Raw genomic sequence first — 144,179 nt, 5'->3', positions numbered from 1 at the left:
CCGCGAAGATGAGATTCAGAGAGATGGTGTTTTTGCCAAAGTACTGCCACGCGGCCGCGCTCCATTTATACGCGGTCCGCGCCTGTCTTGAAACGCGGCCGCGCTACATGTCTGCGCGGTCCGCGGTCCCAACTTCAGAGAACAGAGTTAAAGAGTCCAAGAGCCAACGCGGTCGCACTCCCTTTTTGCGCGGTCCGCGCCTACCCCGCAGGGGCATTTTTGTCCAGATTTTCTAGCTCGGTATAAATAGATCTTTTTAACATTTTTAGGTTATGTTTTAGCTGCTGAACAAGAGCTGCGCTGGTGAGAAGTATTTTGTAGCCTATTTTGGCATTTGTGCTCTTGAATATCATAGATTTTAAGTAGTAATCAATTATTATGTTCATTTCATCATCTATTTCTACTGTTTCTTCTTTAATGATGTCTAGCTAAACCCATTATCTAGGGTTGTGGCTCAACCCTAGTGTGGGTAGTTAATGGGTGTTGCATTCTAGGGTGAGATTGAGATTGGGTATTTGTTATTTGGGTTGATTTTGTGTTTCAATCTAGAATTTGTGGTTGCAAACATGAATTCAAGCTTAGTGCGTCTAACTCTTCTTGAGAAAGAGAGTCATATGACCCTAAAAGTTAACCCAACAAGGAATTGGGATGGACCCATGAGAATGGTAGTCCCAATTAACGGGTTAAACCTCGAAAGAGTAACTACCCTACTTGAGCCCTAGTTGCCCGGTCTAATTGGCCTACCCAATTGGTCCCGAGAGAGTCAATTGGGCAAAATCGTTCTCTCTACCGAGAGGTGTGAGAATGAGTGCAATTGTGTAACGGTTATAGCACTAAACCCAGATTTATCAATCTCCCCTTAGTAGCTTCTACCCGTTAGCTAGCCACCTAGGTAGTGTCACAACCCTAGTGCCTTTTTCCTATATTAAGCACAACTTAGCAATATTTCCTTAGCATACTTTAGCTTTAATCCTTAGATTACAATAGTAGTTTTAAATATAAAAACCCCCAAAAATGTTAGGAGTGCAATTAGAAGTACAAACGCAATTCTAAACTAAACAGGCAATACAACTCCATTCCAAGCTCCCTGTGGAAATTCGACCTCGATCCACTATTCAGGTATTAGTTATTGCTACCCACTCTTCCTGCCATTATGTAGTGTTGAGACAGCCGTGATCAGGCACCGACCCGAGGTAGGGGATGAGGGCGTCCCAGAGCTATTCCAGAGCACCACCAGCGGATCCTGCGGGAGATCCTATCATTGAGGAGCAGGGCGAGGTGCCCGCAGCTGAGCCTACCCCGGCAGACTTCATGACAGCACCGGGTTTCCAAGAGGTCATGGGCCGTATGCTGCGGTTTATGGACACCATGACTCAGGCTGGTTTATTTCCAGCGGATCCAGACACATCACAGGCAGGAGGGGGAGCACAGACCCCTACTGCTCAGGCTCCTGGTCATGCAGCTGCAGTGTATCAGACTCCGGGTGCACTACCCGCGGATGGGGCTCAGCCAGTTGCTGTAGTAGCGCCTGAGCCTAGACCAGCTACGGATGGAGATCCGCAGAAGTTATTAGACAGATGGACCAGGCTACACCCTCCTGTCTTCGGGGGGGAGCGTCATGAGGATACCCAGGACTTCATTGATAGGTGCAGGGACAGACTGCACAACATGAGGATATTGGAGTCGCATGGGGTTGACTTCACTACTTTCCAGTTGGAGGGCAAGGCCCGTAGATGGTGGCAGTCGTATGTTCATGGCAGACCAGCAGGTTCTCCTCCCATCACTTGGGGTCAGTTCACAGTTATTCCTGGACAAGTATATCCCACCCTCTGAGAGGGAAGAGCTATGATACCGGTTTGAGCAATTGGAGCAGGGTCAGATGTCCGTGACCGACTATGAGGCGAGGTTTTCTGAGTTATCCTGCCATGCACTGATGATACATCCTAATGACGCAGAGAGGGTGCGAAGGTTTGTTGCAGGGTTGCATTCTGGCATTAGGGCTAATATGGCCCGAGAGGTGGAGATGGGGATTCCTTATCAGCTAGTGGTAGAAATCGCTCGGAGGATTGAGGGCTACCGTCTGAGGGGTAGGGAGCAGATGCAGCAGGACAAGAAGGATAGATTTTTTAGAGAGTTTAGAGGTGCCCCGGCTAGGGGTAGAGGTCAGTTTGGGAGGGGTCAACCTAGCAGGCCCCCATATTCCGCACCACCACCTGCTCGAGGTGCTCCAGTGCACCCCTATTTCAGCGCCATGCCAGAGGGTTCTTATCGCCCGCCAGCTATTCAGGGTTCCTCCAGTGGGTATTCAGGTCCCCAGGGTTCTTCCGGTTCCTATTTCAGTGCTATGCCAGATAGTTTTTACTGTCCACCAGCTATACAGAGTTTCTTCGGTAGGTATTCGGGCCATCAGGGCCAAGCTTCCAAACAGTAGGCCATGGTGCCTAGAGGTTGTTACGAGTGTGGAGATCCGGGTCACATGAAGAGGACCTGCCCCAGACTTCGGGGCAAGGCAGTTCAGCAGGGTCACCAGCCCATGGTTTCAGCACCGGTTGCCCAGCGGCCGAGAGGCGGGGGACAGATAGGTAGAGGCCGTCCTAGAGGTGGAGGCCAGACTGGGAGGGGTCAGCCAGCTACTGCTTAGCCAGGGGGAGGCCAGCCAGCCAGCGCTCCCGCCAGATTCTATGCTCTTCCGGCCAGACTAGATGCATTAGCCTCAGATGTCGTTATCACATGTACTATTTCCGTCTGCGGTAGGGATGCTTCAATGTTATTTGATCCAAGGTCTACCTATTCATATGTGTCATCTCTGTTTGCCCGTTTCCTGATTATTCTTTGTGAGCCTTTGCGCACTCCTGTTCATGTGTCCACCCCTGTGGGCGAATCTGTGGTTGTGGATCGGATCTACCGGTCCTGTGTGGTCACATTCTGTGGTTTCGAGACTAGAGCAGATCTCCAGTTGCTTGATATGATCGACTTTGAGGTCATCCTGGGCATGGATTGGTTATCTCCATATCACGCCGTCCTAGATTGCCATGCCAAGACTATTACATTAGCAATGCCAGGGTTGCCTAGGTTGGAGTGGAACGGTTCCACAGTTGATACATCTAGTCGGGTTATTTGTTTCTTGAAGGCTCGATGTATGGTCGAGAAGGGGTGTTTGGCTTATCTAGCTTATGTTCGAGACACCACCGCGGAGTCTTCGACGATTGATTCAGTTCCAGTAGTCTGGGAGTTCGCCGACGTGTTTGCTTCTGACCTACCTGGCATACCACCGGATCGTGATATTGATTTCTGTATTGATTTGGCTCCAGGTACCCAGCCTATATCTATCCCATCGTACCGTATGGCTCCGAAAGAGTTGAAATAGTTGAAGGAGCAGCTTGAGGAGTTGTTAGCAAATGGGTTTATTAGACCGAGTGTGTCACCTTGGGGTGCGCCAGTGTTGTTTGTAAAGAAGAAGGATGGGACCATGCGGATGTGAACAAGGTTACCATTTGAACAAGGTTACCATCAAGAACAAGTACTTGTTGCCGCGCATTGATGATTTGTTCGACCAGTTGCAGGGTGCTAGGGTGTTCTCTAAGATTGACTTGAGATCAGGATACCATCAGTTGAAGATTCGGGACTCAAATGTTCCGAAGACTGCTTTCCGTACTAGATATGGTCATTACGAGTTTCTGGTAATGTCCTTTGGCTTGACTAATGACCCAGCGGCATTTATGGACTTGATGTTCAGACCTTATATTGATTTCATCGTCTTTATTGACGACATCTTGATATACTCACGTAGCCTGGGGGAGCACGAGCAGCATTTGAGAGTAGTGCTTCAGACCTTGCGAGAGCAGAAGCTATATGCTAAGTTCTCCAAGTATGAGTTTTGGATGGAGTCAGTGGCATTCTTGGGGCATATTGTGTCTGGAGAGGGTATTAAGGTGGATCCCAAGAAGATTGAGGCAGTTCAGAGTTGGCCACGTCCTACTTCAGTGACCGAGATCAGGAGTTTCCTGGGGTTAGCAGGTTATTACCGACGATTCGTGCAGGGCTTTTCATCTATTGCATCACCTCTGAGTAGATTGACCCAGAAGGGTGCTCCTTTTAACTGGTCCGATGATTGTGAGGCGAGCTTTCAGAAGCTCAAGATGGCTTTGACTATAGCACCAGTTCTTGTGTTGCCTTCCGATTCAGAGATGTATACGGTATATTGCGACGCTTCACGCATTGGCTTGGGTTGTGTAGTGATGCAGGAGGGGCGTGTTATTGCATATGCCTCCCGTCAGCTGAAGATTCATGAGAAGAATTATCCTGTGCACGATCTAGAGTTCGCGGCGATTGTTCATGATCTTAAGATATGGAGGCATTATCTGCATTGGGCATCATGTGAGGTTTACACTGATCATCGCAGCTAACAGCACTTGTTCAAGCAGAGGAATCTCAACATGAGGCAGCGTAGATGGCTTGAGCTACTGAAGGATAATGACATCACCATTCTTTATCATCTGGCAAGGCAAATGTGGTCGCGGATACATTAAGCAGGAAAGCAGAGAGTATGGGTAGCTTGGCATTCATTCCAGCCGAGGAGAGGCCACTAGCCTTGGACATTCAGTCCTTGGCTAATAGACTTATGAGGTTGGATATTTCGGAGCCCAGCCTAGTCCTTGCGTGTGTTATTGCTCAATCTTCATTATTGGGGGAGATCAAGGCCTGGTAGTTTGATGATCCGCATCTGGCAGTTCTCAGAGAGGCAGTGCTATAGGGTAGTGCCAAGGAGGTTTCTATTGGCGAGGATGGTGTCCTGCGACTCAAGGGTAGCCTATGTGTTCCTAATGTTGATGGCTTGAGGGAGGATTCTAGCAGAGGCACATAGTTTGCAGTATTCTATTCACCCAGGTGCTACGAAGATGTATCGTGACCTGAGACAGCAATATTGGTGGCGATAGATGAAGAAAGACATAGTTGAGTATGTGGTTAAGTGTTTGAATTGCCAGCAGGTTAAGTATGAACACTAGAGGCCAGGTGGCCTACTTCAGCAGATGCCTATCCCTGAGTGGAAGTGGGAGCGCATTACTACAGACTTCGCAGTTGGCTTGCCCCGGACCTTGCGGAAGTTTGATGCAGTGTGGGTTATTATTGACAGGTTGACCAAGTCGGCACACTTCATTCCGATTGTGACTACTTATACTTCAGAGATGTTGGCTCAGATTTACATTCGGGAGATAGTCCGGTTGCACGGTGTGCCTGTTTCTATCGTATCAGATAGAGGCCCTCAGTTCACTTCCCATTTCTGGAGAGCTGTTCAGTGTGAGTTGGAAACCTGCGTGGAGCTCAGTACAGCATTTCATCCTCAGACCGAGGGACAGTCGGAGCAGACAGTTCAGATTCTGGAGGACATGCTTAGGGCATGTGTGATTGACTTTGGAGGACAGTGGGATTAGTTCTTACCTTTGGCCGAGTTTGCTTACAACAATAGTTATCAGTCCAGCATTGAGATGGCCCCATTCGAAGCTTTATACGGTCGGCGATGTCGTTCTCCTGTCGGGTGGTTTGAGCCCTGAGAGGCTAAGTTGTATGGTACAGATCTGGTAAAAGATGCCTTGGACAAGGTGAAGTTGATTCAAGAAAGACTTCGCACAGCACAGTCTAGACAGAAGAGTTACGCGGATCAGAAGGTGCGTGATCTATCATTCATGGTCGGCGAGAAGGTCCTCTTGAAAGTCTCACCGATGAAGAGTGTCATGAGATTCGGGAAGAAGAGCAAGTTGAGCCCAAGGTTTATTGGCCCATTTGAGGTGTTGAAGCGAGTTGGGGAGGTGTCATATGAGCTTGCTTTACCTCCCAGCTTATCGGGAGTCCATCTAGTTTTTCATGTGTCTATGATTCGGAGGTATCACGCCGACTGGTCTCATGTGTTAGACTTTAGCACTATTCAGCTAGACGAGAGATTGAGCTACGAGGAGGAGCCAGTTGCAATTATTGATAGGCAGGAGCGCCAGTTGAGGTCCAGAGAGTTTCTGCAGTAAAGGTCCAGTGGAGGGGCCAACCAGTCGAGGAGGACATGCGGAGCAGATATCCACACTTATTCGGCACTTTAGGTATGAATCTAAACCCGCTCGTGGACGAACGTTTGTTTAAGAGGTGGAAAATCTAAACCCAAGTTATATATATATATATATATATATATATATATATATATATATATATATATATATATATAGGGGATCAGGCTGTACGCTGCAACGATATGTTGGATCGGGCTGCACGCCACAGCGATATAGCGCTTGGGATGTAGGAGCCCCTCCGGAGTCTGCATACCCCAAGTGAGCGCAGTCAACTATATATTTATGGATCGGGCTGCACGCCGCAGCGGTTATTATAAGATATCTATTGAGCGTGAGTGCTGAGTGTGAGTGTTGATTGATGAGAGTTGAGTCACCAGTGACTGAGAGGCTTGCCCGAGGGGCTATATATACATGAGTGATACTTTGCCGAGGGGCTTGTTTTATAAAAATACTGTTTTCACTCTTCTTTGTACTGAGTCTCTATTGAAAAATGTTGAACAAATGTTTTAATGACTTTCATTGAAACTGGAGTTTTTACTAGATGTTCAAAATTTAATTACTGATTTGATCTTGTTATTCCCGCTGAGGTTTTTATGTTATGATATGTACATGATTTTAAATGCTCGTCACTGCACTCAGCCTTTATTTATGATTGTTACTTACTGAGTTGGCGTACTCACGTTACTCCCTGCACCTTGTGTGCATATCCAAGTGCCAGAGCATCCGAGTGAGAGTTGTTTCTTCTTCCCGAGCATTTCCGGAGTTAGCAAGGTAGCTGCATGGCGTCCGCAGCCCTGCCCTTCTCCTTCCTATCTTTAGTATTTATTTTTATCAGACTCATCTTGTATTGAGTAGACAGTATCAGATTGTATTTTAGCAGCTCATGACTAGTGACACCGGGATCGGGCAGTGTTTAATGTTTTGCATATTTTCCAGCTTGTTCTGAAATATTTAAACGAAAGATTTGTGATAATATCTGATTAGTAAATGAATTAAGAAAAAGACCTTTTTATGTTGTAAAAGTCGAATAAGCTAGCCTAGTACTGTGATAGGGGCCATCACGACCGCGGCGGTTTGGGGTCGTGACAACCACCATCAAGCACCATCGCTAACTATTTCTGTCATCTACCATCTACTACTCATAATCACCATCATCAACCAATACCATCACCGGCTACTACCTAGTCGGTACCCATAATCACCACTTTCAGTCATCACCATTGTTAACTATCATATAGCTTTTTTTTAAAATAAAATAATTAATATAGTATTAGATTAATTAGTACTATTTGATTTGACTTTATACTTATTACTTTTTAAATAACGACAAATTTTATACATTAAGATATAGAGTAAGCAAACATTCTCAATTATTCGGTATTCAGATCTTAATATTCAGATGTATATTCAGATTCAGACATTTTAGTCTTAATACACATAATGATATTTAGATGTGAATTTAAATTCAAATATTTTAATCTTAATAAAAATAAATGAGGCGTACGTTTAGCCCAAGTTGGTCTTATGTTGTTTTCTAAATATTAAATGATACAAGTTCAAATCCATTTTTATCAAACATGTTATCCGATTTTCAAATGGCGTGAGGCATTAGTTACCAACGTTCAGTGTTAGAATCCTAATATACAAAAAAAATGAAAAGAAACTCCTATTGATGGAAAACAAATTACCAAAGGTCTCTGGGAATTGAAGAGTGAGGCAGCAGCTCGTGAAAAATAATGAGAATCAAACTAAGGTCTAAAAATACAATTTTAATAAAGCTTATTGATTTAATAGACTAAACCGTTAGAAAAATTGCACAAAGTGACGTAGTTAAGTAATACTAAATTATTTTCAATTGTTTACCCAATAATTTGATATCAATAACCCAATTACATTTTTTCAGTTTGGTTTATCAATTGCCCTAAAGTGATGTGATGTCCTTTTCCCTATGTAATTCAAAACAAGGTAAATTCATATTGGATAGATGAATTTTATGGTAATTTTAAAAAGTAAAATTTGTATGATGGCTTTGTTTTGTGAACTTTGAAAAGTTAATGATTCTTTAGAATCTAACATATTTGAAAAAGGGTAATAAGTTCACTTGATAAATGATTGAGTTAATCCTATTTTAGTCATATTAGGTACATATGAAGAAACTTGATACCATGGAAACAAATTATAGATTTACGCTTCGTTTTACTATAGGGGAACACTACATTGAAGTTATAGCATAATAATGGGCTATACATATATATTTGTAGTGTATTACTTGCTTTATATTTTGGTGTTTTAATATAATATGTGTGACGTTTGGGATTAATTATGTTGTTTTTATATGTAGGATCGTTGAAACAATAAAACGAGAGAAGGTTGCACACAAGGATGTCAAAAACTACACAAAAACAGCACGAAAAGGCAAAAATCGGACAAGGACCAGAACCAGGCGCGGGCCCAATAGACACCTGGCTTTAGGCGAGGTCCATCTCACGTTAGAGTGGGCGCCGCGAGCTCTGGGGCGCGCTACAAGCCAGGCCTCGCGAGCTCTAAGACGTGGTCCCTTTTCCAGCCCATGCATTAAATATTTTCCACTTAGATTTGGACTTGGGAACTCCGACCCTAACCTATAAATACCTCCTAAACGTGATTGTAAGGGGTTGGTCAATTTTGAAGGTGACAAAGGCTTAGAAACACAAACGGAGCACGGAATTCATTAATTCTTCCATCTTTCATCTAGTATTCATAGCTTTTATGTTTAAAAATAACGATTTGATTGTAGTTATAAACATGAGTGGCTAAGAACCTCATTATTCTTGAGTTATGGGTTGTATTTGACTATTGTAGTTTGACGGTTGATTATTTTGCTTGAGTTATCATATTAATTTGTTTATTCAATCTTGCACTTAATTATTCTATTGTGTAGGTAACAGTAGAACACTATCTACGAATTTATAGTTGAACTCGAAAGTGGGAACTATAGATTACATATAAGATTGAGTAGAGTAAGTTCTTAAATTCGAGTATCGAAAAATAGATTCGTGATTAGGATAGACATATTCTAGTTGCCTTACTTGGTTACTTTTGCAGGAAATATACATGAATTCTTGTTAATTCTGATTCTATAGACGTATAGTATTAGGTTGGCTTGAATAGGCGAGCGAAGCATCGAAAGAACTTCACGAGCATAAAACAATATGTTAACCAAAAAATTAGATAAATCAAGTAATTAATTTAAACGGAAGAACGCAATAGGAGAAACATTAATCTCATAACCCCGAATATTCTCATCTCATTGAATTCTTTCTAAGTATTTGCATGTTTGCTTTGCACCTTTGAATTGTTTGCTTGTTTAGTAATTTTGTAGTAATTCTTTGTAGTAAAAATCAAAATCATCTTCTTCACAATCACTTGAGCAATACACTTATAAGTAGTTTAGGTTGGACAAGAGTTAATCATAAATCCTAGTGGGACGATACTTTCTCATCTACTTATTACTGATTGATCGCGTATACTTGCGTGTGCGTTTGGACCAAACAAGTCTTTTACGTCGCTGCTGGGGATCCAGAAACTAGCTACTTGTCTAAAACAAGCTTTTATTTGTTTTTGTTCGAGTTTTAATTGTTTTACTATTTCTGACTCTACAAATTTTCACCTTGAATGCTAAGAAGAAGTAATAGTTTGAACAATCTTCCTCCCCCTGATCCTAAACCCGAAAGACTTTTTCATAAGTTAAAGAGGGAGGCGGAAGCAAGAGTAAGAACTGTAGAGTTGGACATTGTAGTCCAAGCACAACCAATCGAGATGACAGAGAATGATGAAAGACCGGCGATTGAGGCTGCAAGGCCTAGTCTCGCAAACACGACTCAGGCTATCGTGAAGTTTGACATAACTGGTCACTTCAAGCTGATATAGTACATGGTGCAACTAACTCAATCCACATGGCAATTTTTGAATTTGTCGAATGAAGATCCGCAGAGGTACATATAGAATTATTTGGAGATTACGGATACATATAACTATCCGAACGTCTTCAAGGACTATATCAGACTAACCTTGTTTGCCTTTTTCTCTGTTGGGGGAAGCAAATAAATGGTTGAATAAAGAGCCAGCAAACTCAATCCGCACATGGGATGATCTAGCTAGGAAATTACTCATCAAACTCTTTCCCACAAAGAAAACAAAGTCACTGAGAAGTCAGATTGTAGGGTTTCAATAAAAAAATGGTGAGACTCTACGTCAAGCTTGGGAAATATAAAGATCTACTCAAAGATTGTCTGCACCACTATGAAACTGATGAAGTGTTGGGTCATACTTTTGTGGATGAGTTAGGCGAGACTTCCAAATTGAGTCTAGACTCAGATTGTGGAGGTAGTTACATGCAAAAGTCATATAGTGAGATTCAGACTCTACTGAACAATTTCACTACAAACAATCATAACTGGTAAGGTAAGGGTGAACCATGAAGAATGATAAAACAAAGAGAAGCATGTACAATTGAGCTTGATGATTTCTCAACCATGAGAGAAGATATAACAAAGTTAGCCAATCAGATGAATAAGATGACAATGCAACAAGAACACCAGATGTTGTATGTGCAACAAATGAATACAGTTTGTGAAATTTGTGGAGACGTCCACACGAGTGACTAATGTCCAATGAATCTAGAATTTATCTATTATGTTGGCCAGCAGGGTAGGGGTCCAATGAACCAAAATTCTCAATATGATAACACTTATAACCTCAACTGGAGGAATCACCCAAACTTTTCGTGGGATAGAAATCAGGCTGCCCAAAATTAATACACACCTCAAGAAAACTACAATCAGCCCCAAAAGCCACCACAACAGGTAGAAGAAAGCACAAAAGATATGTTGAAAAAGTTATTAATTGACAACTAGCAGTTGAGGACTGATGTTCGAAATTTAGGAAGGCAGATTGGGCAGTTGGCTGCACATCAAAATACCCGACCGGCAGGGGCCCTTCCAACTGATACTGAGAAGAATCCTCAAGTAAATGCTATAAGTTTGACGAATGGTAGAGAATTGGAAAAAGTACTAAAAATAAATAAGGAAAAAGTCACTTATGAAGGCGAACTGGTTCCTAAAGCTATGGTGGAGATTGAAAAAGAAATTGAGAAAAGTGAGAAAACACCAGTTTCAAGGCCACCACCCCCTTCCCACAAAGATTGAAAAAGAAAAATGATGACAAAATGTTCAATAAATTTCTTGATATGCTGAGCCAAATCCAACTGAATCTCCCATTAGTTAATGTGTTACGTGAAATTCAAAAGTATGCTAAGTACATCAAGGAGATTGTGGCTAATAAGAGATGATTGATAGAGTTTGAAACAGTAGCACTTACTGAAAAGGTGCACTTTACATATTCAAAGGAAGTTTCCCCAAAAGTTGAAGGATCTTGGGAGCTTCACCATCTCGGTTCGAATTGGTGAGGTTGATGTAAGGCGGGCACTTTGTGATTTGGGGGCTAGCATAAATTTGATGCCTCGCTCGATTTCTAGTCAGTTGGGGTTGGGGTCCCAAGAACAACCACTATCATGTTGCAGCTTGTTGATAGATCTATTGTTCATCCTGAGGGGTGATAGAGGATGTGCTACTAAATATTGGGAAATTTATTCTTTCAGTGGATTTCATCATATTAAAAAATGAAGCTGATGAACATGTCTCAATCATCTTGGGATGACCTCTCTTAGTCACCGCCGATGTTGTGACAAAAGTTCGTAAAGGAAAAATGATTCTCTAATTGATAATGTGGAAGCAGTATGTAATGTGTACAAGGCAATCAGGCTTCCAAGTCACTATGAGGGTCTAGCTATGATCTCTGTGGTTGAAGAAGAAGAAGAAGAAGAAGAAGAAGAAGAAGAAGAAGAAGAAGAAGAAGAGGAAGAAAGAAGAAGAAGAAGAAGAAGAAATGACGTGGGTGCATATCTGGATGACTCTCTAGAGAAAAACACTTATGTTGTTCGAAAACACTGACTTGGATGACGAGGTTAAGGAGATGGTATTTCATCTGGATGCATGTGCTTACATCAAATGGGTGATTAATTTCGAGCATCTAGATAGACCGACTAGGCCACTACCCAAGCCGTCCATCGAAGAAGGTTCCAGGTTGGAGCTCAAGCCCTTACCCTCTCACTTTCACTATGCTTATTTGGGTGCTAGTGAAACTTTACCTGTTGTTGTATCTTCTAAGTTGTCTATTTTTCAGGAGGAAAAGTTGTTTTGCGTGCCTCTAGAGCATAAGCATGCAATTAGAAGGACCATGACTAAAATTCGTGGTATTAGCCCAATGTTTTATTATGCATAAAATTCTAATGGAGGATGGACACAAACCAAGTTTGGAACACCAACACCGCTTGAATCCAGTTATGAAGGAAGAGGTAAGAAAGGACGTCATAAAGTAGCTAGATGCAGGTATTATCTTTCCTATCTCTGACAGCAAGTGGGTAAGTCAAGTACAGTGTGTGCCTAAGAAGGGTGGAATGATAGTGGTCATAAATGAGAATAATGAATTAATTCTAATTAGAACTGTCACATGTTGGAGAATTTGCATAGACTATCGAAATTTAAATAATGCTACTAGAAAGGATCACTCCCCCCCCCCCCCCCGTTCACCGATCAAATGTTAGGTTGGCCTGACAAGACTATTATTGTATTCTTGATGGATATTCTAGATATAATCAAATAGTAATTGCACCATATGACCAAGAGAAGAGTATAACTACCCAACTGGTCATTTTGAGCTCTAGCGCGTCGCTCGGCAGTTTGAGACCTTGAGTAGCTTCACTTCATGTATTATGACTTGTACGTGTGGTCAGAATTAAATTTCGGAAAGTTCAGAGTTGATTTGGATAGAAAATTTTAAATTCAGAAGCTTTAAGTTGGAAGAGTTGATCAAGGTTTGACTTTTGAGTAAACAATCTCAGAATCGGGATTTGAAGGTTCCAATAGGTTCATAGGATGATTTCGGACTTGGGCGTATGCTCGAGTTGGGTATCGTATCGCCTGGGAGGATTTCGGCGCCTATTATGGAAAGTTGTCATTTTGGAAGAATATCATAAATTTGGATTGAAGTGTATTTTAATGTTATCAATGTCCGTTTGTGATTTCAAGCTTGGGAATAGCTCCGTATGGTGATTCTGGTCTTAGGAGCGCGTCCGGATGTGGATTTGGAGGTCCGTAGGTCATTTCGGAGTCATTTGGTGAAAGTTGGAAATTTGAAGGTTTTGGGAAGTTTGACCGGGAGTGGACATTTTGATATCGAGTTCGGATTCCGATTCCGAAAGTTGGAACATATGTCATTTATGACTTGTGTGCAAAATTTGAAGTCATTCCGGATTGATTTGATATGCTTTGGTGCAACTTATAGAATTTGGAAATTTCATTACTCATAATTTGATTCGAGGCGCGATTCGTAGTTTCAACATTGTTTTATGTGATTTGAGGCCTCGACTAAGTTCATATCATATTTTGGGACTTGTTGGTATGATTTGACGGGATCCCGAGGGGCTTAGGTGTATTTTGGATCATTGGTTGAGAGACAAGTAAAGTTAAGAAATTTGGAGTTTGACCATGATCAATATCGGGTCAATACGACCTCTTTTCAGTGTTTTGAGTGCGTGATCAGGTCCGTAGCGTATTTTATGATTAAAATTCATATATGTTTTGTGTCTGGGAGGTTCCGGATGAGTTTTGGGATGGTTTCGAATCATTTCGGAGAAGTTTAGGTTTGCTCGTTTCTGGCGAGGCACTGCTCATTCGCAATTGCGAACACTGTTCATTGGAGTTTACTGTTCATTCGCAAATGCAAAGTTTCTGTCCGCAAATGCGAACCTGAGCAGATTGTTTTAAATCGAGATTTTGCTCATTTCTCTCTCGGTTTGGGCAATTTTTGGAGTGCTTCAAGGGGAGATTTTCATCATCTATTGCAAGGTAAATAATTCCCGCATATTATTAGCTAACTACATGGATTCTACAGGGATTTAACCATGAAAATTAGTAGAAATTGTGAGATTTTGAAAGAAACCGACTTTTACCACGAAATTGGACATGGAATTAGGAATACATTATATATTTGAGTTCGTGGCGTTATGGGTAAATATTATCTTTGAAAATTTGTGGAATCCGGGCATGTGGGTCAGAAGGTTGACTTTATTGACTTTTCGAGCGGAGTTGGGAATTGTTATAAATTGATTTATTATGAGTATTATAATATATTTTTATTGATTTGCACGTTGTTTGACTAGTTTTGGAGCGACGGGATAGGTTTGAGGTGTTAGAGTGGCATTGGAGCCGGTTATGGAACTTCATAGCGAGGGAAGTCTCCTGTCTAACCCGTGAGGGGGAAATTTTCCCTTAGGTGTTATTCTTGTTATATGTTGCACGTTGTGGGAGTTGCGTGCGTATGAGGTCCGTGCGCATGCTAGAATTTCTGAGTATGTCCGGGTAGATTAAGATTCACACCGTGTTTTATTTGTACGGATTGAGTTATTATTGCCTGCTTAGTTACTTGACTACATGTTACGACCTGAGACTAGACTTGCATAGAGTTATAGACTCGCTATTGTAGAGATGTGACGCGCTACTTGATTTAGCCGTGGAATAATTGTGCTCCCCTTACAAATTCCTCCCGTGTTGTGTGTTTTCATCGAAAAGCTTCCTTAAAGTTCATAACTCACACATTTATTCGTGAGTGGGGTGAAGGACCCATTAAAGCTTCGTATTTTAATAGGATGGGGACGTTTGCCTCGGTAGTATATAGATACATCTATGGTTCGTGTCGTTCGACCCTCGGCAGTGCGCACATTATGATGGGATCGGGCCGTTCGCCTCAGCAGGATTATGTACCACACTCTCATGGGAGCGGGTCATTCGCCTCGGCAATATAATAGATGTATCTATGGTTTGTGTCATTCGACCCTCGGCAGTGCACACATATTATGATGGGATAGGTCCATACGCCTTGGCATTTCTATAAAATACTCCTATGGAAGTGTGCGTAGTATTTGTCAAAAAGCTAGTGTATCTGGGAATTTTCTTGATTTGAATCATGACAATCTATCTGGTGAGGTCCATTATACATATATATATATTCTCCGATTGAGGGGGTAACTGCTAATCGAGAGTTTGAGTTGGTGATTAAGAGGAGGATTGTACCACGAGTTTATACTTGTTTATTTCGCTTATTTGCTCTGCCCTATATCTGTTTATTTCTTACTGTGTCTGTCGTACTGGACCACTAGTAAGTATCGAAGTCGACCCCTCGTCACTACTTCTCTAGGGTTAGGCTAGATACATACTGGGTACGCGTTGATTTACGTACTCGTGCTGCACTTGCTGCACTTATTGTTGTCACAACCCAAACCGATGGGCCGCGACGGTACCCGTATCCTACATGTCGAACATTCTTAAGCATGCGTTTAAGATATAAACCTGAATAACATTCGTGAGGGAAATCTATCCAAAAGACATATGTACATATACAAGCGGAATATAGCGGTCGAGCCGGCAAGGCTGCTTTAGACAACTAAATACCCAAAACTGAAAGCCGACAAGGCCACATACTATCCAACTATACATAATTGTCTACAGACCTCTAATAGAAATACAACTATACANTATATATATATATATATATATATATATATATATATATATATATATATATATATATATATATATATAGACACACACACACACACACACAAGCATACCGTACCAAAGTCAAAAGCAGCTCCGGATCAAGTGGAGCACGCCAACTCTCGCTGATCAAGGATCCTAAGAAGGGGGACTGTCGGCTTGCCTACCTGCACCTGCGGGCATGAAACACAGGCCCCGGGAAATAGGGCGTCGGTACGAATAATATATATATATACATACATACATACATACATACATACATACATACAAACATGCATGCATATATATATATATATATATAAATACGCGTTTATAACGCCATCTGGTCATGGGTCAATGTACATGTATAAATGAATGAAATGCATGAAAATATGTTAATAATCTCAATATTCCTTTCGGATAAACTTTATCAACTGCGTATTATTCTGAGACTCATGAACAGAAGATATAATAATATGTCACATGGGGAATCAAGAACACAGAGACCCCTAGTATTTCTATGAATACAGTCGTTTATGAAAACTGTGTGTTTGCTCGTTTTTTCTGTATAATTTGGATCATGCCAAAAAAAAAGAAGGGAAAGCCTTAACATACCTGGAGTAGAGAAAATCTGTATAATATTCTTGGAAAAGATTGCACCGTACTCCTTTAAAACCGCAAAATTTTTACGTTGTTAAGATTCTAATAATTCTTGTTGGAATCGATTTGGTCGCAAGAATTTTGGTTGGATTGAGACTTAACGTCTGGTTTGAGAACGTTTTGTTGAATTAGGAAGAGTTATATGATTCTTTCTTTATGAATAAGAACGTTTTGATTTTTGTCCAAATGAAATGAAAACCAAGATTTGTAATAAGTCTTACATGTTAAAGTCCTATTCACCTTAGATAGCCACCTAAGCTCATATGACTACTTAGTCATATGTATCAATAGTGTCTTACTACCACGTTTGGGGGTTAGTCTTATCTTATAATTTATTAATTAATTAGGTATTGTCTCATTATCCGATAATTAACCAATTACCCGCATAATTAAAAATTATTTTAAATTACTTAAAATACTACTCATTTTATATATACTTCATACATCATACTATCACGGTCATATGGTACCTTGTATGGTACTAGTCCATAAATATCGAGCATTATAGCTCGGACCGTATTTTATCCCAAATCGATAAGCTTCAACGAAACTCATTTTCTTTGATTTGTGTACCCTTTACTTACTTATCGCTTGTTTAAGTAGCATAAATACGTTAACCTCAAGATAATCTCATCCCCGAGTCAACGTCGATTAACTGAAGACGAAACTTTAACGTACGAAAATGCGAGATGAAACATCCTTCCCCCCTTAGAAACATTCTTCCTCGAATGTTTTACTCTATGAGATCTATATAACCTTGGCATAGTCGCCTTCGTAACAACACTACTACCAAATCTTCTTGTAAAAACTCAATAACTCAATGCCACATAGGACCACAATCATCAATAACGACAATGGCCTCACATGACCAATGACAATAACTAATACAAGAATCTATACACGTACCTTAAAGTTATGACGTATCAGTCGGACCCTTCTCTGGAGGAGGAAATAAGTAATTTTATCTAGGCTTCATGTCTTCCTCGGCCTCACAACTCATTGTTGTTTCTCTAAAGTATTTTCACTGAAGCTACATCTTTGGTTCTCAATCGTCGAACCTGTCTGTCTAATATAGCAATGGGAGTTTCTTCATATGATAGCTGCTCTGTGACCTGAACGTCGTCAACTGACACAACTCTGGAAGGATTTTCCGATACATTTGTGGAGCATAGACACATGAAAGACTAGATGTACAGACTCCAAGTCCGAAGGCAAGTCTAACTCATATGCTACATGGCCTACCTTGCGTATGATCCTATATGGTCTAATGTACCGAGGGCTTAGTTTTCCCCTTTTTTCGAACCTCATAACGCCTTTCATCGGTTATACCTTCAGGAATACCCAATCGTCAACCTGAAATTCCAAGTCTCGTCGTTGATTATCCGCATAAGACTTCTGACGGCTTTGAGTTGCTAACAGCCTTTCCTGTATAAGCTTAATTTTCTCGATTGCCTGTTGTACCAATTCTAGTCCTACTAACGTAGTTTCCCCAACATCGAACCACCCTATAGGCGACTTACACTTTCGTCCGTAAAGAGCTTCGTATGGAGCCATCTGAATACTGGAATGGTAGCTATTATTATATGCAAACTCAATAAGTGGCAGATGATCATCCCAGCTACCCTTGAAGTCTATCACAGAAGCTCGTAACATATCCTCAAGTGTCTGAATAGTACGCTCAGCTTGTTCGTCTGTCTGGGGATGAAATGTTGTACTAAGACTTACTTGAGTCCCCAATCCTTTTTGGAAGGACCTCCAGAAGTTAGCTGCAAATTGAGCTCCTCTATCCGAGATAATAGATACAGGGACACCATGCGGTCGTACTATCTCCTTAATATAAAGCCTTGCATAATCTTCTGCGAAATATATAGTCCTAACGGGCAGAAAATGGGCTGACTTTGTAAGCCTATCAACAATCACCCATATCGATCAAACTTATGCTGGGTACGAGGTAAGCATAGATGAAATCCATATTGATTACTTCCTATTTCCAAGTCGGAATCTCCATAGCCTGCAATAATCCATCGGGTTTTTGATGCTCAATCTTAACCTGCTAGCAGTTAGGACACTGAGCAACAAACTCCGCTATATCTTTTTTCACTCCGTCCCACCAATATACTTCCCTGATATCATGATACATCTTTGTCACTCCTGGATGGATAGAATAACGAGAATAAGGAGTTTCTCCCATAACCTGTCGACGCAGCCCTGCAACAGTAGGGACACATAATCGTCCTCGATATCTGAGGACCCCATCTTCTGTAATTTCAAAAGGTGTCTTCTCCTTCTGAGGGGTAGTATCCCTATAATGAACTAACATAGGATCTTCGTACTGGTGTTCCTTTACTTCAGTTACTAAAGAGGATGTTGTCGTATCCTGAATAGTAATTCTAATATCCCCTGAGTCCAGTAACGGAACTCCAAGACTAGCTAGCTGATGAACCTCATGGATTATTCCCCTCTTTTCTGGCTGTAATGACAGGCTACCCATAGATCTATGGCTGAGGGCATCGGCTACTACGTTCGCCTTCCCCGGATGGTATAAAATCAATGGCATAGTCTTTAAGTAGCTCCAACCATATCCTTTGACATAAATTCAATTCCTTTTGCTTGAAGATATACTGGAGGCTCTTATGATCCATATAGATATCAACATGAATGCCATACAAGTAGTGCCTCCACATCTTTAGTGCATGAAACACCGCGGCTAACTCTAAATCGTGGGTCGGGTAGTTCTTCTCGTGCTTTCTTAGTTGTCTAGAAGCATAAGCTACAACCTTACCATGCTGCATTAGCAAACAACCCAATCAAACGCCTGAAGCATCACAATAGATAACGTAACCATCGATCCCTCCTGGGAGGGTTAGAATCGGTCCTGAAGTTAATCTGTCCTTTAATGCCAGGAAACTCCGTTCGCAAACATCAGTCCATCGAAACTTTTCTCCCTTCTGATTCTACTTTGTCAAAGGTGCTGAAAGGGAAGAAAATCCCTCTACAAATCTCCTGTAATAGCCTGCCAAACCGAGAAAGCTACGAACCTCCGTCGTTGTTGTGGGTCTTGGCCAAGTCTTTACTGCCTCAATCTTTTGTGTATCCACCCGGATGCCTTCACCCGAAATGATATGCCCAAGGAAAGCTACAGAGTTTAACCAAAATTCACATTTAGAGAATTATGCATACAACTTCCCTTTTGTAGAACTCTGAGCATAGTGCGCAAATGATCTGTATGCTCAGCCTCTGAACGAGAATATACCAATATATCGTTGATAAATACAATTACGAACAGATCTAAAAAGGACCTGAACACACGATTCATCAAATCCATGAATACTACTGGGGCATTGGTCAAATCGAACGACATAACACGAAACTCGAAGTGCCCGTATCTGGTTCTGAATGCTGTCTTCAGAATATCTTCCTCCTTAACCCTTACTTGATGGTACCCGAACCTCAATTCTATCTTTGAAAAACACTTGGCACCTTGCAAGTGATCAAATAAATCATCAATCCTCGGGAGCGGGTACTTATTCTTGATCGTCACCTTATTCAACTGTCTATAATCGATACACATCCGTAAGGAACCATCTTTCTTCCTCATAGGTGCTCCCCACGGTGATGTGCTAGGTCTGTTAAAGCCTTTTTCAAGCAAGTCCTTTAGTTGTTCCTTGAACTCTTTCAGCTCTGCGGGGGCCATTCTATAGGGAGGAATATATATTGGATGACTATCTGGTAGTAGGTCAATAGCAAGCTCAATTTCTCGCTCTAGCGGAAGACCCGAAAGCTCATTGGGAAAAACATCGGGAAACTCACTAACCACATGGATGGACTGAATGGTTGATGACTCTAATTCCATATCCTGAACCCGAACTAAGTGATAAATACAGTCCTTTCTGATCATCTTCCTTGCCTTGAGATAGGAAATAAATCTACCTCTCGGCGATGCCGTATTACCTTTCCACTCCAAAACAGGCTCCTTTGGAAATTGAAATCGGAATATCTTTGATCTACAATCAACGATGGCATGACAAGAAGCCAACCGATCCATACCCATTATAATATCAAATTCTACCATATCTAACTCGATTAGGTCCGCTACGATAGATCGACTATGAACTACTATTATACAACCCCTATATACTCTCTTAGCTATCACTGAGTCCCCAACAGGTGTAGACACCTCAAAAGGTTTAACCAATTCAGGTTTTATTCCAAACTTACTAGCAACCAACGGAGTAACATATCATAAGGTAGAACCTGGGTCAATCAGTGCATATACATCATATGAGGAGACTGATAATATACCTGTAAAAACATCAGGTAATGACTCCTGATCCTGTCGTCCTGCCAACGCATAAATGCGGTTCTGAGGACCGCTCGAGCTAGATGCTCCGCCTCTACCACAACTCATTGGTGCTTGTGAACCTTCCCAAGGGGCGTACTGATGATGACGAACCAGCTACAGATCCCGCTGGCTGAGCTATGCTTGCCTCACCTCTCGTCGGACAATCCCTCATGACGTAGCTCGGATAACCACAAGTATAACAAACACCTAACCCCATACGACACTGCCCGGCATGCTGCTTACCACACTGAGCACATCGTGGCCGAGGCGACCTCATCTGACTTGACTCATCCCTATACTAAGATCCTGAGGCCCTGGAATTCTGGCGAGGCCCTAAATATGTAAAACGATCAAATCTCTTACTGCCAAACTGAGGGAGTGCGCTAGCTGATGGCTGGGCTGGATACCTCGGGTACTGTTGTCTCTGACCACCTCGAAACTCACCAGAAGGACTCGAAGACCTCGCTCTCTTATTCTGGGCCGTATCATGCTCATGATCGGCCCTCTGTTTCTACTTACGCTCCTCTACACCCTGAGCATATGCCTGAATACGAGAAATATCCATGTCTGGCTAAAGTGAGACCGACATACAATCGTTAAGCAAGTGCGCTCTAACCCCATCACGAACTAGTGAACCCGATCCTCCATCCTAGACACATTAGTGGGAGCATACCTAGACAACGAATCAAATTGAAGACTGTACTCCCAAACACTCATGTTACCCTGCCGAAGGGTCAAGAACCTATCAAATCTAGCCCGCCTAAGCTCTGGTGGCAGATAATGACGAAGAAAAGCTTCTATAAACTCCTGCCATACTGTTGGAGAGGCATTCTCACCTCTGGACAACTCCCAAGACTCGTACCAATTAACTGCAACATCCTGAAGTCTATAGGAAGCTAACTCAACTAACTCGGTCATAGTGGCATTTATTACCCTCAAAGTCCACTGTATTCTATCGATAAATACCTGAGGATCTTCGTTTGGATATGCTCAAGTGAATACCGGAGGGTCCAAATTAATGAAATCACGAACCCTTGCACTGACGGACCTATCTACATGACCAATACCTACTTCCTGACACCGAGCTTGCACTGCTACAAATCGAGTTAATAACTGAATAGAATCTCTCATCTCCTGACCCGGTGCATCTGGTTGAGGGGCTGAACGCACAGGGGCGGGCGCTGAAGCTGGTGCCCCTTGGAACTCTTCTAGAGAGGGCAGGGTGTGTGAAGTCTGAGATGGAATCTCACTATGAGACTCTCCCCGAGCCCTGGTAACTTGTGGCGCTCGACTAGTAGTCTCACCAGCCACGGACTTTCCCTTCTGGGCGGCTGTAGTCTTTGGAGGCATTGCTGAAGATATAACATATCGTTAGGAACATGAATTCTCATATCGCACGATCTGAGATAAAAAGAGAGGATAACATCCTATATGTCCTGTAGCTTCCTGTCTATAAGTGTGGTGCACAACACACCCATAAACAAGACTCTACTAGACACAGTTTGTAGACAACTCTAGGACAGAACTGCTCTGATACAACTTTTGTCACGACCCAAACCGATAAGCCACGACGGTGCCCGAATCCTACATGTCGAACATCCTTAAGCATGCGTTTCAGATATAAACGTGAATAACATTCGTGAGGGAAATCTATCCAAAAGACATATGTACATGTATATGCGGAATATAGTGGGCGAGCCGGCAAGGCTGCTTTAGACAACTAAATACCCAAAACTGAAAGCCGACAAGGCCACATACTATCCAACTATACATAACTATCGACAGACCTCTAATAGAAATACAAATTTACAAAGATGGGACTGAGCCACTTCATACCCATATATATATAAGCATATCGTACCAAAATCAAAAGCAGCTCCAGAACAAGTGGAGCACGCCAACTCTAGCTGATCAAGGATCCTAAGAAGGGGGACCGTCGGCTTGCCTACCTGCACCTGCGGGCATGAAATGTAGGCCCTGGGAAATAGGACGTCAGTACGAATAATGTACTGAGTATGTAGGGCATGAAAAGCAGTACATAAAAGACATAAATCAAATATGGAATAAAGAAATCCACTTGTAAGTCTGAATAACTTTATAAATTTTGCAACAGTTATAATGTCATGCACGTGCATATAAATATTGTGTCATGCATAGGATATATATATATATATATATATATATATATATATATATATATATATATATATATATATATATATATATATATATATATATATTTAACGCCATCTGGTCATGGGTCAATATACATGTATAAATGAATGAAATGCATGAAAATATGTTAATAATCTCAATTCCTTTCGGATAAACTTTATCAACTGTGTATTATTCAGAGACGCATGAACAGAAGATATAATAATATGTCACATGGGGAATCAAGAACACAGAGACCCCTAGTATTTCTATGAATAGAGTCGTTTATGAAAATTGTGTGTTTGCTCGTTTCTTCTGTATAATTTGGATCATGCTAAAAAGAAAGAAGGGATAGCCTTAACATACCTGGAGTAGGGAAAAATCCGTATAACATTCTTGGAAAAGATTGCACCGTACTCCTTTAAAACTGCAGAATTTATACGTTGTTAAGCTTCTAATAATTCTTGTTGGAATCGATTTGGTCGCAAGAATTTTGGTTGGGTTGAGCCTTAACTTCTGGTTTGAGAACGTTTTGAATTTGAATTAAAAAGAGGTATATGATTCTTCTTTATGATTAAGAACGTTTTGATTTTTGTCCAAATGAAATGAAAACCAAGATTTGTAATAAGTCTTACATGTTAAAGTCCTATTCACCTTAGATAGCCACCTAAGCTCATATGACTACTTAGTCATATGTATAAATAGTGGCTTACTGCCATGTTTTGGGGTGGGGGATGTTTAGTCTTATCTGATAATTTATTAATTAATTAGGTATTATTCAGTTATCCGATAATTAACCAATTACCCGCATAATTAAGAATTATCTTAAATTATTTAAAATACTACTCATTTTTAATATACTTTATACATCATACTATCACGGTCATATGGTACCTTGTATGGTACTAGTCTATAAATATCGAGCATTATAGCTCGGACCGTATTTTATCCCAAATCGATAACCTTCAACGAAACTCTTTTTTTTTTTATTCGTGTACCCTTTACTTACTTATCGCTTGTTATAAATAGCATAAATACGTTAACCTCAAGATAATCTAATCCCCGAGTCTACGTCGATTAACTTAAGACGAAACTTTAACGTACGAAACGCGAGATGTAACAATTGTGCAGGTATACATATATGTTTCTAGTGGTCTTCTGGGTGCAGGGGCGCGACTATTGCGGGGACTTTACGGTGAGCTTCACTTCCTTGTTACGGTCCGCATCATACAAAGTCTCCATCAGATTTATTTATATTCTCCTGTCTAACTTGTATTCCAGACAGATGTTGTATTTTATTATATTTTCTAGTTGATGCTTATGCACTTCTGACACCGGATTTTGGGATATTCTGTAAATTGTCTGGGGTTTTACCTAGCTATTACACCGTTTAATTATTTATTCTATTTAAATTGTAAGTTTTCACGATTTTTTTAAAGCATTGATTTCTTTATCTAATCAGATTCATAATTTTGAAAGTAATAAAATGAACGACTAATGTGATAATTCACCGTTGGCTTGCCTGACGGAAACGTTAGGCGCCATCATGACCTATAGTGGATTTTGGGTCGTGACGAAAACCACCTTCACATGTCTTTGTGGCACTTATGCTTTGAAGATAATGTCATTTGGGTTGTGCAATGCACCTGCGACTTTTCAAAGGTGCATGATGACAATCTTCACTAATATGGTAGAAATTTTTGTTGAAGTGTTTATGTATGATTTTTCAGTCTTCAGACCACCTTTGATGAATGCTTAACAAATTTGAGTAAAGTATTTGCTAGGTGTGAAGAGACAAACTTGGTGCTGAATTGGGAGAAGTTCCATTTTATGGTACGTGAAGGGATTGTACTCGGGCACAAAGTGTACAAAGATGGGTTGGAGGGGGACAAGGCAAAAGTGGGAGAAATTGATAAATTTTCACCTCCAATTTCTGTCAAAGGAGTCAGACGCTTTCTAGGTCATGCAGGTTTCTATCGCAGATTCATTAAAGATTTTTCTAACACTTTCTGCTCCCTTGTGTAGGTTGCTTGAGAAGGACACACCTTTCAAGTTTGATGATCATTTCTTGAAGGCATATGATGAACCTAAAAATAGATTGGTGACTGCACCAATTATCACTGCCTGGAGTGGGGGACCTTTTGAGTTGATGTGTGATGCCATCGACACAACAATTGAGGTCGTACTGGTACAAAGGAAAAATAAAGTGTTCCACTCAATTTACAATGCCAGCAAAACTCTAAATCCAACACAAATAAATTACACAATTACATAAAAAGAGTTGTTAGCAGTAGTATGGGTGTTTGGCAAATTTAGGGCCTACTTGGTGGGAACTAAAGCCATCGTCTACATAGATCATGCAACCATCAAGTATTTGTTTGAGAAAAAAGATGTTAAGCCTAGACTAATTTGATGGGTTCTTCTTTTGTAGGAATTTGATGTGGAAATCCAAGATCGAAATGAGACAAAAAAATCAAGTAGTCGATCACTTACCGCGCTTGGAAACTCGCGTGTATGTTGATGAAGATGGAGAGATTCAGAAAAGATTTCCTAATGAGAAATTGTTAGTCGTCATAGCTGGCGCAGCCCCATGGCATGCTGACTATGTGAACTTTATTGCAAGTGGGGTGACGCCTTCAGGGTTGTCACCAGATGGAAAGAGAAATTTCATGCATAATGTTAGATTATATCTACGAGATGAGCCATTTTTCTTTAAGCATTGTCCAGATCAGTTGGTGCACCACTGTGCCCCTGGGGAAATGGAAGAAATTTTGCATGATTGTCATGCATCACCTTATGAAAGGCACCACGATGGATACAAACGGTTGCAAAGGTGTTGCAGTCAGGATTCTATTGGCCCACATTGCTCAAGGATGCTCATGCTTTTATGAAAAGGTGTGATGGGTGCCAAATAACTAGCACAAGTTCAAAGAGGCATGAGATGTCGTTGAAGGGCATACTTGAGGTCGAAATCATTGATATTTAGGGAATAGACTTCATGGGGTCGCTTCCATCATCCAATGGCCATAGGTACATCTTGGTTGCAATTAATTAGGTGTCAAGCCATTCTATTGTTCAATTCAAGGTTTAAGCTCTTTCCTGGGAAGCTCAAGTCTAGATGGTTGAGGCCGTCGAAGTGGTGTTGGATACGAAGCATGGAGCTGTTGAGCTACGACATCCCGAAGTGATGGTACGTTCTTAGTCAATGGGCAAAGAGTTAAACACTATTGGTGTGGCGGCGTTCGTCGTCACAAAACTTAGATAGACTTGGTGGATGCTTGAGGGAAAATTATGCATCATGTCACGATATTAAATAAGGCGCTTCATAGGAGGCAACCCATTGTGATGTTGTATTCGTGATTCCATGACATTAACTAAGGCTCTTGTTGGGAGGAAACCCAATTCGTATATTAGTCTAGATTAATAAGATTTTTTTATATTTAGGTACTAACGAGTTGAGTTTTGGTGTTTGAATAGGTACGTGAGCGTGTTGGGAGGTCAAAACACATGAAGGAGTACAGAAAATGGATTAGAAATCACTTGAGTACGCTTTGGACCTCTCCAATAGGATAAGAACTGTGCCCTAGGCCAGGCGACGCGCTCTTTCACGGGAACTGGACCGCGTGCCCGACCAGGCATCACGCGCGCGCTCTCGTGCCCAAGCTCACCCCGCCCAGCCTTCCCCTTGACCTATCCCTCGCGTCGCCTACTTTGCCGCACGATGGGCCTTGCGTCCCAGCTCACGAGGCCAGGTAATTTTTCGTCCTTGTTCCATTTTGAAAACCCCACAACCTTTTAAAAATACGCTCATTCAAATTCCTCACTACCAGCCCATCCCCTTATATCTATCCTCACCCAAATTTCCCAATTTTTCTCACACACTCATACACTCAATCTCACCACTATTGAAGATCACTACTCCTCTTTCAATATCTAAGGTATGAATTCTTCTCAATCTTTCTTCTATTTGGGATTGATTGAGGTAAATTGGATCATGCAAACTTTTTAAATGGCTTGAATGTGAAATTATGCATACTTGTCCCAACCCCATGAACCCATAGGATTGATATTCTTGTTACACAAATGAATGTTTACACTCGAATTCCAAGCCGATTTGGGAGGATGGGGCAATCCCTCATCCACACGAAAGCTTCACAATAACTAGTGCGTAACATGTGTTTGATAAAATGCCTCAAAGTCATGTTTTGTCCCAATTGGAGCCCGAGTCTCTGGTATTGATACATTAGTGGGTTGTGAGTGTCCCTATCATAACATTTATGTGTGGGGTGGCTCACCGAAGCCGGGTTGAAGGTTTCAAAGATGGCACTTATATTGTTTTCTCGCATGAACTAGGTATTTTGTAGCTACAATCATTGCTTAATTTCAAGTTGTGAAGTCTGCGTAGCATTGACAATAATGTGCTAATCTTTTAAGTGTGGGATTGTACGACCATGTTTCGAATTGATTCAATGCCCTCTGAAGTTGACCAACATACATTTGTGCAGGTAAGAAAATGGTACGCCCAAAACCAAATGCACCACTAATGGAAAAAGGAAAGGGCAAAGCTATTACCCCTACTAAAGGCAAAACATCCTCCGCACCGCCACCAAAAAAGAGAAAAGGAGGAGATGCCATTTCTAGTCATGCTGAGGGACTATAAGCAGTTGCAGCCTCACGCCCAAGGCCTCAGGGAGATCATGAATAGGGGCTGAAAAGCATACCCCCATCCACCAAGACATGGTATAAGATTTGTAGGCCTAAACATATGCACCCCGATTTAGCTGTTGATGAGCGGCATTGCGATCTAAGTATCCGCCCATTTGAAGTCTACTCATAAGCTAGGGTTGAACTATGTTTTCGGGAACCCTCGGGACATTAATGCGAACCTCAATCTTAAGTTCTATGCCGGATAGGATTCGGATAAAGTTACTGCCCATTCGGGGAAGGTTGATCGATATTTCTTCATCTACTCTATGCAACTACTTGGGATCTCCGGATGTTCAAGATGAGTCATTGTGTAACTTCATTGCCTGCCCTACATATCAATAGCTCTGACACACTTTGTGGGTGCCTGGGTTCGTGACAAAAGGATTCACCGCCATAGAAAATTTCCAAAGAAGAAGATGAAGTTGGAGGCTCATATTTGGTTGAAATTGATCAATGCTCAGTTGCTACCTTACAATCATAATACTATGATGGGGCGAGAGGGTGTGCTTGCTTTATTTCTTAATGACAGGCCGAAAGGTGAATGTGGGCCTATTTAATACGCCACCAAATGGCATAGGTGCGAAGGAGCAAGAGGATAGATAGGTTGTTCTTTGGAAACATATTGACACAGTATCTGAGAATGGAGGAAGTAGATGAGGAGCTAGAGTTTGTTGTAATCATTCCAGCACCACTCAGAGGGATCGATATTACAAGCATCTGGGCTAAGGAGGAAAATGATATGACAGTGCGTACTGGTTCCGAGCACAATGCTCGTGATGATAGCTTCATGGCCCATTTTATGGATGCTTGATTTGTAGCTACAGATTAGAGGAAGGCCAGCTACTGCGGAGGAGAGGGCCAATTTACATGACAGTTTTCGCTTAATGTTCATTCCTAGCGTCTGGTTGGGCTTTGTGAGGGCCAGAGATTACCTGAAGATGAAGATGTCAACACACCTGAATGTTAAGAGGCTAAGCCGAAATAGTCTGAGGAGGATGCTGATGAGGATGCTGAGGGAGGAGATGTTGATAAGGATTGGAGGCTGCTCAGAGGGCCGCCTTCTATGATGAGAGTGATGATGGAGAATGACTAGGGGATTTTCTCACCATCTTACTTGAATTTTATTATTTTATATATGCACTTGGGACATTGCATACTTTAAGTGTGGGGGTGGGGGATTCTTTGTGGTATCTATAGTAGATTAATCGTTAGCTTTTTATTTTCATTTAATTTAGTAATTTAGATTAACTTCTTCTTTTCTATTTTAGCATAGCTTAATGAAGAAAAAAAATATTAGCGTAGTATTTTAGTGGTAATTTTTTTGTTGATTTAGTATTAGTTTAGTTTGAGAAAAAAGCAAAAATATAGAAGATCGACAAAAAATTTAGAAAACATTGGACTTTTCCTGATGATGCATCTCCTGGGTAGTTTCCTTGAGGGATAAAGTCTAACCAAAAACACAAAATAATTGAAAAATACAAAAAATACAAAAATATGTCTTAGTTTTCTTTAGGTAGTAATAATCCCTTGCGGTTTTTCTTTGTGCCTCGATTCTTTTTCATGGGAAGTAGTTTGAACCAAGTAGTAGTTTTTACTTTTAGAGTAGATTAGGATTTAGAAAATAAATGCGGAAAAAAAGATCAGATTCCTAGGCGCCCTTGACTTATTTGATAGTAGAATATTTAGGCTTTGACATGTGTAGTATCTTCCCTAAATTTTAAAATTGTTCATGACACATGGTTTCATTGGATAGCATGTTATTGACGCATATATCTCATTTGTTTGACTTAAGTTCACTTTGTGCTTAATGCTTAATATCTTGTGGTTACGTAAATACTTACATTAGTTTGAGGGTCGGAATGAGATGTCCTTAGTGAGTCATGTTCCATGTGTGAAGTGATATCTTAATGCAGTCCATGTCATTGTACTTGTGTTTAGATTTTGCCCGGTATGTGAGCTAAAATGAAATTTTAGGTGATGCTCGTTTGAAAAATAATTTTAGGATTTCTTTGATCTTTTCGAGCTTTATGGCTTATCGCAAATAAAATTTATCTCTAGAAAACTCTTTTGAGCCTATAGACTTTTATTTGGCACCGACATTACGATTTGTTCTTAATTGATATTATTTTGAAATTATTACCTCTTAAAGTACTTTAATTGTGAAATGAGCGCTAAAAGAAGTAAGGAGAGAATTTGGGTGGCTTTTGAATGAAACCAATAAAAGGCAAAATGGTGCACCTATTTTGTAAAATAATACACCACTAACGGAAATTGTATAGAAGAGAAAAAACGGAATTGAAAAAGAAAAAAAATTGTTGGAAAAAAAAAAAGAAAGAAAAATCTGAAAAAGGTGTAGATAAATAAATTGACATCTTGTCTTGCTAGTGGGGTATGTATTAAAGTAGTGCTTAAAGAAGAGGAAAATGTCTTTGGGGTGATATTAGTTGTGAAATTGAAGTTGGGATTGAAGAATATGCGCTCAGAGTTAATTATGTGATGTGTTAAAGTGCTTAGGAGGGTTAGTCACTATTCCTAAATATATCATACCCCTCCCTTAGCACACATTACAACCATGAAAAGTCCTAATTGATTTTAATCGAGTGAGCCTACATTAGTAGAGATTTACATTATGGGCAAGCCTACAGTACCAATTGCATGCATGTGACATCTTTTGTGAGAGTGAGCGGTTTTCTTTTATCTATGTGAGCCCTTAAAATATATTTGAGCATTTGATTCGAATGTGTGGATTCAACTTACTCACATGTTCTTGTTGTGAGGGCACTTGATTTCACGAGGGACAGGTAACATTATTAGATTTCTCTATGATGTTAAGCGTTCAAGCCATGAGGGCATTGTGACATTGAGTTGGTTTCTGAGGTTCAGATTGTTATGAGCATGTCTTTGTCGTGAATATTTTTAAAGAATGGCATAAGTAAAGGGAAGTGTATGTGATTGCATATGCTAAAGTTTAATTGTTGCTATCAACCATGGTCATTGGTGTAGTGTACTTCAAACATGTAAATATAAAGTGCTCAAGAATAGTATGAATTGTTGGTTGACTCGAGGACGAACAACGTTTAAGTGTAGGGTAGTGATAATTGGCTATAAATGTATATTTGCAGTGTATTACTTGCCTTACATTTGGTGTTTTAATGATAATATGTGTGACACTTAGGCTTAATTATGTTATTTTTATGTGTAGGATCGTTGAAAGATAAGAACGAGTGAAGGTTGCAAACAAGGATGTAAAAAATACACAAAATGAGTACGAAAAGGCAAAAATCGGACAAGGACCAGAACCAGGCCAGGCAACGCTTGGTTCCAGGCGAGGTCCATCTTGCATTAGAGTGGGCGCCACGAGCTCTGGGGCACGCTAAAAGCCAGGTCTCGCGAGCTCTAAGACCTGGTCCCTTTCCGATTCTGTGTGTTAAACGTTTCTTACTTAGTTTTGTACTTAAAGACTCCGACCCCAACCTATAAATACCCTCTAAACATGATTAATAAGGGGTTGTCTGTAACGATCCGATCGATCTTTTTGTGTATCGTAGCCATGTTCTCCTATTTATTGCTTATCTATGTCCACTTGTCGTTATGTGACTTGATGGGGTGATTGAATTAGTTTCAGGGAGGCTTCAGAGTGAATTGGAACACTTAGTCCCAAGGTTAGAAGCTCAAGTTGAAAGAGTTTATCGGAGTTTGATTTTGTGTGGACGACTCCGGAGTAGAGTTTTGATGGTTATGATAGCTCTGTATGGTGATTTTGGACTTCGGAGTATGTCCGGATACTGATTTAGGGGTTCGTAGGTCGTATTGGATTGAATTGGCGAAAGTTGGAAAGTTGAAGGTTTGGAAGGTGGGGAAGTTTGATCGAGAGTTGGATTTATTGATATCGGGTTTGAATTTCGATTCTGAGAGTTGGAATAGGTCCGTTGTGTCATTTATGACTTGTATGCAAATTTGAGGTCAGTCGGAGTTGGTTTGATATGATTCGGCATTAGTTTTAGAAGTTGGAATCATTAGTTTTATTAGACTTGAATTGGAGTGTGATTCACGATTTTGGTGTAGTTTGATGTGATTTGGGGCTTCAACTAAGTTCGTATTATGTTATGGTACGTGTTGCTATGTTTGGATGGGGTCCTGGGGGCCTCGGGGGTTATTCGGATTGAAATTGGATTGAGGATTTGACTAAGGGAAAATGCTGAAGCTTCAGTTCTGGTGCAATCGCACCTGCGAGGGATATTCCACAGGTGCGACGGCGCAGAAGCGACCCTGGGATCGCAGGTGCGTGCTTGCCTAAGTTGCTGGTGGGTCGCAGGTGCGACGAATACACTGCATCTACGAGTCCGCAGATGCGTGTTATTTTCCGCAGAAGTGAGATCGCTGGGCAGTGTTTAAATCGAACGGTTTAGTTGTTTTTCTCATTTTTGGGATTTTGAAGTTCGGGATAGGGCGATATTGGGAGAGATTTCCACTTAGATTGAAGAGGTAAGTGACTTTTAATCACTTTCGTTCGTAAATATTGAATACCCATTAATTATTAAACATAATTTTCATGAATCTAAGTTATAATTTGTAATTTTTTGGACTATGTTTTGGAGAGTAAAATTTGAGGATTTGAGGGTCGATTTAGGGTTAGAATTGGATAATTTTGGTATGGTTGGACTTGTAATTTAATGGGTGTTTGGAATTTTTTAATTTTGTCGGGTTCCGAGGTGCGAGCCCGAAGTTGACATTTTGGGTTGACTTTTTTATTTGAGTTAAAGACCTTAGCTTTATCTTTTGGAATCACTTCATATGGCTTTTATTGATAGTATTACGTTATTTTGGCTAGATTCGAGCCTTCCGGAGGTTGATACACGCGGGAAAGGTTTGTTAGAGGAGTAACTTGGCTTGCTTGAGGTTAATATCTTATCTAAACTTGGTTGAGGCACTAGTTTCCTGAATTATTTGTGATAGTTGTGTGCTATGGGTCCGCACATGTGTGGGGTTTGAACCCATGTGCTAATATCGGGATAATTATTCATGTTCGGGTTGTGCTTAGGCCATGATAATGCCTAGAATTGACTACTAATTCATAATACATATTCATAATTTTATTTTATTTTCTAAATGTGTGTACTTATTATATGGATAGGTATTCATATACTTAATAGATTTATCGAGAATGTATATGGATGTATCTGAAAGGTTACCTGAATTTGGTCAACATAATTCAATTAATACATACACAATTCATGTATATAAAGAATTGTTTATATTTTATGTATGAATGTACTTTGTAATATTGAATGGATGTACTAAGCTGCATGGCTTTAGTCATTGTTCCATTATTAAATTAAAGATATTGTATGTACATTAATTATCTTGAAGTTTAAACATATGTATATGGGATATGTATAAATATATTATCTGGCCATGAAAGGCCATATTTTGCTAATGTTTTTTCACCATAGGATTGTTTTAATTCAATAAAGGAAAAAAATTATTTTTAATTGCTTATGCCAATCAAATTATTAAAAACATATAAATATATTAAATGACAAAATTTATGAAAGATCTACATTTTTTTTATATGTGATATCAGAGCAACATACTTCTTTTGTTCTTCCTTTATAACAACATGCTTAAAGGAAGTTAATTTTAAAAATATATAAAGCTCTTGGTTCCTATTGCTCTCTACTCAGCCATGTTTACACAATCTATCAAATGTTACAAGAAATTGAGTGAGTTAGTAAAGATTATATATTGAAAGGCTTACATCTTACAAGCAAATACTTTTATTTTGTTAATGACTAGATGGTAATGTACATGTTGATTTTCCATTTTGCATTATGATTGAAGAATTACTACATCAATTGGTAACTATAACGGAAGACCATAATAGGTGATATACTTTTTGATTATTGTATAACTTAAGGTATATTTTCCTTTATATTGTTTCTTTTGGTTTATAAATGTAGATCTAATATTTATATTATTTTTTACACAAGTCCGCTGTTAAATAAGGTGATGGAGCTCTTTATTTGATGTTTTTCCTCCTGAAAAGTGACTTAAAGGAAATAAGTTAAGTAAGCTTCCTACAATACGAGTTAAGGGATTCGAAGTTATCCTAATACTAGAGAGACACTTTATAGAATATGATACTTATGGATGGGAATGATGGTCACCCAACGGCAAGCATATGAAATCGTTATATCAATAGTTTTTTGTCTACCACCCCACCACACCCCTTATAGTAGAAGAAAAATAATCTCTTAGCTTCATCTGTCTCCTTGCCATTTGATGTTTACATATCCACTTTCACTTTGCATCCTACCAGCCAGTTACTAGATTAAACTATCTTGTACAATGAAAGAGATAGCATGTCTGCTTCATCCAGAGCAAGCATAGTAGAAGAAAATCACATAGAGTATCATGAAGACATGACTCTTCTTGTCAGGACAGATTCATAATTTGAAATTTATGGGTTTGAGTTCGTAATTCTACCACAACCTATTTGATTTACTGAGATCAAAACTCTACTGCAACCTGCCCTTGTCAAGTTCAGTGACTATCAAACACTATTAGTATATAAAATGATCGAGTGGTATAAAATTTTGGCAGAATAGCCTAACATACACCTCTACTTATTCAACTTTGACATCCCGGTCCCCTACTCCATATAGTTTTAACTAGGCACGTGAACTTGTATAAAATATTAGTTTTAAACCCCTCTGATACCATGTGTTGTTCACTCGTGCTGATATAAAGGACACATCAGATCCACCTCAGATAAATTAATACCACGTCATTATTTATTTTTACATAAAATATTTTTTAATAAAAATATCGAACCTATCCCTTTCTTCTCCAAAAAAAGCCCAAACCTTCCTCCTCTCCGCCATTCCATCTCTGCCTCTTCCACCCGGCAGCGCGACTAATACAAACCGCCACCCTTCCTCTTCCATTTGAAAATACTCGATCAAAACTACTTCATCTTTATTTTTTGGTCCTAATGTTTCTCCATTACTACAATTCATTCAACCAACCCTGGTATATTCCCGCTGCCTCCATCACCGGCAACCCTCCCAAAACCACCACAATCTCTCCTCTTCTCTTCACATTCATGTCACCCTTTCAAAATCTAGACAACAAACGAATTTTAAAAAAAAAAAAAGTATCCTTAAATTTTCTTTCAAGCCAAACACACAAGAAGCAAAACCAAAAAATTGAAAAAGAAAGAGAAGAGTGTTTCACTCAGTATTTCCTACCTCAAAATCCTTATTGATCCCTCCAGCTATAGGCGGCAAAATTTATAAACTAGCAAAATCATGATTCGTCGTCGTCAGCAGTCGATGACGACCCAATTTTTGGCTTGGAACGCTATTTTCAAGCTTCAGCGTCTCTTTATTCTCCGATGTCTTCATCGTCTCTTCCGTTATTATGAGAAAAACAAAAATTGAACAACTTTGTTCCTTGACTAGTTGCTCTGCTAAGTTCTATCAATTTAGTCTTGTCATGTGGTATACTACTAATCTTTTATCATAGCTCCAGTTGATTGCTAAAATTGAAGGAGAAATTATGAAATGGTGTTTGACTGCTTGAGAAACAAAATTAGATATTAGAGGGTGTGGAGCCATGCCAATTTCAATGGCGCTTTTTAGGAATTTGGGGGTAAGAAGAAGAGGATGGGATAGAGAGGGGCGAGATAATGGCTAGCATTGTCTTCTTTTTTTTTTCCTTTTCATTTTTCTCTTTTGTTATTTTCTAATCAAATTTTGTATAGTTACTTTAGGAGCGTGCAATCACTTATTTTGGTTGACTCAGCAAAATAAAGGCCGCATAAGTTTGGTCAATGGTTAGAGGGGTTTAAAACTAATATTTTATACAAGTTGAAGTGCCTGGTTGAAACTATGTGGAATAGGGGGACCAGGATGCCAAAGCCTAATACGTAGAGGTGTCTGTCAGGCTATTCTGCCATTAAATTTTCCAAAAAAAGAAAAAAAAACTTGTTCAATTAAGTTTTATGGAAAAGTTAACACATCTACACGACCCCTAAAATTAAGTAACGCATTAGGAAGATATCCCTAGGAGGGGAGCCTTGGCATAACTGGTAAAGTTGCTGTCATGTGATCAGGAGATCACGGGTTCAAGCTGTGGAAACAACTTCTTGTGGAAATGCAAGGTGAGGCTGCGTACAATAGACCCTTGTAGTCTGGCCCTTCCGCGTACCCCGCGCATAGTGGGAGCTTAGTGCACCGGACTGCCCTTTTATTAGGAAGATATCCCTACTGTTAAAAACCAGCAAATTGTGCGCACATTCAGACGAGCAGAGCAAAAAACCACGACCCCTGAAAAATACAACAAAAGTACAATAAACCCTTCTGTTATTGCCACGAGCCAAAGATGATCAAGTGTACAAAAGAGTGATCGAGGATATGCATTTTTAAGCCTATATTTATCAACAGTTCCCATCTAGAGTCCTAAGATAATTTCAAAACCACTATTTATCATTCTTTTACCTTTTGGATTTGGATACTTGAATCAGTATTTCTTTCTCAAAAAGTAAGGTGATCACGCCACAGATTTTAACTTGGCAAGTAGCACAACCAGTCCTATGCTGCAATATGCCTCTTTTGGTTTACACAGGCCTAAAGCTATGCAATTCCAATTGACTTTGTTCATAGACCTTGCAAGGATATTCAGCACTTTTTTTATGCTGGGGTTTATGCATTTCAGCATCATATTGCCTGATTGACTAATGTCCAGTGTCCACACAGACTTCACACATGCGGTTGAAAGTGGAGCGAAAGAGAGTTGAAAAATTCTTTACTATTTCTATGTAGCTGCCTCTGTACTGTTTTATTTTTACAACCAAGGAACTCGAAGAGAAATAACAACAAAAATGCAGCTTTCTTTCAAGGTTCATTTGATTCAGTGAACACATAATAAATGAAACTCTTACTTAAACGGCCAAATGTTATCATACCAGCTCCACTGGATTGACAGCATTTCTAATACCTGCAAAAGGAGAAAAAAATCCCCACCTTCTCCACGTGGAAATTCTCGCATGACAATCTCAGGAAAGTAAGAAGTCATCATGTAGTTTTGATAGCCATTGGTTTACCTCGACCCATGGAGAATCCCTTAGTGCCATCCGACATACGAGGTACAGAAGATTGCTTGGCTGCTACTGACTGATCAAAAACAGGCTGCCCTAGACCAACACGATTGACATTTGAGGGGGCATTTCCCGCACTACTTCCACGATTGATGTTTGACATGGGAGCCCCTAAATGACCTCCACAGTTGTTTTGATGAAACTGGGGACGTCCATGTCCACGTCCCTGACCCTGTCCTTGTCCCTTACCCCGAGCATGACCACACCTTTTCCTCATCCCATCACTGTCATGCTCCTCCTGCCAATGTAAAACAAAGATGAGGAAACCACAAATATAAAACACAGACTACACTACAATCTTATTCAAAACCAGTCTCTGCAGGATTATGTGGTGCAGTTACTAAAATACTATCTAGACATGTTACCACATTCTAGGAATAAATGCAGATTCACTTACTGCAAGCTCATTGGACCGAGCATCAAGATGGTGTGATGACTCTTCATTAAGCTTTTCATTGACCTCTAATGCAAAACCATCATCTTCCTTGAAGTTCTGTTCACTTTCATGACCAACTTTTTTCCCTCGAGCTTGGCCACATTTTTCCTGTGTGTTCAACCAAAATCCATACATACATGATATTATTAAATATGAGATCAAATACATTCGACAAACTTTATGCTGAGGCAAAAAGGGTTAATTTGAACTTGGATGACAAGTGGCACAAACAACAATTACGCCTAAGTCCCAAATATGAATCCACACTTCTTTAAGCTCAACTCATATCCTCTCATACCAAAATAATATAGAAGTAAAAGTAAAAATAACATAAATATATATTATATATAAATAATAGTAATAATAATGATATTAGAAGTTCTCTAGCAAGTCTAATAAGTACAAATTTGGGTAAGATCAATAAAATCTGGTAACAGGTAAAGCCCGAAAGCTGTTCCTGTCCCTGTCAAGGGAGATCCAACCATCTCCATTTAACCAACACATCATAGTCAAGAAATTCTTCAGCACAGACTGCTTCTGAACGGAAAGGAAAGGGATTAAACGGAAATAATGAATGACATAATAAGATCTGAGTTAAAAATTAAATGTTTTCCTAGTCATCCATTTCTTCCCCTTCCTTCAGAAACAATCAAGCCCTAGAGTTATCTTATATGTATCAACTGAAAAATCAATCACTATAACTGCATCAGAAGTACTCCGAACAAATATGGACTATAAGTGTGTAGTCTGGGCATCTAAATTATGTCAGTAACATTAATCATCAGTTCTCAACATTCATTCTTCTTTCACTAACAAACAGAATTATCACTGCTTAAATCGTGTGGTTTCAAGTGTACACAGGGAAATACTGTTCAAGACTCACCGTGTGTCTAAGAAGTAACCGGACTTTTAGACCATTTCTCCAGTTATCCTCATCATTTAATTCTGCAACCTGCAATATAAGATCAAAAAACGAAAATAAAGGATGGCAAAGACAGAGATATCCGTGTTTTGCTGGAAACAACATTATATTAACTCACCGCCGTCTCAGCCAATTTGATGGATTCGTATTCCACAAAAGCGTGTAACTGCATTCAGATATCCAATTCAGATACTAGAAGGAACAACGTTATACCAAGTATAAATATAGACAACGCTATATGTGCAAGGCTACAGAACTCTGTTGCAGTATCAATTTTTTCCGGTCTTTGTTCATCCTATGATAGCAGAATATGGTAGTATGGTCGAGCTTTATTTCCAAAACAGAATATCAACAACTCGAACATGATATTCATCATTTCTTATTTTAATTCTGGTTGTAGTTGGGGAAGGCATCAACTTCAAGATTTCACACTCATGCATAAACTACAAATATCGCAGAAATCATACCATCTGATGCTTACCTTGTTGCTATACATCATAATATCTGATTTTGCTGTTCTAGATCCTGAAGAAGCCCCACCACTGGAATACTGAGGTTGGCAGGTGCGAATCATCTTCACACTGATGTATTAAGCAAAAGTCTTAAAAAGCTGTTGATATTTTCTATTAAGCAGATCTTTTGGACATCTGTATATAGACTGTAAGAAAAATTCTACCTTCCAACAGTTGAGAAAATCTTCATGAGCTTTTGGTGGCAGTGGTCCTCGGGCAAATTTTCAGCAATCACTATTCGGGACTAAAGGTGCAGAATGAGGAATATCAAAATGAAAAATAAACAACAGAAAAACAACAAACTACTGATAAAAATCTGATATGAACTATTAGGTGGAAATAAATGTTTCATCAAACGTTTTTTGTTCTAAACTAGACAGCTAGCAAAAAAAAAAAGACCTACTTGCAACTCTTTCAAGTCGGTTTCAGTCAAAGGAATTTTGCGTTTGACCTTCATGCCATCGTCACTAACTACCTACAAGGACAAAAATCAAATAAATAAGTAAATACATTAAGTGAATAAAATAAGTAAGAGAAAACGTGTCAGAGAGCAATTATTGCTGAAACATACATGGTGGAATCACATGATTCTCAGAAGAAAAATTATTAACATAGACAGTAGATTATTTTAGGTTAGAAAGGGGGGGTGAGAAGGTAAGAGGAAAAACTCACAAGCTTTGTAGAGCTCCGCAAAACTTGAGCAAGCTGTGTATGACTATCTACAAGAGCTTTAATCTTCTTGAACAATGCAACCACGGATATTGGTACTATAGCAAAGAAAAGAAGTCCAGGCAGACTTAAGAACAATCATCAGAAACAAAAACTTAAAAATATCTCTAAAAACAAGAACCAACAGGAAGAGACTCAAAAGCATAAATGCTAAGGAAAACCCCACCACCACCTCATTTATTACACAAAGTAAAGGCTAAAGGACAACTTACCATATCCTTCGGGATCCTTGAGCATATGCTTTATTAGATGATCAGTTGTTGCCAAATTTAAATCACTGAAGTAGAACTCCACCTACAGACAATGTGAGTATTCTGAATTAGAAGAATAAAGAAATAGCATAGCAGTTCCCTCCCTCGTGAATCTTATACAATTTCACAAGCACTTCAAAAAATTTTGAAAATCTTGCAGCACAATTTTAGATCTTCAAAACAGTTCTGTAGTTTAAGTCAGCTTGTTATATACTGAGAGCTACTAATTTACCATTTGCATAGAAGAGAAAATTCTAAGGAAACAAACGAATTATAAACAATAATAAACGAATTCCTTCTACTAATACTACTACTGCGTCTCAATCCTAAACTAGTTGGTTAATTCTCCAGATACATTCTGTTCTTTAGACCATCTCCAACCCTAACACCAAATTTCACACCAAAATGGTGTAATACCAAATTTACTCCAACCATTACACCATTTTTTACACCAAAAAAGAATATTTCTTCTCTCTCTTCTATATTATATTATTATCTTCTATTTATTTTTATTTTTATTTCCTTCAAACAAATTCTATCTTTTTTCTTTTTTCCATATTCATCATATATAATTCACATTCATCACTTATATAATCATTTATTAGAAAATTATTTTAAAGGATAAATCAACTAAAAGTGAAATCATTGATAAAAGATAATTAAATAAATATTACATCATATATACAAAAATTAATATATCAAAAAAGGATATAAAATTAAAATTATAAAGATCTTAATATAAAATTAATTATATACACAATATATGATAAATTAAAAGTACCAAAAAAAAAACTAAAAGAATAGAATAAAATGAATAATAAATACAAATTTGGTGTTGATGAATAGTGTTGCACCTAAGTTTAGGTTAAATATCATGGTATAGCCTAGTTTTCACTACGTGGTACAATAGAAAAATACGCCAGCGTTTTATCGANAGGGGATTACTAAACCTATGCTTTATGTTTTTTAATGTAATTTCAATTTTAATGTATCCTCCTTTGATGTACTTTAATTATAATGTATTTTTATTTTATGTATTGTTAATTTTCTTTTTTAAATTTTAGTTTTCACTTTTCAATTTTAGTAACATTAGATATCTTACATTTGCATTTTTTATTTTTAAATAATGGTTATATTTCTTTTTATACAATTATAATAATAATAATAAAATTAACTTATAATTTTATTTAAATATAATATATAAACAAAAATTAATATATCAAAAAAATAGGATATAAAATTAAAATTATAAAGATCTTAATATAAAAATTAATTATATACACAATATATGATAAACTAAAAGTCCAAAAAAATAAAAAGAAGAATAAAATAATAATAAATCAAATTTGGTGTGATGTGCAACACTATTCATGTCCTATAATGGTGCAAGATTTGGTGTTCTATTGGAGCAAAAAAAACACCAAAAATGGTGCACCCTTGGGAGATGCGCTTAGGGCAGTTTCATTTCAATACTCAATAATTCATCTTTTAGATCAAATCTAGCGTTCTCTAAAACTAGAGATTAATCATCTAGAGTAATTAAAAAACAATTAGTGTAAGGTGATACAGAAAATTTTCTGCTTACTTGATTAATAATCTTTTGAACAGCTTCTTCAGTTAACCCTCCATTTTTACTAGCATGATCCAAATCAGCACCAACAACCATCTCTTGTGCAACTCCGTCCACAACACCACCATAAAACGGCGACGGATACTGAACCGGAAATTGAGGAGCATAAACAAAATGGTTCTGAACCGGATGGAAATTAGCAGCAGGAGTAGCGTACACGTGGACTAGCGTTTTACCGGCCTGATTCAAATCGGCCAGCGACGTCGACGGAGAAATCGACGGCGACGATGGCAACGACGGAGACGATGAAGTTCGTGGAACGAATGCCGGAGCAAGCGCATTGAGTGAAGAATTCCTGGAAAGAGCAGGCGGTGGATCGGACGGTGAAGAAGAGGCGGTTTGATCGAATGGACGGTCGAGATAGAGAGATGAGGATGAAGTCGTAGCCGCCGATGAATTGAAGGAATCAGGGAGGGAATCTATGACAGTTGCCGATTCCTCTAGAGCCATAACTATGAATAAAGTGATGTCAATTTTTTTTTATATATATATATAGTTTTTAGATTAAAATCTAGGGTTTAAGGAGGGAATTATGTTTGAGTTTCTGTAATTCTTCTTATTCTTGTGCTTCTAATTTTCAAACTAAGGAGAGGATTTCTCGGGTTGCGGGTCGTTCCCGGGTTTACCTATTTATACTCTGTTTTTGCTAGTCTTCACTCCTGAAGAAGATAGATACTCTGTTGAGCAGTATACTTCCTTTTTGTTGGGATTGATGGGACCCAATCATTGACTCTTTCTCTCTTTCCACCCTCTTCATCGACGGGCTCTTTTTTTTGTCTCCCTTTCCTCTCTTTCTTTTTATTTTTTTAAACATGGTTTCGAGGTTAATTTGTGAGTATCTCAATTATTTATTTGAATTTTTTTATTTTTTAAATATTTAAATTAATTTGCATGTATCATAATTATCTTATCAGTTAATTTTTTGTTTCAATTTATATGAATGTAATTTTTTTTCAATTCTTTTCAGAAAGAATGAACTCTTTTTAAAAATAAAAATAATTTTACTTAAACTTTCAATTATATTCTCAATGAGAAGCTTTTATAACTTTGGCATGTTTAATCCCATAAGTTTTAAGGAATTAAAAACCCTAAAAATATTATCGCTTGTTTAACATAACAAGTCTTAAAAATCTTCATTTCTTTCATACTCTATGCCAGTCCAATAAATTCACATATATTGGAACAAAGTGCTTATTAGTTTTTACTAGTATGAGTGTTAGATAATTTTGTTGGTGTTTCACGCAATTTGCATGCACCGCTTAGTTTGATGTTCGTTGTAATTTGCACACACTTCGATCATTTACTGAATACTGGCTATCCCCTATCAACACAAGTTAAGTTATAATTATGTCCGTTAAGTTATAGGCATATGGAATCTACCCAACAAAATTTGTACATAGAAGAAATCACCTGCCATTTTTTGTATCTATTTGAACTTGTTTTTTAGTAGCTCATCCTCCCCTAGTCTTATATTTTAAGAGCCCAAAATTTTATTTGAAAGAGCAAGCCAGAGAAAAGAAGCGTTTAGATAATACCTTTAATCCTAATCTCATCTACTGAAAAAGGGAGCCAACAGAATCATTTTCTTATTTCTACTAATGATTCTAACAAAAATTTATTTTTGGGGTGCAACAAGAGTTTGTATTCTCAAATGATATCAGAGGGATTTGCGTTTATTGTGGAAATTCCATTTTCTCTACGATTAATAATTTGGCTTAACTGATTTAGAGTAGCTGATAAGCATTAGGTGCTGAAAGCACTTTTAAGTGCTGAAGCTGATTTAAAAATTAAGCAGTTACGTGTTTGGATAAAAGTGTTGAAATTAATAATAAGCAGCTGAAGAACTGGGTATACGAAGAGTTTTGTTTTAAAAAGAACTATTTTAGGGATAGAATAGTAAATATTTTGGTCAAACCTAAAGTGCTTATAAGCTGAAATTTGATAAGCTGGGGGAGACCAACTTATGGCTTTTGGCTTATTTTTGGCTTATAAGTACTTAACTTATAAGCACTTTTAATTTTACCAAACACGTAGATAAGCCAAAAAGTGTTTATAAGCTAGTTTGACCAGCTTATAAGCTTAGCCAAATACCCTCTAAGTGATGAAGTTTGTAGTACGAGAGTTAAACTACTTAAATCTTTATATGCTTGATTTTTTAAATAAAATTTACATACTACATTAAAATTACAAGTCACAATATTAATAATCTAATATTTAAAATATATTTAAGAGAATAATGATTAAAGAACTTTTTAACTTTCTAAATAGTATAATAGTGCTACAAAAAGTGACATAGAGGTAATATTATTTTTTATGGTGAGGAAATTTGAGATAGAGTAGAAGAAAATAATTAAATCTTGCACATGTAAAACGAAAAAAATTAATATGTGATTTAAATGGTTTAGCTATATAATACAAGATTATTAGTTTATAACTTTTAGCTATATAATACAAGATTATTAGTTTATAACTCCGTTCTCAACTCTAGTAGAGTTAATTGTGGTATACTGCTGTTCACAGTTCGACTTAGTTGTATTTTTATTTTTGCTAAGTAAAAGATATTTCAAGGTAAATATAAAATTAGAAAAATTAGTTCGACTTTGATTGGGAGATAATTTTATCCACGGTCATTGAACTTTTGTGTTTGTTATCCAAAAGTCACTTTTTTTTTTGTTACGTAAAAATCATTCAACTTTGTGTTCATTACACAAAAGTCACTTTTCTTTCTTTTGTTACACAAAAATCATTTTACTTTGCTCTGGTTATCACAAAAGTCACATTTTTACTTGAAAAGTCTATTATGCCCTTGATATTATATAAACCTTCATATTTATGTAATGCCTTCTATATTATATACTATATAATATATTTTTAACTATGTATTTTATTTATAAATAAAATAAATTAATATTATTTTATTTATTATTTTTATAATATATTTGTATATTTAATTTTTTTCTTAACTTTAATTTTCAAGATATATTAGTAGCGTTATAAAGCAACTTTTTTTCAGCAATTCTTTTTTTTGAATTTATTGACCAACCAAAGTTGGTCGGTAATTTACGACCAACTTTGGTCGGTATGCCCTTACGGCCTTCAAAATACCGACCACACGTTAATGGTCGCGTTTTGGACGATTATTGGACATTACCGACCAACTTTGATTGATTTTTTTGGATGGTTTTTCCCGAATTTCTAGTAATGTAATTTTCCAAATAACCAATTGCCCAGGCAAATCCCCAGCTAAATTCGCATGTAGTACCTAGGAATATTCCTTCAGATTAACATATGATTTTCTCCTTATTTTCTTTGTTTGTTTACCTGCGAATTTTCTCACGGAAATGTACTTGCCGATTTATTTCTCTACTAATATATATTAAAGCTACTGAAAAATTTAATAGTGCTACTAATATATTTTGAAAATTAACGTTAAGAAAAAAATTAAATTAACGAATATATTAGAAAAATAAAAAATAAAATAATATTTATTTATAAATAAAATACATAGTTAAAAATATATTATATAGTATATAATATAGAAGGTATTACATAAATATGAAGGTTTATATAATATCAAGGGCATAATAGACTTTTCAAGTAAAAATATGACTTTTGTGATATTTGAGCAAAGTAAAATGATTTTTGTGTAACAAAAGAAAGAAAAGTGACTTTTGTGTAACGAACACAAAGTTGAATGATTTTTACGTAACAAAAAAAAGAAAAGTGACTTTTGGGTAACAAACACAAAAGTTCAACGACCATGAATAAAATTATCTCCTTTGATGGGTATTGTAAGTTTTTTCGGTTCATTTTGAGTTTATTTTCTTTTAGGTTTTTGCGTTTTTCATCAAATACTTTTTTCCGATTTTAGCCTTAAAAAATACATGTTTATCCAAGAGCTGGTTTATGAAACTCCTGAAAGCAAAGGTTACTTAATTACGAGCAACCAAAAAAAGGAATAGAAAAGCAGTAGCTGAAAAGCAGTTAGAACGTTACACACACATCTACACAAAAATATTTTTTATAAGTACGAATATGCACAATATTAGAATGTGTAAACAATTAAACTATATCCCTTTCTCAATTTACTTACACCAAACTGGCATAGATATTTCGAGATGAAAGCATACTAAGTTTTAGCAGATTCTTTTTTTAAAATCAAAAGTATACCAAGTTTGTAACACATTTTTACACACACTTGCTTGATTATGGATCAATTTTGAACAGCCCTAGTCATACTAATGAATGTATTTTAGATCATTAATACTATATCTTATCGTCAATGTTCTATTAATTGCAGAGAAGCCCCTAGATTCTTGGTAACCTGTCTTGCAGGTAGTCCAGCATGTTCCTCNTATATATATTATTACTATACTATATTATAGAAGAGCATGTGGTTTCGACCTGAGTGTTTAGGAGTCTTTTTTGGAAAAGCTCGGGGGCGTTTATGTCATTTCACACCAACTCTACAAATACATAGTGTATGTGTCTTAATGTTTCTGCACAACCACTACGTGTATGTTTTACAGGAGCACACGTCTCTAAAGGAGCATACTAGGTTTTCTCCAATTGAATAAAATATGCTTAAGGTTGCAAAAATTTCAACTTCTGAACTTCTCAATCTCTTCCTCGAATTTCTTCTACATCCAGGTACGATTTTAATCAATTTTACCCATAATTTTTGCTACACATCTGATTAAAAAACGATCCTTTCTCTTCAACTTCAATTTTGTGGTTTTGTCTTTGTATTTGTTTGTAACGACTCGACCGGTCGTTTTGAGCCTTTTGCGCTTTGATCGCCAGTTCTCGGGCATGACTTGCCCCGTGTAATGTATTATGACTGATGTAGGCCATTGGTTTTTGGTTTTCAGAAAAATCGGAATGAATTTGGAAGAACAGTCTCAGTTGAAAGCTTTGAATTTGAAAGGTTTCACCAAGAGTTGACTTAATTGTATATGAGTTCGGATTGGAATTTTTATGATTTAGCTAGCTCCGTTAGGTGATTTATGGCTTAGGAGCGCGATCGGAATGCATTTTGGAAGTCCGTGGAAGGATTTGGCTTGAATTGGCAAAGTTAGTATTTTGGCGAATTCCGGTTGATACGTGAGATTTTGATCCGAGGGTCAGAATGAAATTCCGAGAGTTGTTGTAGCTTCGTTATGTCAATTTTGATGTGTGTGCAAAATTTCAGGTTATTCGGGGATCGTTTGGTCGGGTTTTTGATCGAAAGTGTATTTCGGAAGTTTTTGGAAACTTAGACTTGAATTCGATGAGTTTTGGGTAATTTGATGTTGTTTGAGGTGTTTTGATGATTGGAATAGGTTTGGATGATGTTATGGATTATGTTGGTATGTTTGGTTGAGGTCCCGAGGGCCTCGGGTGTGTTTCGGGTGGTCAATCGGACCACTTTGTGCCTTAAAAGATAGCAGGAAATTGCAAGTTTGGCTCCAGTTCTGTTGCAGGTATTTTCCTCTTCGCGATCGCGTGAGGGGGCTCGCGATCGCGTAGAGTTATTTAGGGAAGGCATCCAGGTTGTTCATCGCGTTCGCGCAGATGGATCTGAGATCGCGTATGTTTTTATTGTTGTGAATCGCGGTCGCGTGGTATCATTCGCGATCGCGTAGTGGAAAGGTTCTGAGCATCGCGTTCGCGTGAGGTCAAACACGATCGCGTAGAGTAAAGTTGGGTTGTGCTTCGCGATCGCGAGGTCTTTTCTGCGATCGCGATTAAGTGAAATTGAGTGCTGGGCAGAATGTTTTAAAAGCCCATTTCCGTGATTTTGAGGCTAAGAACCTCCATTTTTGGGCGACTTTGAAGCTTGGGAGAGCTAATTGAAAAGGGAATTCAAGAGGATTTCTTGGAGGTAAGATTTTTAATCTCAATACTTGATTATATTGTGAAATCCACCTAGAAATTCATGGAAACTAAGCCTAAAATTGAAGAACTAGGGCTTGAGAAATTGGACTTTTGAAATTGGGATTTGAAGGACCATTTGAGGTCGGAATTGAGAACTTTCGATATGTATGAACTCGTGGGAAGATAAGGAATCTAATGATGTGAAAATTTCTTAGTTTCGAGAAGTGAGCTCGGGGCTCGGGTTTTGGTAATTTCGGGATTTGTGCCCGTAATTGATTGTTTTCGCTTGGGCTTTGTTCTTTTAGCATATTGTGATGTATTCGCTCTGATTTTGGGTAGATTCGACGCGCGTGGAGGCCGATTTGAGGAGCAAAGGCGTCGCGAGCTAGAGATTTCGCCGGCTCGAGGTGAGTAATGATTGTAAATGATATCCTGAGGGTTTGAAACCCCGGATTGCACATCGTAGTGCTATATTGAGGTGAGACACGCGCTGGATGATGAGCGTGGGGCCTTTTACTACTGGGGATTGTGACTTGGTTCGTTCTGATTTGATGATTTTACCGCATATTTGACTGAAACTTATTTGTTATCATCATGACTTGGGCTGATTGCCATATTTGGGCTTCGTGCCAACTATTTGCACCCTTCGGGGGATTTTTATCACTATTTCCTCACTATTTTGACTTATTATTTGAACTCAGTCCTGTTGATATCTACTGTTTTGCAAACTCAGCCACTTTTACTCAGATTTGAAACTTAAATGATATTTCTAAATGACGTTTTGGGCTAAGAACTACTATTTTACTATTCCCGAGGGGCTTGTGATGATTTTTGGACTGAGTGAGGCCGAGGGCCATATGTGAGGATATGCTGAGTGATATGAGGCCAAGGGCCTGAGATACTTTATATGCCACGAGGTGGCTTGAGTGATGTGAGGCCGAGTGCCGAGTGATGTGAGGCCGAATGCCGAGTGATGATGCCACGAGGTGGCTTGATATTGTGCTTGGGCCGTAAGGGGCCCCTCCCGGAGTCTGAACACCCCAAGTGAGCGCTGTCGACGAAATATGTGGATCGGGTTGCACGCCGCAGCGATATATGTGGATCGGGCTGCACGCCGCAGCGATATATGCATCGGGTTGCACGCTGCAGCGATATGTGGATCGGGCTGCACACCGCAGCGGTTACTATATGATACTATTCTAAGAGTGATCTAAGAGAGAGAGCTCGAGGGGCTGAGAGTGTTCTGAGAGTGAGCCCGAGGGGCTGGTACTGTTCTGAGATATTGCCCGAGGGGCAAACCTAATGTGTTCATCTTTCATATTTACTTGCCATTTTACCTATTATACTGTGATAATTGTGCCCGATGGGCGGATTTTCTGTGCTTATCGGTACTACTGTTTTGCAATCATTGCATAACTGTTGAAAAAGTCATTTTCACAAGAGGTTTAAACTGAACTAAGATATTTTCTAAAGATTTCACAGCTTCACTGCTTTTCTCAAAGGGTTTTACACTGCTTCTATACAGCATGATGGTTTGCTTTACGTGATTTCTTACTGCTCAGTTGTTATTTACCTTTATTACTCACTGAGTTGGAGTACTCACTTTACTCCCTGCACCTTGTGTGCAGATGCAGGTATTTATACACCCGGTAGCGGGTTTTGGCTGATTGGAGGCAGGGGTTATCGGAGTTTAGCGAGGTGGCTATCACCGTTCGCAACATCGCTTTTCTCCCTATTCGTTCATCGGTCCTGTTTTCTATATTTCAGACCTTGTAGTTGTATTTATACTCTAATAGATGCTCATGACTAGTGACACCCCGATGTCGGGCTGTGTTTGGGTTGTACTTCTGCATTGTTGTGATATTTTCTGCTGTTTAGCATTATTAAATCAAGCGTTAGCATGTTTTATTGTTGTTTAGTTGTTTAACTCCGAATTGGATATGTGTCGGCTGGCCTTGTCTTCACGAGAGGCGCCATCACGACCGGGTCTGGGTTTAGGGTCGTGACAAGTTGGTATCAGAGCCTAGGTTACATAGGTCTCACGAGTCATGAGCAGGTTTAGTGGAGTCTCGCGGATCGGTACGGAGACATCTGTATCTATCCTCGAGAGGCTGCAAAACCTTTAGGAAAAACTTCACATTCTTGGAATTCTTATTGTGCGTCCTTGATTCAGCTTGGAAAGTAACTCTTGAAATTCCTTCCACGCGTTCATATGCGCGCATGAACGCTCAGTATTAGATGTGCCTTGATTGCTTGTGATTCCCTGATCAAGGGGCGAGACGTGATCTCTGTGAGTTTGATGTTAGGCCAGTCCGGAGGACTTGAGGCCGGATCCTTGCCTATGGCTTGAGCACCGGGGTGCTGACTGAGTGAGTAAGTGTTTTGAACTTATATGTTCGGTATTGTCCCTATTAGTGGAAGTGACGGTTGGATAGCCACGTGATGAGTATATTAGTACTGCGAGATGTATCTATATGACTTGGAAGTGACGAGGAAGGTTTGTTGGGTGATAGATGAACCATTAAGTGTTTGATTTCCATTGTGAATGGATGTATGGCCCCGAGTTATGGGCGCATGAAGAACCTTTTCATGTTTTCCAATTGAGAGTGAAGTAAATTTTACGTTGCGGTACGAGTTCAGACTCAGGAAGACTAAGTAACTGTGTAATGTGTATGACGGTGGAAGGTATACAGAAATGTTATATTAAGGCGAAGTAGGTGGGTTATCTCCTGCGGAGTGTTCTGAAGTGGTGTGATCCTTATGCGTATATTAGGAGATCTCATGTGCAAGTGAAAAGTACGTGTTGAAATTTGAAATTTCAGGTTGCTTAAGCGAGTGGGTTTAACTGTTACGGAATGAGTGCGAGATTTGCCGCAGATTAGAGTGCTAGATGATCTGTGTTTTCACATGCTTACGAAGGATTTGAGTTTAATCTCACTATGGTATTATGGCATCAATTGGAGTAAGTGTTATGAGTTATCGAGTGTATTTTGATCTATGGCTCCAAGCCAAGTGGGGGAGTCTGTTGATTAGTTGATTGCACGGCTAGGTGCTATGTTGGTTCCATTCTGAGGCGTACAAGTGAATCAGTTATGGCTTGTGGAAATAGAGACCGAGGATGGTTAGAGTAAAGGAAAAATGTTGACAAAGGTTATATTATGCTTTGCAGAGTAAGAAAAAATCACGGGATGTCTTAAGTAGTTGCTGGTGGAAAATGCTCGGTGCATAGAGCCGGAAGATGCTTGGTTGTATTGGGATAAGGATTTCATTCTGCGGTGTCGGAGTGCCAATGAGGCACGGGTGGTTCTGTCCGTTGGGCCAGGTAAATTTCAGTTTGAATAAGAGTGAATGACTTGCGAGAATGGTTCTAATGTGTTCGAGAGTCTGCATATATCAATTGAGTATTCTAAAGTTACATATGCGGTTAGAAACTGTGTTTTCATTGGAAGAGGTCAAGACTTGTGGTATTCCTATGTTAATTGTGGGATTCTAGGTATCAGTATCAGGAAAGTAAAGGTAACGAATTTAGATTCGCGGGAAGTTCTGCAGAGTAAAGTATTCTGGAATATGGTGTTTCGAGGAATAGTTAAGGGAGTATTCAGCGGTTATGGGTTTCGGGCAGCATGGTTTATGCTTGGGTCTCGTGTGGTAAGCCTGGGTTGAGGAATTGTGGTGCTACAGCAAGGGGAAATATCAAGTTGAAGATGAATCAGAAGGAAATTTAGATGGGTGGAGTGGCTTGATAGTAGACTGGGTCGGCATGGTAAGGATATGATTAATTCTTTGTGTGTGTTCGAGGCAATGAGTTTGTACAAGTACTTTGCAGCAATGCTCTTGGGTTTCGACGGCTTGCTTAGCTTGGTCTAGTTAGAAGGATTCAGTCCTGGCAGTTTAGTTTGTGCAAATGGAATTGGGAGAGTTATTGTTGGGTTTTACCGTGGTTTGTAGATGTATATTTTCTAGGGGCATGCAGAGCATGGGATGTATAGTGATTTTTCTTCTAGATGGGACCAATGGAAAGTTCTTGACTGGTTGAGTGCGTAGGTGTCTGTGGCTCGGAAGGGAGGTAAAGCTTTCATGTTATCCCCGGATGGTATGGTATATGCGGTATGTTGTGGAGGACCGAGACTTGCGTGTGCTAGGTTACAGTTCAACTCTGAAAGGGGGTTCATAAAACTCTTAAGCAGCGGGTAGCCTCAGATAGTTAAGGGAATGATATTTCTAATTGGAAGTGATTTGACGAGAGTATATGTTTCAGCAAAAAGGGCAATGTGATTAGTTGATGGCACTTCGGTGGTATTGCGGCACTTTCTTGTTAGATCGACTGGTGATATTCGGGTTTGCTTGGTGGCACAAGGAAATTTTAGAGTATCTATCGTGGAATGATGGGGTATTTAAGGTGTGGTATGCTTTCGGACGGCAAAATTGGGATCAGGTACGATGATTCGTGTGCTATATGGAGTTGGAGACTGGGAATTCTCATGTTCAGGCTATGTTGTGGTTATGGATCGTGTGCATCGGCACCGTTTAGCGGCTATCGGGATTTGGAGGCTCGAGTGGATCCTTCTTTGCTGGTATTTCAGATTTTGGATGTGATATTGGAGTTCAAACTGGTTGTCTCAGTGTTGGGTTATTCTGGACTATTACGCTATGAGCTATGCCGGAAATGCCACGGGTTGAGTGGCGAGGTGCGTTGGATTATGTTCTAGTAGAGTGGGTCATATTTCAAGGACCCAACGGATGGCTGGGAAGGACTGTTTTTCTTAATTGGGCCTTCATGATGGATATCAATGCATAAGTTTCTACCATTGACTCAGTTCCTGTGTTGAAGGACCTTCGGATGTGTTTCTTGTGGCCGGGCATGTCGCCGGGCGAGGTTGTGGATTTCGGTATTGCTTTGGTACCGGGCATCGTATCGTACGGCTCCGACAGGAGTTATAGCAGTGGAAGGAACAACTTCAGGCTTCCTTGATAATGAGTTCATTGGCAGGCCAATATGGAAGTGTGTTCTAGCTTGGGTGGCTTGGTTGGCCCCGAATCGTATTGTTGAGGGATAGGTTGATTCGATCGTTATTGAGCTTGTTGGTGATCTAGGGAAATCTATGAGTGGCCTTTCTGTGTTGCGAGACGTTAGGATTTGTTGGTTATGGGCACATATGGTGCGGTTCTATTGGGGTTCATAGTGGAAGTCGAGTGGGAAGAGTAATTGAGTGTTGCTCGGTGAATGGCGTATCGGTTATGTCCTATCGGGTTGGCGTGGTATATGTTACTTGTTTCACCGAGGGTGTAATGATTCGCTTTGGTTCCAGACATCAAATTGTGCGNGTATGTTCAGACCGTTGCTTTGTGGTGCGCGTATTATGCTAGTTGTGGCTTAGGCCTCTCTTGATGTGTCATGTCACCAGAGTGGTGTGTCGAATTAGAGGAGATCGCTGGGATCATTAATGAATATGATCGGATTCAATTTCAGCATGTTGGAAGGTTAATACCAAAGTTCGGCTCGAAAATGTGCTATGGTAATTGCCAGAGGAGAAATGGCTTCATGAATGGTTGATCTGAGAAATGGTTATGGTTTATTACGTGTTTCATTGATCGTTGGCAGTATATGAAAGTGTTGGAATGAGACTTTAGCTGATAAGAGGTTTTCTATCGGTAATTGGTTGTTGTGGACAGCCGCTGTGAATGGAAGTTATCGCTACATGTGTTTGAGTTATGTGGTATATCATATAATTGCACCTGAGGTTGCAAGCATGGGCTGCTAGAGCTAGTTCGGGTCCATTCAGAGTATAGGTGTGAGGTTTTGATTGTATTGATGGTTTCAGAAGTGAAAATGTGGTTCTATGATTCACGGGCTAGGTTGGGTTGCGTAATTTCAGTTTCTATGTGTTATCGGACCTATATGAGACAGGGTGACGTGAGATCACCCCCGGGTATATGCTTGGTAAGGTTATTCAGCCATTAGTTGGCTTCTAGAACAACTCTGGGAACGTTCGAGGACGAACGTGTGTTTAAGTGGGGGAGGATGTAACGACCCGACCGATCATTTTGAGCTTTTGCACTTTGATCGCCAGTTCTCGGGCATGACTTGCCCCGTGTAATGCATTATGACTGATGTAGATCGTTGGTTTTGGTTTTCAGGAAAATCGGAATGAATTTGAAAGAACAGTCTCAGTTAAAAGCTTTGAATTTGAAAGGTTTGACCAAGAGTTGACTTAATTGTATATGATTTCGAATTGGAATTTTTATGATTTGGCTAGCTCCGTTAGGTGATTTATGACTTAGGAGCGCGATCGGAATGCATTTTGGAAGTCCGTGGAAGGATTTGGCTTGAATTGGCAAGGTTAGTATTTTGGCGTTTTCGGTTGATAGGTGAGATTTTGATTCGAGGGTCGGAATGGAATTCCGAGAGTTGCTGTAGCTTTGTTATGTCATTTGTGATGTGTGTGCAAAATTTCAGGTCATTCCGACGTCGTTTGGTTGGGTTTTTGATCGAAAGTGTATTTCGGAAGTTTTTGGAAACTTAGGCTCGAATTCGATGAATTTCGAGTAATTTGATGTTGTTTGAGGTGTTTTAATGATTGGAACAAGTTTGAATGAGGTTTTAGGGCGTGTTGGTGTTTTTAGTTGAGGTCCCGGGGGCCTCGGGTGAGTTTCGGATGGTCACTCGGACCATTTTTTTTCATTTTGGAGTTGCAGATTTTCATCTCAGCTGTTGCAGAAGAAATGGCCTTCGCGATCGCGTGAAGTCCCTCGCGATCGCGTAGAGGGATTTTTCGTTGGCCCAGGTTTGCTCTTCACGTTCGCAGTGATGGGTTCACGTTCGCGTAGTTTTGGAGGTGGAAGCTTCGCGATCACGGTTGTGTGTACGCGTTCGCGTATAAGGATTTGGGGACCCAGTGGATTTGTTCTCCGCGTTAACATAGGCTGGTCCGCGTTCGCGTAAGCTTGGGAAAAAGAGCATCACGTTCGCGGAGGGAGCATCGCGTTCTCATTGAGTATTTTTGAAGCCTTGGATTTTTGTGCTTCGCGATCGCGTGGCCTTGGTCGCGATCGCGAAGAAGGATTTGGAGTTGCTGGGCAGAATGTTTTTAAGTCACCTTCCGCGATTTTGGGTCTATTTTCACCCATGGCTGCTCGTTTTTGGAGATTTTTGGAAGAGATGAAAGAGGGATTCAAGAGTAATCGACTTGAGGTAAGAATCTTGGTCTTAAAAGTTGATTATATTGTGAAATCCACCTAGAAATTCATGGAAACTAAGCCAAAAATTGAAGAACTAGGGCTTGAGAAATTGGACTTTGAAATTGGGATTTGAAGGACCATTTGAGGTCGGAATTGAGAAATTTTGATATGTATGAACTCGTGGGAAGATAAGGAATCTAATGATGTGAAAATTTCTGAGTTTCGAGAAGTGAGCCCGGGGCTCGGGTTTTGATAATTTCGGGATTTGTGCCCGTAATTGATTGTTTTCGCTTGGGCTTTGTTCCCTTAGCATATTGTGATGTATTCGCACTGATTTTGGGTAGATTCGCGCGCGTGGAGGCCGATTTAAGGAGCAAAGGCGTCGCGAGCTAGAGATTTCGCCGGCTCAACGTGAGTAATGATTGTAAATGATATCCTGAGGGTTTGAAACCCTGGATTGCACATCGTAGTGCTATATTGAGGTGAGACACGCGCTGGATGATGAGCGTGGGGCCTTTTAATACTGGGGATTGTGACTTGGTCCGTCCCGATTTGATGATTTTACTGCATATTTGACTGAAACTTATTTGTTATCATCATGACTTGGGCTGATTGCCATATTTGGGCTTCGTGCCAACTATTTGCACCCTTCGGGGGATTTTTATCACTATTTCCTCACTGTTTTGACTTATTATTAAACTCAGTCCTGTTGATATCTACTGTTTTACAAACTCAGCCACTTTTACTCAGATTTGAAACTTAAATGATATTTCTAAATGACGTTTTGGGTTGAGAACTACTATTTTACTATGCCCGAGGGGCTTGTGATGATTTTTGGACTGAGTGAGGCCAAGGGCCATATGTGAGGATATGCTGAGTGATATGAGGCCGAGGGCCTGAGATACTTTATATGCCACGAGGTGGCTTGAGTGATGTGAGGCCGAGTGCCGAGTGATGTGAGGCCGAGTGCCGAGTGATGATGCCACGAGGTGTCTTGATATTGCGCTTGGGCCGTAAGGGGCCCCTCCCGAAGTGCACACCCCCAGTGAGCGCCGTCGACGAAATATATGGATCGGGCTGCACGCCGCAGCGATATATGTGGGTCGAGCTGCACGCCGCAGCGATATATGGATCGGGCTGCACGCCTCAGCGATATGTGGATCGGGTTGCACGCCGCAGCGGTTACTATATGATACTATTCTAAGAGTAATCTGAGAGAAAGAGCCCGAGGGGCTGAGAGTGTTCTGAGAATGAGCCCGAAGGGCTGGTACTGTTTTGAGATATTGCCCGAGGGGCAAACCTTATGTGTTCATCTTTCATATTTACTTGCCATTTTACCTATTATACAGTGATAATTTTGCCCGAGGGGCGGATTTTCTGTGCTTATCAGTACTACTGTTTTGCAATCATTGCGTAATTGTTGAAAAAGTCATTTTCACAAGAGGTTTAAACTGAGCTAAGATATTTTCTAAAGATTTCACAGCTTCACTGCTTTTCTCAAAGGGTTTTACACTGCTTCTATACAGCATGATGGTTTGCTTTACGTGATTTCTTACTGCTCAGTTGTTATTTACCTTTATTACTCACTGAGTTGGAGTACTCACTTTACTCCCTGCACCTTGTGTGCAGATGTAGGTATTTATACACCCGGTAGCGGGTTTTGGCTGATTGGAGGTAGGGGTTATCGGAGTTTAGCGAGGTGGCTGTCAGCGTTCGCAGCATCGCTTTTCTCCCTATTCGTTCATCGGTCATGTTTTGTATATTTCAGACCTTGTAGTTGTATTTATACTCTAATAGATGCTCATGACTAGTGACACCCCGATGTCGGGTTGTATTTGGGTTGTACTTCTGCGTTGTTGTGATATTATCTGCTGTTTAGCATTGTTAAATCAAGTGTTAGCATGTTTTATTGCTGTTTAGTTGTTTAACGTCGAATTGGATATGTGTCGGCTGACCTTGTCTTCACGAGAGGCGCCATCACGACCGGGTCTGGGTTTAGGGTCGTGACATTGTTTTTCCTTCTTTTGCCTTTTTAATTAGTTTCAGCCAACATGCAACTTTTTTGGTTGAGATTCCCAGTCCATTGATGATATTGGTATGGGTAATAAACCTAAATTGAAGGAAGAAATTTTTGGGTATAGTTTTACAGATCTTGCTCAAGTTTCACCGGTTTCAATTTCAATTTTGTTCTTCTGTATTTGTTTCTCCTTCTTCTGCTCTTCCAATTAGTTTTAACCCACATACAAGTTCAGGTATTAAGCCTAATTAAAAGAAAGAAAATTTTAGGTATTTGTTCATGGGTTGATTAAAAGAAAGAAAATTTTAGGTATTCATTGGTTCTGTTGCAATTTTACATTCAGATTTTGAGAGAAACACAGACGAATAGTAACTAAATGGAGAAAATATAAACGGAAACCAAGTGAAGGCCAAGAAGCAGCATAATAGAAATGAATTTCAACACTTTTTCGAGGGAGGAGTGCTTTTTTGTTTATTTTTTGAATCCCTTTGATAAAAATTCTGTTTCTGGTCATTCTAATTTTTTAGTAGCATATATTTAATAGCTCCTCTTAAGCATGCTGATTGTGGGTGGACGATAAATAAACACCATTAGGATCAATTTTCAAAAGATCCCCTTCTCGGAGCAATTGATGAGGCAAGTTTATCGTAGCCATTTTGCAATTGAATGAGTGAACCCTTTCTCTCATTTATAACCTCACGTTTTACTACACTTTTTTAGATTGCCATCTTTTGGTTCATTTCTGGTAAAGAAGTTAGTCTTTGAGTGATTGCTTTTTCCCCTTTTCCATTTGCTCTTTACTTTTTGACCTTTCACCTTGTCAATTTATTCTTTCTGTTATTGCAGTTGTTGCGTTCCATTGTGTGGTTGTGGTGTACTTCTGTTATCCAGTAGCGTTCCGACCGAAAGGTAAATTTCTGATCTTTCATCATTTACATATAGGTATTGTGAGTTTTTGCCTAGGTTCTTTGAAAATATTACTATAATATATACATATTAGCCATGTTGAACATATATTCACATTCAGGGAATAGTCGCCGACTGAAATGCCGAATGAAAATCATAAAAATGAAAACTTCGAAAAAGTCCACGCCGACAAGAAGGCTAGGCGACGCGAACCATATAGAATGATGCAATCCGATAAAAAAGAGGCCCTCCTAACACGAGCGCGAGCAAACAAAGCTCAAACAAGCAGGCGGCAACATGCTGCCTCCTCACTTATTAACAGTTCTGCTAACCCATCATCCTCTATGAGTGCTAATAGTTCAAGCGAGCAGTGTGCTCCTTTCATGGGATATTCAATTCTATACGAAACAGGTTAGATAACTAGATTATCATTTCTTGGTGTTATGCAATTAGAAATACATGTGTGTATTAGTTACCATCAAAATGATATACTTACACCCGTTGTTGTTATATGCCAGGAACAACATCTAATACAAGTCATGAATAATATAACAAAGTATCAGTAACAACCCAAGTGTCACCTCAATACATTATGTTAAAGACAGTTCCCAAATGTAAATTTTGCGGAGCCAAAAAATTTGAATACGAGCCGCCCGTATTCTGCTGTCGTAATGGCACTGTTAAGCTAAGTTCACACCAAGTACCAACAGAGTTGAGAAATCTATATCTAGGAAATACTAAGGAATCAAAGCATTTCGGAACCTACATAAGAACATACAATAATATATTTGCATTCACATCCTTGGGAGTAACCTATGACAGAGAATTGGCAAAGAGAAACAAAGGTATTTACACCTTTCGAGTTCAAGGACAGATGTATCATTTTATAAATGACTTGATACCAAGTAATGAAAAGGGAAGAAATCTACAATTATATTTCTTTGATAATGAAAATGAAATGAGAAATCGAATGATATGTTCCGATAAATTGAACGAGTGTACTGTGAAAAGTTTGATGGAAATATTAAAAATCAATCCTTACTCTGTATTTTAAAATCCTTAATAAATATCCCACAATTATCAGATTTTTATATTGCGCTTAAGTGTGATGCTGGTTTAGATCAACGGATATACAACCTCCCAACTACATCAAAAGTGGCAGGGATATGGGTAGAACAAGATACCAATAACTGTATCCCTACTCCACATATTCGAATTTATACAAAAAGCGATAGAAGGCAGTTGGTAAATTATTATTACGGCTGTTATGACCCATTGCAATATCCATTATTGTTCCCGTACGGACAAATGGTTGGCATTTGTCACGACCCAAACTCCGCACTTGTCGTGATGGCGCCTCTCGTGAAGACGAGGCCAGCCAACTAACCCAACTCGTCTTTTCAAAAGTAGTTAAACATAATTAAACAGCTTAAATATGACTTAATAGTATTAATTAGCGGAAATACAACCCAACACAGCCCTAATCGGGGTGTCACAAGTCACGAGCATCTATAAGAATATAATTACATTTACAAGTCTAGAAATACACTGAACAGGAATAATGATTAACATAGAAAGAAACGGTGCTGCGAACACTGGCAGACACCTCGCTAGACTACTACAGCTCTGCCTCCAAACAGCCAATACCCGCTACCGGGTGAATAAATACCTGCAATTGCACACGAGGTGCAGGGAGTAAAGTGAGTACTCCAACTGAGTGATTAATAAAGGTCAATAACAACTGAGCAGTAAAAAATCACGTAAAGCAACCAATATGCTGTATAGAAGCAGGGTACAATCCTTTGAGAAAACAGTGAAGCTGTGAAATCTTTAGAAATATATTGGCTCAGTTTAAATCTCTTTTGAAAATGATCTTTTCAACAGTTACGAAACGATTTCAAAACAGTTAGTACTGATAAGCACAGAAAAAAATCCGCCCCTCGGGCACAAATACCGCAGTATAACAGGTAAAAAGGCAAGTAATTATGCAAGATGAGCACATAAATCTCCGCCGCTCGAGCAATATCTCAAAACAGTACCAGCCCCTCGGGCTCACTCTCAGAAACACTCTCAGCCCCTCGGGCTCTCTCTCTCAGATCACTCTCAGAACAGTATCATATAGTAACCGCTGCGGCGTGCAGCCCGATCCACATCTCGCTGCGGCGTGCAGCCCGATCCATATATCGTCGACAGCGCTCACTGGGGGTGTGCAGACTCCGGGAGGGGCCCCTTACGACCCAAGCGCAATATCAAGCCACCTCGTGGCATATAACATAAGGCCTGAAAGCCTCCTCACATCACTCACAAGGCCTGAAAGCTTCCTCACATCACTCACAAGGCCTGAAAGCCTCCTCACATCACTCACGAGGCCTAAAAGCCTCCTCACATCACTCAACATATCCTCACATATGGCCCTTGGCCTCACTCGATCCAGAAAACATCATAAGCCCCTCGGGCATCAATAAAATAATAGTGCTCAGCCCAAACAACAGTGAAAATATCATTTAAGTCTCAAAGTTCAATTAAAGCGACTGAGTTTATAAAACAGTATAATCAACAGGACTGAGTTCAAGTAGTATATCAAAATAGTGAGGAAACAGTGATAAAAATCCTCGAAGGGTTCAGATAATTGGCACGAAGCCCAAATATGGCAATCAGCCCAAATCATGATAATAACAAATAAGTTTCAGTCAAATACGCGGTAAAATCATCAATCGGGACGAACCAAGTCACAATCCCCCAACGGTTCTCTACCCCACGCTCGATATCCGGCGTGCAAGTCACCTCAATATAGCACTACAGTGTGCAATCCGGGGTTTCAAACCCTCAGGATATCATTTACAATCATTACTCACCTCGAACCGGCGAAATCTCTAGCTCGCGACGCCTTGCCCCTCAAATCGGCCTCCACGCGTGTCGAATCTATCAAAAATCAGAGGGAATACATCAAAATATGCTAAGGGAACAAAGCCCAAGCAAAAACAATCAATTACGGGCACAAACCCCGAAATTACCAAAACCCGAGCCCCGGGCCCACTTCTCGAAACTCAGAAATTTTCACATCAATAGATTCCTTATTTCCTCACGAGTTCATACATACCAAAAGTTCTCAAATCCGACCTCAAATGGTCCCTCAAATCCCCAAATCAAATTTCAAATCCCTAGGCCCCAAACCTTCGGATTTCACCCCAAAAACAAGTAATCTAGTCAGGATATTTGATGATAATCCCATATTATTGACTAACAATGACCGCAAGTGACTTATCTCTAGTTTTCACATGAATTCTTACTCAACAATCACCCAAAAACGAAATTGAAGATTAGGGTATAGAACCTTACCTCTTTGATGAAGAACTTGAGGGATTTCTTGTTGGATTTCAAGGATTGGACAACATTTTTTGATGAACAAGGCACTTGAGCTTCTTCCTCTCTCTAGAATTGCTCTTCCCTCTCTCTAAAAGCTCCAGAATACCCCAAAATAACAAACCCCAAACGAGTTAAATGAAATGGGGTTCGGGTTTTAAAAACCCATTTTTGTACTGCCACGCCGCATGGGGCACCGCATGGGGCGCCGCGGTAGTGTAAAATTTTGCGCTGCTTTTGGTAATTTGGCCATAACTTCTTGTAGGAGTGTTCGAATAACGAACGGTTTGAAGCGGTAGAAACTAGATTCGAAAATCTTTCATTTGATAGGTTGATCATCACATAAATCCTTATATTTATTCAGATATTCTTGTCCAAAGTTTGGTCTTGTGCTGCACATTCGAAACTTTCGTCTAAAATGAACAACTTGGCTTGGACTTAGGCCTCTCTTTAGACCCCAAATTACTTATAATATGCCCCGTACACTTATTATCATATCCAATTGATATCCATCATATTAATAGTCCTCGTTTGCAGACAAAATAATATAATTAGCGCACATCAATTTTCTTAATAGCACTTCAAAAATTTTTCGGGGCGTTACATTCTCCCCCACTTAGGATCATTCGTCCTCAAATGAGAAGTAGAGTCCGCTCCCAAACACATAACATCATTTAAACTTGTTTCAATCATCAAAACACCTCAAACAACATCAAAACCATCAATTCACATCGAATTCAAACCTAAGTTCTTCTAAAATTTCCGAAACACGCATTTGATCAAAAACCCAACCAAATCACCTCCGAATGACCTGAAATTTTACACACATATCCCAAATCACATAATGAAGCCACATTAACTTTCGGAATTCCATTCCGACCCTCGGATCAAAATCTCACCTTTCAACCGGAAATCGCCAAAATACTAACTTCGCCAATTCAGGCCTAATTCTACACCGGACTTCCAAAACCAATTCCGATCACGCTCCTAAGTCACAATTCACCTAACGAAGCTAACCAAATCATAAAAAATCCAATCCGAGCTCATATACAAATAATTCAACTCTTGGTCAAACCTTTCAAATTCAAAGCTTTCAACTGAAACTGTTCTTTCGAATTCATTCCAAATTTTCCTGAAAATCAATACCAACAATCTACATTTGTCATAATACATAATACAGGGCAAGTCATGCCCGAGAACTGGCGATCAAAGTGCAAAAACTCAAAACGACCGGCTGGGTCGTTACAACATTGTGGTATTAAAAAACTCAAGCCTCCAACAACTCCTTCTAGAACACAAATGTACTGTGAATACGAAAAATAAGTGTAACCAATATGAGTTCAGTTGATGGATTCCTTGATATGGAAGCTAAAGTGATGCAAAAAGGCAAACGAAAAAGAGAAACTGTTTCTTGTCGTGAATACTATTGCTACCAACTCCAAATAAGAGATGATGAAAATATAATCTTACACGCAGGAAGATTATTTCAGCAATATGTTGTAGACGAATGGATAAAAGTTGATACTCAAAGATTAGATTTCGCTTCTTTTAATCAAGATTTATTTAGAATGGATGTGTTAGCAGGACTTTTAGATCTTTTACGTCGTGGTGAGAGAGAAGGCTCACAAGTAGGCAAGAACAGAATACTTCCACTTAGCTTCACAGGAGGTCCAAGAGATATGCGCCGCCGATACATGGATGCTATAGCATTAGTACAACGTTTTGGAAAACCCGATATATTTCTAACTATGACATGTAACCCTTCTTGGCCTGAAATTGAAGAAAACTTAATATCGACAGATGAAGTCCAAAATAGACCTGATTTAGTTAGTCGAATATTCCGAGCAAAATTAGAAGAGCTAAAAAAAGATATACTAAAAAGACAAATATTTGATAAAGTTGCAGCATTTTTACGGTAGAATTCCAAAATCGAGGACTTCCGCATGCTCATTTCCTTATCATACTAGATGAAAAATACAAACTATTAACTCCTGAGGCATATGACCAATTTGTTTGTGCTGAATTTCCAGACCCGAAAAGAAATCCCGATTTATTTAAGCTTGTTACACAACACATGGTGCATGGTCCTTGCGGGCAATTAAATCCGACAAGCCCCTGTATGAAGAAAAAAACTGGTCAATGTAAATTCAAATATCCAAAAGAGTTTGCTGAACAGACAACTAAAGGAAAAAATTCATATCCTATTTATAGAAGACGAAATATAGGAAAGACTGTAGAAATTAGAGGACAACTTTTTGATAACTCATGGGTTGTTCCTTACAATCCATTCTTACTTTGTAAATTTAATTGTCATATGAAAGAGGAAATTTGCTCTGATATTAAAGTTGTTAAGTACATTTATAAATATATTTGCAAAGGGCATGATAAAATTGCATTCCACATACACCCAAATGATACGAATATAGAAATAGATGAAATAAAGGAATACCAATCTGCTAGATGGGTAACACCACCAGAGGCAGCATGGCGTATATTTGCTTTTCCTATCAGTGAAATGAATCCAACTGTATACCATCTTCAGGTCCATCTTGATGGCCACCAAATTGTTTTCTTCAAAAGCACCGACAATATTACCAGAATTGTAAATAATTCTTTGATTAAAAAACCAATGTTAACTGAATTTTTTATAATGAATAGAGAAAACAAAGATGCTATGAATATGAATTTATTATATCGAGAATTTCCAGAATACTTTTTATGGTCAACAACGTACAAAATGTGGTCACATTGCCAACAAGGATATGCTATTGGTCGAGTTGTAACATGTCATCCAACCGAAGGAGAAAAATACTATCTTAGATTGCTCTTAATGAATGTAAGAGGACCAAAATCATATGAAGATTTACGAACTATAAACGGAGTAACTTGTGACACATTTAGAGAAGCTGCAAAAAAAGAGGACTATTACTTCGTGATAATAATTTAATAGAATGCATGTCCGAAGCAGTAAGTTACCAAATGCGATCCAATTTAAGACACTTATTTACTGTATTATTAGTTTATTGCAATCCCGCTAACCCAAGAGAGTTGTGGGAAAAATTTGAAAGTCCAATGTCTGAAGATTTCAAAAAATACCCGAACATGCATACAAGAGAAATTCGTTACAAAGTGTTAAGCCATATTAATGATATTCTTCATTCAATGAGTCGTGATATCAACAAATTTGAATTGACTAAAGACAAAATTCAACCATCTGTAGCAGCCAAAGAGGCTAAAGATGTACATTGAAAGAAATATTACCGTCAATGAACAAGATCTATTATTGCCATATAAATTAAACACTGAACAAAAAAGAGCTTACAATATAATCCTTGATAGAATATTTTCAACTAAACCCGGAGCATTCTTCATTGATGGTCCGGGCGGAACTGGAAAAAGCTTTTTATATCGTGCCTTATTAGCTACTGTGAGACATAGAGGATTTATAGCTTTAGCGACTGCAAGTTCAGGCGTTGCTGCTTCACTCCTTCCTGGAGGTCGAACTGCTCATTCTCGATTTAAAATACCTATTGATGTTGATGGAAATTTTAGTTGCAATATTAGTAAACAAAGTTCACTAGCATCATTGATTCGAGATGCGAAACTAATAGTATGGGATGCAATTTCTATGGCAAAAAAGGAAATGATTGAAGCACTAGATTTGCTTTTGAGAGATTTAATGGAAACAAATATGCTATTCGGCGGAAAGGTTGTTGTATTTAATGGTGATTTTCGACAAACACTTCCCGTCGTTCGTGGTGGAAAAAAGGAAGATTTTGTCGCGAAAGCTTACTATATTCTGAAATTTGGCATCAACTTGAAAAACTACAATTGTCTGAAAATATGTGTGCAAAAACTGACCCAGCTTTTTGTGAATATTTAATGAGAATCGGCAATGGAAAAGAAAGAAAGAATAATAAGAGCAAAGTTGAAATTCTCCGTCCTCTGATTATATCTTTCACAACTGAAAAAGATTCCCTGAATCATCAATTTAAAGTTACTTATCCTGATTTATATTCAACTCATTCAAATATTTTCTTTATTACTTCTCGTACAATTCTAACTACAAAGAACGACTTTGTTGATGAAATAAATGACATGCTAATAGCTCAATTCCCAACTAATGAAAAAGTATATTTGGCTACTGATGAAACAATTGATCCAAAAGATCAAAGTGAGTACGAAGACTTTTTGCACAATCTAAATCCTCCCGGTTTACCTCCTTATAAATTGTCCCTAGAAAAAAAACTGTCCAATCATATTATTAAGAAATTTGAATCCCTGCGAAGGTTTATGCAATGGCACGCGATTAATATGTAATGATTTCAAATCTCATGTTATCAGTGCTACAATATCCAGTGGTAATTTTAAAAATACACATGTATTCATTCCTCGAATACCACTATTAACATCCGAAGATGAAAAACTACCTCTTCAATTTAAACGAACACAATTTCCAGTACGGTTATGTTTCGCCATGACTATAAATAAAGCTCAAGGCCAAACTTTAGACTTTGTTGGTATTTATTTGCGAGAACCTGTATTTTCTCATGGTCAACTGTACGTTGCTTTATCGAGAGCTAAAGGTTCTAACTGTGTCAAGGTATTAATTAGGCCACCTACCGCTGGTGACGATGATGACCATTCCACATATAATGTAGTCTATGATGAAATTATCGAAAAAGCTCTTTCTTTAACTTAAATCATCATTCCCAACAGTAAGTCCGGCGTACAACTTGATCATTCAATGTACTCTTCCAATTTGTATTATATATATTCTGCCGATGTTACATACGCTCACTTGCCAACGTTACATATGCTCACTATTATATTATGATGTGGTTTTCTTGCAGATTTTATCCAGACGGCAGAAAGGCTTAACATCAATGTAATTACCCCAAAAACAGAAGAATGGACCTGCAAAGTCCAAGTAGTTGATAAAGGCAGACCTAGAGACAACATAGAGAAAACAAAGTATCAACTAATGATTCTGCAGGATGAAGAGGTGCTCTTTTGTGACTCATAACTCTGCCAATAGTAAATGAACTAATATTATTACTGCTTATATATTTGCTTAACAAGTTACAAGAAAACACTAAGTACTAGAAAAAGTTAACGTACGCATAATTGGGTATCCTAATTGTGTCTTATTTTGTTACAGGAAAACCAAGTCGAGTGCATTATATTCAATGCTGAGATAACGCATTTTGAAGATTTGTTTCGTCCTTTCCACACTAACTTGGTGTCAGTTGCACAAGTCAAAGAATCAAATTATATGTATGGAAATCCAGTTAACAAATTTACTTGGACAATTGATAGGAGCACGATTGTTGAGCCTGTGGAAACTATCAATCCTCCAGAAGTTCCACTGCCGCCGCCAACGCGGCTAACTCTTACACCATTTGACAACTTCGAGTATCAACGTGAGGGATCTGAATTTAGTAATTGAACGTTTAACTATCTATATTGTTTTTCCATCTAAAATTTATTTATTATTAATATTATTAGATGTAGTAATATTTGTTATCTCTTAAGTTATTCAATGTTATTTTTAAATGCAAGATGTCCTTGCTATTGTCCTCAACGGCAGCTCTTCAACATATGCTTCAAACGGGAAAAGAATTCAAGATTTTATCATCATGGATGATCAGTAAGTTTGTAGTGCAAGAAAATTTTATTTTCACTGAATTAAAGGTTTATTCCCCAATCCACTTCACAGTTTGGTTTGATTATTTATTTGTGAAAACACAAAAGAGTTTCAAAGGTCTTTAAGCATTTATTGCATCGACCTTTTTTTCCTCCTTTTTTTAAGTTGGTCCTTTCTGGCAGAAAAGAATTACTATCCTTTTTTCATGTGACTGATCAAGAATTTGTGAAAGAGTATCGGAAATGAACAATGTCCGACTTCTTCATTCTTTTGCCTTTTATGTTCTCCTGGCAATATTGTGATGCATTGATAAGTTGAATCCGCATTTGTCCTCCATTACCCTTCATCATTAAGTTGATTTTGTTAAAAGTATGTTCTCAATGAACCTTCCTCCTATTCACCAACTACCTCCTCTCTGTAATATTGTCCATCTTCGAGTGGCTTTAAAGGAAATAAACAAACAGTTCCTACTTTTGTGGGTATTACATCTACAGTACTTGAGTATGGTAGATAGTGTTCTTATGTTATCTTTATTGTATAGACAATTTACCAATGTTGCATAATATGTTTGGGCCGCGTATATATTTTTATTTATGTGTTATACTGGTATTTCTACTAGAGAACTTGAAGGAAAACACAAACTTAAAATCTAATCAGTCAGTGTAGGAAATTTTGTTCAATATTTGGTGAATTATAAAGAGACGTAAAACAAATTGTTGCTTAGTTAATTTATTAGTCCTAATTGTCAGTAGTGTATGCAAATATATAATTGGAGAATGCTGAATGTTATTTTCTCTTTTACCTTTTACCTGTTCCCACTAAAAAATCTGATAAATTCCGAAACTTCCTTTGACAACTTGCATTTGTGTAGCCTCCAAGTCAATCATGTGAATGCAACAGAATCCCAATTATCTATTAGGTTTGGAAAGTTATTCTGTTTTACACCTCTTACTCCTAATAGCAAGTTTATAGAAGGATTACATAATGTTGGGCAAATTGTGGTACACATTCTCTGCAACATATCAATTTGGCATTAGAATATAATTCAAACTTAAACCTTTGTAGTGAAAGGAAAATAGTAACTCTGTACAACTGAAAACGTACCGTTATTTGAGTGATGAACTGAAAACATTATCTGCAACATATGAGTAATGAATTGAAAACATTCTGCTACACTTTGTGTATAAACTACGGCAATGTAGCTATATCTTTTTTTTTTATGGTCAGTTTTCTTAGTTTGGCCTTAGCTTTTTGTTTCATATTATCGAAATTGCTACACATTAAAAAAACTATATGTGTTCATTTCTTTTAATCATCTCTAGCCCTTTAATGTTCGAATTGTTACTCATTTGTACTGCTCAAGCATTACGATTCCCGTGATGATTTAATATAGGCATTAAACATTTTGTTTCCATTTTATACAGGAAAAAACCAACCAAATTCACACTTTGGAAAGATTTTATTGATCATGACGGAAACAAACTATTCAAACAACTTAAAGAGTACCCAGTCATTCTTGCTAGAAAAATTGGAAGACCAAAGTCGCCCTCAGGTTCAGGTGAGTATATGCATGACTATATTTTACCCTTTCATATAGCATACGATCAAATTGACACTGAACATTCAAATACATGCAGGATTGACCAACAGATTCAGCACAACACACACAGGATTGACTAGCAGATTCAGTACAACAATCGAAATCAATCCTCCATACCCGCAGGCAAATGCGCTGAGAACATGGTATTGCAGATATGCTTCTCTATGAATACATTTTTTGATCATGCATATGCGTAACATACAAAAGAACTAATGTTGAGATGTCAACATATTTTAAGGGCCAGAGAAAATGAGCAAATGCTTATTGCATACACAATAGAAAGCACAAGTCCAACAGGCTCTCTTTTATTTGTTCCTTTTGAGGAAGAGATAGTGCCAATTGCAGATATCCAACAACAATCTCCGGTAAGAACACTAAATGTTAACATGTACTGTTTCAAATATTCACTTTTCTTTTCTAATAGCGAAAAATACATATGTGCCATCCTTACATTTTTTAGGGCCAAATATTCTCCATACAAGCTGAAGTCGCACTACAAAATGAGAAGCAACGATTCTTTATCCTAGCTTGTTCAGACTGCAAACAACACTTCACAAGAACTGTCTCGCGGAGAACATTTTACTGCACTAATTGCCGCCGATCTACCCTGCTTGTTCCCAGGTAAAAATCGAAGAACATTCTTCTACATAACTGTTTACATTTTTTAATATTATAAGTTATCCATCAATTTAACTAAGCATTTATTCTATTTTACAATAGATGCCAATTCGAGGTCACTGTCACAGACCAAAGTGGTTCTACAACAGCAACTATTTCTGATGAGCATGCGGAAAACATATTACTTCTCACTTCAGAAGAGCTCTATAATATCTACAATGTCAAGGTACATTGTTAACCTAAAAAAGTGACAAACAACTATGTTCTCCAATTTGAGCCTCCTCTCACACATAGATAACCAATCTTATTTTTCTAGAAAGAACTGCCACCTATTGTGAATGCGCAAAAGCAACTGACCGGCAAAATATTTAACCTTCAAATGAAAAAGCTGTTTACAAAAAACCATGATGCAGTGCCAGGAAAGTTGGTTATTTTGTCTTTCATTCCCAAAGGTAATCCGGCTTCACAAACGCCATCCACCATCAAAGACGTTGCTGAAGGAAGCAAACGAAAAATTGAGCATGTTAGTACAGGGGAACAAGAGCACCCGCAGACAACCAACAAAGGAAGTACTTCCTACAACAAACATAAGGTGGAAATGAAAATTCCTGTTTCGAAAAGGTGTTGAAAGGTATTTGAAATTTCTTTTCCTCTTTAGATTAAATATGAAGTTTTATTATGCGGAAAAGCCAAAAAAACTTAAAATGTCATTTGTTAGTGCTTTTGCCAGTAAAAGATCTTTTGGTACTAATTTGGGATGTACTGAAGCCACTTCTTGCTGCTATATCTGAATGCGGTAGCCCAAATTCCGCTCCTGCAATAGAATGGCCGCTTCTGTGGTTCCCAAGCCGCAAAAGCGAAAATACCAGAACAGAAGAAATCAGCTGCTGCAACACTTCAAAAATTTCTCCGTTAACCACCCGAAATCATTCCAAGGCCCCCGGGACCTCAACCAAAAGCACCAATAATACCTAATACCTCATTCAAACTTGTACGAATCCTTAAACCACTAAAACAACGTCGGAAACTCGATTAATTCAAGGATTTGAGCCTAAGAACTTCCAATTTCATAAAAATACACTTTTGATAAAAAGCCCAACCAAAACGCGTCCGAATGACCTGAAATTTTGCACACACGTCCCAAATGACATGACGGAGCTACTGCAACTTCTGAAATTCCATTCCGACCCTCGGATAAAAACCTCACTATCGGACCGGAAATTTCAAGAATTCAAACTTCGGCATTTCAAGCCTAAATGATCTACGAACTTCCAAGATACATTCCGAACATGCACCCTACCCTGAAATCTAACAGAACCATCGGATTTCCATTCCGAGGCCGTCTTCACACTGTTCCGACTGCGGGCCATTTTTCAACACTTATGCTCTCATTTAGGGACTAAGTGTCCCAAAACTCTCCGAAACCCAACACCGAACGTCCCGGCAAACCAAAATAGCAGAAATGAACTTAGGGGAAGAAGTTAATAGGGGATCGGGGTGTTAATTCTTAAGACGACCGGCCGGGTCGTCTCATTTAGTGTTATTTGATCCTGGTTCCACTTATTCATATGTGTCATCATACTTTGCTCATTATTTGGATACCCCCAGTGATTCTTTTGTTACGCTTGTTCACATATCTACGACGATGGGTGATTCTATTATTGTGGACCATGTGTACTGGTCGTGTGTGGTGACTATTGGGGGTTATGAGATGAGGGTTGATCTTTTACTGCTTAGCATAGTTGATGTTGACGTGATATTGGGCATAAATTGGTTGTTGCCATGTCACGCCATTCTGGATTATCACGTTAAGATCGTGACTTGGGCGATGCAGTGGGGGGGGGAGGGGCGAGGTTGGAGTGTAGAGGCTCCCATGATTATGTTCGTAGTAGAGTGATTTCACATTTGAAGGATCAACAGATGGTTGAGAGGGAATGTTTGGCATATTTGGCCTTCGCGAGGGATGTTAGTGCTGATACTCCTACTATTTAGTTAGTTCCGGTAGTGAGAGATTTCCCAGATGTATTTCCAGCAGACCTGGCAGGCATGCCACCCGACAGGGACATTGATTTTAGTATTGACTTGGTACTAGGCACTCAGCTTATCTCTATTTCAGCGTATCGCATGGCACCTATTAAGTTAAAGAAACAATTACAGGAGCTACTTGATAAGGGCTTCATCAGGCCTAGTGTGTCACCTTGGGGTGCACCGATTCTATTTATGAAGAAGAAGGATGGTACTCTGAGGATGTGTATTGATTACAGGCAGTTGAACAAAGTTACAATCAAGAACAAGTACCCACTACCATGCATTGATGACTTATTTGATCAGTTTCAAGGTGCTAGAGTGTTCTCGAATATTGATTTGAGATCCAGGTATTATCGGTTGAATATTCGAGATTTAAATATTTCGAAGATGGCTTTCAGGGCCCGCTATGGTCACTACGAGTTTCTAGTGATGTCTTTTGGGCTGACTAATGCCCCAGCAGTCTTTATGCACTTGATGAATACTGTGTTTCAGCCATATCTTGATTCTGTCATCATAGTAGTCATTGATGATATATTGGTGTACTCACGCAGCCAGGAGGATCATGAGAAGCATCTGAGGCTCGTTCTCCAGACTTTGAGGGAGAAGAAACTATATGCTAAATTCTCCAAGTGTGAGTTTTGGCTTGATTCAGTAGCGGTCTTGGGCTACATGTTGTCTAGTGAGGGGATCAAGGTATATCCAAAGAAGATTAAGGCAATTTAGAGGTTGCCTAGACCGTCTTTAGCTATAGAGATTTGGAGCTTCTTGGGTTTGGCGGGTTATTATCGTCATTTTGTGGAGGGTTTCTCATCCATTGCTGCGCCTTTAACTAGATTGACCCAGAAGGGTGCTCCTTTCAGATGGTCTGAGGAGTGTGAGGAGAGATTACAGAAGCTCAAGACTGCTTTGACCACATTCCCAATGTTTATATTACCTATGGATTCGGGATCTTACATCGTGTATTATGATGCATCCTTTATTGGGCTTGGTGCGATGTTAATGCAGGACGCTAGGGTGATAGCCTATGCGTCTCGGCAGTTGAAGGTCATGAAAAGAATTACCTTGTGCATGATTTGGAGTTGGCAGCCATTGTTCACACGTTGAAGATCTAGAGGCATTATCTGTACGGCATTCCATGTGAGGTCTATACCGACCATCGAAGTCTCCAACACCTGTTCAAGCAAAAAGACCTCAATTTGCGGTAGCGGATATGGTTAAAGTAGCTGAAAGACTATGATATCACCATATTATATCATCCGGGGAAGGCCAATGTGGTGGCCGATGCATTGAGTAGGAAGGCTAAAAGTATTGGCAGTTTGGTATATTTTTCGGCAGTGGAGAAGCCACTAGCCATAGATGTTGGCCAATTAATTTGTGAGGTTAGATATTTCATAGCCTAGACGGATTCTTGCTTGCGTTGTGGCTTAGTCATCGTTGTTGGAGTGTATCAATGCACGTCAGTTGGATGATTCTCACTTGATGCTATTGAGGGACACGGTTCAACGGGGTGGTGCTAATGAGGTTGTGATTGGTGATGATGGTGTTATGCATCTTTAAGGCCGAATTTGTGTTCCAAATGTTGATGGGTTGAAAGATGTGATCCTTGAGGAGGCTCACTGCTCGTGCTATTCTATTTACCCAGGTGTCACGAAGATGTACCATGACTTGAAATAGCACTATTGGTGGCGGAGAATAAAGAAAGATATTGTTGCTTATGTCTCTCGTTGTTTGAATTGCCAATAGGTGAAGTATGAGCATCAAAAATCAGGAGGGCTGACTCAGAGATTGGAGATACCGGAGTGGAAGTAGGAGCGCGTCACTATGGATTTTGTGGTAGGCTTAGCACGGACCTTGAAGAAATTTGACGCAGTCTGGCTTATTGTGGACTAGTTGACTAAGTCTGCACATTTCATTCCGGTGGTGACTTCCAAGTCTTCAGAGCGGCTAGATCAGATTTACATCTGGGAGATTATCCGCTTGCATGGTCCCATTTCCATCATTTCTGACCGAGGCACGCAGTTCACATCACAGTTATGGGGGGTGGTGCAGCGAGAGTCGGGCACACGGGTTGAGTTGCATACAGCATTCCACCCTCCGACGGACAGAGAGTTTGAGCGCAATATTCAAATCTTGGAGGATATGTTACATGCATGTGTTATGGATTTTAGAGGTTCATGGAATCAGTTTCTTCTGTTAGAAGAGTTCGCCTACAAAAACAATTTTCAACTGAGTATCCAGATGGCTCCTTATGAGGCCTTATATGGGAGGAGATATCATTCTCTAGTTGGTTGGTTTGAGCCTAGGGAGGCTAGGTTGTTGGACATTGATTTGGTTTGTGATGCCTTGGAGAAGGTGAAGTTGATCTAGGACGGCTTCGCACAGCGCAGTCCAGACAGAAGAGGTTATGCTGATAGAAAGGTTCGTGATGTTGTATATATGGTGGGTAAGAAGATGTTGCTCACAGTTTCGCATATGAAGGGTGTGATGAGGTTCAGGAAAAAGGGCAAGATAAGCCCTCGGTATATTGGTCCATATGAGGTACTTGAGAGAGTCGGGGAAGTAGCCTACAGACTTGCATTTCCACCTAGTCTATCAGGTGCTCATCTAGTATTTTATGTTTCTATGCTTTGGAAGTATTATAGTGATCCGTCACATGTTGTGGACTTTAGCACGGTGCAGCTGGATGGGGATTTGACTTAATGTCGAGCTGGTAGCTATTTTGGGCTGGTAGGTTTAGAAGTTGAGGTCAAAGAATATAGCATCAGTGAAGGTACAATCGAGAGGTCAGCCAGTCAAGGAGGCTACATGGGAGAACGAGCAGGTTAGGCTATGTGGTTACTTGTTTGAGACTTAATGAGGATATTTCTATTATTTTGGGTTATCTGACTTAACTATAATTATACACTCAGTAATGATTCTTCATTTGCATATCGTATCTAAGTCTCTGCTCATCATTCATTGTTACATCACATGTTGTTATTTTTTTTCCATATGTGGTGCTGTTGAGCTGAGTGAGATTGTGAGCCCTTGAGACTTGAGAGTTGATGACTGAGGTGGGCCTTAGAGCCATCTTAAGAGTGTTAGTTAGATCGGGATGCACGCTGATGTCACTCAAATTCACACCACTAATTAGGATTGTGAAGCGGTCGATGCAATTATAATTACCCAATGTGAGTCAGGGTCGATTCCATATAGAGCTTATATTGGATTAGGTATATATCTAGACTAAGTGTATGATGTGCCCAAACTGCTCTTTCACATGTTTGGTTGTTTCTTTCTACTTCTAATTTTTATGCTAATATTTGTAAATGAAAAGCTAGAGAACGATATTTTTGGTGTTGTTATTTTTCAAATTTATAAAAGATCTAGGGTCGTGACTTCCACCTAGGTGGTTACCTAACAGGTTGTGGGTTTTAGGGAAAATTTGATTGATCGGGTATAATATAACAATAACACACAATTACCCACTCTATACCTCTCGGTAGTTAGAGTGATTTTGCCTAATTTGGCTTTCCCAAGTCCAAATATGTAATTCACAAAACAAGTGATAGATGCTCAAGTCGGGTCTTACTATCTCTAGATTCAACCCTTTAATTGGGGCTATCAATTTCTTGAGTTCACCCCAATTCCTTGTTACCCAAGTTTTCCTAGACTTAGTCTCTCTTTCTCAAGTAGAGACCAAGTCAATTAGGCTCGAATCAATATTTTCAACTATTAATTCTTAATTTAAAGCAAGAACTAGGCTAAATATCACTTACCCAATCACAAACAAGCCCTAAATTAAACACCCATTAGGCACCCACACTAGGGTTGGGTCACAACCCTAGCTAAGAATTTAGCTACTCATAGAGAAAATTGAAGAAACTAAAGAAGAAAATAAGACTAAACTCATAATAAATGATAAAGGAAAGAAAATCCAATGTTAAAATGATAAACTATTACAAAGTTACCCAAAGCAGTAAAGGAAAAACGGCTATCTATTTTCTGATGTTCAAACATGACCTAAATTTGACAAAAAAACTATTTATACCCCGCTAAAATTATCAGACAAAATTACCCCTGCGGCGATTCTGCGGCTGCACAATTATGTGCGCGGTCCGCACTTTGAAACTGGCTTGATAGGATGGACTTCTGCGGCTGCAAAATTCTAGGTTGCAGACGCACTTCTTCGGATTCTGCGGACCGCAGAGTGCGGCCCCACTCTTGACTTTGAGCTTTGGCATAGGAGGCTTCTGCGGTCCGCACATTTCTGAGTGCGACCGCACTTTTGATTCTGCAGCTGCACAATAATAGTGCGGTCTGCACTTCTTCATGGTCCCAAAGTCACACCTCTCTGAACCTCATCTTATGCGACCGCACTATAATTATTTGGTCCTTACTTTGTATAGGAAATTTGACAGAGGATTCTTCATAGTCTGCGGCCACACACAATATTGTGCGGTCCGCATTTTACTCTTTTTGCTTTATTTTAGTCCTTATCCAAAATTACTTCTTCTTGATTTGATTTTCATCTCTTTGACTTGTATTCCAACACTCCTGCAAGAAAGAACATTTCATCAGTTTTCGGGAATACCTTTAAGCAATTTTGAGCTAAAATGAAAGTAAAAGAGTGCAAATAAGTAGTCAAAATCCCTACTTATCAACTCCCCCAAACTTAATCTTTTGCTTGTACTCAAGCAAATAAGGTAATTCCCATCTCCACAAGAAAAAGAGCTATTTCAGCTACCCTAAGGTGATCAAACACACATCAATTGGGACCAACAATCACCCATAACACTTCTGAATTATCAACAATACAATGATTTGACTTTTTAAGTACAATAGTTCTAATGTGACACTAGATCATCAAGAGTTGACTTTATTCATCAAGGAAGCTCGCTCTTTCACGTAGGTCATTGTGGATCCCAAAATCCTCCTCCTCTACTCTCCGTTAGAATATCTTACTTAAGAATGTAGCACTCAATTCAAGGATTTGTGAAAAGTTTGCTCATCTCTCTCAAAAGAATGTCACATATACGACTCTAAGTACCATATGCTTACCCCTCATGTAAATCACCACTAATGTAAGCTCATTCGACTTGAAATCATGTAGGGCTTTTTCGGGAGGTAATGAAGGCTTTTGGACTAAGGTAGGATTTGTTGGAATAGAATGATTTCATCTTTCCTTAAGCACTCCATTTTCTCTTTTTGGCTCATACTTTGTCGACTCTTTGAGTCATTTTCTTTTTCCTCGGGGGAACTAGAGAGACTTAACGTCACTCTTTCTTGCTCATGATATTCATTGTCTCCTTCTCTATTTACTCCATGCCTTTCATCCTTGTTTTTCTTTGAATCCCTTCAACTCTTTACTTTATTCACTTTCTTTTTGTTCTTTCTTTCTTTTCTTTGTCTTCCCTTTTCTTTATTTCTTTCCTCTTCTTTGTACCTTTATATCACTTTCAAACTCCTCGTCTCTCCCCCAAACTTATGTTTTAGCCAATTGTTTGTCAAGAATGTTAAGGAAAGATCGGGTGCCAAGAGATGGTCATTACAAAACGGATAAAGGACTGTAACGTGGTTATCAAATGGAAAAGGCCTTAGGCTCAAATGGTTTGACTAGGGATATCATATTGGTGGGCTATGGAAATTTCAAATTGGATCAAAGAGAGCCTACAATCATTTCTCAAAGCAAGCCAAACTTAGAATTTCGCCTAGAAAAACATTCGGGGGAAATTCTAGACTATTAGCACGGGTACTTGGACTTGCAACTAAATATCTCACCTCTCACGCTGCTGGATTGCTAAAGAGAACGGATTCGAGGGCCCACAATAACCGTAGTTAAGATTGAAAATCACAAATGGCTCGACTGAACCACTCGACGAGTGCTTAAGTCAACACAAGAGTTAAAAGGTCACAACTTGAGCTATTTTCTGCTAAGAACTTGCTTTTAACCATAAGGCCGTAGGTAAATATGTTGGTACCAAGTGAAGAATGCTTGAGACACTTTTATTCATTACTACTGTTTTTACCTAAACATCAAAAAAAGGACTCATTCCCTTAAGAAGGTTGTCACGCCATCCATCGTTAGGAAGAGCCACCCAGTTCACACAAAACCCACCTTTGGAATGAACTGTGGTGTTAAGAAAAACAAAGGCTTATTGCTCACTTAAACATAAGAAAAAGCTACAAAATTAAAAAGAAGTTATTAAAGTAAATAAGAAGTTATACTACTAAGAAAAACAAACTAAAGAAGCTACAAAATAAACTACTGAAAGTAAGAATATACAAACCGAGGGGGAATGAATATATACATCAAGGGAAAGGGAGGAATATATACATAACGAAAGAGAGAATAAAGATAAAAGAAAAGAAGTATTAAAGTTATTACAGGCCAATGTCAATGTCATAATAAACTACCCAAAATAGACCACCCCCTGAATAAAAATAAGCATTGTCCTTAATGCTTACCAAAAATAAAAATAAGGAAGGGTAGAGAGTAAAGAGAAGTCCCTATGTGGTCTCAGTGTGCATGGCATCATCATCACCCTCTGGATCCTCCAACTGGATCTCATCGTCCTCCGGTCAGGGAATAATGGGGTTGGTGAACATCTGGAGCATCTCCTCAGCAATGTGGGCAGTAGGGTCCGGCTCCTCAGACTGGCCAGTTGTTGTCTCTGATGCCTCAGGTATTGGTGGTATTGCTGGTGCTGCTGGTGCTGTCTCCATCAGAAGGTCAAGTGGAATATCCCCAGCTGATGCAAGCTTGGCCAACTCGGTGCTCAATCTTTCCACTGATTTCTTTGATGCCTAAGATTTTTGTATCTTCTTCACCTGTTTTCCCAACTCCTCAATAGCTCCCCGTGAGCCACCAATGTATCCATGATGGTCTGCTGATTTTCTAGGATCTTCTTCAATATTTCCTCCACTGACGGAGGTACCTGAGGTGCTAGCCGGGTAGAGGATTGTGCTGCAACAGCACTGGATATGTTAGACAGCTTTGAAGGATTTGTCTGTATCCAGTTGTTCAGACTCAACAATGTCTAGGAGACTCGCAGCGCAGTGAGTGGATATATGGAAGAGGCAGGCACTGGCACTGATGTCGATGGTCTAGAAGGTGGAGGTGATGGCATGTCGGTTGTCCCGGTGGAAGGACTGGTTGTTATGGAAGGCATGGCTGCTGTAGAAGGCTCAACAACTGAATTTGTAACCACTACCGTTGGCTCATTAGACTGGCAACCGGTGGTAGTTGCCTTACCCTTGAACATTGGGTTTCCCGGACATTGCAAAGAGTACCATGAAAAAGGCTTTTTAGCCCGCACCTTTTGATCAAAACTCCTTGGCTCCACCTTTGCATCCGTGAGGTATTCTATGAGTGTTTGGGGTATGGATAAGAGCTTTAATCTTTTCGTACCACCAATTGACATATTGGCCAATATGATGGCACCCACATTGATCGGGTACCCAGCCATGATAGATGCCAAAACTGCTCGGGGGAGTGGAAGATTGTTTTCATTTCGGCTCGGGTCTAAGAGGTTGCACACAAAAGTTTGCCACCCTTTTACTTCAAAATTGAGGGTGGCCCGAGCAATGGGAACCCCCGCTGTGATCCACGGTGGTGGTGGTCCTGGAGCTGCCAATATCTCTGCTAGCCGAGGGAGAACTACATCACCCATAGAGAGCTTTTCCATGTAATGGACTGGTTCTAACTCCTCGAATCCCATGAATTGGTTCAGAGTGCACTGATCGAGTCTAACTTTCAAATTCCGCACTTTGATAACTTTGGTACCCTTCTTGATTTGTGTCATATTGGCATAGAATTCACGTACCAATGCTCCTTGGCATCCTTGAAACTGCTGGTGAACCACATCCACCCCTGCCGCTCCCTGAACTACCTAAGGACATTTGGATTGGATTTATCCAAATCCTTCAGTAAAATTTGCTGCTCAAGTGTTAGCGATCGCTGGGGCCACCACTCTCTGAACTTGGTGAAAGTTGTTAAGCTTACAAATATGTCGTCCCACATCTTCTTCTTTTTCGACCTCTCAAGTCCGCCCACTCTAGTGTCACCTCCTCTACCAACATTAGGAACATCATCATCATCATCATCCACAACAATTAGTGTAGGAGGAGTGTGTATAAAGGAGGGCTCTGAACCCTGGTTGCCGACATCTGAACCCTCAGAAGAACTTGCTGAGGTGGAGGGTTCGTCACGGAGATGGTATCTCCCTCGGAAGTGTGACGGTTAGGACTGGGCCTCAGGTTGTTCTTCCAGTGAGTGACCTTCGGAGGCTTCCCTAGACGGGATATATAAGCCTGATTTAGAAGGCTCTATGGCCCTAACTCTCCCCGGGGTTTGCTTTTTGTAAGTGTTTTTTTCTGTACTCCCAAAAGTTGAGTACCTTGTCCCCATCCTCGGGAGGGTTCACCTCTTCCTTTAGATGTATCTCTTCTACCTCGTGATCAAACCATTGTCTGCAATACGAGGCATATAAGTCAGTTAGAGCTCAAAAGAGTATACATAAATTCATGAAAGTTGCAGGAAATCAGACTACATAAGAGGTAGTACGGACCGCACAATTTTGAGTGCGACCGTAGACTGCCTTGTCCGGATTGCACAATTTTGAGTTCGACCGCACAATCCTAAATCCAGGACACTGGTTCTCTGAAGTTCCAAAGTACGGTCGCACATATTTTTCTGGGGCCGCACAATTTTTCTGCGGATCGCGTAATTTTGAGTGTGTTCCGTACAATTCATGCAACACTTTTGCCCTATGTTTAATATCTAAGGACCGTACAAATTTGTATACTGCCGCACAATTTGAAATTACGCAACACTGGCTTTATGTTTTGCAATTTTCATACAAATTAGACATGGTATTTGCAATTAAACATGATGAATGATCTACCTAGGCCCAAATGACCATATATGATATTACACATATGATTTTAAGCACACATTACTAACAATTGACATTTTAGGTCTAAAAATAACTCTACCATAGAATAACAAAAACTAAGAAAAATTGAAAAATCTAAAGATGTAATGAACATACCAGTTACGAAGGATGCAGGTAAGAATTTACACAGATGAAATGAGTGAGGATTGTGAGCTAATTAGACATGCACTATGCTTGCTTAGGTCTCAAGAACTCAGAGTGTGTAAAGTTGTGAATAGTGCACTGAGGTTCTATTTATAGGTTGACAAAGTTGCCCCAAACTTAAGCTGAGTGCGGCCGCACAATTTTGAGTATGAAACTCTGCGATCCGCACAAAAGTGCGGCCGCAGAATTTGTGCGGGCCGCACAATTTTGTGTGCTGCTGCAGATTGGCTATGAAATTTGACAGACCAACTTCAGGGAGCTTGCAATTTTCGTCATCCAGTTGTGCGAACGCACACAGAATTGTGTGGCCGTAGAGTGATTTCTGTTGTTGCAATCAAAATTGTATGGTCCGCACTTTTGCAACACTTAGCAAATTTTTATGACACAGTCCCTGCAATGCACACCCATTCCTACATACACTTCAAAACTAGTTAGCACAAAACAAAGCCTATCTAATGAAGAAGAGAAAGAAAAAGAAAAAGACACATGGGTTTCCTCCCAAGAAGCGCCTGATTTAACATTGCAGCACGATGTGGATTACCAATCATTTGAAATGAAGAACCGCCACGATGTGGCCATTATCAACTTTACCAAGATAGTGTTTCACCTGGTGCCCATTGACTCTAAACACCTCATCATTTTTATTTTTCAAGTCCAAAGCACCAAAGGGGGTTACATTCACCACTTCAAATGGGCCACTCCATTTACACTTCAACTTACCCGGAAACATCCGTAACTAGGAATTGAACAATAACACGAGATCACCTTCTTTAAACTCCTTGTTTCGGATGTAATTGTCATAGAGGTACTTCATCTTCTCCTTGTATAGGGACGAGCTTGTGTAAGCATGGTACCGGAATTCATCTAGCTCATCCAATTGTTCCACCCTTAAGTTTGCGGCGACATCCCACTCAAAGTTCAACTTCTTTAAAGCCCTCATGGCCTTATTCTCAAGTTCCACCGGAAGATGACACGCCTTCTCAAACACCAACTGGTATGGAGACATCCCGATCGGTATTTTTTAGGCCGTCCTATAAGTCTATAGAGCATCATCAAGTTTTCTTGACCAATCCGTCCGGTTGGCATTCACTTTCATTGACAAAATACTCTTGATCTCCCGGTTGGAGACTTTAACTTGTCTGCTTTCTTGAGGAAGATAGGGGATCAATACTTTGTGAGTGACACCATACTTTGTGAGTAAGGTATCAAAAGCCTTGTTGCAAAAATGTGAACCCCCATCACTTATGATAGCCCTTAGAGTACCGAATCTTGTAAAGATCTTCTTCTTCAAGAATGCCACCACACTCCTCGCTTCATTGTTGGGCAAAGCAACAGCCTCGACCCATTTAGACACATAATCAACCGCGACTAGAATGTAGGTGTTCCCACACGAGCTAACAAACGGACCCATGAAATCATACCCCAGACATCGAAAATATCTATCTCCAAAATGGTGGTGAGAGGCATTTCATTTTTCTTTGAGATCCCACCGGCCTTTTGGCATTCAACACAATACTTGACAAGCTCACTAGCATCCTTGTAGAGAGTAGTCCAATAGAATCCAGAACTCAACACTTTTGCCTCCGTTCTCTCTCCACCATGGTGACCACCATACGGTGAAGAGTGGCAAGCCACAACAATTCCCATTTGTTCCTCCTCCGGTACGCATCTTCGAATCACACCATCGGTACAAATCCGAAAGAGGTACGGTTTATCCCAATAATAGTCAAGGCAATCCCGTTTGAGCTTCTTCCTTTGGTTTGAAGAGAACTCATTATTGAAATGGCTAAAAGTTGCTCGTTAGGGAAGGAATCATTAATCTCAAGGCCGTCATGTGGCCTCCCCTCCTCCTCCAATCGAGACAAGTGGTCCGCAACTTGATTTTCACTACCTTTGCGGTCTTGGATCTCTAGATTGAACTCTTGCAATAGAATCACCCACCGCATTAACCTCGCCTTTGAATCCTTCTTGCTCATTAAGTACCGAAGTGTAGCATGATCAGTGTGGACAATCACCTTTGTACCCATCAAGTACGGGCGGAACTTCTCCATAGCAAATAAAATAGCGAGGAGCTCTTTTTCGGTCACCGTGTAATTGACTTAGGCATCATTCATGGTATTACTAGCATAGTAGACCGGATGGAAGATTTTATTGATTCGCTACCCCCAAACTGCTTCAACCGCCACATCACTTGCTTCACACATGAGCTCGAACTGCAAGCTCTAATCCGGTGCAGTAATAATAGGAGTAGTAGTCAACTTGAACTTAAGCAATTCGAATGACTTCATGCAATCTTCGTTGAAATGGAACTTGACATCCTTCTCCAAAAGCTTACACAAGGGGTTCACCACTTTGGAAAATCCTTGATGAATCGGCGATAGAACCCCGCATGACCCAATAAGCTCCTTACTCCCTTCACTGATGTAGGGGTGGGAGTTTAGAAATCACCTCTATTTTGGCCTTGTCGACCTCAATACCATTCTTTGAAATTTTATGGCGAAGGACATTGCCTTCCTCGACCATGAAATGACATTTCTCCCAATTCAATACCAAGTTCGTTTCTTCACATCTGCCAAGACCATATCCAAATTTTTCAAGCAATCATCAAAAGAATTCCCGGCCAAGGAAAAGTCATCCATGAAGACCTCAAGAAATTCCTCTACCATGTCAGTGAAGATAGCCATCATACACCGTTGAAAAGTCGCCGGTGCAATAAGAATTTGATTGTAGCCGGAATACCCATCGAGGAAACAATAGAAACCACGGCCGTCCAACCTATCAAGCATTTGATCAAGGAAGGGAAGTGGGAAATGATATTTCCTTGTGACTTTATTGAGTTTGCGATAGTCCATACACATTCTCCACCCGGTCACCGTTCTTGTAGGAATCAACTCATTCTTGCATTGCTTCATTTAGCCTCCTTTGATGTTCAACGAAGGGTTTGGCACCCTTCTCCAAGATAATCTTGTGCATGCAAAAGGCAGGGCTTATGCCCCGAATATCCGCCAATATCCATCCTATAGCTTTCTTTCTCTTTTGTAGCACCGCCAGTGTGGAGTCTACCTGCACGTTAGTCAAGCAAAAGGAAATAATAACCGATAAAGTAGAACAAGGGCCAAGGAATTCATACCTGAGATGTGGAGCAATGGCTTTAACTCCAAGGTGGGAGTATCCTTGATTGAGAGCTTTGTTGGAGGAGTTTTCCGGTTTTCAAGATCCAAGGATAACTTGCGGGGTTCATAAGTGTATGACCCCATTCCTTGCAAAGCATTCACACATTCCACATAGCCATCCTTCTCCTCCTCATCATCAAGGTTAAGCAAAACGACCTCCAAAGTATCCTCAATATTAATTGTGGCACTAGCATCATCAATAATCACATTAGTCACCAAGTCCATGAACGAACAAACTTTATTGCTATTTGGTCCTCATAGATTTGCACACATGGAAGACCACCTTTTCATCACCCACCCGAAAGGTGAACTCACCGGCTTCCACATCAACAAGAGCCTTCCCCGTAGCAAGGGAAGGTCTACCCAAAATAATAGGCACATCATATTCCACTTCACATTCAAGAATCACAAAGTCCGCCGGGAGGATGAACTTGTCAACACGAACCAATACATCTGTTTACCGTAAAAATGGTAATAACAATTAGATTTGATTTTGTGGTTCTAAAAATACGTGATCTATTTTTATGCTAGTTTTTTAGACAATAGATGCTAAGTGAAAGATCGAAATATAAGACAAGAGCTCGTAGATAGTGCAATAATCAAACCAAATGGCTGCAAATCGGGGCCTCGGGCTTGCGTATTCTGGGCCTCAAGGTCGATTCGGATGCCCGACTAAGAGCAGTCGATGGAGGATTAACATTTATGATAAATTTGATGGCGGATCTTTATGGCCAATAATGAGCAATAACTGAAGAACAATGAATGGGACACGGTGAATGGAAACAATAAATGTAAATAAAAGGGGTCAAGAGAGAATGTGTTAGAGAGCAAAGAGAATGTTCTTGTGTATTCAATATTGTGTATCAGATGATATTACAAAATGACAAGGATCCCCTTTACATATGTTCAGGGAATCCCAACATAGTACAAATGCATTTATTACAAAGATATATGGCTGGTACAGCCATTTAATGCCACGGTACGGGCTCATGCTAGCCTAATAGACCTAGGTCAGCTTTAATCGCGTGCTTTGGGAACTTCCCGTCTGTCCATCATAGCCTTTGATTTGTACTGCCTCGGGGTCGACTGTTGAGAACCCTCGGGGGCAAACTCTGAGCTAAACTTCGAGCCTTCCGGGGGTGGTCTCTATGAGGTGCCCTAACGATCATAAAATCGAGCCCTCCGATTTTACCGTATACAGATAGTCCCCGCATTTCTTGGATTAAAATAATAAGAAACGATTGTGACACCGATCTCCTCGAGCCTCTTGTGGTGATGTCATTGTTATGACATCAGCTTTTGCGATAATTGAGACATCCCATCGATACGTCTTTTCTAGGAACATTTATTGTAGTGTCGGTTTACTTTCTCAAGCGGCAATATCGCCAACGATCCGTCTCCCAACAGGCATTGATTGTGCCTGTCGACATATTTCCCAAAGACATTGAGTGCGTCGTCAGTTGCCCTGCCACCTTTTCTATAAATGGAAGCTTTTTGGAATCAAAGCTTCATTTAATCGATCTTCAACAGCCTTTTTACTCTCTTCTTCTCTTTGTCCTCATCCAGTGCTATTTCTCATGTTTGAAGCCCGTGGCCTTAAGGTCACATGGCAGTGTCCTCATCAGTTCTGCCATGGCCCTTTCCCAGAGCTTTCCCCTATTGAGCGGGATTGTACTGATTTGTTGTTGTTGTTATTGGCCCGAGGTAATGAGAGAGAAATCTCAAATTATCTCCGCATTAAAGGATATGCGGACTAAGAACTTCTACTCATCTCTCTTAACTACCTGATGCGGTGCCTCACACCAGTGCAACGTCTCAAGAAATGCCTTCATAATAGTAGTGCTGGTGAGATCCATACTCGCCAAATTTTTCACCCAGCCACTTCTTCATCCCTCTCCGCTTCTTCATCTTTTTCTGCTTCTTCCTCATCTTTTTCTGCTTCTTCTTTATCTTTTTCTGCTTCTTCCTCATTGTTTTCTGCTTCTTCTTAATCCTTGAAGATGCCATTTGTAAGATCGAGATGAGGCCCCTGGTTCTCAAAGATACTTCCGCCAAGGACGCACCCCCAAGAATAGATTAGACTCTTAGTTTTTATTTTTTATTTTTTTTTGCTTCTTTGTTTCTGTGTAAGGACCCCTCGTGGGATTTTGTAATCATGTGTAAGGACCCTTCATGGGCTTTTGTAATCATGGTTTATTAATACAATGATGTTTCTTCAATTTGTCTCTGATTTATGCTGGATTTCCTTTTATTTGCGTTTGTGAAGAATCTGAGCACGCAACTCTACCGATTAGTCCGAATACCAAACCCGGGCATAGGTATTCCCTTGGTTCTTGGTCGGTCAATATGATTTTCCCTGAAGCCCTTTGTCGTTTCTCGGACCAAGTCCGGGTCGACTTGGTACAGACTTAGACTACCGAAACTGGCGAATTTGAATCGAGTGAGAATGGGGCCTCAATTTTTAGAACAAACTTAACTCCTTTTAGACCCCGTTGGTAGTCTTCGAGGGAGAATTTGCTCAAATGTCTGAGAATAGAGGTAGCCCCATGAATTTCACAGACAATCCCCGAGTGAGACTTAGCCCAAGTTCGGGTGGCCTAAAAAATATGATTTGAACTTAGAGTGAAGGCCCTAAGGCTTCTTAGTAATTCTTGAATGTGAACTGGCTCGAGCTCAGGTAGCTCGAGGGCCAAGGAACCGGGTGAACGACCCGCATTCGTAATAGCATAAATCCTCAAGGCAGGATACCACCTCGAGGTTGGGCTTATATATGAGTAGCTTTTTAGAGCTTATCTTTCGTTTTGACAGGGATCCTCGATATCGGGCAGCATCTCGAGACTCATAGTGATATTAATGGTTCCTTAGAGCCTATCTTCTTTTTGACGGAGGTCCTCGAGATCGGGTACCATCTCGAGGCTTGTAATGATATCAATGGCTCCTTAGAGCCTTTCTTCTTTTTTTTGACGGAGGTCCTCGAGATTGGGCACCATCTCGAGGCTTGTAATGATATTAATGGATCCTTAGAGCCTTTCTTCTTTTATGACGGAGGTCCTCGAGATCGGGTACCATCTCGAGGCTTGTAATGATATCAATGGCTCCTTAGAGCCTTTCTTCTTTTTTGACGGAGGTCCTCGGGATCGGGTACCATCTCGAGGCTTGTAATGATATTAATGGCTCCTTAGAGACTTTCTTCTTTTTTTACGGAGGTCCTCCAGATCGGGTACCATCTCGAGGCTTGTAATGATATTAATAGCTCCTTAGAGCCTTTCTTCTATTTTGACGAAGGTCCTCTAGATCGGGTACCATCTCGAGGCTTGTAAAGATATCAATAGCTCCTTAGATCCTTCAGTCATGGGAGCAGAATCCTCGAGATCGGGTACCATCTCGAGGCTAGGTTGATGCGGGAGTCTTTGATCCCAAAATATCGTATCGTAGCGTCAATTGTATGACATGGTTATGAAACGACCCAGGCAATCCCGCCGGTACATCTTCCCAAAGCGAGAAAGGCTTAGTCAGTATTTTTTAATTGGCCTTTGAGGTAGGCGGACAGTTACCGCTTTCTATATATATATATATATATAGGTTTGTTTTCCTTCCTTTGAGGATTCCGCTATCCTGAGTAGCTATACCCCTTCAGAGAGTTCTTCTTTCCTGCATTAGGTCTTTCATCATTTTAACTTTGAAGCCCTCACTCAAATTCCCGCTCCAATTCTCTGATTTTAGCAAAGTTATGGCTGCTATGCCAGGATCTATTCAGCAAGGAGGAGGAAGTTCCGCCTCTGGTTCCTACCTGGTTGGTGGTGTACCGCTGGTGCCAGGCGAGCCAACCTCGGGACATTTTGTTTCGAGGGGGGATTTTTCGTCAGAAAAACCTCCCAAAGTTCAGGGTCATTGGGAGCATGCCTCGAAGTTTATTTCTTTAATAGGATTGGGGCACCTTGAGTCAGTGAGGAAATATTGTGGATGGGGGGCAAAGGTAGTACTGCAGGTACCTTCCCCAGAGGAGAGCATTATGGATCATGCCGAGGGGTTTTTGAACGTATACACGTACCCCTTTACGCTGGGTCCCCTTGATAGGGTTGTGCTCGACTTCTGTCGAAAGTATCGGGCTACCTTGGCACAGGTTCATCCATCATTTTGGAGGATAGTATCGATGATGAGATTCTTTGCGGAGGAAGCAGGGCTCGAGTTCACCCTTAGCCATCTTATCAGACGGTATCGGCCTTTTAACCACCGAGGCCTGCTAACCCTAAGATGTCGATCCACCAGGCCCTTCGTTGTCGAGGATGAAGAAGATGGGGATTGGGGATGGATGAGCCAATTCGTCCGAGTACGGACTGTTGACATTATCCTGGCAGAGTTTCTGCTGTTTCTCGAGGAATGGAATTTTACATGTAAGTGGTACACTTTTGCCTTTGTTGTTTTGTTAATGGCGGAGGGGGGCCCCGTAAATGCGCCTTTCTTTCCCTTTCTGCAGCAATTCCATGGATGCCATACGAGGTCCCCGACCTGACGTATTGGGCTTGGAAGTTGGTGACCCACTCGACTTATGATGGGCGTAAGTGGCGCTACTTGTCTAAGGGTAGATTGGAGGCAAAACACCACGGTACGTGCTATGTGATTTGCTCCCTTTTTGAAAGACACTTTCTTTTTACGCATACTAACTCTGTTATCGTAGGCATTGGGGAGTTCTGTGAGGCGAGATCGTGTCCTCTCGGAGAAGGATCGTCAGGTTCAGGACCGAGGAATGACAATAACAAGCAAAAGGGGCCTTCGCAGGGCGACGGTGCTTATAGCAAGACGAGTCCAGGCCAGGGGCTCAGAGAGGATGTGTTCCCTCTTTATTTTTCTCCTAGTATATGGTCACCCGATATATGTGGCCCCTGGCTTCAAACGTCCCTCAAAATACCTTCGAGGGGAGAAGAAGTCGACAATAGAGAACCCTCGCTCCTCGAGGTACCTTCGACGAGAAAAGAAGATGGCAGCGGAGGAGGGATCGTTTTTCTAAAGCTAGAGATATCGGGCGCTGTGGGCTTGGCTGTGTCACGCCTCCTTTTTCCTACGCCCCGGAAGGGCATACAAGGGAGTTTTTCCAATTTAAGTGACAATCGAAGCGGGATTATTTTATTTAAAATTTAGAGTCGCCACTTGGAATAATTTTATGGTGTCCCAAGTCACCGGTTCAAATCCCGAATCGAGGAAAAGATTGACTCTGTTTTATAGTCTGCGAGCATAGAAATCCGGGTAAGGAATTCTGTTAACCCGGAAGAAGGTGTTAGGCATTCCCGGATTCCGTGGTTCTAGCACGGTCGCTCAACTGTTATAATTGGCCTATTATCTTATTCTAACACATCCTATGGTACAATTTTAACTTTATAACAGCTTTTATTTAATTATTTTTATGAAAAGATTCAACGTCATCTAAAACACGCCTTGAACCACGTCACATAAATGCATCCGCGGTCCACGACACATTTTATCTAACGTTGTTGAGATTTGGATTTGGGTCACATAAATGCACACCCGAGTTTAGGAAGGTATTTTTTTTAAAATAGCGTGCCTAAAGCAACTACACACTTTCAACTTTGCGAGGGCCATGGAAAATTCAACTAATGGCACACCTCGATTTATTTCAAAAGGTTTTATTATTCGAAGTTGTGGTCGGGTCACATGAAATGTGCACCCAAGTTTGGGAATTACGTATCGTAACCATGTCACGGGAGCCGTACCCATAGCCACGATGATTCATTATTAAATGCGCCTAAACACAAAATCAAACCCCAAAGTTTAATTAAGAAACAAAATACTCGGCATCATTTTATACTGAAATATTTGAACAATGGATAAAGTAGAGTTATAAGTTATCAATTCTATATGTGAGGATTTTTCGTTTTGTATTATCAAAAGAGAAAACCAGTACCAAGAAAGCACTGTAGCTACTAAAATCTTGGTCTTGGGTGTTGGATCAATTTTGGTACACACAAAGTAGTACCGTTTTGAGAATTGAGACTGTGTTACATGACAATTCTTCATAAAATATAGAACTCTACTTGTTTTGACATTGTCAGGTATGAATAAAAGGTTAAAGCTGTCAAGATGATGGCAGTTATATATTCAACACATATCATCTCACATCAACACAATTAAACTGGTAAATCCATGGAGCATCCCAAAGCTAGCCAAAGTACAAAATTTATTTAAAAGTAGAAGAAAATGGACCTTTATATTGATGAATAGATCCGGAAATTGCAACTCTATCGGGCTAAATAAAGCAATAATCTTTGGACCGAAACACCGAAATTACAAACCGGAACCTCGAATCAACACCGAAAAACTCGAAACCTAAGTGCGGCCTCGATCAAATTCCATAAGCCGAGACCAAAACAGAAAATCGACCAAACTTCTGTCCAAAATTCCTTGCCATTTCCTCTGTTCTCGTGTGTATAAGCCGTTTTAAACAAAACTAAAAAAAGGAATTTGAAACCTTAGAAAATCGGAAGTGACAATCAGTGATTTCGATGTCTTTAGCATGGCAATTATCCAATTCCTTTTTGATAGTCTTCTTCACGTAACAGATTTTGGTGCGCCGTTTTTCTTTTGGTTTTTAGTCTTAGGAATTGAAAACTTTCGAGGTAAATAAGTAACGCGATGCCATTCTTGGTTCTCGGAGTCTAAGAATCTGTGCACAGCTACGGTTCTCGGAGCAACCAAGTATTTGTGTCTTAAAGGAACCTCAGCACTCCCAATGTACCCGGCTATTTCTTCCAAAGTTGGGGTGAGTTCAAAATCTGAAAAAATGGAACACGTTGTGTGCCGAGTCCCAGAAACAACTCTTTATCTCAATCATATTGGTCTCATGATGGACCGGCAACGGATTCTGGTTGATATTAGGCGCTTCCGGGGCTTGGACATTGATCCGATGGGTATCAATGAGCTCTTGAATAGCTGTTTTCAACTTCCAGCATTTCTATGTGTCATTCCCTGGAGCCGCTGAACAATATTCACAACTCACCGAGTGGTCAAGATTTCTCGGAGGGGGATTTGGCAGCTTAGACTCAATCAGATTCAACATACCCAAGTGTCTCAACCTGTGGAATAGACTAGTATATGATTCTCCCAGTGGGGTGAAAGTCTTCTGCTTCTGCAACCTCTCATTCTTGAAGGCTTGATTTGGTCGGAAACCTGCTCCAGGGAGGATTTCTGTAGGCTCTTGGTGGTGGATAGGCATTTTGGGGAGTTGGGTAAGTATTCTGTGGGGTTGGCGCACGCCATTGTGCGTGGGCTGGAGGTTGAGTGTATGTCTGAGCATGATGGACAGAGAAGTGGGGATCTGGAGGTGGGTAGTAGTGTTGTGGTGGGCTATATGGAGTGTGGGGGTAAGTTTGGGGGTGGGGTCGAGGCTGGTTATAGTAAGGTGATGGGCCCCTGGACCAAGATCTTGACTCACTTACTGCAACGTCCTCTTTCTTCTTCTTTCCCAATACACCCCCAGTGCCGTTTTGAATAGCCTAGGTGGTCACCTTAATTGCTGAATAACTCATTATTTTGTTAGACTTGAGGCCTTCCTCTACCATGCTTCCCATTTTTACCACTTCATTAAACGATTTCCCTACTGCTGACACCAAGTGACCGAAATAAGTGGGCTCTAAGGCCTGCAAGAAGTAGTCAACCATTTCACTCTCTTTCATCGGAGGGTTAACCCTCACTGCTTTCTCTCTCCAACGGAAGTCATATTCTCTGAAACTCTCACCGGGCTTCTTCTCAATCTTCGTCAATGACAGACGGTCTGGAACAATTTCAATATTATACTGAAAATGGCAGGCGAATGCTTGGGCTAGGTCGTCCCATGTGTACCACCGACCATGATCTTGTTGGGTGTACCATTCCAAAGCTGAGCCACTTAAACTTTGACTGAAATACGCCATTAGAAATTCATCTCTCCCGCCTGCTCCTCTCATCTTGCTACAAAAACCTCTCAGATGTGCCACTGGATCATCATGTCCGTCGTACAAGTCAAATTTTGGCATCTTAAATCCTGCTGGTAGTTGAACATCTGGGAACAGACACAGGTCTTTATACGCCACGCTTACTTGACCACCTAGCCCCTGCATATTCCTGAAAGATTGCTCCAAGCTTTTGACTTTCCTAATCATCTCCTCCTGCTCGGGATTCTTAGGAGGCTTCTCAGTTTCTGTCGAGAGATCAAAATGAGGAGTGTGAGAACATGGTTCTGGCACTTTGAAGGTAGGTTCTGGGGGATAATAATGGTTGTCGTGAGTCTGGAACAGAGGCTCACTGGAAGATCGGTGTAATGCAGCAGGTGGTCGTGCCACAAAAACAGGAGTGATTGGTGGAGGAGGGTATGGGACTTGTTTGGGTTGTGGAGCTGGTGGTGTTTGGGAGGTGGTGCCATAGCATTGTGGGTAGGTGGGAAAGGCTGGAGATGAGTTCACAGTAGGAGGCTCCTGAGGTTGAGCCAATGGTGGGATATAAGCAGGGTTGGCGGGATAAGCCAGTGGTGGATGCCCCTTTGCCCAGGCTTAGTACATTTCAGCCATTTGCTGCTTTAACTTATACATCTCTTCTTTCATCGCATTAACATCCAATTCTTCCACCTCTTTTGACGGATCAACAATACTTGCCTCTAGTTCTTGGTTGGTCATGTTTAGCTTATCTTTTGATCGGGTGTTGTAGGAGTGAGTTGCCAGAATGCCAACCAACTAACCACCTGCCTGGACTCAATACATCAACAACAACCTTGTTAGCGATTAGGGCTTTAACAGATTGGTAACCGCACCTTTTGGGGAATGAATGCACCTAAGCAATTAACCGTTTCTATTATGCTTGCGTCATCCCGGCTTTTCCTTATTTCCATTCGCAACTTCTTTTTCTTTTTCTTTTTCTTTTTCTTTTTCTTTTTTTTTTTCATTCTTGCCTTTGCTTTCTCTTTGTTTTTATTCTCTCATTTCTCCCTCTTGTTTTGCCGTTGCTTCCTTCTCACGATTTCTTATTTTCTCTCTTTTTATTTTCTTTTTCTTTTATCTCTTGTTTTTCCTCTCTTTTCTTTTCCTTTTTTTCTCTTTTTCTTTTTTTTTCTCGTTTGGTTACGGTCGAATCCTATGGAGATTGCCTACGTATCATGACCCCGCATGAATCAGATCAAGCGTAGTTCTTGGGGATATAAGTGAAAAATAAATAACAAAAATATATTGGGATTTTTAATTTTTCATAAAAAACAAATGCTTTGATTACAAAAACTGACAGACTCAAAAGAAACTAACAGAAGAAAAATCAAGACTCATTTTGCCTTAAAAAATTATCACTATTTTTCAAAATTTTCATAAAAATATCCGGCCTTGCCAATGCGGCCTTTCAGCACCTCGAGGAAGAAGAATTTAAGGTTGTGATCGCAAACTGACCCAAATTAAATTAAAAAATGACCAAAGGTAGCTGTTCTTGCAAAAAACAGCCTTCCGGCGCCCTTTTACGGACATTCGGCTATGGCATCACCTTACTTATTTAAAATAAAAATAAAACTTTTGTTCTTTTCGGGCTATTTTTCAAAAAGGAAGTTGGACCCGATGAGGGTTGCCTACGTATCTCACGCCCTGTGAGAATCAAACTGGCATAGTTCGGGCAAATAAAACAAAACCAACTATTTTTGAAGACAAAACCTTTTCCTTTTTTTTCTTTTTTTTTCATTTTTCTCAAAAATTCGGCAGAGTTTCAGTACCATTTGGACATTGATTTTTTTTCTCTTTCAAAACAGGTGATTAACTCACTTAACCCTTACACTGCTATTTGCTTTTTCAAACTCTCCCCTTTTACTCAAACGGCCGGTCAGCATGCAAATCCGAATCAAATAAATGCACAAGTAGGATGCATCAGGATGGTCTGTTATTTTGGGTACACCTGTCCTAGATGGACCCAACCCCTGCGATGAGTCCCCTAAGTCAAATGCACATGATGCAAACAAGCGTTCCTACTAGGGATCCGGCATGAGGCTGAGTTATTCTAGGTTCAAAACCTGGGTATATGTTCTAGACTGTGTACCCGAGCGGACAACTCGAGTCGAGGAGGGGGCTACGTACCGGGAACCAAAAGGCCATCCGACTTAGTAACTTGTCCGAGCCTCTTTCTTATTTCAAGGTATGACACTAACAGAATAGGGAGTCTCGACCAGCGAGCACATCCCCGAAGATGAGAAGAGAAGGGTTTCGTAGCAGTTTATATATACAGTTCAGATAATATCAAAGCGATAAAAGGCAACATTTTCACATTAGTCCCAAACATGTAATAAATTAGATAATAAACAAAGCCAAAATATAACAATTCATCTAAGCTCGAACTCTGAACCCTGAACCAGAGATTCTGGGTTCTTTTCCCCAGTGGAGTCGCCAGAGCTGTCACACCTCCTTTTTTTCTACCCTCGAAAGGGAGTATATAAGGGAGTTTTTCTAATTAAAGGACAATCGAAACGGGATTCATTTATATTAAGAAGATTCAGAGTCGCCACTTGGGAGATTTATGGTGTCCCAAGTCACCGGTTTAAAAATCCCGAATCGAGGAAAAGAATGACTCTGTTTAACAGTCCGCGCACCAGAAATCCGAGTAAGGAATTCTGTTAACCCGGGAGAAGGTGTTAGGCATTCCCGAGTTCCGTGGTTCTAGCACGGTCGCTCAACTGTTATATTCGGCTTAATTATCCGATTTTAAAACAAGTTTTAAACCTATGTGCATTTTTAGCTTTAACCGCTTTTATTCATTTTTTAGAGAAAATTGCAACGTTATTAAAACACATCTCAAACCACGTCACATAAATGCACCCGTGGTCTTTGACATATTTTAACATTGTTGAGATTTGGATTTGGGTCACATAAATGTGCACCCGAGTTTAGGAAAGTAGATTATTAAATAGCACGCCTAAAAGTAACTACGTATTGTTGACTTTGCGAGGACCATGAAAATTTCGCTAAATGGCACACCCCAAATTCTAAGTATTTTAAAAGAAATAATTAAACGAGGGTCACGCATTTGTGATTTTATTTGGCGCGTCGCACCTCAATTCTATTTTAACAAGGTATTCAAACTAAATTTCGGAGGGCCATAAGCTACTCGCTAAGTACGGCACACCTCAACTAGTTGTCTAAAATTTCTTGTTTTTGAAACCATGAGGGCCATAGACTAGCTCTATTAATATGGCACGCCCCGAAGTTAATTATAAATGACTTTGTTAGCTAAACAAAACCAAGAAGAATTTCCAATCATTAATAAAAATGTAAACTCATGGTGAGAACCTGCACTTACTAAAGGAGTCTAAACAAGTTATGGATCATTGATTGCCCCCATGACTATTTGTTAACAATTAAAGGACCATAGAGGGGCTCCGACGTGAAGCCCAGAATCAGGAGTACCCAGAAAAAGGACTCGGTATGACTGGGCCAAACTCACAGCCCAAGTCATGGTCCTAAACCTCAAGCGTTGCATGAGCTTCAGCTGTAACGAGACATTCAAAATTTATATTCTATTTCACCATTTAAAAACATTCAATTGAATTGCCAATGAAAAGAACAATCTGAGATTTCAAATAGATTTAATTCTCATGGTGAATTTTGATGTTACATTAGCATGCTTAAACAGCCTCACGATTTCAGCTTATCAAAAGAAATAATGTGAAGAATTATACTAAGCCTGAGACATTTCAAGCCTAAAACCAACATGACTCCCATTTGAAATACTTCACGGGAAAAGAATCACCACGCAAACAAAAGGGAAAGGGCTGAACAACAGATTTCTGAACTTATTAAACCATGCCTTGAACAAGAGAAAACAAATTTTGAAACTAAATGAGAAACAGAATACTGATCGAGGGTATTAGACCCCAAAATTCGAGTTGCTGCGTTTCAAAATTGGCCAAACCAAACAAACCTAACTAACCAACCAAGAGCTTTTAATCCTCAATCGGTAAACACCTTAAGAAGAACAGTCCAAACAGTCTCGAATCATTTACATGAGAGCAGAATCAGATCCAAGCCCCACACAATATTAATAATACAAATACATATAATTAATAGCTAAACTAAATAACATATGAAGAAGATTCAAGGAGAAACATATAACAATCATCAATTCCTTCAAGCTTGATTACATGTTTTTGATCCACATTCCACAGGTCACTCAAGAGCCAAGGAAATACCTGGATATCAAAATAAAATAAAAGAACAGGAAGTTAGCTAAGCAGCAGTAGTATGACAGAATCAGCCCCAGCAAAGATCAAACAGATCCAATTCAAACTCAGGAAGAGGATGCAGCAATCTAAAGAGTAAAGTTCAATCGAATAACCAATCAGCAAAACTTCAAACCCAGTTTTTACACACCCATATTCAACATATTCCAAACACTCAAATGCATCAGAAAGTATTTTAAACTTGAAAACTTCAGGAAATCAAATAAAAGGAAAAGGAACTCAATCAAACAGTGAACTTCAGTCGTTCCTTTTTCTCTAATTTTTCTATCAATTAGGTTTGCCTTGAAAGGCAAGAAAACATGGCTTTATAGGCAAGGGACTAGGGCAACCCTCAGATTTTTATTTTGCACTCTACCCCCCTCTTTAGTTTTATTTCTTTGCTACTTGATCCCTCATTTACTGACTTGTTAACCAAGCTAACCTACTACAAGTCTGAAATTCAATTAAAAAAACCCTCACCCAAGCTTCCTAGAAGCTTCTTATTTCTGTTACTAAAAGATTCCCCCACCTAGAGTCCCTAAATTACCCTTCAACACTCCTGTTATTACCCTTGAGTCTCAGGTGGGTTATGGGTCAAATTGACCCTGGGCTGACCCATTAGACAACCAGCTCAATACTAAACCTCAACCCAAAACCCAATCAGACCAAATAAAGATGAAACAGGCAGAAAACAAAAACGATTCGAGTAATTTTGGAATTTCAACTAATCAACAAACAACTAACGAAAGTGAAATTAAAATAATAATAGACTGTCTTATACTAATCAAATAAAAGAAAATTTCTTTCAAACTAACATGCATGCAAATGATACTCTAAAATCGAGAAAGCAAGAGAGTTCAAAAGAAGGGGGAATAAGCAAATACACAGAAGAAAAAGATAAACAAATAGACAAAACGAACAAAAATAATACCTAAAAACCAAGCTAAGAGCCGATTCGACCAATTCTTGAAGGGCTTCTTCGAATTCTGGACCGGAACAACCTTTAATCGTGTGTTTTCATATGAAAACACACGAATAAGGGTCACTACAGTCTAAAATCCTCTATAGACTCGTCGATTTGGACTTTGGGATTTCTAGGGTTCTTTTTCAAAACCAAATCCGAGGAGCTCTGATGAGTTTTGAGGGTAACGGATTGGGTATTTGGGATGAGGGGGCCGTGGTGGTCATTTGGTGTTGATTTGGTGGGGAAAAGGGTTGGCGCCGCCGGCGGGTGGTGGTGGAATTTAGGGCGGCGGGTAGGGTTTTTAGCCGGTCTCTGACAGGAACGAATTGAGGAAGACGAGATTGGGGGGGGGGGGGAATTTCGGACACTTAAATAATAAGTGACACCCACTTCGCGGCGGTTGGATTAACAGACCTCGACGGTTGAGATTGCATTCCACGGAATGGCGTCGTTTTGGTCAGCAGGGGTTTTGGACTGGTTTAAAAGGGCGGGTTTGGGCTGGTTTTTGGGGCTATTTGGACTGGTTTAAAACCTATGTATAAGGGATAAAATAAAATAAAAATAAAAATAATTCAAGTTCGAAATGAAAAAAAAAAAAAATATATATATATATATATATATATATATATATATATTTTATATTTTATTTGCATCTAAACAATAACATGCAGCGGCTAGAAAACAGTATACGGTGTCACGACAGACTGAGCACGCAGTAGACTTGGACACCCATCCATGAATGCAATTAGGGTGAAACTTGTTGCTGCATAGAAGCTCGAGTTCTCCTCCAACAATCACTTCATGTATATCGTACAAATCTCTGTATCATGCATCTCCTCTGTAGGATGCTCCTCCATCTATACGTTACTGGATTATCTTGCATATTTCGAATGCAACTACGATGATTACACCATCTCTTGATACAATAAATAAGTACGGACACAAGTTCTAGCAAAGCAGATTAGAACCCAGATTTTCTCTCTCTAGAAAGCGATTTTCTCTCAGCGACAACTGATAATGTCGAGAAAATCGAAGATGGGAGGAGGAGGTCAGAAGATCCAAGGTAATCAGACACTGAATTCAATGCGAACGGGAATACCACAATCGGGAGATGCAAAGAAAATGAAGAGCATAAATGCGATCCAAGGGATTATACCATTGGATATCAATTTGCTTTCCAATTTAATAACACCGAAGGGGGAAATAAAAATAATGAAGGAATTTCAATGACGAACAGGACATCCTGGGCAGATAGCGTGGCAGAAGAAGGAAAAGTGAGTAAAATTACAAGCTCGATTACAACCCTAGATCCAAGTACTAAGTCATGGACTAATGTAGTGGGTTCAATTCCAATAGAGGAAGGAATTGACCTCATTGAAGAGAATACAGAGCTGAATGTGAAAATTACAATGGGCAGACATTAAGGATGAGATTCATTACTAGACAACAACTGTTGTTTGTTACGTTTTAGGATCAAATCCACCACAGGTAGTAATGGATGGTTATTTTAGGAGAATTTGGGGAGATTTAGGGATTGATAAAGTTGCGCAATTGAACAGAGGAGTATTTCTGGTGAGATTTCATAGTGAAGAAAGTAGAAGTAAAGTAGTGGAAGAAGGTGTTCAAATGTTTGATAGGAAGTCAATCATTGTAAAACTATGGAAGCCAGATATGGAGATAACAAAGGAACAAATGGAGAAGATTCATATTTGGGTGAGATTGACAGGTTTAGACATCAAGTATTGGGGGAAAGTGGCTCTAACAAAGATAGCTGGGTTAATTGGTAAACCTCTGAAGGCGGATACTGCTACTACTAAAAAGGAGATGCTAACGTATGCAAGAGTTCTAGTAGAGGTGAAATTGAATCAACAGTATCCGATAAGTATAAGATTTGAAAATGAGGTGGGCAAAATAGTAGAACAGGATGTGCATTATGAGTGGAAACATGTACTTTGTGAGAAGTGTAAGAATTATGGTCATGAAATTGTGGAATGCATAAAGTATATATAGGAAGAAAAAGAGAAAAATGAACAACAAAAAGTGATCAATGCACAAAGGGTGGAAGATCAGCAGGAAGGAAGAAAGGAAGCACAAAAGGAGGTAACAGAGCAGAATGGGGCATAAATGCAGCTAAAGAAAACAAGGGTAGAAAATAAAAAAGTCGAGGAGTGTAGGAATCAAAATTATAATCATGGATACAGAGTAGGGAAGTATGTGAGGAAGACTGCAGTGGTACAAGAAATACCTCCGAAGATAGATAATGCCTTTGCCACTTTAGGGCAGCAACTAAGTGAAGAGGGGGCAAGTACCAGTCAAGCAGGGCAGCAGATAGTGACAGTGGGGATTGAAAATGCAGGGAAAGGGGTGGTTGAATATGATAAAGGTAGGGGAGCCCACCAAAACATGGATAAGATTGGATTATGGAACACCAGAGGACTAAATAATTTAGATAAACAGAAGAATGTGAATCTGTTTATGCATAATTCTCAAGCTGGATTATTTGGTCTTCTAGAGACTAAGGTTGAGAGAGATAAACTCAAAGAGCATCTCTTGACTTGTGTAATGGTTGGTCATATAGTACAAATCTTAGTCAACATAAAGGAGGAATAATTTGGGTACTATGGAAGACTATGGTGTTTGATATAAACATCTATAAAGTTACGGAACCGCTTATACATTGTGGAGTGCAGCATAGAGGTACAAAGAAAAATGGGCAGTTACATTGGTGTATGGTTTCAATGATGCAGTACTAAGAAGAAAACTATGGGAAGACATAAAGAAAATTCTTGATCATATCGCAGAACCTTGGGTAGTCATGGGAGACTTTAACTGTGTTTTGCACAAAGATGAAAGAATTGGCAGCCCAGTTACATTGTCAGAAATAAGAGAGTTCATACAATGTGTTGATGAATGTACGTTACAGGATATGAAATCTTTAGGGGCTTTCTTTAAATGGAATAATAGGCAGGGTGGATCTGATAGAGTTTATAGTAGGATTGATAGGGTATTGGTGAATAATGAATGGATATTGGCTCTTCCAGATTCAGAGGTCTATTATAGAAATGAAGGGACTTTTGATAATTGTCCTGCTATAATAAGTTGGGCAGGAGATCAAAAGAAGCAATATATGTTCAGATATTTTAATATGTGGAGTTTGGCACCAGACTATAAGGAGGAGGTTAAACAAGGATGGAAGACAACAAAAAAGAGAACCAAAATGTATGAATTGGTAGGGAAATTGAATAGCTTGAAGAGTAAACTAAGGCAATTGAATAAGGAGAAATTCAATCAAATTGAGAAGCAGACAGATCAAGTACAAGAAGAGTTAATGATATGCCAGCAAAGATTGCAGCAAAAACCTTTGAACCAGCATTTGCAAGAGGAAGAAGCAAGCTTAATCAGGAAGTATTAGAGATTGAAGGATGCAAGGAATCAGTATCTAAGTCAAAAAAGTAAAGTGAAATGGTTGGAACAAGGGGTTCTAAATACTAAGTATTTTCATAGTATGATGAAGGCTAGAAGGAATATGAATAGAATCTTCTCAATAACAGATTCAGAAGGAGTTCATAGAACGAAGATGGATGCAATTGCTAAAGCATTCATTGAATTCTATACTAGATTACTGGGTACAAGCAATAAGGAAAGGGAGCATGTAAATAGTGGTCTGGTAAGGCAGGGGCCAATAGTAACAGCAGTACAAATGGAAATGTTAGAACCAGAATTCACAGAAAATAAGGTTAAAAGATCTTTATGGGCAATCAATGGAAAGAAGTCACCAGGGCCAGATGGCTATGGTAGTAAATTTTTTAAAGATAGTTGGGATGTGGTTGGGAAAGATGTTATGGCTGCAGTAATGAAATTCTTTCGAACAGGAGAAATGTTGAAAGATTTGAACCATACAGTGATAACTGTGATACCTAGGAGCTCTCATGATACAAGTGTGGGAGACTACAGGCCTATTTGCGGGATGTAATACAGTGTATAAGGTGATATAGAAAATGATGTGTAATATGTTAAGATTGGTGCTGCCTAAGCTGATTTTTGAGAGTCAGAGTGCCTTTGTTGCAGGCAGAACTATAGTCCAAAATATTTTGATTTGTCAAGATCTGGTGAGGTTTTATAACAGGAAAAAAACAACTTAGAGTTATTTGATAAAGATTGATCATAAAAAGGGGTATGATTCAGTAGAATGGACTTTCGCGAAAGAAATGCTTCATGCTTTGAATTTTCCTCAAAGGTTCATTAAGTGGATTATGGCATGTGTCGCGCCCCCTTTTTTCCCTTTTTGCAGGGAAGTCCGAGTTTCGACATTCATGGGGGAACAACTCATTTCTTTTTGGGAATTGGGTATTTGAAGAGTCGCCACCTAACGGATTAAGGTGCGTTAGGGCACCTAGAGCAATTAACTCATGTGACCAGTTTTGCATTACTAGAGATTAGAGTAAGCGCTCGAAATAACCTTGAGGGGAAGGTGTTAGGCACCCCTCGCTGTCCACAACGGTGGGTCCCGACCGAACTTAAACTATGCGAATTAGTCAATTAACAAGTAAGCAATCTTAGCACATATTTGCAAATAAAAGTAGTTTTCACATTCTAAATACATATATGATCAAAGAAGCTTAGATGGTCCAATACACATATATGAAAGAAGTTTAGATAATTTAAACATATAGGAATTGGGAAAGGGAAGTCCTAAGTTGATTAGCCTACAGTATCAATCTGTGCAATGCCCGGTAATCCTCCTCAACAAGAGGGGCTACACGTGATATTAGCGCGCATGTCATCATATCCTTTTACTACCCATTACCCTCACCTTAATGGTTATATTAGTGAATTTGATTAATGACCTCTAAGCGTTCTATTACCCGTCCCTTCCTTATGGCCCCGGAGGAATTTAGGACCCTAGACTTAGGCAGTTTTAGACAATCCTAAGGTGTTTAAAGGGGAAAAGTCTAGGCGACAACAAATAACATATAGGACTGTCAATTAAGGAAGCAGGTAAAATGCTCATATTTACCTCCACATATACATAGGAAAATAAACAGCACGTCTCAAACAGCTGATTTTGAAGAAGTTCAGAAAGCCTAGGAATATGATATCTAGATGAATGTTACAGATACAGGATATGCAGCGTTTGTTTTAAGGGAAGTGACAGAATCCTAACTAGTTTGCCTACTGGTTTTCAAAATCTGTTAGACTTAAGCAGTTTATAAGCAATCAGAACATAGTTTTCAATTTCATACAAGGACATTAATCACCTAAGGCTTGCCTAGGCGTGGAACTATATGCAAACACAGTTACAGGAGCTATTTAAACAATTTGGAATTATTCAACCTATAGGCATGCTGATCTAGGTGATACAGATTATAACAGGTGATTTATACCAGTTTACATCAGAATATGACACCTATGTGTGAGGCCGTTTTTAAACCTTTTCATGAACAGTTATTTATTTAGTCGAAATAGACAGGATCCAAAACAGATGCAAACAGAGTCCTAAGAACAAGATATCTAATGCACGCAGGGATGACTGTATTTATTAGGCAGGATTATTTAGCAGCAGGATTTCTGAGTGACAGTACTGATGTATAACCAGGAATTGAGTAGTGATCTATAACATGCAATATGTTGAAGCCGTAAACGTGAATACCCTAAAAATAGGATGTCTAGTGCACAGGTTTGGCAAGGTTTGAATGCAAATAGACACAGCAATCCTATAACATGATTTCTAATGCAGATTTGCATAATGTAAAGCCTAGAAACATGATTTCTACCCAGCTTTACCCACAGGATCATATAGCTACCCTCCCTTTTCACTAGTTACCCCAATATATGTTTACAAATGATTATTACAGACCAGAATTGAATAAATCACATAAATGCAATATAGATTAAACTATAGGGATCCTGATGCAGGCCCAAAGCAAACCTGGGAGTACCAGGCCTTCAGTAGTCTCAAATGCTAAGGATTTCATTGCCAAATTTGCGTCCAGGTGTGTCAGAGTTCCCTAAGGACCTCAAGGATCCCGGGCAGTGCTCACACCCAGACTTTTCACAATAGGGACTAAATATGTGCAGTGTGGAATGGCCAGCCCCAGTGTGCCAGAGTTCAAAGGAATCTCAAGAGGATCCCAAGTCATTACACACACTGGAGGGGCAGAACCTATTGATTTAGGAGTAAAATGAGAGCGCTTGACATAGTTTTGAAAGGTTTTTTTTTTTGGAAAAAATAGTATAGAGATGACTCTAGGAGTGAAAAGGTTTTCTGAAATAGGAACCAGTTTGGTGGTAAAATAGTTTGAGAAAAGTATTAAAACACTTTTGAAATTAGAACACAAATCACAGAACAACCAGATTCAAAACACTTGGCAAACAGATTCCACACAGGGATAAAGGGGTTGGGGACACATAGAATACACATCAGCGTATAGGGAAATACATAAACAGCAAAATGCACAGAATTCTCAAGAGCTTTATAGAATTAATAGGTTGGTAATGACAGTGGGTAGTTGAGACACATAGTAGGGGTATAGCAAAACCATGTTGAAAGAAGGGGGTATTGGACAGAATCATGCACATAATTAGGATCAATCGAAGCTCTAAGAGATTAAGTATAATCTCATCAGTAAAGAAGAGCGGGCAGGAATTTAAATAGACATGCTAGACAAACATCACATAAGCATTCATAATTCAGACGTGCTAACTACATGTTGAACAAACAAGATTTTGACATGCTAGATAAAGCAGTAAACAAGTAGTTATAGTTTAGACATGCTAGTTACATATTGAGCAAGACAGTACTTTAAACATGCTAAGCAAAGAAGTAAATGGGGAAACATATTAGATTCATGGTTAATGGAGTAATGAAACACATAGAGTTTGAGGTTTCAAAACTTAATCAGAGACATACCAGTTAGGGAAAGAGAATACAGAGTGTGAAGTAGGTGCAGTGCAATATCTAGCCTTGGCTTACGGCCGGCTAGATCAGTGAATATCCCAAGTAGCAGAGAAGACAAGAGAGTTTTAGGGTGTAAGTGTGTTTATGAACCAATGTATGTGTCCAAAAGGTAAGAATAAAGGAGCATATATATATATATAGCAGTTTAGGAGCGGAGAAGAATAAGGTAAAAGAAATCAACACTCAGCAATTAAGGAAACCACAGGATCAATTACACACAAAATTAGCAAAGTCTTCCCTTAATTGAGGATAGCTACTCAACGGTTAAAGGACGGGAGTCGTTTAAGGAAAGCAATCAAATCAGACCTAAGTAAAGAGGTAAACAAACAGGAGTCTAATTAAGGAAATAATTGTGAAGAATCAGTAACATTACAGGCAATTAAATAAGGTAAGAAGAATAATTAAAATTGTAAACAAGGGAATAAATCAAGAATCAACACATAAGTTTTAACCGAGCAAATCAGTAAATCAAAATTCAAAATAATACTGATTTAAGGGGGGGAAATATCAGTTTCCATAAATAGACAAATAGGCTAAATAAAATTTCATAAACACAGAGAAAGTAGCCGAGAGATCGACTTAGAAACCCTAGTAGAGATGAACTAGGATAAAAAGTCACAAGATACTGAATTAGACTAAGGAAAAATCATGAAAGTCAAAGCACGGAATGAAACAATGCAACGAGTAACACGGAAAAACCCAGAAACGAAGCAAAAGTATAAGAAAATTGGGGCTTTAGCATAAATCAACTAGGGTCCAAACAATCTTAGCGGAAATCAATCAATAACACTTAAGAACAGACGATTAACATTCAAAAATCAGAAAATCTTTAGAGAACATGACTTAGGGTAAACATAGTTTTAGGAAAAACGAAAAATCAGTTGAAACCAGGAATATTTCAAGGAAACATGTGAAATACGTTCAATCGGTCTCAGATTTGTACAGATTTGAGAAGATCAAAGGTAAAAATTAGGGTTTTTAGAAATATAACAGAGATAAGGTCAGCCTTAGGAAACCATGGATTTAAGATGAAAATGAGAAAGATCTTACTCAAGGTCGAGCCAAATGGCCTGAAATAGGCAAGAAAACCCAAAGGTGTAAAGCAGACTTGCCCTGGTCCCTTGAGAATCTCCTCAAGGATCTAGGAGATGGAGATACCATAGCATATAGGAGGCCATTAGAGGCTTGAGGTGGTGAAGAACCACCATAGAACGGCAGTAGGCTAGTGACAACAGGGGGGAATTAAGGTTTCTGTTAGAGAGCGTTTGAGAGACGAAGAGAGGAGTGACAGCGGGGAAAGGGGGAAATGGTTAGGGTTAGGGGGTCTTTTGGTTTAATTAAGGTAGGGGAGTCCTGGACCATTGATAAAAAATGATCAATGGCCAGGATTGGCCAAGAGGTTTGGGTCGGGCGGGTAGGGAATTGGGCCTAAGGGTTTGGGCTAATTTTATAAGGGGTATTGGACTGGTTAGTTTTAGGCTAAAATTGAAATAAAAGAGGCTGTTTATTAAATACCCAAAGTAATTGAATAAAATTAAATGTAAAATATTTAACTAATTACAAAAATAATTTTTATGCATGGAAATATTTTATAAATAATTATTTAGTATTTTAAAATACAATGGACCAATTTCTGGTAAAAATGATGCAAAATGTATGCATGGGCTATAATTGCAAAGTTATTGCAATTATATCCAAAAGATGTCAATTTGGCTATTTATGAAATAATTTGGACTTAATAGGACCATAAATTGTAGTATTAAATCAAGAAATGTTTTGAAATCATTTGTGATGTAATTTTGTAATTATTTATTAAGAGTAAAATAATAGGCAAAAATAATTTTAAAATATAGAAATTGTAGAAAAAAAAACCAATTGATGCTAATGCATGATTTTGAAGGCATATATGCATTTTCAAACTATTTTGGAAAAAATTGGGTATCAACAACATGTATAACTATAACAAGATATAGCATTGCACGGAATGGAGGATTCTATGGTAATATAAAAGGGGAAAGAGGTTTACCACGGGGGGATCCATTCTCACCTCTGTTACTTGTAATCTGTATGGAATATATGACAAGAATTCTGAGCAAAGTAGCATAAATGAAGGAGTTTGGATATCACACCAAGTGTAAAGGGCTAAAATTGAATCATCTGTGTTTTGCTGATGATGTATTGTTATTCTGCAAAGGTAACTATCAATCAATAATGCTTCTATTAAGAGGGATGCAAGCATTTTCAAAGGCTTCTGGTTTGAGTACAAATGCAGGGAAGTCAAACATTTTCAGTGCTAATATGCCAAAGCAGGATTTGGAAGACTTGTGTGAAGTAACTGGCTATTAAAAAGGGAAGTTGCCTGATGTGATTCTTCGAGTTAACAAAGAACCAACTGACCAGGATCAAGATCTTGAAACAAAAACGTGGTTTATGGGCGGAGTTTAGGAAATGACATATCTCAAGTTTTAGGACTCGGAATTTGATGATTCACAAATGAGGTGAAAGATGACGATCCAAACTATAAGAAAGACTATTTACTCGTTCAAAACAAGTAAATATTGATATTGTACCGGTTCAAGGAAAGTTATGATTCTACAATTAAAAAAACGAATTTAGATCAAGAAACGTGTTCTTGAATGATCAAGAAGTATAAAATTCCCAAAGTCACCACTTGGAATCAATTAACGTGATAAAGAAACACCACACGCAATTGAAAATAAGATAAAGATTATCACCACCTTACTTGGAACAAAAAACAAGGATAAAGAAGATAAAATAGAGAAAAACACTCTATTGTAAAACTAGGGCAAGCCTCAAAAACGTGAATTCTACTCTACAAAGGCATGAGAACCCTTTATATAGGCCTAGGGTCTCTTCTTTGATGACTACAATTCCTATTCTAATAAGAAAATAAAATAACTAAAGACAAGGAAAGTAAAATCCCTATTCTACAAGGAAAAGAAACTAGAATTCTACTAAAAGGCTTATTCTAAAAGGAATAAAATAAATCCTATTTTAAGAAGGAAAGAATCTTGGCTTCTTGAAATCAATCTTGAGCTTCTTGGACTTCTTGCGCTTCTTGAAATTAAGTCCATCTATTTGGACTTGAGCTCTAAAACATGATCTTAGCCAAATTTAATGAAATTTAACATAGATTCTTCGTTTACATCATTCTCCCCTGGTTGAGAAAGACTCGTCCTTGAGTCTAAAGACTCCACAAATGGCACAAGCTTGGAAACTTCCATGCTTTGGTTGAACTCATATTTACCAGGCTCTAAGTTGCATTTTTCTAACTTGTCAAAAAGCTTTATCGTGTTGTAACAAAGCTTAACATGTGGCCGAACTAAATCCCACTTTCTCAATAGTAACTTTGTACCAATATTTTTACAATGAATCCTCTTAAATCGATTTTTATATACTAACCCATAACCATAAGTTATTTTCTTTTGATCTTCTAGAATCCTGAACATCTCCATGTCAATGTAGTACTTATGAGATATGCCCAAAAAAGTCGATTTAATACCATACAAATCTTTAAAAGAATCAAATTCAAGTACCTTTGGATCAAGCTTAGAGATTGAAGTATATTTTCTTGGGAATTCATCAGTAACAATGCTCTCATATTTAACTAGATCATAACCTAATATAGAATTTGTGTTGAGATCTCTTACATATTCTTGAATATATTCATCCTTTGGGGGCAAGAAAAAAACTAGAACAAAATATGAACTCAAACCCTCCATTATGGACTCTTTTTTAAGCAACCCTTCCTCTTGTGTTTGCAAAATTTTATGGACTTCTGGATTAATGCAATATGCTGCCGCGTTTGGAAGGATAGGATCAACAATCAAATTAATATTATGTTGAGCATCTCTATTAGGAGAAAATTTAAGCTCACATATGGGATGCTCCAACGGATCATCATCAAACTTTGGAGGTAAATTCTCAACTTGTAGATCCAATTCATGCTCCTCCTCCTTACTTGGACTGACGTTCAAAGACTTTCCTCTATTGATTGGACCAATTATTTATAATTTGGTGTAAAAAGAATCATCATTGAACTTCAGATTATTAGCAATTTCTTTGGGATTCAACGGCACTAAAATAATCTTATGTCCATCCTCTGTAAAAGAATAGGTATTAAGGTCTTCATCATATTTAGCACACCTATCATACACCCATAGTCTTCCAAGTAATAAGTGACAAGCATCCATTTTCACTACGTCACACCAAATCTTGTCTTTATAGACCTTACCAATAGAAAAAGATACTAGGCATTGACGAGTTACCTCTAAACTATTATCATCTTCAACTTCAATGTTGTAAGGATATGGATGGAGTTTGGTTGACAAGCCGAGTTTAGAAACCATCTCTTCAGAAATGATATTTGCGACTGCCACGATCAATGATCAACGAACAAACTTTTCCATGGGAGGTACATCTACTATGGAAAAGAGATTCATGTTGTCTCGTTTCATCTTCTTAAACCAAGAATCTTCCTCTTAGTTGAATCTTGGACATGATAAATTCGTCAACTTGGGACCTATGGATTGTAGCTCTGATAAATTGATGTGATGAATTCATCAACATGGGACCCGTGGATTATCGCTCTGATACCAAATTGATGTGATGAATTCAACAACCTGGGACCCATAGATTATAGCTCTAATACCAAATTGATGTGATTCTTCGTGTTAACAAAGAACCAACCGACCAGGATCAAGATCTTGAAACGAAAACGTGGTTTATGGGCGGATTTTAGGAAACAACATATCTCAAGTTTTAGGACTCGGAATTTGATGATTCAAAAATGAGGTGAAAGATGATGATCCGAACTATAAGAAAGACTATTTACTCGTTCAAAACAAGTAAATATAGATATTGTACCGGTTCAAGGAAAGTTATGATTCTACAATTAAAAAAACGAATTTAGATCAAGAAACGTGTTCTTGAATGATCAAGAAGTATAAAATTCCAAAGTCACCACTTGGAATCAATTAATGTGATAAAGAAACATCACACGCAATTGGAAACAAGATAAAGACTATCACCACCTTGCTTGGAACCAAAAACAACGATAAAGAAGACAAAATAGAGAAAAACACTCTATTGTAAAACTAGGGCAAGCCTCAAAAACGTGAATTCTACTCTACAAAGGCATGAGAACCCTTTATATAGGCCTAGGGTCTCTTCTTTGATGACTACAATTCATATTCTAATAAGGAAATAAAATAACTAAAGACAAGGAAAGTAAAATCCCTATTCTACAAGGAAAAGAAACTAGAATTCTACTAAAAGGCTTATTCTAAAAGGAATAAAATAAATCCTATTTTAAGAAAGAAAGAATCTTGGCTTCTTGAAATCAATCTTGAGCTTCTTAGACTTCTTGCGCTTCTTGAATTAAGTCCATCTATTTGGACTTGAGCTCTAAAACATGATCTTGGCCAAATTTAATGAAATTTAACATAGATTCTTCTTTTACATCATTGCCTTTTAGATACTTGCGAGTACTAATTTCAGCAAAGAAACTGTCCAGCATAGATTGTGAAGTGCTAGTTGATAAAATGACTGCAAGAATAAACGCATGGAGTTTATGCTGGGAGAGTTCAGCTAATAAATTCAGTGCTACTACAGGTACATACATATTGGTCATCAATCTTCATACTTCCAAAAAATGTGCTGAAAAGAATTACTGCAGTGTGCAGAAACTTTCTATGGGATGGGAGGGAACAGACAAATAAAGTCCCATTGATTGCTTGGGATATGGTTTTTCGACCAAAGAACAAAGAAGGATTAGGGATAAAGGACTGTGTGACATGGAATGAGGCAGCAATTGCTAAGTAAGTGTGGAATATAGCTCAAAAGGCAGATAATCAATGGGTGGATGGGTGGATCATATATACATTAAAGGGGCATGCTGGAAAAAATATCAACCTCCAACTGATTGTAGTTGGTACTGGAAGAGAATATGTAGTGTGAAAGTAAAGTTTAAGGATGGATATAAAGGGAATGAATGGCAACAAATGGGAGGAAGATACTCTATCCAAAAAGGATATACATGGAGGAAAGGGGAGATGAATAACTAGCCTTGGGCTAGATGGATTTGGAATTCTGTTAATATTCCAAAGCATAGTTTCATAAATTGGTTGGTAATACATAAAAGACTATTGACAAGGGAAAGATTGGGGAAAATTGGAGTGTGCACAGAAACAAGATGTGGAATATGTGGGGAAGGCACAGAAACTTTGCAACATTTATTCTTTGAGTGTCACTTCTCAGAGGGATGCTAAAAACTTCTAAAGGAGTGGATTGGACTGAAGGCAAATGTCTTAGGCATTGATAGAATATGGCAAAGGCTAACAAGAAGTGTCAAAGCGAAAATGTGCAGGAAATTGATCACAGCAGTGTTGGCAGCATTGGTGTACAAGATATGGCAAGCTAGAAATGATGCAATATGGAATGGTAAAGTACCAAGTCCAGTGATGGTGTGCAAACAGATTCAACAAGAAAGCAGAGTTAGTCTAAGTCTGCATAACATTAGAAAAGAAGGGAGAAGAAGTAGGGAATGGATAGAGAACATATATAACAAAAAGATAGGAAAGGATAGAGAGCAGATTTTGCGACTAGAAGGATTTCTTCTAGTTTGTAAAGATATTTGAATGTAATTTTGGTTTGGTTAGAGATTAATAATTGTTTACCGTGAAAATGGTAACAACAATTAAATTTGTATATGGGACTCTAAAAATACGTGATCTATTCTCGAGCTAGTTGTTAATGCTAAGAACGTGAAGTATAATGACGAAATACGAGCTAAAACGAGGCAGTAATTGAACCGAAAGGGCCTGTTGCCCGGGGACAGAGATGGTCGATGGAGACCTCGGGGCCAAGGCTCGAGCTGAGCTCGAGCTACTGAGGGCGATTAGGAATGGGATAACGGGCGGAAATATGGCTAAGCAAAGCTCTATGTTACCAAGATTGATCAAAGTAATGAAGAATAAATAAGAAAACGATAAAATGCTAAGGCGGCCTCGGGCCAGTGAGAATGAACAATTTTAGAAAAAGAAGAAGAGAGAGAGAGAGAGAGATTATTGCGCTTGTGGAGAAATGGAGCAACATCAGTCCCCTACAAAATGGTATGGGTTCCCCTTATATAGACGAGGGAACTCGGTATAGTACAGAGTGCATTAAATGAAAAGACACGAGGATGGGACGGCTAGACAAGACATCAGAGCCTATTGATTCTAGCTGCTTACCTCGGGGGTCCCCCCATCTTTGTAACCTTTGCTGAGTCGCGGAGAGATCCCTTAACCTCGAAACTACTGCAGGGCCGTGGATGATCCTCGAGATAGGGAGCCCGATCACGATCCCACAGCCTCGAGGTGCTATGATATTCCGAACATACCTTAATGGCGGGAAATGGATTCCCCCGATTTCATCGCACACAGATAGTCTCCGCGCTTCCTAGAACGAAGTGATAGGAAAAGATATTGAATCGTCATCTCAAGACCATTATTACTGTGACGTCATCCGTCTGAGAGCATTAAATTCCATATCCCAGGGAACCGTGCAGGGTCACCGTCAAATGCGGTAATCAAGAAACCCATGAACTGCCGTAGGTTCGTCTCTTCCGCTTCCCCAACAATTCCTATAAATGCTCCAATCGCTAGATGCTCCTCATCTTCACCCTTCCTTCAGGCTCGTAAATCAGAATTTTTGCTATTTGATACCTTTACATCTTTCCCTCTCTTTACGGAAAGGTTTTACCATTTTATATGGCCAGGACTTCTAGGACGGTCCCTCGACGGAATGATACCGCATCGTCATCCCGATTTTTTGAGGGGGAAAAGAAATCGGTTCCTTATTTAGAGCAATGGACCCCTCCCGATATTGACACGTCAAATGATTTCGATATCGAGACTCCCTCGTCCACTCTGGGTCGATGTGAGCACGTATCTCGATGTGTTAGCATCGTGTCCGATGCTGACAAAGTGAAGGAGGACTGCCGATGGAGTGAGGCAGTGGAGATAGAAATTCCTGACCCAAGCGACAACATTATCGGCTTCAAGGATGGCTTTCTTTACATATACACTTACCCATTCACCCTGGGTCCTGATAAATCTGTCGAATCTCCTCCTTTGGAAATCGATCCGGTTATCCTCGACTTCTGCGCTCAATATCGAGTGACTCTTGGCTAGATCTACCCGTCCTTTTGGATAATCGTGTTGATGCTCAGGCATTTTACCGAAGGGGCTACAGGCGAGGTTTTTACCCTCAGCCATTTGATCAGATTGTACCGCCCTCGGCTGTCTCGAGGCATAATCAAGCTTCGACATCGGTCCAAAAAATCTTTCTTCACAAGTGTTGACGAGGGGAAGGACCGGGGATGGATGAGCAGATTTATTTGAGTGAGAACCTCGGATATCATCCCGGCCTGGAGGATGCCTTTTCCCGAGCGATGGAACGATCGACGTAAGTGAATTTCCCTTTAGCTGTTTCTTAATTATGTTTTTGTTTGTCGCGATTACCCCTTTGTGCTTTCTCCAGCCGCTGCTTGGCATCCCGAGGTTGTCCTAGATTTTACGGGATAGATCAAGCGTTTGGATGAAAAGTTCCCGTATCGTCTCTAGCCCTGGACCGTCATGGCTAAGAAGCGTCGGGTAGCTAAGAATCAAGGTGAGGTTTCCATACCATTCGTGCTTCGCATTTTGTGTTCCCTTCTGAGCTCTAAGTAATGGCGTATCACGTTTATTGTGTTGGTACAGGCCTTGGAGAGAATATGCAGATGAGGCCACCTCCCCCCCCCGACGGTGAAGCAGAGGACTTGGGGCCCGATATGAACAAGAAAAGGAAAGACAAGGCAGCCACTGCTCGTCCTGATGAAACTGCTGCTCTAACTTCCGGACTGAACCCTGATGTTGAGGGGGAGGACGATGATGGCAGTCCGTTGAGGAGGACAACAAAATCCAGCGAGAGAGATTTACAGGCGCCCCAGTCGGAGGCTGCTGAGTCTGGGACGGCTAGGTCCGGCAGGGCTAAGGAGCCGGAGGTCCTCAAAGAGGACGTTGATGTGGCTTCGAATCATGCGGCCGGATTCCATGTAGCTTCTGCTAGCAGGACTATCGGTCATGATGGGTCGGAGTTCGGGGCCTTCCAAGAACACGGGTCGCTATTCAAAGAAATCGACGACCCGAACGATCTTATTCAGAACTATCCAGTCTCATCAGGAGAGCTGAGGGATGCTGAAAGGATGATCGGTGCCAAGGTTGGTACTCCTTTCAGAGGGGAAGGTTTTATTGCCAACATTCTTGATGGCGTAATCGACGGAGCTGATCTCAACGTCTCTGGCGCCGTCAAAGCAGCGGAGAAGTCTTTGCAGCAGGTGATGATTTTTCCTTGCGCGTTTCTTTTCGCTTTCGGGCATTATTCGTCATCATTCTTAACTTTCTCGTGGTGCCGTAGTGTAAAGAGATGTATGATCATGCCATTCTTCAGCTTCATGGGTAACTTTCATGCCATGAGAAGGAGCATAATAACATTGCTTTTAAATTACAAGACTCAGAGGCTCGCGGTGCCCGGGGAGATAGAGAGTTGGGGGAGCTTCGGGCCTCTTTGGGGGCGGCGCTTCGGGAGAAGGCCGTTCTTGCTGCTCAGTTATTCTGCATTGCTCATACCTGCTCTTTTACTCTGTATCAATACATGTTCTGTATTCTCATATTCATCGTCTTGCCTCTAATCGTAGGTCAAGCAAAGCAGCTAGCGGATTAATGAATTAGAAGTGGAGGTCTCCGGGCTGAAGGAACGGAGCGAGACAGTCACTACTAAAAAATTGGCCTATTGCAACGGTTAAAAAACTGTTGCAATAGGTAATAAAACCATTGCCTTAGATCTATTGGGACGGTTTAGCACCCGTAACATCATGTCGCGTGTCAATAGGCCTACTGCAACGGTTTTTTGCAACGGTTCGAAATTCGTCCCAATAGGTCTTTCTATTGTAACGGTTTAAGAACCGTCGCGACCCATTCTAGTGTGACGATTATTATTTCAAATGTAACGGTTTAGAACCGTTGCAATTGTCATTTTTTGCAACGATTGTATTGGCTATTGCAACGTGTTTTTGATGCTATAGCAACGGTTATTAGAGGTCTTAAGAGCCATCGCAACGGTTTTTAAGAGCTATCGTAACGGGTTTTGCCTATTGCAATGGGATGATGGTTTATTACAATAATTATTTATTTATATATATACTTAATTTATATAAATCACAAAAGAAAATATGCAACAACAAAATGCTAATCCAAATAATCAAGTAGTATTATCTTTTATTAAACAAAAATGTACAATACTGTTTGACAACTTCAAGAGTTGACATACATAGAACTTCTAAAATAAAAAATTCCTAGAACATATGAAGACCTTGCAACCATCAACCAATATCTAAAGTACTTCACTGCTTTTGTCTACTCCTTCTTGATTTGCTTTACCTACAAAACCATCAAAAAACTAAGTTATATCAAATTTATTTGCATAGCAATTAATTAAAAAAAGAACTCACATGGAAAGGAAAGCAACATACACAAGATTAACATATAGTTCCACTTAATCAATTTTACAATAAGTCAAAAGATATGCAAGTTGTTAGGGAGTACCATCCAAATAATATCCAAATGAGTCCGACTTATGGAGTATAAGTTGCATGTGACAATATTAAATATGGCAGGCAAGCATTAAGAAAAAGGCCGTAACTTCATATTTTAGAAAAACCAGTCAAATGAGAAATATTTCATACGGCAAGAACTTCATATCTCATTCTCAGTCAAACACAAAAAGCGACAGCAGGCAGAAATACTTCTTCATACTAATATGCGCCAGCAAAAATAACTTTACTTGTTGTAACAAGCATCTTCAATAACTCCAAGTAATATCAATAGAAGCTATTAAAAGTAGAAAGAAAAAAGTATTGTGCACACCTTCAGGTTGTTAGTTTCATACCCAACTTCACACATTCATATCCAACAATTAGTTTCAATAATTAATTGCTAGAGAGTACACCTAATACATTCTTATGACAAAATAAAAACACGAAGAATAGTTTTAACATGATAATGCAGTAGTATTGTAGTATCAACAAACAAATTGATATTAACACAAAAAAGATGAAGTTGCATACTTAAATTGTAATATGTCTTTCACATGCTTCAGACAATTTAGCTCTCTTTCGACGGCTAGTATAGTTAGCAAGAGGTAAGAATAGTAAAGGTATCGTGTCCATTATGCAAAAAAAAAAAAGTTGAAAGCTTCACACTGCTACAGGAGTATAGCATTGACCATATCAAAGACTTTCGAAAAGCAAAGATCTGCAGAACTAACAGACCAGTTTCCTTGCAAAACTCACTTATCAAAGGAAAAAGAAAAAAATGTTTCCTTAGCAATCTTCGAAATGTCAGGCGCACAGTTTGTGAAAAAGAGGCAGTCAGAATATCCCTTAGCAAGTTCATAGAACCTACCGCTATGATCCTGATGTGCAGAAATACCAATGCAATGGCCTGAGCATAAAGCATATATTTCTTGACACAATGATCTTGGGACAATTATCATATCAATACTCTCAATATCGGTGTCATCAATGATCTTGGCTAGTTGTTCTTGACACATTATCAACTATTCTCTTTTAGTCACTGTTTAGTGTAGAAAAGAAGCAAGCATTCTCTGTGGGCAGTTATAGTATTCAAAGCTTTGAACTTTACTGATGGAATCTCTTCTCCTCTTTTTTTCTTGGTCTTTTCACTACTAGATTTATAGGCCTAATAACATTTATTATTAGGGAAGCTTCTAAAGCCATAAAAAGTTCATTAATTTTTGGACGTATGTCCATTTGGCAAATGCAGTATATCTTTAGTTACAGAGTGTTTGTGGTTATATATAACTAACACAGGCACCTACCTAACAAAACCCAAGTAACAGAGTGCCTTGAAGTTGTTACAATCTTCAAGTCTTAGGTTGTCTTTTCTTTTTTCACTTATGGTTTGCAATTTAAGTAGATTATTTTTCTAATTAATGAGATTACTGTTTAAGTTTTTATCTTTTTAGTTATCGGTGTTATAAGTTCGGTTGTGAAATTTTGCATCTTAGATCATCATCAAGAAAATGGTGCCTGAAAAACAAGCAGATGTCAAGCAGGAGATTGTAATATCCGAACAGCACATGAAGACACAAACAGAGTCTAATTAAAGATCCACCACTTAACCAACATCAAACTAGCCCTTATACCGAAAGCCACACAACCAGTAGAAGATGAAAAAAACAAAATTACTATATTAATCGGACTTGGCCAGCATACTAATTTTCCTGTAAGAAAAATTGTCAAACATCTTGCGTGCACGAAGCGAGATCACTCAGTTGCGAACAAGAAGAAAAGAAAACTGTGAACAGAGAAAGAGAGATGTGGTAGAAGAAGTAACAGAAGGAGGAGAAGAAGGAGAAGAAGAAGAAGAAGAAAGAAAAGAAGGGGTGTAACATTTGGAGTAAGTACTAACCTCGATTGTTACTACCAGTAGAGAGGCGATTGATTAGTTGAATAGCATTTTGTTGAGCAAATATAGCTTCTCCATGTGAACGAGCACTAAAATTCAACATGTAGGATCAATGTGTAATCCTAGATTCATACGTCGAAGTTGTGAAACGACATTAAGTGTAATTTCTTGTTCCCAAGCATTAAAATAGAAAATTCGTACAATTTTACTAATTGTATCCTCATATGAGCTTTTGTATACTCGACCAGGTTTTCTTTTTTGGTAGCCACAAAGATGTCCTTACTTGATAGATTATCAGAAGTTTTCTTCTTTTTTTGCCTGGTTACATAAAAACAAATATGAAAAACTTTTCATGTAAAGCTGACAAGTTCATATTAAAAAAGTGATAAACATACTATATAAAGAAACATGTCGATAGTTTTCACTTCTTAGATGATAACAAAACTTAAGTAGCAGAAAACAACAAGTTGAGACATGACGCCACCTCCCAGATACTGAACTATGACGATTTGGTGCCAATTTGTTAAACTATCATTATTACCAGTAAGATGCGGCAAAATTTAATCATCTTCACTTGTCATGGAAACTGGTCAATGGTGTATTCTTACTTGGGTATAGATAGTGTAAAAAAAGATAAAACATCAAACCTCGCGGACTAGAGCAAAACTTGTCTTGCCAGCAGTGTGTGGATGCTTCAACTTTTTTCGATTCTCAATATTGATTTTGGATTGTTTCTGCAAATAAAATGAGTCAATAAATTTGGCAGCATCATTGAAAATATAACTTAAGATTTGGTAGCATAGATTTGGAGAGCAACAATATAGCATTAAGCATTTCAGACACTCTAATTTGTAAAAGAAATTTGCATGGTTCTTCTTCAAAAGCTATTGTTAAGTTATATGAAAGTTAAAGCCTCAGAATATAATCACTCACCAGGTATTTATTATTATGTTGCTATTTCAGGCTACCAATATATAGTGAGGCAAAGTTGGCACTTATCATCTACTTATGGTATCCAAAAATAAAAAGTACAGCATATATATATGATGCCTTTAGCATATAGTCAAACAACCTAACTAGCCAATCTAGTGTCAATCTATAGAGTGGCGACTTCTCAGCTAGCCACTTTAATAACAATCCAAAGACTTGATCTTAAAGAGTTACATGTTTGGCGAACCAATATCAAACAGGAGACAAAGATATACCAAGACAATCATTTCCTTTTACCAAGGACAAAACTAATCTCCAATTTAACATTCCAGCCGATTGAAAAAAACAAACCAGTTTTAAGCGGGTACAATTCTACCAAACCCATAAAAGGAATTAACATCACAACAAATTGACCCAAAAAAAAACAGTTTCAAGTGCATGGATAATTCGATCAAACACATAAAGGAATTTAACATTCCAGCAGATTGACAAAAAAACAGTTTCAAGTGCAGGAAAAATCCAATCAAATCCAGAAAGCAAATGATTGTGAAAAATACTAGGATAGAAAGGAAATGGAAACAAGTATGTTTTTGTTGTTTCCTAAAAGATCAAACTCGTATATGTAATATTTATTACAAACAATATACTACGCCGCATCTGCTGAATGAGTCCAGGAAGGAAATATTAACGTTATGGGAATCCCAGGTATGACTTTTACATTCACAAGGACAATAACATATACTATATAAATATGCATATTCCACCACCACCGATATATTTAGGGGAAGAAGGTAACTAATACAACAGAAGCTCACTCAAAAAGCAGAAGCACAAAAAAAATTTGGTGCAAACACTATATGGAATAAGTGTTTTCTTTAATATTCCGTCCCAAGGGCGAGAATAGCACCAATAGAAAAATCAAAAATAATTTGAGATAAGAGTAAAGAAGGCAGTGAACAAATCCGTACTGAACTTTCACTGAAACAGTTTACTATTCACATTGACAATTAACAGTTAGACAAATGGAGGAAGAAAAGCACAGTGAATTCTGCAAATCTTCATATGCACGAACCAGTTTTAAATTTTATTTAAGGAAAACATATTCAGCGATTGCAGTGTTCAAGTTTACCTTGTGGAAATCGGAGTTCCAATAGTCTATCAACGAAATTATCAGCACAATATTCCCCAAGAAAAAAGATCACAACACAATAAAAATTGTGTATTTCTAATCAATAACAGTATATCGCTTAGATACCCTAAAAATAAAATTAAAATCAATTAATCTGGTGTAAAGGAACTTACGATGATATTTATTCCACAACTACCCGGTGGCAAATTCTTCTTCAGTTAGGAATGAAATTTGAGAATTAGCGCTCAACTATTGAGAAATTGCAAAATGAAATCAGCAAATTAGGGCTTAACTGTTGAGAAATTACAAAACTAGTAAAAGAAGAGAACGAAATAAATTAGAAATTTATGAGAATCGAGCAAAAACCTTGAATTAGGGATCTGTGGAACTTGACGTATTAGCCGACCTTAATCGAGAAAAAAACCTAAACTTATTGGATGGTTCGAATTGTTTGAAGGAGCTGGTTGTTTATGGTCCGAATTAGAGCTCAAATGTTGACAATTGTTTGCTGAGATTTGGTCGGTTTAATGGAGGTTGGCAGAGGGACTGTCACCGGCGTTGGACTGTCACTGGCGGGGGTGTCAGCAGCGGCGACGAGGTTTGGCAGAGAGATTGGGCGTGAGCTTTGAGAGGGAGGCTAGCTTTATATTTTACCTTATCCTTTTAATTAATTAGTAGTACTATTACATAAAAAATGCAGGTAAAAAAATAGAATATAAATAATTTGGGATTTTGGCGGGTTTCACGAAAATTTAGGGGGGAAAAGAATTAAGAGGGATTCATAACTATTCCCATTGAATTTTTTTTCCAGATCCGTTGCAATAGATTCGTCTATAGGAACGGTTAGAAGAAACGTTGCAAAAAAAATAGCTATGGGAACGGTTTCCACACAAGTGCAATGCGTTTCTGGTTGAAGTGTGCCGAATATACCTATGTCTTATTGGAAAGGTTACAACCGTTGCCATAAGCACTCTATAGCAACGGTTTCTGAACCGTTGCAAAAACGTTCGCTACCATAGGCTGATTTTCCAGTAGTGAGTGACCGAGGAATTGGCGACATACCGGGGCCTTCTCTCGGACACTCGCAGGGAGATTGTTGCTTTGGCCGCGGCTAAGTTGGAGGCCGAACGAGATGCTTCTACTTATAAGGAGGATGCGGCCACGGCGCATGCAATCGTTCGTGACATATCCCTGGCGGCTGAGCAGAAGCTGGTCCGAGCTGTTGAACATGCCAAAGTGAAGGTGAAGATGGAGGTCCTGGAAGAACTCGAGGCCAGAGGTTTCGAGCTATATGCTGACCTAGAGGAGGCTCCCGTGAGGGAGGGAAGACTGGTGCTCTTGATTGTCCCCGATGGGGGTGAAGATGATAGTGGCGAGGAGTAGTCTCCGAGCCCCTTTTTTGTATGCCTTCTTTTTGTTCCATGTGTTCTCCCTTCTAGGAGACGAATAGAGCAAAGGTGTTTTTCCTTTTTGTCAATATATGAAAGGAGCTTTTATTCTGGTATTCCTTCTTGCTTTTGAGCATCGAGCATCGGGCCTTTGGAGCCCTTTCGTAGGTCGGACCCGGGGCCTCAAGACTAGCCACATCCCGAGGTTGAGCCGGTAGCTCCTCCAAACCTACGTAGGGGATCTCTCGAGCTCCCTTGATTTTATGAATTATGCGGGGGCCTGGGATGATTCTGCCAGTGCACTCCCCAAGGAGAAGGTGACGTTAACGCGGCTAGAATTAATTGGCCTTCTTGGGCAACTGAGCAGTTGTTGCCTGGCCCCTATATATTTGCCTATCCGCCCTTCAAGCGGCGATTCTGCAATTTTTTGATAAGCCTATCTCCTCTGTAGAGCTTGGCGATTTGTGTGAGTCCCTCCACTTCTTTGCTTCAGGAAGTTTTTGCCTGGGTCCTCCTCTTCTTCTCCTTATTCTGTCGTGGCCATGGCCGCCGCTTCGACATCTGATCCTCGGACAAAGGGGATTCCTTCCTGTGTTCCACCTTTGGTTGGCGCCAGTAGCCCTCTCCCGATGCCGGGGGAGCGAGGCCCGGAGTGCGCTGCCTCGATGAGGGTCGCCATACCGGGGAAGCCTCCCAATGTTCCGTGCCATCGGGAGCACGTCTCGAGGATTATTTCATCAGTGTGGGAGGAGAACCTCGGGGCGATCAGGAGAGAGTGCGGAAGGGGGGAAGGCATGATTCTACAAGTACCTTCCCCCGAGGAGAATGTCATGACGCATGTTGAGGGTTTCTTGAGCGTGTATACCCAAGTTCTCGCGCCGGGTTCCCCGGACCAGGTCGTGCTTGATTTATGTAGAAGGTGTCAAGTAACATTGGTGCAGGTTCATCCCTTTCTCTGGAGGATAGTGCGGTCGGTGCGATATTTTGTTGATAAGGCCGGGATAGAGTTTACCCTCAATCACCTCATAAGGTTGTACCGGCCATTACGTTACCGGGGCCTAGTTTCTCTTCAGCACAGGTCCACTCGATCTTCTATGATCGGTGGCGAGGAGGATGAGGACCGTGGATGGATGAGTCAGTTACTTCCAGTCCGGACAACCGACATTATCCCCAGAGAATTTTTACCGTTTCCATGGTACTCCGCACGTAAGCACTCTGTTCGAACTGTCTTTCTCTTCATATGAGGTTGGCCCCATAATAATGTCTTCCTGTCCTTTGTTTATAGCAACTCATTGGTTGCCTGGTGAGATCCCTGATTTAGCCGAATGGTCTTGTAGGCTGGGAGCATGCTGGGCTCACGATAGGCGCCGGTGGAGAGATCTTTCAGAAGGGAGATGGGAGGCGAAGCATTATGGTAGGTGCCTGGAGTTCCCCCCCCCCCCCCTTTTAGGGATGGCTTTCTTTTTGCTAATTGGCCCGATTCCTCTATCGCAGGTGCCGGAAGTTTATTCGAGGCGAGACTGGGTTCCCCAAGAGAGGAGGAGAGACTGTTGGTTCAGGAATCAAGGAGCGCTGGCAAAAGGAAAGGTGTTCCGTGGTGCGAGAAGGCTTGCGGTGAAACCCCTTTTTCGCAGCGGTTGAGGGGAAGCGATTCGGTCAGCCGGCAAGCTTCCCGGATTGATGCACCATCGGACGTTGCTTCGGACCTCGGCGAGGCCCATCGTCTTGGCCTTGCGGTGAGTTTCCGACTGTAGTAGGGATGTTCTGGCCCCATGCTCCTTTCCCTTCCTTTTACTTACCTGGCCTTTCTTTTTCAGGCTTTTGATAGGCTCAAAGTCGAGCTGCTTCGTTGCGAGGCCCCGTTGCGGGAGGCTCGAGAAAGGAAAAAATCACTCAAACTTCTCTGTGCGGAGAAGGAAGATAAGCTCATTTCTTTACGGCGTGGGGTGGATCGAAGCCGTGCCCCGGAGGTCCTCTTGGAGAAACAGGTATTCTGCATCCCGCGCTGGCCTGTATTCCCTTTTTCGTCTTACTGTCTTTGACGTGTTGCTGTTTCAGCTGAAGGACAAGGCGGAAGAGATGGAACAACTATTGGGCGAGGTTGGCAAAGCCAAACGTGAATTCACTAAGCTGCAAGCGCGTGTTAGTGCCCATTCTGAGGCCAAAGAGAGGGCTCAGGCCGTGACATCCGTTCTTGAGGCGCAAATTCAGGCCGCTCGTGCGAACGATTCCGCTCGGGCGAAGATGGTCGCGAGACTCTCATCCGAGCTATCAAGGGCGAAAACCGAGGTGGTGAACTTCCGGACCGAGGTTGTAATGAATAATACTAGGGCGGGGAAAAAAATGGCGGCTCATTCAAGGAGTGTCGCTTCCGCTAAGGCTGAGCTGAAGAAGGCCCTCGATCGTGCAAATAATAGAAGGGAATATGAGAGATGCAGATCCCGGAGGGAGACACTCGAGGAGATTCATGCCAGAGGTTTTGATCTTTCGGAGGAGATCAGACAAGCCAAAGGAGAGGAGGTCGATGCCAAGTTCCTGATATCCGATGATGAGAATGATGAGGAGGAGATCGCCGGACCGTAGCTGGCCGGGGAAAAAAAGGGGGGGAACGAATATTCCCTGCCTTTGTTGTGTATATATAGCTTTCATTATACGACGCAGGCCGAGATTGCGCTTCGTCATCAATATGTAGCAATAAGAGGGGAAACCCAGCAACTTGTATCTTCTGTATTTCTGTTTGTTTCCATTGGATCGATTTGATCCTGGATTTGCCCTTAGGCTTGCATCTTTTGACTGTCTTTGGGTTCAGTCTCCGAGTCGGGGTCCGACTCGAGCTTAATATACCCTCGATTCCTGCGTTTGTTCGGGCTGACGATGATGGTTTTTATTTCCTGCCCTTGGGCGTTTGGTTGTTTTAATCAGCTTCGGGTCCAGTCTCCGAGTCGCGTTGCGATTCGAGCTGCAATCGAACCTTGAGTTTCTGGCCGGCGATAGTGGCACTTATGCCGTGACCGTAGGCATATTGCAATTTTTTGGGTCCAGTCTCCGAGTCGCGTTGCGATCTGAGCTGTAATCCACCTTCAAATTTCATTGAGTTTCTGGCCGGCGACAGTGGCACTTATGTCGTTTGGTCGTTGAGACCTTTTAGTATGTGGCCCGTAGGCTTGCTTAGTTAACTATTTTGGATCTGGTCTCCGAATCGGGTTACGATTCGAGCTCACTTTAATCCTCAAGTTGTCAATTCTTTAGCTGGCAATAATGGCTCTTACGCTTGTTTGGTCGTAGAGACCTTTCAATATGAGGCCCATAGGCTTGCTTAGCTGGCGACAATGGCTCTTACGCTATTTTTTGCCCGTGGGCTTTTTTGTAGGCTTTGTTTCCGCTCGTTAAGGTCTTTTAGAGTATTTTTGCTTGACCCGTCGTCGGTTCTAGAAGAACCTCGATTTCAAGTCGTTCCCGCCGATGTTTTGAGCACCTCGTAAGGTTCATAGCTCGTAGGTCGAGTAGATCGACGCTCTTGTGATTTGGAGCCGACGCGGTTAGAGCTCGTTTTTTGCCTGTTGAGGGAAGCCTGTTTTAACCGGTTCTTTCCGAAGTATATTCGGAGTATTTTTAACGACAGTCGGGCGTCCCCGAGTCATGTTATTTAGGTTGTATCACCGTTTTGACCGTAGTCATATGCGTTTGGCCGTAGCCATTTTTGATCCCAAGTGACAATTTAGGCATCTACACCGAGGGTATGCCCTTTAGGGATTCTTACAAATGCGACGTATAGCCTAAACTGCGGGATTTTCATGCTTGTTGAGGTCTTACAGTTTGTCATGCCTATTGAGGTCTTACAGTTTGTCATGCCTATTGAGGTCTTACAGCTTTGTAGAATAGATATGGTTATGTCGAGGCTTCCCGCTAGGGGTTTTACAGTTTTGGGTTTTCCAGTCGTATGGCGATTAACGGCAGTCTCCGAGTCATCGAGTTTGTTTAAGCCTGAAGACCGCTTCTCGTGAACTCAGAGTTGCCTTATAGGGGCTTGATGAGCCCGGAGTTCCGACCCTGGGGTCGTGTGGGCGCTGAATCGTTTAAGTCTCCGAGTATCTCGGGACGTATTTGGCGGAGAGGCCTTCGCCGTGAATATGCCAAAATAGCCTTTTTCGAAACATGAAATGCCAAAAAAGATATTCTTTATTTCTTTGGCATAAATATATGTTGCGAATACATATCGTCCCGCTGTTGTGAGCTCGGCCCGCATGGGTGCGGCTCCTCTGATTACTGATCTGTTTATATGATTCCGTTTTGGAATTTAACCTGCCGTTTATTGGCCCTTCCGAGGGGATGGTATCCTTAATAGGAGATCATCGCACGTCGTCCGACTGTAGAAGAAAGGACTGCGATCTCGTCGGATCCCTTTCTTGGGGGTATGCTACTCCGCTAATAATCTTGTTGGTGGGACCTTCTTTAGGTTGGAAGCCCGGTTGAGGAGAGAGAGCTCGGCGGATCCCGCAGAGGCCTCGGATCCCCGAGTGGAGTTTAGAACTTTTGAATGCCTCGGCTGACTGCCTGCATACAGCTTAGTAAAAAGAAAAGAAAAGAAATAACAAAGGAGCGGAGTAGTTCTTCCTTGTTGCGGGATGCGTAGGCGACGTTTCGAGGCACGAGCCCTGATGCAGCCTTCTGCTATGTTCGACCAGGCTTGGCCAAATATGTGGTTCTGCTTACCCTTTGATCCCTTCGAGGGCGGAGGCATCGATGCTGGCGATGGGTCACATGGTGAGGAATTTCCTCTCGTCGCGTGTAGATCCTTGTCGAATACTTTAGTCCCACCTTTGTCGTGGGGTTTCACCCTTTTGGTGGAGCAGGGTCGAAGTCCCCTCTGGGCGGTGTGTCCGTTGTCATCTGAATAAAACGTCCGCGCCTCGCGGGTTCGGCGTTCTAGCTCGAGCTCAAGTGGGCTGTATAGAGGGAGCGGCCTCCCTGATTGTTGTGGCGATTGGCGTCCGGAACCCATCAAAGGCTCGAGGCGCGGGAGTGATTCGGTTCGTTAGTCCGAAGTGCCCTATTGTCTTTGGTCTGACACCGTCGGTACAATTGGTCGAATCACCTGTACTCATGAACACATGCTTTATTTGAAGTAAGTTAAATGAGGGAGGGGGTTACCAATGCGTTGATACGAGATCGAGGCGAAGTCTCGGCGTCCCTTTCCTTGGATGCAAGGGTGTCCTTTGGGAATATTCCCCGGGACCGTCTCTTTCTCGCGATGATCACTTTCACTCTACACTATATGGATCTTTGAAGGGTGCCGCCGCCCCTTTACTGTCGTGGCAATACGTCGTGGCTTGCCAGCTTCATTTTTTCCCGATCTCCTTCCTCCCTTGGAGCTGGAGCCAAGTCTGACCGCTCGATGATACTTGGTACCGGCCTCTGTTGAATAGCATAGTTGTCGCCCTTTTGAGCCAGTGACCCCGCACGCCCCGCGGCTCCCGCGATGGGCCATGTTTCTTTTAAAGGGGTTTTGGTCGAATAGGTCTGAGCCGCCTGGCGTTCCTGGCTTCGCATATGGTGATCACGATGCTTGGTATAGCAATGCTAAAGTTGTACTCGACCGGGCGGGGTTTCCCTGCCAGTTGTGCCTTGTTGAATCTGGTTCCATTGGAGGTTCCTCGAGGGTACTGTCCTCGGGCTATTTCCCTATTGTTGTGAGGTGAGTTACATCTCGAGTCGTTCCTTCTATTCGCAGCGGGCGGCTGATACCTCCGTCCGTCCGGCGTCAGCTTCTTTATCGGGAGTCCACTTGGATATACCGAACCCGAGGAGGTTCCCGGATGGTTGTCTACGGCCCTGATTCTGGGCTGGTGTCGGGTGTGGGTATCCAACCAAGCCTTGGTTGGGTATCTGATCAAGCTTTGCTTGAAATGTCCTGGAGCCGTTGGGTATGCTTCGTTTAGGCTTCGGGTGAAGGCTTGTGTTGCCCGATCATCCGAAACCGGGAGCGATATCATTCGTTCTATCAGGGAGTGGGGTGGGGCTTCCCGCGGCATTTCATTTCTTCTTCGTCCGGCCTCAGGTGTATTGGTCCCTCTCGGTACTGCTTTGATGGCACCGGCGCATGCTTCCGCGGGGGACCACGCTGGTATGGTAAGCGGGTTCGTGAGGTCAGGCGCCAGGCAGTGGCGCTGCGTTATGGTTTCTTTCGAGAGAGTCTCTTCGAGTTTCTTCAACAGGACGGGCTCGAACTCAACATCTTGGAGGTCGCTGTCTCTGGATGCGCATGCGTAAGTGGTGATGCGCCCGTATGGATCCGAGGTCCTGTCACACCTAGGGAGTTTCGGCGTTCCTGATTTTTGTGAAGCGAGTTCCGGGACTGTATCCTCGGGAGACGGTTGCTGTAAGAGTTTCCACGAGCCTAATTCGATCCTTTCGAAGAGGTTCCCAAGCATCCTCACTACGGCGGGGTCAGTTGCCGCTCGATCGTTACTCGATCTCTCGGGTACCAGCTCGACGTAAGGAGATGTTTCCGGCTCTGCTGCATTGGGAGTCTTCGGGAGACTTTAACGTTGAATCTTCCTAAATTAATTAGAAGCGGTTAATAAGTTAAAATATACCATAGGCTAAAACATGTATTAAAATCAGATAATAAGCCAATTGTAATAGTTTAAGCGACCGTGCTAGAACCACGGAATCCGGGAATGCCTAACACCTTCTCCCGGGTTAACAAAATTCCTTATTCAGAATTCTTGGTTCGCAGACTTCAAAAGGAAAGTCGAATTTCCTCGATTTGGGATTAAAAATAAACTGGTGACTTGGGACACCAAATAAACTATCCCAAGTGGCGACTCTGATAAATAAATAATCCCATTTCGAATGATGTCACTTAAAGTGAAAAAACTCCCTTATACTACCTTCGGGTGGGTAAAAAGGAGGTGTGACAATTTGTATATATTTTGTATGTGGTGTATTCTTCATCGTCTCTGAAATTCCAATCGAAAGTTCCTCTCTTAATACAAATTTGACACATATCAATTACTTTATGTAAAAAGATAGTATTTATAACTTAAATACAAATTTCATACAATGACTCATATAGTATACAACTAATTTTTAACTTTCATACAACATTCAAATAAAAAAATACAACTACAAAATAAAATACAACCAAACACAGTTTTCATACAACTATTATACAACTTTAATATAATTTTGTATGTATATTATATGCCATGTCGTCCTCTTCTTCGACGGCGACTTTTTATCTGAAAATCTAGCAAAAATCAAGTCTAACCTTCACCAAATATCCTCAAAATTGAGATATAAACTCCATAGAATATTCCCAATCGTTTGCAATAACACCCAATCCAAACAAATGTTATTCTTTGAAAATCCGAATTCGAATTTAATGTTTCGAAGCTTTTTAGTGGCTGTCAATGGTGGAGAGTCAAACACCTTCAAAATTTATTGGTTGACAATTTTAATTTGAACGATTGAGCCAAATAATTGATATTTATTTGCTGCTAGCCTCCATCGGAACGCCAACAAGAAAAGGGGAAGCCCAAAAAAGCTCCAAACTCTGGCCTTGAAAAAAGTCAGATAGATAAAAAATTAATTCCTTTCTTCGCCATGTTAGAGAAAATTATAAGCTTTAGAAGAAAATCTTTTAGAATCGGTGTAAAAATAGAGTTGATTTCAAAGAGGGAAAGAGGAAAAATCCTTTAGAAAGAACTGTGATTGTGGTTTGTGTGGGGAAGAAAGGAATTATGAGGGTTTAAAGGGATTTACCAAATTAAAAGGCTACAATCAATACTAATTATACTAATTTGTATACAATTGGTAAATCGTATATGAACTTGCAATTAATTTAAACATCTCTAGTGAGGGTAAATAAGTTTCTAATATAGTAGGCGTTTGGACATAAAAATTATAATTTTTGAAAAAAAGTAGTATTTGGAGTTAAGTTGAAAATAGTATTTGGAATTTGAAATTTTGTTTGTACATGCATTTACTTGAAAAAATATTGCAGTTTTGTGAGTGGGGCCGAAAATTTTGAATAAATGATCCAAACCACTTATTGATTTTTGAAAAACTCATTTTAGAAAAATTTTCAAAAACTTACAAAATTTGACAAACACATTATTGAAAAAAAATTCTGTTTTTTTATTTATTTATAAAAATCTCTTTTAAATAAAGTTTCGCTTAATTCCAAAGTTGCCCTCGGAGAAGATTGCTCTGCTCTCCTCAATAGATTGACATTCTCGTCATTTTCTGGAAGAAGTTTTCATGTAGGAGGCGGCCGGAGAAAATCAAAAAAGAGACTGAACGGAAATTGAAGAGTCAAATGGCTACTTCTTCATAAGTTTCTTCTGCCAAGTAGGTCTACGTTCTTCTCTTCCCCTTTATTTATGTTCTTGTATTATTACTTGACGTTTTCTTTTTTAGTATGATGGCTAAATCAAACAGTGTGCTTTTGTAATACTTTATTGTTGAAGCCACTTGATAAAAATGTTGAATTTGAACTCCCTTTGACTTGGTAATGCTTGAAACTGAAAGTTAGTATGCAACTTTGGCTTATCAGAAATTTGATTTTTTTTTTAGGGTTTTTTTTATTGGGGGGAGGAGGTGTCTGTTCTGAAAGTAAAAAGGTGATATGCCTACTCAAAGATTGCACAAATAGATCAAGTCTAAGTTGATAGTAATTAGTGTTGATAAGAAAATACACTGCTCCTACTAGCAAGGTCACTAGCATTTGTCTCCACAATGAATCTTGAATAAAATTGAAGAGCATAAATTAAACCTCTCACTGAAGTACTGAAGAAGGAAATTAGTATATAATTGAAGAAAAATAATATAAATTTACATGATTAAGGCTTAAAGATAGTGTTCATCAAGCTTTTTAAGGTGGATGGTGCATTGGTTAGGCCAAATGGCATCACCAATATTTGTTTTGAAGATAATCTCAGCTGTCATTCTCAATTGATGGTAACCTGCTCTCTGATCCACCTTAGGAATATCTTGGTTCATCCAATTCATCTAATAAGTCCTCAGTGAGTGGTTTGTAAAACTTATGCTCCGCAGAGCATCTGTTTTGAGTCATTGTGGTAACGTACGAATAGCAAGAGCCAACTTTCTTTCCAGCCAAAACAAACATGTGATGTTTTTTCTACTTATCGAAAAATATATAAGCCTCCTTTAACTGGTATAGAGTCACCGACCGGGGGTATTCTGTCATCATTGCTACCCCTGTGAGGTGGCAACTATTTAGGCTGCTTAGGGAGTTCCTTTACATCCGCTTCAGTATATTTTGGCGGTCTTTTAGCCATTTCAACCCTGGTTCGAGGATTCAAATAGCTCTAATACCAGTTGTACCAATGAGTCAATGACCATCAGCTCAGGAACTATGAGTTTGAATGCTGAAAGTTGGGTCAAGGAAACTATATTTGACATAAGTTATAATCAACACAAGGCTACAACTACTATTCAATACTCTATATACAACATGAGCAATAAGCTAATCTCCTAACTAATTTCAGTAATTAAATTACTGCAACTTGCATATAACTGCCTCCCATGTGGCAACATGAGCTCATGCACAAGCTGTTGACAACCTCTCTGAGTTGCTTCTATTCTGTTAAGCTAGCGCTAAGCTTGTCGCGCATTTGCTGGGCTCTGTAGAAGACTATATGCTTGAACACCTCAGTTGACTATGGCATTAGCTTCGCTTTTTCATATGAACTATGACTTCTAGACTGCAAAACGCTGGTGATGTTTGATACATATTATTCTAAATGACTGGAAGTACTAACTTTCTCACTTTACGGAAAGATGTTGTGATTCACGTTTTCACTTTCTTTTTGTTGGTAATTTATGTTTCTTTCATAAGGATTGTTGAATTTTAGTTTATTTATCAAATTTCGATTATGTTTATGTTTTTCCTTATTTTATTTATAATGGAAGATTGTGACTATCCTAATTGAAAGTGATGTGATCTGAGCATGGTGGTGAGGTTATTTGAACAAATTTTTATATCAATCTGTAACTAAATCGATTAAAAAAAGAAAGAAATCTTGTCCATAATGACCAGATCTATGATTTTTGTTCACATATGTGCTAAATTTGTATATGTGATGAGTTCTAATTATGTCTTTATTTAATTTTCAGATGTGGGCATGATCTGAATTGTTGTTGAGTTCTGTCGTGCGGTTAATCCTGTGCAAGTGCACCATCAAAAGGAGAGCTCTCATTCTGCACTAAGGTTATGGTTTTTAATGCAAAGCTTCGAGTACCTCACATGAAATCGTTGAGCCCAAAATCTGCCCACCCAATTTTCAAACTCATAGAACAATGCAAAAACATAGCCACTCTCAAGCAAGTGCATGCTCAAGTGATCATATCTGGGCTTATTCTCCACACTTACCCTCTCAGTCGCATACTCATTTTGTCCTCCACCCTAGCCGCCGCCAACTCCTATGCGCTAACCATTTTCAACCAAGTAAACAATCCAACAATTTTCCTTTTCAACACCCTCATCTCATCATCCCTTGCTAGGAAAGATGATCAAGTTCACTTTTCCTTAGCTCTTTACACTCGTATTCTCACTCAAACCACTCTCAAGCCCAATAATTACACTTACCCGTCTCTTTTTAAGGCTTGTAGTTCTCAACCATGGCTTCAACATGGCCGTGCCTTGCACACCCATGTCTTGAAATTCCTTGAACCACCTTATGATCATTTTGTTCAAGCCTCGTTGCTTAATTTCTACTCCAGGAGTGGCAAATTGGGGGTTGCAAGATTCCTCTTTGATCAAATCACAAGACCGGATTTAGCTTCTTGGAACTCCATACTTACAGCTTATGCCCATAATACTTCTGTTCAATATGAAGCCAGTTTTGATAATGCTTATGATAGGACTAATTTGTCATTGGAAGTTCTGCTTTTGTTTAATCAAATGCAGAAATCTTTGACTAGTCCTAATGAAGTTAGTTTGGTGGCATTGTTTAGTGCTTGTGCTGATTTGGGTGCACTTAGTCAGGGGATATGGGCTCATTATTATGTGCTTAGGAATAGACTCAAGCTCAACCGCTTCGTTGGCACAGCTTTAATCACCATGTATGCAAATTGTGGCCGTCTTGATATTGCCCGACAGTTGTTCGATCAATTGCTCGAAAGAGACACATATTGTTATAATTCCATGATTAGAGGACTTGCAGTGCACGGCCTTGGGCTGGAGGCTCTTGACCTTTTCGTGAAAATGGAATTACAAGGTTTGGTTCCAGATGATGTAACTATGCTAGTTATAATATGTGCTTGCTCTCATGTGGGGTTGGTTGATCAAGGCTGCAAATTTTTTGGGTCAATGAAAGAGGATTATGGAATTGAGCCTAAGCTTGAGCATTATGGGACCTTAGTGGATCTTTTGGGTCGGGCAGGCCGGGTGAAGGAGGCTGAGGAAATAGTTCAGACCATTCCTATGAAGCCAAATGCAGTTCTTTGGAGGTCTTTATTAGGAGCTGCTCGTGTTCATGGTAACTTAGAGGTAGGTAAATCAGCATTGAAACAATTGATACAGCTCGAGCCAGAGACTAGCGGGAATTATGTGTTGTTATCGAATATGTATGCTAGCTTGAACAAGTGGGATGATGTGAAAATCGTAAGGAAATTGATGAAAGATCATGGAATCGACAAAGCTCCTGGTAGTAGCATTGTCGATATTGATGGTACTATGCACGAGTTCCTTATTAGCGATGAGACTCATCCACATGCTAAATGGATATATCTGAAGCTGGACGAAATGAATAGAAGGCTGCAAGAACATGGTCATAAGTCAGGAACAAGAGAAGTGTTGTTTGACATTGAAGAGGAAGAGAAGGAAGATGCACTTTCATACCATAGTGAAAGGTTAGCCATTGCTTATGCTCTTATTGCATCTGATTCTGGTTCCCCTATTAGAATTATAAAGAACCTAAGGGTTTGCAGTGACTGCCATGCAGCTACTAAGCTTATTTCAAGGATTTATGAGAGGGAAATTATAGTAAGAGATAGATCTAGGTTTCATCACTTCAGAAATGGGGCTTGTTCTTGTTTGGATTACTGGTAGAACTTTCTTGTACTTGGTGTTACATTTGAAACAACATATAGTTTACTTCATAGGCGGATCTAGGATTTCTAATACTGGGACACACTACTAAAAAATGGAGGAAAAATTATATTAAGTGGGAATTGATCCCTATTCATTCGGCCTTCTTGAAGCATGGGTGCGAACAATTAATATTATACCATTTCTTAAAAATATGTACATAAAATATCTAATTTTACGGAGAGACTATGGGTTCACCTGCCCTATCATCTCCCTATAAATTCGCCCCTAGTTTACTTGCTCAGACATCCTGCCTCCTCTATTTCTCAAAAAAAAAAAAAAACCACAAACTAATGTTCCATTTCCTTGTGATGTCCCTTCGGGGACCTCCGATAAAATTGGAACGATACGAAGAACATTAGCATGGCCCTGCGCAAGGATGACACGCGCAAATCGAGAAATGGTTCAAATTTTATAAAAAAAATTCCTTATGATCTCACTTTTGGTGAAAGATGTATGTATAAAAGTAGAGCTACTGTATTATATTTGTTCTATCTTTTGGTATTGTTGAATTATAGCAAGTTGATTAACCATGGAGAAATGATAAGTCTTACATGCTATGTTGCTCGGACTCTCCGAAAATGTGGCCGGATACGTGTCGGATCCTTCAAAAGTAGTGCATTTTTGAAGGATCCGACACGGGTGCGGCTATATTTTGGAGAGTCCACGCAACATAGCTTACATGCGCTCCAAAAAATGCTTTATGGACTCCAATTATATATTCACTGCGTCTAAAAGTACTTTCATTTACTCTCCGAAACACTATGAATTGTGAAAAAACTCCAATTAAGAAGAATTACAAACCTGAAATCTACATTTGCTTTGGATTTGAGTCCTTATAAAGAGTAATGATATAAATTTATTACCAAAAAATCATATAAATTTTATGAATGAAATCGTGCTTACATGATAACTCTCATTAATCCTACATTGTACAATTTTGATTCTCAGAATTTTAGGGGGGAAAACTATTTGCATGTTTCAGTGATATGATAGGTTTTTCGGATACATTTCATTGCATTAATTTCCGTATATTTTTTACTTGCTTACTAAATTTGTTTGTTGTCTACTTTTCTCTTTTTTTGCTATTATTTTCTTAGGTCCAATGTTATCATATTCATGCATACAACCTCCTCTCGAAGTGTACCTATCTTTGCATTTATCAGTTCTTCAACATCTTGAATTTCTTGACAGCCTTCTTTGCTTAAAAACAAATTAAGAAAAGAGAGTAAAAGCAAAACAGAAGTCTTAACGTTGGTTAAACCATTTTGCTTTGCTGGAAAAGAGCCAAAAAAAAAGGGTAAGAACAAAAACTAGCTTTCAACTAAACTTTATAAAGAACTGCTTCCTGTCCATGTAAAATAGAGAGACTAATTCGGCAAAAAAAAAGGAGAAATAACTGGTAGCAAATGTTTGCTTCACTTAAAAAAGATAATTTCAAAATTGAAAGGTTAAGCTTTTCACCAAAATTTTCTACTAAATTTTCAAGAATTGAACTGCAACAAAAATAGATATGACGTTTATGTTAAACACCCAGTGTAAGCACAGAAAACTTAAACCTTTGCTAAAGTAGAAAGTGCCTGGGTTTCAATCTGATACCCTTTTTCTCTGTTCCAGGTACAAGCCAAGTTAAATTAACATAGAATAATTCGGTATTAGTATTGCCTCCCCATTGACTAATTAAGACAGATAAAGACATGTAACACTAGGCAAAAACTGGTATGATCTTGACCTCTGTACCACGAGCTCCGATGATTTAAATGAAGCATTACCTCAACAAAATCCGTTAGAAATATCATATGGATTACCAATTGTTTTAATGACATCCAATATCTGAGATTATTGGACAAGGTGATGAAAACAGCCTGTGAACTCAAATCCTCACATTTACATTTGTTTCCGAGTTCACGGATAGTAGTAGGAGAAGCTATATATATAGCTCAAAGAGATAAGGGATTTTCAGCACCAAAGTGCTAGATTAACATTGTCCCTTGTAAGATAAATACAGATATCTTCAGAAAGAGAAGGTTCATCAACTGCTTTCTTTAACGAAGTGCTCACAAACAGAAAGATTAAAACATAGAAGCATTACACAACTACTTATAACGATTGCAACTTAGCGGAGACATGCTAGATTCCCACTGCATGCAACGGCACAATCATCAAACTCTGGTTGCAGGAATTGACGCTCAGCTGCAGCAAAGGCCAGGAAAGAGTAAGGATTTCTAATATCCACTCTTGGGCCATACTTGCCTGATTTAAACAATAGGACGGAAAAAAAGTTAGAAAGCTTGAAATCTCAATCAGAAAGAGAGTATTTAGGTAGATACTGGAAACATGATATTTGAGAATTTCTGCTACTATACTATAAGAGAGAATAAGCAGGCATCTAATGGTCAACATGCCTGCTTCATCATAAGGGTATCTTTGTCATTTCCTGTTCTCTTGACACCCTAATCTGCCAGGTAGAAAGCACCGCTTCTCATTTCTTTATTCTTTGCTCTGCTTTTGTTTAGTACAAGTTTTCCTCCGTGCTCTTCTTTACCCTCGTCATAAATTCCTCTTTCAGCTTTATTGTGTTTTCCTCTGTTGAAAGCTTCAGATCTTCTGCAAAAAGATATTCGGGGTTTTCGCTTGATTAGCCTTTTCTTCAGTAAAGGTGAAAACAAACTAAGGTTGGGTTCTGATTTTTTCTCTGTTTTCATTAATTTGTTTGTTTTGCAATTAAGACTTTGTAGAAACAAAAAAAGTGACGAACCTGTTGGCTAAACCAACAAAATCATGGATAGGGTTATTGGAATAAACCTCATTTGGGAGAGGATCTTCACCGTCACATCTCCTTAGCGAAGGGTAATTTGATTCTCTTTGCAACTTTTGTAAAGTGAAAGTTTAACTATAACTAATATACAAAGAAAAGGAGTGAACTTTGTTATTAGAATTCTCTGAAGTATAGTAGTGTATGAAAAAGTTCTTGTGGCGGATCCCTTGTTAGGAATTCTAAAATCGACTTAAGCTGTTTTCTAATTCCCCTTTGACTAATCTTCTTTCAAATGATCACTTTGAGGTATCAAAACTTCCGTATGTGTATGAATAACCATGCAATTCAACAACTTTTTTTTAAATATTATATCTGATATTGACGTAAGTACAGAACACAACCAGAAATTACAGTTATAGAAGATAAAGAAGAAGCCCAATGTACTTCTTATATCTGTTCAATGTGTCTTCATTTGAATTTTATCAAACTTCTGTCTAAATTCGAAAGGGTAACTTTTTTCTTCTTTTTCTTTACATATCAGCTAATCCCATGTCAATTCAGAGTTAATGATTTTGATTGTTTCTTGAATTCTTGATTTAATCCATATAAAGATTATGTCTTTATATATGCCCTTTTTTATTTTATCCTTCTGCTATGTTTCCCAAGATATTTTTCAGTTTTAGTTTGCTTAGAACCAAATTGACCTGAAATACAGGTTTAAAGATTGTGTCTCTTGATATGCCATCCAGTATCAGTTTGCTTAGCTTTTATTTTGGTAATTAGATGTGCCAATAGTTACTGGTAGCTTTTGAAGGAATAAAATTACTACGAATGCATTTTCTTCTCTATTTTTGAAGTATTTGTGATTCATTTTTATCTCTATTGTTCTGAGGAATATCAACGGCTTTTGTTGTCATTTGCCTGGAGCTAAATTATATCATTACTACTACTTGGAAAATGATATAGGGCAGAATCTTAAAAAAAAATCTGAAAATGTTTGCCTTCTCTAGGTTCTCTTTAACTTTGGGTACTAGAGTTAGCTTGTCATGTAACATACTAAATTTATGTTGATCTATCTGATATTTAGTCTTTCATATCTATAATATATTCCAAAATAAAATTTTCATGGCTTCATTAATTGGCTGTTAATTTCCTCTTCCCACATAGGTACACTCGAGTGATTTTAAGCTCATTCTCAGCGACAGAACATGTTAATGGACATAGGAATACATACCTAATGTTGAAATTCGTCATTGCACCTTCTACCCAGGATCTCTTTATTAACAAGTGATTAATCCTGTTGCTATTCGCTTCTGCTGGCTTCATTAATTGGCTGTTAATTTCCTCTTCCCACAGAGGTACACTTGAGTGATTTTAAGCTCATTCTCAGAGACAGAACATGTTAATGGACATAGGAATACATACCTAATGTTGAAATTCGTCATTGCACCTTCTACCAAGGATCTCTTTATTAACAAGTGATTAATCCAGTTGCTATTCACTTCTGCTGGTACCTCTGCAGCAAGCTATTTCCACTTATTTCTTGTGTTTTAATTCTTATAATTGTGCTTCTGTAGGACTAATGACTTTTGACCAAAAGAACAAACATGTCTGCTCAGTAAAATCGGAAGCTGAGATGAACTTAGGTGACATGAAACGTATAGATTAATATCTGCCGAAAAAAAAAGCACTATTACTACAACGACGAACAAAAAGACAAGAGTCAAAAAGAAGTAATTTGTCCGACAATGTTGGTTTCCATGGCACTACTGAAGCTGCACTTAAGTTTTAGCAACAAATTGTTCCTCTGGTGGGCTCTTCAGCAACAGGTTAGAATACATCCTTTGTTCTTTTACCTTTTGTAGAAGTGTCGCTTCACGGTCTTTGCATGTGAGTTTAATTAAATGATGCTAAATGTGTGATATTTCCCCTATTAGCCAACGAGCCTCACGTTGATGCTTTGCAGTTACAATTGACAAGCAAAAGAATATAACTTATCTCTTCTACTCCTTTGAAGTAGGCAAGTATCAAGGATCCAACATTGAGTTATATGTCTACGATACATAACGTCTTTATTATTGCTAATTTATTACTTTTTGGCATTAGGCTCAACGTCACATGCATGCAATGAAAATAGTAGTATGAGCTCAAGAATGGTTGGCAGAAAAGGTTTGCCCCAATCTTTTATTATGATAGTGATGTATATTAACTAATTAGTAGTTTTATGCTAATGATACCTAAATATATAGGTTATAACTCACAAAAAAAAAAGTTGTTCATACGTTGGTCAATTACAATCTGATTATATTCCCTTGAAAATTGTGCGTAACTGTAAATTTTATGGTGCAAAAAAATTTGAATATGAACCGCTTGGATTTTGCTGTAACAATGGTTCGATCAAGTTAGTTTCACATGAGACGCCTGCTGAATTATATATTTAGGAACTACCGAAGAATGTAAACATTTTCGAACATATATCAGAACATACAATAATATGTTTGCATTTACATCATTTGGTGTAAATTATGACAAAGAATTAGCAAAAAGAAATCGTGGTATATATACATTTAGAGTTCAAGGGAAGATGTACCATTTTATCAATTATTTACTCCCTCCGAGTGGAATAGCAAGAAATCTACAACTATACTTCTACGACAACGATAACGAATTAGCTAACAAAATGGCTTGCTCGGACAAAATCCATGAATCAATAGTCAAAAAACTAATGAATATACTGAGAATTAATCCATATTCTACTTTCTTAAAATCCCTAATAGATGTTCCAAATCTATCGAACTACAATATTGCACTTAAATCTGACTCAGGCTTGGATCAACGAGTATACAATCTTCCTACTACATCAGAAGTTGCAGGAATATGTGTTGAAAAAGAAATCACTGAAGTTAGTTCTGCACCTCATATCCGAATCTACACTCAAAGCAATAGATCTCAAATAGTGAACTACTATTACGGATGTTATGACCCATTACAGTACCCATTATTATTTCCTTATGGCCAAAGTGGATGGCACTGTGGCATCAAAAAAATTATACAACCAAAAGATACTTCTAAACGTCGAGCCTATTGTGAACATGAAGAATTATCACGTATTAGAAATATGTGTTCTCTTGATGGATACCTTGACATGGAAGCTCAGAATTTCGAAAAAGGAAAACGAAAAAGAGATAATATTTCTGTTCGTGAATATTACTGTTACAAATTCCAAATGAGAGAAAACGAAACAAATGAAACTTTGCATTCAGGAAGATTATTTCAGCAATATCCAGTAGATGAACACATAAAACTCGAAACACAAAGATTAGACTTTTTTCATTCAACCCAGATCTCTTTAGAGTTGAAATGCTACAAGGACTCATTGATGTTTTAAGACTTGGAGAAAGAGACGTTTCAAATATAGGAAAGCAAACATTCCTTCCAGTTACCTTTATAGGAGGACCAAGAGACATGCGTCGACGCTACATGGATGCCATTTCTTTAGTACAACAATTTGAAAAACCTGATTTATTCATAACGATGACTTGTAACCCATCTTGGCCCGAGATAAAAGACCACTTGCTATCAACTGACGAAGCACAAAATAGACCTGATTTAATTAGTCGAGTTTGTAGAGCAAAGATAGAAGAACTAAAAACAGATATATTAAAAAGAAATATCTTTGGAAAAGTTGCAGCTTTTATGTATACTATAGAATTCCAAAAGCGCGGCTTACCACATGCTCATTTTCTTATTATACTTACTAATGAATACAAACTACTTACCCTAGCTTCTTAAGATAATATTGTTCGTGCTGAGTTACCTGATTGTAACGCTGAAGAAACCTTATATAAACTTGTTGTCCAACATATGATACATGGACCTTGTGGCAAGTTAAATCCTACAAATTCTTGTATGCAAAAGAAAAAAGGTTGCTGCAAATTCAAATATCCAAGAAGCTTTGTTGATCAAACATCAAAATGAAAAAATTCTTATCCAATTTATAAAAGACGAAACATGGGACTTGTGAAAATTAAAGATCACTATTTTGTTAACTCGTGGGTTGTTCCTTATAATTCATTCTTACTTGGAAAATTAAATTGTCACATAAATGTGGAAATTTATTCAGATATTAAAGCTGTTAAATATATTTATAAATACATTTGCAAAGGACATGACAAAATTGCATTTCACATGCACGACAATGACGCACATGTTGAAGCAGATGAAATAAAAGAATATCAATCTGCTCGACGGGTATCACCGCCTGAAGCTACATGGCGTTTATTTGGTTTCCCTATTAATGAAATGACACCAGTTGTTTATCATCTGCAATTACATCTTGGAGGACAACAATTTGTTTCCTTTAGGAGTGCTTCAAGTGTAAATTCAATTATGAATAATCCTTTGATTAGAAAAACAATGTTAACAGAATTTTTTGATATGAACAAAACAAATAAAGATGCAATAAAGCTCAATCTACTGTATAAAGAATTTCCACAATATTTTATATGGTCAGTACGATATAAAATGTGGACAAAAGTTCATTATATTCTGATATTTGGCCCCGACTTGAAAAATTGCAATTGTCAAAAAACATGCGTGCGAAAACTGATCCCTCCTTTTGTGAATATTTGATGAGAATAGGAAACAGAAAAGAACCTCTTAGTTCTGAAAACAAAATTGAAATTCCAAATTCATTTATTGTCCCTTATACTACTGAACAGGAATCTTTGAATGTATTATTTGAAACAACATTTCCTAATATGCATGATTTCTTCTGTGATGCATCTTTTGTGACTTCTCGTGTTATTTTGACGACGAAAAATGATTTTGTGGATGAAATAAATGATATGCTTATAGGCAAATTTCCAAAAGAAGCTAAAACATTTGTTGCAATTGATGAAACATGTGAATCGAATGATCAAAGTCAGTATGAAGATTTTTTGCATTCTTTAAATCCTGTTGGTTTACCTCCTTACAGATTAACTTTGAAAGAAAATTGTCCAATTATATTACTACGAAATTTGAATCATTGTGAAGGTTTATGCAATGGCACAAGATTGACATGTTGTGATTTTAAAACACATGTTATAAGTGCAAAAATTGCAAGCGGTGACTTTAAAAATACACATGTGTTCATTCCGAGAATACCATTGATGTCATCACAAGATGAAAAATTACCTGTACAGTTTAAAAGAACACAATTTCCAGTGAGACTTTGTTTTGCTATGACTATAAATAAAGCACAAGGTCAAACATTAGATTTTGTTGGAATATATTTACGAGAACCAGTGTTTTCACATGGTCAACTTTATGTTGCATTGTCGAGAGCAAAAGCTTCCAATTGTGTCAAGTTATTAATTCGACCCCCAAACCCAGATAGTGATGACGATCATTCTACATACAACATAGTTTATGATGAAATCATTCAAAAGGCTCTCTTGTGAATCTTTCACACGTTACAGAGTTAAAACAGAGTTGGACATAAAGTTTTAGCACAAGAATACAGATCTTGTTTGTGGCACATGTACTTCGGAATTCCCAAAATAAGGTTGACGCACGCAGGTAAAGCATATTTAGCAGTTTCTACATATGATGATGAAATGTAATTTGCTGTTATACACAAGTTTGTCAAATAGACTGTACAGCAACGTTTTCTTCTCATATATGCATTGTTTTCAAACTGCGTCCAATTAGATCGCTTGGAGCAATGAGGTTGCTTCGTCAGAATTATTTTTCGCTCTCTTGTTTGATTTTTGAATTTTACTATGAACTATTATCTTAAATATGTAATGTATAATATAAATTTTTTCTCCAAATTGTGATTAAGCTTGCATTCATACTCACATTATGTATCATTTATCTATGTCCCAAAATCAAGTCATACCACTCAATGTGATCAAATGTAAATAGTTCAACTTGAAGAAGCACGGAATTTCGTGTTTCTTTATACATAAACATGACTACGTTGACCTGTCATTTTACATATAAAACTTGTAACAAGCAGATTACTCAAAATGTTATTTTCTTAGGGTCCTCATGATTGTGTTGGGAGTGAAGAAGCAAGTTGCTTTTACTGTTTGCTCTGGATAGCAGCATAAAGGTACATCATGTTCCATTCTCTGTTGAACATAGCATAGATTAATCAATTTAATAAGATCGCAAACGGTGCAGTGTTATCTCCAAATATCTAATATATGACCTCTGATGATATTATTAACAGAAAATTTCTCTCTTAGTATTTCAGAGTTATTTCCCAATTGTTTCTACCTGCTTATTTTAGTTACTAAAAATACATATGCCGACAATTTTTGCTATTCTGTGTAAAATAGATAAAGTGCAGCAGAGAAATTTCTTCGAGCTGAATATGCTGACCCAAAAAATGATGAGGATAAAAAGGATGACTATCAGGGAGATGAAGACAATGCGGATGACTTAAAGACCAAAATCATATGAAGTATTTCCTTGCTCCTTAATTTTTGTAGAGTTTCTTTAACATAAGCTATTTGACTTTCATTTGATCTGCCAAGACTTACTCTACTTTTCTGTTCAATATGTTCATTATTTGCGTGCATGTGATTAACGCTTTTTGCTATTACGATCTTATATATTCAAATAAATAAGGTGGAGCATGTAACTGTAATTGCAAAGACTTAGTACTTTATTTTATTAGTTTGCATAAATCCCATTAAGATGCGGGAAGCGAGACTCAGATGGTTCGGGCATGTTCAGAGGAGAAGCCCAAATGCGCCGGTAAGGAGATGTGAGCAGTTAGTTGTGGAGGGCACGAGAAGAGGTAGAGGGCGACCTAAGAAGTATTGGGGAGAGGTGATCAGGCAGGATATGGCAAGGCTTCAGATTTCCGAGGGCATGACACTGGATAGGGAGATGTGGAGGTCGAGTATTAGGGTTGTAGGTTAGGAGGTAGTTTGAGTCTTTCCTTACTTTGTACCATTGCGAGACCAGTCTGGTAGGGTTTTTGTATATGATAGTTAGTGGCAATGTTGTGTCTTACTATTTCACTTTTCAATGCAGGAACTATTTACTAGCTATCGCTTTTGCTTATAATTTGCATCTTTCTTCTGAATTTTATGTTCCTGTTTTTCATATGATTTTTTTGCTGATACTAATATTGTCTCCTTTTTGTCTTTTTGTTTTCTTGAGCCGAGGGTCTTTCGGAAACAGCCTCTCTACTCCTTCGGGTAGGAGTAAGGCCTGCGTACACACTACCCTCCCCAAACCCCAGTAGTGGGATTTTGCTGGGTTTTTGTTGTTGTTGTTGCATAAATCCCATTAAGTTTTATACTTTCCTGGTCTGCAAATGTGAATCATTTAGTTAGTCGAGTGGCTTTATATCATTTTGTGAGACATCTTTGTCAATGTAACCTGAAAAAGGGAAAATTCTCCGTGCTTACAATGTAAAGAATCATAACTCCAATTAGTGGAACAATAGGATTCTCTGTGAAAATATGAATTATGCTATCTCTGATGTCTAGATATGGTAGTTGACCATGTCGTGCTGTTATCTACTTTTGGACTACTGGTAGCACATTTTTCTCATTTACCGGTTATATTCTTCTGATGTATTTCTCCTCTTTGACCACTTCTATTATGGCATTCGCACCATTGCTGATTTTTTCTATGTTTCAGCCCTCCTTTGAGTACCCTCACAATGCCATCTTGACCACTATTGGATCTTCTTATGCCTTTGATTACTAATTTTTTCTTTCTAAGTTTCTTCTTCGTAGAACATCAAAAGTTTACCCTGTTATCTGTTTCCTTAAGCAATCCTTATTTCAGTATTACATTTTTATCCTTTCATTATATCTTCATATGTCATCTGAGGCTTAGTGGTAATGCACAACATTTGTAGCTTATGCACTGATAAGTTTTTCACAATAAAACTCTAGAATGCATGTTATTCCGAGACCGAAAGGGAAAATTGAATTACTGTGATTATTTTGTTAAAGTTGTGTATTATTAATAAAGTCATTGATATATAGCTTGTCAATATTCAGCTTTGATGGTATGGTTACTACTCTTTGCTAGAGCGAACTTTCACTGAATAACAATAAGGTTACGTTTTTCGTTGCTGGAGTAATAGACTTGCTCAATAGCTGTCTTTACCATTCTTATATGAGGACAGTTGACACACGAAAGTTAATAAATGGTTAACACTGGAAGATAAACTTAGACGTCACTCGAAATGGTTGGCATGTCTTGTGTGAACCTCCAGATTGTATTGCTGAATTTCTCAGCTTTCTTATTTTCCTGCTTTTTGAAATAGCTACTGCGTAAAAATTGTTTGAATTGGGTTGCTGCCGTTTTATTACAGCTTAAAATTTTTATTTTCTACCAGAAATGATCTCTGGAGATAAATTTAGTATTCGAATGTTGTGTTTACTAGCCATAGTTCAGCTAATAAGCTTCTTCATTATTGCTAATGATTCAATAGCAATTTCTGCAATGCAGAGGATTGGATGGTGTTTGTTTGTAAAGGTGTTTGAGTATTTTTGTTTTTGAAAATTTTCACTTTATTCAAAAGTTTTTAAGTTTCTACAATATTGAAATAAGATGCCATCTACCCCTCCCAACTCAAAAGACTAATTTTGTGAATTCCTTTTCAAATTGTTTGAGAGTTTTTTTTTTCTTTAACAAAGGTTTAGAAGAAATGTGGTGTTAGATAGTACAGTGAAAAACAGGCTATAACTTATCAGGTTAAACTTACGGAGCTCTTATCCCAGTTAATTTGCCTTACCAAAAACTCCTTGAAATTATATGTCTTTGCTCTTTATGCTTCACTTATAGTTATAAGATAAAGTTTTGGTTTCTTCTTTTCCAAATTTTCGGAATTTCTGCTGGCTAGAAATTGTTCAAATTGGATAAATGTTTGGTTGCAAATGTTTGTGAAATTATATATAATTTTATCTTCACTGGCCTTGCTACATAAACTCTGTGAATTTCTTACTGTAAGAACCTTATGAATTTTAGGTTGGAGCAGATGGTTAACTGACTATTCATATTAGTATTTACCTTTAAGTTTTTCCTTAGTTTTTATTGTAGAAAAAAGTTAAAGAACATCTGAAAATTGTCCTACAACTGTCTATCAATGAGCACAATTATATGTGACAAAAAGGATATTCATTTAGTAGTGGCTTCTCAATCATTTATGACTAATACTGTATCCACTCTAGATGTTTTTCGTTATATGTTTTCATTTCTGTATTTTCTGTCTTGATTGAGGCTCATGGTATATTTTTTATTTTCCCCAACATTCTTGCCATCAAGCTTTTTGGAACATTTTTACTCTTGAAACCAATATAGGAACGCTGATATTGAATCTATTGTTTATACTTGAAATTACATATTTTGAAGTCTTATTTTTCGCTCATACTGAATCTATTGTTTATACTAATAGGTCAAGAGACACAACTCAAGTTCAATGAAGCTCGCGTAAAAACTTTGGCATCTGCGACTACTTTTGGTAACTAGAGTCGTAGAGTAGTAGTTATGCTTCTGCTTAAACCATATTTTGACACAGTTATTCAGTGCAGTACAATATCTCACATCTTGTGTAGATAACTATGCAGTATTATCTGTTCTTGTATGCGTCTAAATGCAATAACATGAATGTTGGAAAAACTTGTTTCACTTACAAGCCTGTTGTGGCATATTATATATAGTTTCTACCATCTCCTGTGAAAAAGACGCATGATGTTCCATTACTATTTTATCTGGTGTGGAATTGCTTCCCATATTGCTCCTTTTTACGGTTAGTTATAGACATAACTTGAAGAATAGGAAATATTAGTAATTAGCAAAGAAGATATTGACTAAGTCACTTCTTACATGTTATCATATTAGATTGCTTCCTTCCAGAAACAAAGAAGAAGAGGCTCCCAAATTGGCTAGCTCATATTTCGTGCCTGGGATTAATTGAAATTGGTATACCTTTTTGTTACTCATAGATCTCAATTATTGGGGGAATAAGGTGATTCTTGAATTGCTTCATGTCACATTTGAACTCTACAGTTATCTAAACTTCTTTTTTGAATGATATCTGCTCACTGTCTTGTTTTCTCCTTTCTGTGCTACAATGCAGTATTTCCTTTTATGCCTTTGATCTAACATTATATAGAAAAATCTTAATCTACTAATGGTGAAGCTATTGTTACTATTTTATTTGTATAGGGTCAAATTTGACCCTCAGCATCTCTACGCCAGTGGGTACGCCCAGTGAGTGTACGACAACTAACGTAGCGGGTACGACTCGGCCGTGGGGACAAAAGCGACATCGTTTAGGGCTCAGTGTCTTCACTAGGGAGACGTTACCTGTCTTTGTAACTTTTTTGATTCTTTCGAGGAGGGTCTCTTATTATATAAAGGAGACCCTCGCATTGTAAAAAGGGGATCTGATCTAATACAACTCTCTCAATTTTCTGGCTTTCTCTCTCTATCTCTACTTCAAACGAACGTATCTTATTGAGTTCATATTGTTTCTTTGCAATACTAGATCTACTACA

At 39.3% G+C, this 144,179-nt stretch overlaps 4 protein-coding genes across 17 annotated transcripts; 3 read left to right on the top strand and 1 right to left on the bottom strand.

The window, feature by feature from the left end:
- On the bottom strand, window positions 35,376-41,876 carry LOC109232999 (la-related protein 6B-like). 2 transcript variants are annotated; one of them, XM_019398721.1, is made up of 12 exons: window positions 41,147-41,876; window positions 39,523-39,604; window positions 39,254-39,348; window positions 38,985-39,056; window positions 38,746-38,825; window positions 38,551-38,650; window positions 38,188-38,235; window positions 38,031-38,099; window positions 37,109-37,255; window positions 36,658-36,949; window positions 36,496-36,577; window positions 35,376-35,881 (listed from the first exon to the last, which is right to left on the bottom strand). In XM_019398721.1, exons 1-12 carry the CDS (start codon window positions 41,639-41,641, stop codon window positions 35,680-35,682), a joined length of 1,764 nt encoding a protein of 587 aa, XP_019254266.1. In that variant the 5' UTR covers window positions 41,642-41,876; the 3' UTR covers window positions 35,376-35,679. The 2 variants fall into 2 exon arrangements, with proteins under 2 accessions (XP_019254266.1, XP_019254268.1); XM_019398723.1 differs by lacking the exon at window positions 36,496-36,577 and having other exon boundaries at window positions 35,710-35,881; window positions 41,147-41,872.
- On the top strand, window positions 56,886-115,538 carry LOC109232997 (replication protein A 70 kDa DNA-binding subunit B-like). Of its 5 annotated transcripts, XM_019398717.1 has the most exons (13): window positions 56,886-56,988; window positions 57,090-57,152; window positions 57,271-57,560; window positions 65,366-65,517; window positions 65,674-65,953; window positions 66,075-66,162; window positions 67,584-67,717; window positions 67,797-67,902; window positions 67,998-68,124; window positions 68,220-68,380; window positions 68,480-68,603; window positions 68,694-69,008; window positions 114,936-115,538. In XM_019398717.1, the coding sequence occupies exons 3-12, from the start codon at window positions 57,290-57,292 to the stop codon at window positions 69,003-69,005; spliced, it is 1,755 nt and encodes a 584-aa protein (XP_019254262.1). In that variant the 5' UTR covers window positions 56,886-56,988; window positions 57,090-57,152; window positions 57,271-57,289; the 3' UTR covers window positions 69,006-69,008; window positions 114,936-115,538. The 5 variants fall into 5 exon arrangements, with proteins under 5 accessions (XP_019254262.1, XP_019254263.1, XP_019254264.1 ...); XM_019398718.1 differs by lacking the exon at window positions 114,936-115,538 and having other exon boundaries at window positions 65,674-65,935; window positions 68,694-69,128; XM_019398719.1 differs by lacking the exon at window positions 114,936-115,538 and having other exon boundaries at window positions 68,791-69,128.
- On the top strand, window positions 127,031-140,706 carry LOC109232996 (pentatricopeptide repeat-containing protein At5g43790-like). 9 transcript variants are annotated; one of them, XM_019398713.1, is made up of 7 exons: window positions 127,032-127,138; window positions 128,927-130,663; window positions 133,471-133,576; window positions 135,237-135,488; window positions 139,689-139,759; window positions 139,989-140,113; window positions 140,330-140,706. In XM_019398713.1, exons 2-3 carry the CDS (start codon window positions 129,024-129,026, stop codon window positions 133,541-133,543), a joined length of 1,713 nt encoding a protein of 570 aa, XP_019254258.1. In that variant the 5' UTR covers window positions 127,032-127,138; window positions 128,927-129,023; the 3' UTR covers window positions 133,544-133,576; window positions 135,237-135,488; window positions 139,689-139,759; window positions 139,989-140,113; window positions 140,330-140,706. The 9 variants fall into 9 exon arrangements, with proteins under 9 accessions (XP_019254251.1, XP_019254253.1, XP_019254258.1 ...); XM_019398711.1 differs by adding an exon at window positions 135,626-135,828 and having other exon boundaries at window positions 139,989-140,706; XM_019398710.1 differs by adding an exon at window positions 135,597-135,828 and having other exon boundaries at window positions 139,989-140,706.
- Window positions 138,252-139,103, top strand: LOC109233577 (ATP-dependent DNA helicase PIF1-like). Its single transcript, XM_019399462.1, has one exon. The coding sequence runs from the start codon at window positions 138,252-138,254 to the stop codon at window positions 139,101-139,103; it is 852 nt and encodes a 283-aa protein (XP_019255007.1).

Source organism: Nicotiana attenuata, chromosome 10 (assembly GCF_001879085.1).
Source record: "Nicotiana attenuata strain UT chromosome 10, NIATTr2, whole genome shotgun sequence".
Classification (NCBI taxonomy): domain Eukaryota; kingdom Viridiplantae; phylum Streptophyta; class Magnoliopsida; order Solanales; family Solanaceae; genus Nicotiana; species Nicotiana attenuata.
The sequence above is the reverse complement of the archived record's forward strand: the minus strand, read 5'-3'. Positions and strand labels throughout refer to the sequence as shown.

Bases quoted from the DNA above. Each gene is read 5' to 3' on its own strand.
- LOC109233577 (XM_019399462.1), top strand. From the start codon at position 138,252: ATGCGTGCGAAAACTGATCCCTCCTTTTGTGAATATTTGATGAGAATA.
- LOC109232997 (XM_019398717.1), top strand. From the start codon at position 57,290: ATGCCGAATGAAAATCATAAAAATGAAAACTTCGAAAAAGTCCACGCC. The intron at 65,518-65,673 runs GTGCTCTTTTGT...ATTTTGTTACAG, and splicing joins TGATTCTGCAGGATGAAGAG to GAAAACCAAGTCGAGTGCAT. The intron at 68,604-68,693 runs GTACATTGTTAA...TTATTTTTCTAG, and splicing joins ATAATATCTACAATGTCAAG to AAAGAACTGCCACCTATTGT.
- LOC109232999 (XM_019398721.1), bottom strand. From the start codon at position 41,641: ATGGCTCTAGAGGAATCGGCAACTGTCATAGATTCCCTCCCTGATTCC. The intron at 38,236-38,550 runs GTAAGCATCAGA...ATCTGAATGCAG, and splicing joins TTATGATGTATAGCAACAAG to TTACACGCTTTTGTGGAATA. The intron at 37,256-38,030 runs GTGAGTCTTGAA...TTGAACACACAG, and splicing joins GGTTACTTCTTAGACACACG to GAAAAATGTGGCCAAGCTCG.
- LOC109232996 (XM_019398706.1), top strand. From the start codon at position 129,024: ATGGTTTTTAATGCAAAGCTTCGAGTACCTCACATGAAATCGTTGAGC.